The sequence below is a fragment of the Sardina pilchardus genome, chromosome 10 (genome assembly GCF_963854185.1).
Source record: "Sardina pilchardus chromosome 10, fSarPil1.1, whole genome shotgun sequence".
Lineage (NCBI taxonomy): Eukaryota > Metazoa > Chordata > Actinopteri > Clupeiformes > Clupeidae > Sardina > Sardina pilchardus.
The window spans coordinates 23,238,784-23,380,493 of record NC_085003.1 but is presented as its reverse complement, the minus strand read 5'-3'; the positions used below and the strand labels follow the sequence as shown (position 1 = coordinate 23,380,493).

Below are 141,710 nucleotides of genomic sequence, written 5' to 3'. Positions count from 1 at the left end.
ACTTTCGCTGGAAAAAGACAGAGATAGCGCAACAAATACTGTGAGTGCACACACTGAATTATTAGATTTCATGCTGCCTCTTGCCATTACATAGGGTGTACAGGACAACCAACACATTCGCACACATCACAGTCACATTCTTTATTTCGAGTGGAGAAAGAGGCGGCATCAATTAGTATGAGAAACAAAACCCTCCTTCATCCTCATCAAGTATATAATTAGAGTGAATGAGAGGACCGTGAGAGGGTGACAGCATGGCAGAGCTAAAGATGACTTCTTAAGTATAATTTGAAGTGTATAATTTCAGTGAATGAGAAGACAGTGAGAAAGGAAGAGAGAGGGACACAGAGAGAGAGAGAGACAGAGGGCAGGGCTATGCATGATATTTTTTTTTTTTCTGTGCGGGGGCGTCGTGTTGCTGGGGCTGGAGGTGGAGGCTTTCCTGAAGTTTTTTGGGGGGTTGCAGGGCGTCACACACTCCGGCCTCCCCTCCCTCTGCCCAACCCCTTCCATGAGAATGAGTTGCAGGGCTGTTCAGGTCCCAAACTGGAAGGCAGTGCTTTGAATGGACAGCGAGAGTCAGGCTGCACCGGTAACATGAGAGTCTTGCCCCTGCTAGCGTGCGCCTTTCTGGCCCTGCTCTGTCTGCCGGATCCCGGCCATGGAGGTAAGAACTCTAAATCAGACTTCCATCTATTAATAACCAAGCTGTCAGAGTGGCTAAGAGAGGCTTTTTTTTTTTGGAGAGTGGGGTCCTCTACGGTCATCTGCGATTCCTGGAGCACCCCATTCAAACCAAATCAACTTCAAGACTCTGCCCTACCCCCCAACCCCCCCCCCCCCCTCTTCCTTCTTACCAGCAGTATTTCCATGCATCTGGGTCAGATATGTCTCTCTTGTATATGGTTCTTGCATTTGTGAGATTGCGAGGGAGTTTAGAACTGGCCTCAGGCAGAGCCTTCAGTGGGAGTCCTGGAGAGAACACTGTGTTGTGTCAGTGTGCTGCTGCCGCTGCTGCTGCTGCTGCCGCTGCTGGCGCCACAGCCCGGTTTTTACAGGGACGCGTGTGGGAGGGCCGTCACTGAGCACTGTGTGGCAGTTAGGTGCGGGAAGGTGAACTGAGGTCTGCCCGCCGTGAAAGACTCATTCAGACAGGATGAGAGAACGGACGCATGAGGGAGAAGCGCAAGAGAGAGAGAGAGAGAGAGAGAGAGTGTGAGAGAGAGAGAGCGAGAGAGAGAGAGGGAGAGGGAGGGAGGGAGAGAGCGAGCAAGCCGGGTGAGCTGAGCGCTGCTCAGGCTCACACAAGGCAGCGAGTCTTCAAGGAAGGTGGGAGAGGGGGGGTCAGGGCGGGGGGTTGGGGGGAGGCTTGCCGGTCTCGGACAATGAGCCTACAGTGCTGCGCGAGATTTCAGATGCAGCGGCAGCACTTCACTTGTTAAGCGCGTTTCCTTCCAGGAGTTTCGCGCGGAGTTGAGGTGGTGGTGGTGGTGGTGGTGTTGGCCGGAGGGGTTGGGGGGGGAGGATGTCTCTGGCATCTGCTGTGTCTGGGAGGGAAGTTGGTGCTGGCCAAACAGCTTTGCCCTAAATAAGACGTGGGGGAATGAAGCGATGCCTTTCAGGGCTCATTGGATCCCTCACAAGACTGTACACATGGCACTTTGGCAGGGATGGGCTCCTCTTTGTGCAGATGTTTAGCCCTGTTTCCTGTTGCTCGCTCGCTTTCTTTCTTTTTTCTTCAGTTGACTTCTTTTCTTCGCGAGCCTCTGATCTTCAAAATAGGCGAGCTCTTAGGAGAATGCTCTCGCTTTGCACGTCGGGGAGCAGAAGCTCTTCTGGGCAGCGACTGGCCGCTCAGATCTTCTCCGTGGCACGGGATCAAAGCTCCGTGATTTGCTGTGTGCTAGGGAGATTGGACCAGGTTTCGGTCAGTGAGAAATGTTAGCATGCTCAGCCACTCCTTGAATTTGTCCATATTTGACGATTCCTCCTCTCTGAACTTCCCGAGGTCCTCATCATGTCAGTTATCATGAGAATTACCACTTTTAACTACATCAAAGAGAGAGAGAGAGAGAGAGAGAGAGAGAGAGAAAGAGCTGTTTTTCTTTCCTTATGTGTACAAAAGTTCTAGAATAGGAGGTTGAATCAATTGTCAGACAACGTTTAAACACCGCTGTAACCACCCATGAGCATTGCGGACTAACCTATTGACCTGTAACTTAGCTCCTGATGGGAACCACATGTCTTTCTCATTGTGTCTGTGAGGGGACACCCCCTATTCCCCACTCTGTACCCTGACCCCCACTCCCTCAGCCAGTCACAGTCCGTCAGTAGCAGCCAATGGTCGCCGAGCTGAGCCGTGAGCTACCTGGAATGTTTGTAAAAACCGACCTGACTTCCTGTGCCATGTTTACATCTCGGCCTTCTATCATCGGGAGCAGCAGGACTCCATCTGTGCTGCGGCTCCCGCCACCTACTGAGGGCAGCGACCGGCTGTAACGCTCTAACGGCTAAGCCATCCCTCGGCCTAACAGAGCCAGGGTGTGGTTCAGTGTCTTCAGCTCCTCTGCAGGGTGTGTCCAAACCCTCACAAGAGAAGAAGTGTCCTTTTGTGGTTGAGATCCAACAGTATGCTTAATTTCATCCTTTTATTGATCGGGAATGTTCCTAATCCAATTTACAATTCCACATTTGAAGCCCATTCACTGAAACACTGAGAAAGTCTTGCTATGCAGAGGGTTTAATGGTGTGTTCAGAAAAATAAAGCAAGCGAATGATCATTCAATATTCAAAAGCTCCTCGCAAGAGCTGCATTTTCAGAGAGAGAACGGCCTGTTTGTTAACGTGTTAGTGCCCTCATTTTCCTCTTATGGGATTCTGCATCTCCAGACAAAACACATCTTCTCAGGTCTATTATGTCGCCCTGGCAACACGCTAAATAAATAGTGATTTCAGCTGTGGTCCGTCTAAGAGTTTTCAACGCTATACAAGGAGCTGGTGTGAGCCTCTGAAGTGAGAAGAGCAAACATAGTTACGATGGCCTTCTGGAAGGGAGATTAATAGAGACAATATTAGCTTTAGGAAATTGATGAGATTAGACGAGAAATGTAGACTCGTCTTTTACAGCCTTCCCAGGCAGTCTCAACGGTGGACATACTGTAGATGGACAAGACTGTAAAAGCAAGGTTTGATGGTCCGCTACATGCTTGGAAGGTGTTTTGAGTATGTTCTGTAATGTAAACTAACCAGGGGGGTGGCATTCGTTGTAACGTTGGTAAAGGGTTAAAGCACACAAATACACGCTGTCAGTAGATGACTGTATTTATCCAAACATGCTTTATGCTCTCATTTCATGTACTCGGTTAACAACTCTTTAATTACGTCACCACATAGTTCCGTTTTTTTTGGTGTTTTTTTCCCCCTTGGTTCTTGGGTCTGACGTAATTGAGAAGTATCCCAGTATAAGGACCTTTTTTTATCATAGCCCTCTACTGGATAAATGTAGTACTGGAGATCTTTCTCACACTCAACCATGATCCTTTTTCTCAAAACCATATGAAGTTGTAAAGTTGTATGAAGAAAGAAAAAAGGGAAAAAATCAATGCAGAGTGTTTTAATGAAGGGCAGAAGCCTCCTGTTCTAATCCCGTCTTTGGACCTCTCAACTATGAACCCTCTTCAGCTGCTGTCCTGATTTATTAATGTCCTGTCAGAGAGTGGCCAGAGGCAAACACCATCATAAAGATCCATCATACAGCCGGTCGGACGGAGATGCCTACAGTAGATGCTAGCTCTAGTGATCTAAAATACGGTTAGCCGATTGCCTCTGTATTATTCAGCGCTAACCTCTGCTCAGGTCACAGGAACACCAACATCCTGGCCGCATTCACAGCCTCCATTCTGGGGTAGATGAACCTACAGTACACACGTGAGGAGTCACAATCTTACACAACGTGTCACTGTCCTGAGGAGAGGTCAAGGGTCAGTCTGCGGCATGTGGCTATGCTGTGTATCTTGTTGCGTTAGTCAAGTTAAGTCAGCATCTATCTAAAGCAAAACCCTAACTGTTAAACCAGACAGGCATTCTCTCTTTCTCAGTCGGAATCACATGAGCATCATTACGAAAGTTGACTTAAAGGCTATAATTGCCCTGTACTTGCTATACTATTAAAGAAATGATATGTACACTTGAAAGAGCAACCATTTGACATCATCCTAACACGCTGTCTGCCAGCTACACCGACTTGTCAGGTGGCATTGTCAAGTATATTTGGAAGGTGCCATTTGTGCATATTTAATGAAAGAGCTGTGACTTGGCAACCCTCAGCCATGTCTCACAGACTCACACCATGTTTGCTTTCTTGAAAAGTTACGTCCTGGTTTGTCCCAAAAATGGAAACGCAGTCAGTGAGCAGTCTGTGTTCTCCAGCACATTCATTCTTGATGTGAATTCTTTAGAAATGCTCTGATGGAAACTTCAGCTTCAGAGGAGTCCACACACATTCAGAGAAAAAGTATGTTCAAATGTGAAGGAACTATGTATGAGGCACCGTTGTTTCCACTGCTTCTTATATGGTGAGGCAATGTGTGACACAGAAAAAGATCTGGAGCGTTTCTGAGATGAGATTGTTGCTAAAGAGTTTTTTTTTTCTCAAGTAAGAGACTGTTGAAAATGAAGACTAACATCAGCCGAGATATTGTTTTAGGTAGATAACATGTCACTGAGCATGTAAAATGTTATCTTATTTCTAAATATTTTCAAACATATCTTGTCTTTCTTGCATCTGGTATAGCAATTGTAGTATGGCTACAATTTTTAATTGAGGTGCATTTTTTTAACTTAGTCTCCTTATATAGTCAAGTATTTTGGTTAGAGAGATTAACATTTAGATTGTATCTTCAAGGATTTTATGGTAACCATTCTAAGTATTTGAGACAGATTCTTTATCTATTGCAAGTGTTTTCATTGGAAACCGCTTATGTACAAGCCTTGATTCACAAATGAACCTAAAAATGTTTTAGCTCTCAAACACATTGTCCCCTTAGAATTATAAGCTAAGGTTCTATATTCTAAAACTTTTAAGCTCAATATCTCAGAATGTGGATAGAACCTCATACGTAATTCTAAGGGCACGATGTGTAGAAGCACCAATATGTTAGAAATCACAACGTTTGAATGACAAATGTGACATAGGCCCGTCTACGGTACATAATGATAAGGCAATTCGGTGTTTTTGTTGCTTGGTAACGGGGAGTGCTGTAAAAAGCTCTCTCCGAGGCAGGGGTGGTTTTTGTGGTGGTTCACATGGTTTAGTGACTAATGAAGGCCAATTCAGGGGTGCCTGAGAGCCGGCGCTACTGGACGCGGGTGGAAACCCAGGGGAGGAGTGATGAGTCACAGAGTCATGAGACGGGCCGGGAGGGAAGAAGACATCAGAGACGCTCAGTGACAGAGCGGCCGACTCCTTTGCCCGCGGGCTTTAGAGACACACCGCCTCCATTTTTCTTCTCAGCAAAATAAACATGGTCTGTGGCTCCAAGAAACTACGGACAATCATTTAGGGTCTCTCTCTCTCTCTCTCTCTCTCTCTCTCTCTCTCCAATAAAATGCCGGAAGGTTTTAGCTTATGAGAGGAATGCACAGTACAGATCTCTAGGGGGTTTTCTCTTTTCCTTTTCCATGTCTGCACTGAAAGTCTTTTAGTTGCTGAGCATGTCCTCCCAGGTTCCAACTGTTTTTATACACTTTAAAACAAATATTCTTTGTTCTCCCTACTGGTTGAAATATGGATATCCCTTCACAAAGACACGGCCTGGCACAATCCGGATCTAAGTGGGCAGAGGAATTTGAGAGAGTATTTTCAACAGGGAGCGAAGCCTTGACAAGAGTCTTGTCAGAGTTAACTGTTATCCTATCAGCCTCTGTCAGACCTAAAGTGTTATGAAGAATTTGTGACCAGGGTTTTTTTTTCTTCATGGTCCAGACCCCTGGGGAGAGAATCAAATGACCTGAGATGGGCTAGGCCCCGGGCAGCTCACAAACTTGAAACCAATGTGCTGGATAAATATAGCCACAACGAGCAGCAAGAGAGAGAGAGAGAGAGAGAGAGAGAGAGACAGACAGAGGGAGGGAGGGAGACAGAGAAAGAGAGAGAGAGAGAGGGAGCAATGCCAGCTTTGTGCGTAAGAGTGGGGCCCGGGAGCCAGTGAATGGTGGGGGCTCGGCTCCCATGGACACACATCCAGATGCCGTTATGTGCAGCCATGTCGTCATCCCTCAGTCACGAAAGGCCCCAAATATCCAACGGAAGAAGCCGTCTACAGATGAGCTGCTGTTGCAGCTGAAAGTGAAGGCCGTCTGGCTGGCTTGTGCCGAGGTCAGAATCACATGACGCTAATTTGGGGAGGCGACAGACCCTCTCGTTCTCAGTGGTCCCCATTCAAACCATAGTTGCGTCACTTTTCCAAATTTAGCACAAGTTCTAGTCTATGCCCGGTCATTTGTAGCAACTCAATTATTCATGTATGTTGAATCTGGAGATACAGGAGGTATTTAAAAGCATTTAGTGTCCTAACATAGCATCCAAAGTTGTGCTGTAGCTTTATATAACAGCTGCACAGCAATGATGAAAACTCCCAGTGCTCAGTCTCAGTCAGTGCTATCATTGTGCCATAATCCAAAAGCCATAGTATACATTTCAACTGGACCTTGACTAATAAACATTAACCATAGATTTAATCTTACAGTACATATAACCAGTTATATCCAATTAAATCATTCATTTGTATCAAATCGAATCACTGTCAACAAGCTGACAGTATTGGTGCCAACAACTCCATGGAATTATGGGCCAGAGTATGAATACATTTAATTGACATAAACAAAATAAAATAATCTGGTGTCATCAAACACCATTGGGTACTGCAACTATTGAAAGCAATGCAGCACTTCTGTCCATGGGGTTGATATAGGATATCCTCATGTCATGTGTCAAAAGTATAGAGATGTACAGTATGCTCTATGACCAACATTTGAAAGACATACTACAAAAACATAGACAGCTTGCCAACTACCTAAAATACAACCAAAACCTACCATCATCATCAATAGCCCAGATGGCACTGATCAAAGCCTGCTAACATGCAAACCACTGTAGCTACTTTTTCCGATATTGTTGTCGATGATTGTGAAGTCAGTGCTCTGACTCTGACTGTGCTTTCTCCTATTCCAGCCCAGACTAATGTATATTGTCCGCTGGTCATTATCGGAATATAAGTCCTGACAGGGCTAACAGCAGACTGGGTAAACCCCACCCGATCTGCAGGCCATTTGATTTGATTGGACCCTGCAGCTCAGGCTAGAATCCTCCACATTTGTCTATCCTGCTTCCCTTACAATTCTGACCAACCACAATCCACCATCCAATCACCAATCACAATCCACTTATCCACCTACAGAGTCATTTGAACTATGCCGATTGATCACGGCTCTTTTCTTTGATGGTAGTCTGTTAAAACAAAGGTCTGTTATACCGAATTATCAGACCTCCGAGTCCAAATGTTGGAAATGAATGGGGCATTCTAAAGCATTATGAAGAGCCGTGCAATAAATAGCCTTTACAGCTATCTGGAATCACAGTGGTTTGCCTTTCCGACATATGACATTCCATCAGAATTAAATACAAGATAATACCAAATACAGTTGCCCATATAAAAAAAATATATCTCAAAAAGTTTCTCAAATTGCTGCAGTGTTGCTTTAAATGTATATAGATCTTACACTATAGGTACTGAGCCCTAATTAGTTAACCAATAAGTCATCTCAATGAATGGAATGTCCAAATGTAACCCTATTACAGGATATAGTAGGTTGTTGTATTCATTTTGTAAACAACTATAACTGACATTAAGTTCTGGAGACAACCAGGTCAGCACAAAAAGTGCAATGCCTTCATTAGCCCATGTTGTGCTGAGGGGTGGTGGACCATGAAGTATTAAATAGGCTACAAGAGCCTCGGGCAACATGCCACCAGAATGTCATCCTTTTTCACAAAACTCTTTTTCATGACTTTGGAGTGAGTCTTCTTCCTACCACTAAGGAAACTTTGTCATCTCAGCTTGGTGTGATGCTGTTTTTTTTTGTTTGTTTTTTTTCAAACATTTGCTATTGTAAGTATATTGGATCTACACAGGTACAAAGAAAGGCTTATAAAACCATCCTGTGGAATAAGTTTGTCTTGTCAAAAGTTCTGTCGACCCCGGCATGTACTTCACCTTCACATGTTTTAGTCATCACACTTACAGAAAGTCCTAAAGGAAAATGAAAAGCTCTTCATATATGAGTGGAACATAATCTATATAGCAAATCTCACATTGTTGGAATGAAAAGCTCAGGCGTTACCTGACATCTGGCTCTGAATAAACTGGTGAAAATTCCAGGAAACCTCTGTGGTTGACTCTAAGCAGGGTGTGTGAATTGTCATAACTGAGGAGAGAAATAAAGAAGACAGAAAGAGAGAGAGATAGAGAGGGAAAGAACGAAAGAAAGTGTTCTGTTCAGAAGTGTGGACCCCAAATATAGCGGGAAATGATCAGTGTTGATGCAGTGACAGTAGCTGGCTCCGGCGCCATGCCTTGTCAACTCTGCCATGCCACATTGACTTGTCCACTCTGCCATGCCACATTGACTTGATGACTTTTGGCGACACAGAACCACACATCTTGTTCACTGCTGCGTGCTAAGTTTGAATTGTGGCATTCGTTTGTCGGGGAGGCAAGGGTCAACCTGGTAAATGGACCTTATAGTGTGCTATTTTTAGCTGAACCACAGGTTCCTGGATTAGAACGCCTTCTATATTGTGAGCATGTGTGTCATTCATTGAGTGCAATGAATGCAATGACAATGGAAATCTGTAAATCCATATTTCTAGCTGTTCATCTGTTGTGGCGAACATACTAAGTTTAAACATTGGTTTGTTACAATTCAAGAATTACAATACTGCTCAGAAAAATGGTACCAAACAGTGACTCTTGAAACTAGTAGTGGGCCCAGTCAAGAACATTATGTGATCTTCTCTGAAGCCATGCAGTATTAATAAAGAACTGTTATGTTGTTGTAGTGGCCATTATGAATGCATTCTTTAACTGGACCAGGTAGAATTCACGGTATCCATTAGTGTGTATTGAGACAGTACAAGATCATAGGGGTCTTCTGAGGTCAGGAGGGCACTATAGGATTTGGTATGAGAATGGAACAGGAATCTTTTCAAAAGATTTTTTTTTTCTAGATGAAACTGGAGAACTGAAAACACATACCTTTATGAATGCACATACTGTACACATACCTTCATACAATTCCATTTCTGAACTATCTCTAGAGAGCACTAAGGTAACATGGGGAAGTAAAAAACAAATGTTTTAGCAGAAGCATAGCTGAAAAGGCTCTCGTAAGGACCCTGATGAATATCTTTGTCCATCTTATTCTAAATTCTTGACACAAAGAGGACTGGTGTTGACAGATTTGTCAGATTCTGAAAACCGTTTGGGTTGAAAATTATATAACCAAATGTCCATGTGTCATTGCCATGCAGAGAAGGATATGATACACTGGAAATACAACCAACGCCCTTAACCTCAGTCCAGCACTGTCTGAACATAGGTCCAGCAGTCACAGTAGAAATTATTCTGACTGGTTACTATGCTACGATAAACATTTGTTCCAACACATCCTTAGTAATTTTTTTATTCTTGGGCCATCCGCTGATTCTGACACCTCTTTTCCCCATTTTTCTTTTTTTTTTAATAGAGTGAGTTGTTGGCCAGAAACCAGAAGCTCACAGGTTTAGTCAGCACAAAGGCCCTATTTTAACGGTAGTCCCGTGAAAAATAACTTTTGTGTGCGCCTTGTTTGCTTTTTCGGTGCAGCCTCGCGTCTCACACCCTGCCTGGTTCTGCCCCTCCTGTCTGAGGTGGATTCGCCCTTCGCCTCATAAAAAGTAAAAAAAGAAACTTTCTTCTCGGGGGCAGCAGCAGCAGCAGCAAAGAAACCGCCTCAAACGTTCTGGCATAAAGGAGCCCGGGCGAAAGCTGTGTGCTTAAAAAACCGGGCGCACATTCCGCACATGTGAGCAACAGGGCTGTTACAGAGGGAACAGTGCGTGCCTAGCTGCGTGGCCGCTCGCTCTTCAAAGAGCCCTGATGCCACACTCAAGCAAAGAGTGTTTGTGTTACCCACTCGCACCAAATGGCTTAATTGACTCCAGCATCCACTTAATCACTCCAAATGAGCATTCATTCGGTGATAGGGGTATTTAGGCCCACTGCTTTCTGCCCCGAGGCTCTCTGGGAGAAAGGACCACCCCTGAGGCAGGGACTTACGGCAAGGCCCAGACGAAAGCCTCACGGTGGGTTGGACTGGAGCAGAATGCCTGCTCTCTAGCTCCACTTCCATTAGGTATACTCGGAGGGAATGCATATCTAATGTCTGTACTTAGCTGCGTGTTGTAAGAGGACAACTTAAGGCTTTTTAGGATGCACCTTCACACATACATGGAGGCAGCGGTGTGTGTGTGTGTGTGTGCCCTGGGGGCAAAGACATAATGCAAACACAGATGCATAGGAAGATAAAAGCACCAGATGCAACAAGGCAGAAGTCACGAAAGACGAGGCGCAGGATGAGTTTTTACCAAAAGAATATGTCTGTTTTTTTTCATCGATTTGTTCACCCTACTTTGGTCGTAACCCTGAGATGTTTCTTGAGAATGAATAGAACAAAATGAGTGATTACTTTAAATCCGATTAGTTAACCCCACTTTGGTCATGACCCTAAAGATGTTTCTTGAGAATGAATAGAACAAAACGAGTGATTCTTTTCAATTCCATTTGTTAACCCCACTTTGGTCTTGACCCTGAGATGTTTCTTGAAAAAACGAATTGAACAAATAGAACTACAGTATGTACGGAATGTATGTTCCAATTCAATTTTGTCATTCCTGCCACACACACACAGAGAAACTACAGCTGCATGTTCACTGGGTGTGTGTGCACTCAACACCCATGTCATGTTTCGGCATCACTCTTCGTCTGCTGGCGGCTGTGCATATGTGTAGCTGTGAACCTGTGGTTAGAGCTGGAGTGTGGCTGTGGCTTGGTGGGCTGATACTGTCGTGTGTGTGTGTGTGTGTGTGTGTGTGTGTGTGTGTGTGTGTGTGTGTGTGTGTGTGTGTGTGTGTGTGTGTGTGTGTGTGTGTGTGTGTGTGCGCATTGTGAGGGGTGGTGCCGCGGCCCTGTGGTCACAGTTCATCCCACACCATCTCTGCTTGTCATTCTTGCTGATAGATGGCCCTAAAAATGCTCTCCGTCAAAGCATCCTTCCCGAGGAATTCTCTCCAACATTCACACATTGGTAAACACATGAGCGTCCATCATAACATGGCTTCAGTCTGGGAGAGCCTGGAGGCCATCTTGTACCCTAATGCACTGTGAAATAACTCACACTATATTAATTAGGTTATGATAACATAATGTCGGCTCAATTAAATTGTTTTATACCTTGTCACAACACTGGTGAACGAGGTGTAAAAGGCATCTGCATTTCTGAATCTTTTCGGGGGTGTTGCATCATAATACAGTATATTGCCATTACTTTTCATTGTTGATTTAATAACAACTTTACTTGAACCAGGTCTGCCCATGCTTAATTGCCATGGTATCTTATTCCTGCTTCTCTAACTACTTGAGCTCTTCTATTCTATGAAACAATGACATACGATACGACTTGCATGCAAACTGAGATCTTGAATGTGGCTGATTCTTATTTTGTGGAGAGTAAAGCAAAGTACAGAAATGGGACCGTATTCATTGCTCTGGCCCAAGACGACATTCCCTTGTGCTTACTTCAGAGGCAACATAAATCAGGCCATTAATGCATGACTATGGCTCGACACTCCGTGCTGAGCTTGCAAAGAGAAAGTTATGTTGCACTATTTTACACTTCTGCTGGGGTTGACACAAAAACACACACACACACACACTGCACCAGCCAGCATCAGCTTCACGGGACCTCTGCTTCTAATTACGCATAGATGCAATCAAGCCACCTCACACACACAGACGCAGTCATTTGGAACTCACTGGAAAACAGATGTTGTCAAATGCAATCATTTCACATACTCACATGCTCAAGCCTCACATTCTCAAGGCTCTCATATGGATGGCTTATAGATCGTCCTCTGTAAGTTACAGAATAAGTGCCCTTAATTTTTCCAGTCAGTTTTGAATGACTGTGTGTGTGTGTGTGTGTGTGTGTGTGTGTGCGTGTGTGTGTGTCTGTGTGTCTGTGTGTGTGTCTGTGTGTGTGTGTGTGTGTGTGTGTGTGTGTGTGTGTGTGTGTGTGTGTGTGTGTGTGTGTGTGTGTCTGGAACAGAATTTTTTCATGCGTTGCAGTAACATCTTCCAATGAACATCCAGTGAGACACAAAGCAGTGACTCGGTTCTTGCAAGCGCTCTAATTCTTCTTTGAGGAGGGGACGGGCTCATGCAATAAATAATCCAAACGCTCACTTGAAGGAATGCCTTTTCCCTGTCTGAGGAAAACAGACGCCTCCAACACAAAGCCCATGTGCCTTCAACAACGTGTAGAGTAGAATTTTGTCTTAGCACAGCAAAATGCATGTCTTTTTTTTTTTTCAAAACTGGGGCCAAAAGAAACTTCTATGAATCTGTCCAAGGCTTATTCTCCCACACATGTGATTGTGGTTATGTGTCACACACTGGAGGGACACACAGACAAAGTGCTCTGTAACACTGATCACTCTCTTTACAAACTCTAAAGAGCTTTTTTTTTTTCATATTCGTGGGTTGTTTTTAAGAGACCATCAGTGGCACAGCATTTTCTTCTGACTATTAGCTACTTCAGACATCCCAGAAATTGAAAGTAAGAGGCTCGGCCACAATGCCAAGTGGATAAAAACATCACCTGTTTAAAATTGCTGCTTAGCCCATCCACCCTATTAGTGCTAATGCATCCTCTGACATAGCGTGTCCATGTAGCCTGATTCATCAATGCCGCCTTATGTGGCTCCATGAAGGCACCAAAAGAACACTGTGAGATGGGACAAATTGGACAATGAAGGTATCACAGTCCTCTCCAACAGCCATGTGCCGCCATAACTACACTGAAATGCAGCGGAATGTGAAACGCAATTGTAATATTATTAAGAGAGCCTGTAAATTGGTTCCTTGTGTTGTTTGTTTTGAATTTACTCTGCAGAGAGATGTTTTCTCCTCTGCTGCATGCAGAGAAAGACGCAGTAAAGGAATGTGCTTGATAGCCAAGCTGACCATTCTGGCATTTTACGATCTCATATCACTGCAACAATGTTCAAGGGATAGTTTGGAATTTTGGACACAGGCCAGTGTGATATTTATCGGTGGAGACTGTTATGGCACATTTCATCCATTCCTACCAGTTGCAGAGTTCACTGTTGTTAGGCTAGGGCAAGTTAACTGCATGTGCCTCTAAATCAGGCTTACCCACTCCAGAGTACACCCAGGGCAAATACCTTTAATGTCAGACTATCAATCTAGTTTACAAAAACGCTTTTGCACACCTCTTTTGTAGGGACAGGTGCGTCGGAATAGGTTACCCAGTTAAACTTGTGAAAGAAAACCCCGCACACTGTCCATTAGGCATGCATGTTTATTTACAACGTTTCGGTCATAGACCTTCCTCAGGTGAAATTCAAGACAAGACAAGACTATCAATCTAGACATCTGTGTTGATAGAACAATGTCAGAAATAAAACTAGCCTTGCATCGGATTGCCATCATTATACTTTGTTCCCTGTAGTTGGTAGTTGGCATACTGTAGGCTACGGCAGCAGCGGACTGATCTAGGTGTCCCGACTGGAGTGTCCTTCTCTGTTTACTTTTCGGGCAGTACTAACCGGAGCAAAGTAAAATCCCGCCTCTGTCAAAATGTAATGCGATCATTGAGATGCAAGGCTAATTTTATTTCTAACATTATTCTATCAACACAGATGGTTACATTGATAGTCTGTCGTTATAGTTTATTTGCCTCAGGTGTAGGCCTACTGTGGAGTGGGTAGGCCATCGCCCACCGGACACATACGCGGCGCGCCGCGACAATAAAAAAATTAGAACTCCATTGTTTTCAATGGAGCAACGCCCACTGGAAACGTCTGCCGCGCAGCAGCCGCACAGAGATAGGAAACTATTCTAAAATCCTGCGCAAACCACACTTCATTAGTATATGTTCTACATGTTTGCACAAAACAGAAGAAAGTTGGAATAATCCCTATAATCCCTATCAGGCTGTTTTTTAGCTTGCCTCAGCAAATGAACGACAACTCTCAAGGACAAGTTTAGGACAAGTTTTTTCCTTCACCCAGCTGAGAAAACACCAAAGCCACCCCAGCTTTGGACCTCACTGTAAACAAACCACCATGAATTAAATGGAAGAAGGAGACCTTTTCTGGTAACTCCAAACTGTTGAATAAATTACACAAGATTAACATCAAAGGGTCAGACTTTACTTTCCCTATTACTGTTAATCATTGTTTTAAGCATTGACTGTCAAGCTGTCAAAGAAAATGAAATAGTGTCACTTTGATTGAAAGTCTCCCTTTGTGTCTATGATGTCTACTTCACTCCCTGGAGTAATATCAGTGGACATTATGTGCATACACAAAACATATGGCACATACATCCTCACAGTCATTGACATTTCACGGCTTTGTTTAGACAGTATGCTTACTTTTAGGGGAAGCACCACTGTGCACATCTGCAGATAGTTTTCCCCTGCCTGGTGGTGCAGAGGCCCCAGTTCATTCTCCCCCTCGGTTTATGGACACAGTGTATTGCTTTGATTTTAATGAGGAGAGAACAGCACCAAATAGTTAGTTCCTCCTTGCTGCCCCATGTTACCCTCTAATAACAGAATGTCACAGAGTATCCCTCGTTCAAGAGAAAGGAAAAAAACATCCCAATGGGAAAGGTCAAGCATTTTGTGGTGAAACTGAAATGATATGGTTTTCTCATGCACCGTGTTGGTATGCATGAAGAATGATGTACTCCTGTACATTCTGCGCGCTTTCCCCTTTCCTGACTATTGCTTTAGAGATTCTCATGATGCTGCACCTGCACGAGTCACGACCTTGATTTACGGATAGACTTAAGGGGGGGGTTCAGCTCTGTTCTTATGTGGGGAAGCAATGATTGAACGCTGACTCGACTTGCTTTCTATGTGTCCCCACAGATTTGTGCAGGGTAACGTCTGCTAAATCATTACATGTGACCTGCTCGAGGACTGGGGGGGGGGGGGGGGGGGGTGCGGTTCAGGAGAGGGGGGTGTGATAGATTGGCCTGTAATAAGATGGAAAGGTGAGGAAGGAGGATCAATAGCTAGCAAGGGGGATATGCATGTCACATGCATAACTCTGAGACTTATCAGTCTCCACAGCAAACGCTGGCTGAGCATGAAGATGCAGCAGAAGCTACAGTACATCGTGTTTTTTTGATTAACTAAACATATTAAATGTGATGCATGAAAATGGCATAAATGTAAATATGCACGCATGGACAGAGCTAATGCCAGGCATGTCACTGCAGGTCCATCACACTGTACTGTATGTTAAGTAAGAGGTGCTTGGACAACAGCATTTGAGGAGCAGCAACACAAATATTCAAAGCAAGGCTCCCTCAGCAGTGCTGATAAGTGGGTGTTCAGATATACATAAAGATGAATACAGAACAGAGAGAGAGAGAGAGAGATGTGGGAATAGGGAGAGAGAGATAGGGTGAAGAGAGATAGAGTGAAGAGAGAGAGAAAGAAAGAGAGGCAGAGAGGGGGGGTTACAACAGTGCCACAACAAGGCCAGATCTGTGCCAGACTCAGCTGAGAGAGAGAGAGAGAGAGAGAAATAGACAGAGGGAGAGAGAGAGAGTGCACGCTACACTATGCGATGTGTAATGTTGTAATGTTACCAATATATCGACAGTCACAGCAGGAACACTTAATTTAACCACGTCTCCCAAGATTTCAATAGCTCAATGAGTTTTTCTTCTTCATGTATATAAGCGTTCATCATATATTGATGTCAGGTTTGCTGCACACGGATGCCTGTTCATCTCTGAGTGACAGGAATGTCAATACCGCCTGTCTGGAATGGAGGGAAAAGAGCCGTGCCATGCCACTAGAAGCAGGAAGAATGTGCTCATAAATCTAAATCAAGCTGAAGACCTGTCTGCAGCGGCATTCGTAAAAATGCGACCGTAGATGTGCGCTTTATTCCAATATCTCCAGCAACCATCTGTAGGTAGGGCATCCTTGATCTCTGCAATCACTCACACGACTCAATTGCTTTCATGAACATAATTATACCATGACAACATCAAAGATGTCTTCAGCTTGTGACTGATATCTTTGCTTTCCCCAATAACACTGACGATTTTTCACCAGGCATCTGTGGCTGAGACACATGACATGAAGCCATATTTTCCCATTTAGAAATGAATGAAGGAATCTCACCATAATTATAACAATTTTTCAAGATATGTTGTTCAGAAACCGGAAACACACTAATGGCAGACCAGTTCAAAGTGATGCATGTAGGAGGTCTGTCTGGAGTTTGCTGACATGGTTTAATGCAAACTCAGTGTGTGTTTCCTCTTGAGAGCTGTTTGCACTCAGTCAGAAAGAGGGGGATAGTGGCTGGCGAGTGGATAGCAGTTAATTTAAACGCATGGAATGAAGAGATAACATTGAAAACAATTGCGGGCAATGAGGTGCAATTTCTCGTAATTACATCTGCTTAAACACTGCGAGAGCTGTTTAGATAGCGAAGAATTAAATCGCTTTGTGATGCTTATCACGGAAATGCAAATAAAGAGGAAATACATATCCAGATTTGTTTTTATGTAATGAGCGTCACCAAACCTATGTGTAGCTTTCCTCTGGAGGCCTAACTGCGGCACACACACACTGTGATCTAAATGAGGAGGCAGATGTGTCGTGAGGGAGATGAAAACGCCAGAGCTGTTCAAAGGACACGGTGCCGTGTGTGTGAGTGTGTGTGTGTGTGTGTGTGTGTGTGTGTGTGTGTGTGTGACAGGGTGCTGCGTGGAGTCGCCACTCATGACTGATGGCAGGGAGGCTGAACATCTTCTCCCCCAGGGGGAACTCTTGGTGGGAACCACATGTTTAAACCATTAGCTCGAATGGGCCATGAAAATGTTTACTAGGTGCTCCATAACAAACAACAGCAAGCTGTAGTCTACCCAGAAGTAAAAACTCTTGTTTAGCTTTGTGTGGAATTGTGTACAATTAGGTCAACAATCTCTCTGAAAACTATAACGTCATTTGTTATCTGCTTACATATCACGAAACAGTCGAGTGATAATGATGCCTATTGTTTAGGCTGCTGATCAGTGCTGCAGTGTGGTCAGATACCAAAAGCACACACTGACGACTGAAAACAAAGTCTACGTATCTAACATCCGTTTGTTTAATACTGTAGATGCTTTTGTTTTCTCTATTGCTAACTGTGACAGAAGATTTTCCATGGTAATTGAGACTAACCACAGCGTAGGCTTGATATGTCTCAAAAGAAAGACGCAAGAATTACAGAAGTAATGAATAAGTAAATTTAGGGGTGGAACATTTGAGTGGTGTTTAAGGCCGTTGTAGAATTTCAGGGTTTCCTTGAAAGGGCTGTTTATTTTGGGCTTTGAGAGCCATGGAACAGAGAGCAAAGGAGGCTTTGGCAGACCTGCTGTCTCCCAAATGGCAGACCACGCCAGCAGACCTGGGTGGGGCCGCAAACGGTAGCGTCGTGGAAACGTTGGTGCAAGCAGAAGGGAATAGTGGGTGGAGTGGCCCCTTACTGAGGTGAGGGCTGGGTGGTGAGGGGGGGGGGGGGGGGTAGTGTGTGTGTGTGTGCTTGTGGGGAGAGGGGGGGGGGGGGGTTGGGGTTCAGCAACTGAACACCATGATTGAAGGCTTGGGGGGGAAACTCACTATTGCTGGGACCAGAAATGTGCTGGTAAAGCATTCACCAGGGCCCTAAATGGAAAAACCCACATATTGAGGGGGATGGGCGAGTGAGCGAGTGAGCGAGTCAAGCTGAGCAGCGTCGGTCCTCCAGTGTTCCTTCAGCTGCAAAGCATTAGGGGCCTTAGCGGCAACATGACTTGATGAAATATATACTAACGTACAGAGAGAGCCCAGTTGGCTGTGGGGCCTCCTCCACTCTCACACTATTGCCACTGGTCTTTGCTCACACTCATGCGCTGTGGCAAGGGTGTTGCAGAGAATAGGGCCTTGTGTCCTACTGCCTTTTGGCCTGCCCACAGTCACACCAACTTAGTCCAGGGGAACATATCGGCGGCGCTGGGGCCAATTGTCCAGATGTTGCTATTCATGAACTGATTAATGGAAAGCGTTCTCTTTCTCACTGAGCACTTTCCACCCCATTGAAAGCATAACATCCAGCTGATATTTATCGGACCAATCACCAGCGACCCAAAAAGGGGAAAAAGCTTTGCATTGTCCTGTTTACGAAAAAAAGTCACGTCATTCATGTGGCATAGATGGTTAGTAAGCAGATGTTTTCAATTAAGTGTGGCGGCACACTCACTGTTGTTAGTGGCATTTATCTTCAACTTAAACTATATCTGAATGTTTAGTCATGGAGAATGTGTCCTGAGGTCTGGAGCCCTTGGGGGAAATCCAATCTCGTGACCCCTGGACTCTGTCAGCACCGGGCCTTTCTTTTTATTCTCCCTTCAGACAAGAATGAGATCAAAGGCAATGTGATATGTTGTCTTCACATGGATTTATAAGGCAAGATAACAATAATAATACTACAGATATCCACTTGTCTGCTCTCCCTACAATATAGTGAAGTGTAATAGTTTTAGAAATGAGGAAAACCTGGAGTTAGGGCGAGCAGGTTCTTCTGATGTCACTGGGGGGGAATTATTTTAACAGACCCACCCTCTGGGACCTTGGCAGTTGATGGCTTCCGTAGTTTGCCATGCCTGACAGAGATGTTCTTTGTACTGCCTGGTCATTAAGTACACGTAGCTTTTGGGTTTATACAATAGCCCTGTTGAGGTTTCTGTTTTCCCTACAATGTCAAGAGGTGAATGAAACCATACAACCAGCACATGCATATTGCTGGCTATTGGCCTTTCTTTGAGGTGTGATGAACCTGAATCGAACCGGCCACGTGTTGTCCCCTTTCTCAACATCATGGAAAGCGTAGTAGCAAATCAGAGCCAAGTTCAGAGTCAACACGTAGGATCACATAGGGCCTCTAAACGGCTCCCATGTTCTCCCATTCTGATATGAGCCATAGCAAATCCAACATGAAGCTCATGACGTTGCCAAAAACTGATATTTGAATTGGCAACAACTGTGGGCTACAGCATGCAGGACTGGAGAAATATCCGATGCAGTACAAAAGGGGACTTTGTGATTAGTCTTCCATATGGGAGCCCCAGTTTTCTTTTTCTTTTTTTTTCTATCTCTGCTTGCTGATCACCTCTCACCTCTCAGACCTGCACCGTTTCCTGTTCAGGGACGTTTAATCTTTTGATGAAAAAGAGCACAGAACAGAGAACAGCCAGAGAGAGAGAGAGAGAGAGAGAAAGAGGCAGCGGCTTCCGTCTGGAATGTGTTGCTAATGCCCAATGTCTCACACAAACACATTCCAGCACAACATAAAATCTGACTGGAAATATTATAACCCTTTTCTCACTTGGAATGGTACATTGGTGTCTTCTTCAGCATGAATCAATCACAGACAACAGAGGCTTCTTCTTTTTGGAATAGATGTCTCCAAATTTTCCTTTGTCTCCTCCTGAATGTTTTTTGCACAGCTGAACTCTCTTTGGTGTACTTTGCTTCTCCCACATATGGAAAGTCAGGATTGTTTCCAGCAAGACATTTCCTTACCAATGTCCTGGAGTCCGTTTTTATGAAAGAGCTGAAAAGATTTAATTATTAGCAGAGGGGTGGCCAGATGCAATGTAATTTATACTGGAGCCATATTTATGCTTTCTCTCTCTCTCTCTCTGCTCCTTTCACAAATCTCTAAGGGATGGGGTGTATGTAAATTTGAAAGGCAAGAAGAACGATGTTTTGTTTCTCCTCTCAGTGTTGTAGTTCTAACAGAGGTCTGGCTCCAAGATGGTAGTAAATGTGAGTCCCTGGTGGGTTCACAAAAGAGAGCGCAGGGCTCTATAAAACACCCGAGCTATGGCACGCTGGCATTTTACCATGTCCTTACTGCGGAGAGTGGCTCTAAATAGGGGGATTTGTTACTATTATCAGATTTAGAGGCCATGTGTACGGGAGTGTAGCTCCTCCTGACTGCCAACGCTTGGGTCATCATGTTCGTTCTGGGAACCTCCACTGTATGCTGTGGGTGACATTATGCCCCATAATAGCCATAATGGCTCATAATGGCCCCAAATGAAGAAACAGTGCAGTAAGAAGACAAAGCCAGTGCTGTATGCTCTTCCTACTCGTTGACCACAAGTGACCGCAAAACAACATACCATAATCTTTTAGATCAGGTGTAAGAATTAGTACAAGCTATTTTCAGCGTTGTGTGAAAATATATTAAATGATATAGGAGATGCAGATTTGGTTATAGTGCAAATGGTGGGACCTTGTTGGACAGGCACAATCATGTACCCATATTTGACGTCATACTGTATCTATAAAAAGACACACCAACTCCACATCATTGCATGCTTCGAAAAATTATATCCAGTCCTCCTTGTGGTGTACTGGTATTGGCCAGTGCCTCAAAAAAGGCCAGCATTACCACTATAAATACAAGACAAGTTTACTGGAGCCACGAGCAAAGCTGGTTTGTTTGTAAAAATCAATGGTCAGTCACAGTTTCCATGGAGACCGTTTTTGTTAGGGAATTGTTTTCTCTCAGTGATGGAACATACATTTTGATTTGAATAATTCTATAAACATTATCATTATCATATCTTTTTTTCCCCTTTCCAACTCATCTTTGTACTGTTGGCAAGGTGGCACTGCCACATCTAAATGATTGTAATAATTGCAGCCTTTTTTCTTTACTATTTTACTGTACTTGAACTCTTGAACTCTTGGCCAGGCATTAAGGACTTAAACATCCTTTCAATGTTTCCCTAATAATCTATTGGATTTTGGAAAGCAGGCATAGCTGAAATAAAGTGCCCCCTTAAAAGTAATTTAAAAGACTGCATATACTTGATACTCTTTTTCAAGACCAGCAAGTCCTAAGTAGGCAAAGCAAGAGGAGGTGAAGCACATGTCCAAATTTACAGCCCACATATTCAATCTGAAACCCATGAACACTATATGCAAGACTGCATACGCTGCCTACTGGACTTTTTTGCAGCTTCCTGTTGATGGGACTGCTCACTGCATCCTCGTGTGTTTTCCAGACGGGCTGAGAAACAAAAAGCAAAGGATAGGGAGCAGGGAAGGAGTAAGAAAGGGGGCTTCACTGACAATGGGGAGATTCAGTCATAGGTTTCTAGTGCTTTAAAACATCATAAGTGCAACACAGACCAGTCATAAAATGGTAGCCATCGCTTTCTAAAGTGCCCAGGACGTTACAACTCACAATAAGCTAGTGTTCACTAGGGTGTGGTTAGCAGCCTTTCAGTGGAGACAGAGAGTGCTGTTGCATTCATTTTACTCACATGGTTTCCCGAAGACATGGCCACCAGCACAGACATTGCACCGCACAACCTAGACCTTTACTGGGCCCTCTGAGGCCCTCTACAGCAGTAACTCATAAGTTATGGCATGTCACATAGTACTTTTCACTCGGGCCCGCAATGACTTCTTGCACTTGTGCCATCGAGCACAGATGGGGAGGCCAGTGTTATCAATCAGTTCAAACAAAGGTAAACCCTCCACTGTCACAGCATGAGTGTTTAGGTTCCAGAAACATATAGCCAAGCTTGGATTGGATGTTTGTCAGCCCTTAATACAAAACAGCTGTTTCAGCACAGTACATACACGCACTGCTGCGCGGATGACATCGCTGTTCAGTACAAGTCTCCTTCGTAGACGTCTGGGGCAGATAATGGGAACCACGTCTGGTCACCTATTCTCCTGTGAATGGCCACTGCAAAGCATCAGTTGTTATAGAGCCCCTCTCCCTCCCCACCAGCTGTGGCTAGCTTTCTTCACCAACCGCAAAGACTGGGGGGCTGAATGATTTGGCTCCAGTTTGGAGTCACATATTTTATCCCAATTTTCTCTGAGAGTTGTCCAAGAAAAACTAAGCCTGGAGGATCATAAAGCTGATTGTGATTTTTTTTTTGTTAATTCAATTGACTTCCCCCCCACCCCCACCCCCCCTCTTTCCGGCTCACAAACTCCTGTTTCATTGGCTCCTGTCCTGACTTCCACTTGCACACTGTGTTTGTTTATGGTCATACAGTACTGCCATTCTGTTTCAGCCCTGATTGCACAATATTATGCACCAATATAAAACTATATAAAAAAATAAACTCCACCACAAACTGTGCATTACACAGTCTGTGCTACTTTGTGACGTGCAATGAATTGTGATAAACAGAAGTTAGTGCTGTAGTCAACAGACCATTTAGAGTGCAATATCATATCAATGACTCTCTAAACAAGAGCTAACATTAGTGGCCTGACATAAGCCATTAAGAATTCACCTTATTCCGCCACGCCCATTTTAGAAATATATTTTCTTCTGCCTTGTGCTCAGTATTCCAGTATGCCACTTACTTAGAGACCAACATCCCATGCAGTAGTAATTCCTTTTTAGGATCTCCTCTACACAGTAGCATGAATGTCAATCCTCATTTCTGTAAGTCACTTTGGATAAATGTAAATGTAAACTTCATGGCATTTACTAAAAATACTTGAATTCTCTATCTGCATACATTTATTTGTATTTAATTTCTTGGTACTTGACATCTTCATCTGGCTGATAGTCATAACTCTGATGATACAGTGTCACGTTTACACATCCCTCACCTCTTTGCTAATTGAAGTGGTAAGCGATATTTCAGCCTAAATGCACTTTGATATAGTAACACAAGACATTAGGTGTAGCACACTATGTTAAGGAAATGACTACCGACCAATTAAACACAGCTATCCATGTATGCACTGTGATATAAAGCAGCCCAAACATAACATTTCACCAGTCCCACTTAGTTTGATAGCTGCACAAGAGTTGAAACATTCACCAGTGCAGATGTGTAGCACTTAAACAAATAGTCCCGCAGCGATATTATGGTTAGAGCTGGTTGTTTATGTTCACCATAGCACTGTTTCCACAACCTTAAGGAACCAGATTGGGAAAATGCTGCATTGCCGGCTGTTTGTCTACTAACTAGCATGCTTTTCAGAGTCCTTCCCGCAAGTTTTTCTACGTGTGACCTTTGATCCAAAGTGAGAGTGGGTGTTTGTGAAACAAGCTCTTAGGAGATATGTCTCTTGGCTCAGCCTCTGGAAACCACTGCCTTGGAGGTCCTCCAGTTAAATTTGAAAGAATATGGGAAATCATAGACTTCCGGTTTATTCTACATCGCTTAACAAAACAGGACAGGTGATAAAATTTGCAGAGCTTGGGAAACCCCAATTTGGACTTGGAGCAGTGAATGTCTCCAGGGACAATGACTAATGTCTTGGTGAGAGACATCCTACGGGTGTATTCAGAAGATCTCTTTGGCCTCTTTTCTTTTTCGCACAGACAACAGCTGGTCCAGCTGGAAGTATCCAAGTGCATGTTAGGTCGTACGTGTCACAGCTCATCAAGACAAAGTAGACACATTTCCATGGTGTACTAATACTGTTAGATATGTGGGTGAATGCAACAATGAAATGCACCAAATGACAACATTTTGCTCTGTTCTCTGTTCTCTACAGCATCCTATTTTGGAGACAGTTTCTGTAGGATACATGCCATCCAAGACCTCTCCAACTTCCATCTCTCACTAAATTTCAAGACAGGAAAACGGAGTGGTCTTCTCCTGATTGCTGCAGGTGTTGAGGACTACCTCGCTATAGAACTCTACAATAGCAAGTTACAGGTCAGAATGATATTCCTTCATAACAAGAATTAACAATTCTCTGATCAACCAAGAGGAAAGCTTGATGATTGTAATGTTATGAAATAAAACTATTTCTCCACGTCACTGAAACAAGACACCTGTGTTCAATTAAAAGAGATTAGGTATTATCCCAACCAATAAATTGCAATTCAAATCTGCACAAAAACATAAATGGAATATTGTGAGTCAACCATGAGTGCATCATAGCAAAACTATGAAGAAAAACAATGTCTTATGATACATATTAAAATGTGGTCAGACTTAATTCAACAGAAAGCTGTTCCAGAGACATTTTTGAATGTCATAGAGAAATCATGAGTTTCAGCTCCTCTTTAAAAGTCTCTATGTTTCACTGTTGTAACTGAATCAGTGTCAAAGGCTTTGCACAATGAAGATAGATGTGCCAGTGTAACTATTACATCACACATCACACAAACACACACACAGTGGAAAATATCTAATATCTATTTTTTGTTTGTTTGCAGGCAAGAATGAATATGGGGGCTGGAGAGATAGTCCTTTCATCATCACAGGGTCTTCAGCTAAACAACCTTCAGGACCACCATGTATCCATCACGCTGAGAGAATCCAAATTCACAATGGCAGTTGATGACCTGTTTACCACTGACACTGATGTACCGGAAGGTGAAGATGACCTTAACATCGACATTGGTGTTTTCCTTGGAGGCAAAGACGACTTGGATGTGTCATATCTCAACCCTGCTGTCCCTTCATTCCGAGGCTGCATTACTGATGTCAAGTTTGAGTCCCATCAGTTTGATATACTTGCCTCAGAAACCAAAGACTGTCAAGACACAAAAGAGATCTGCAGTGATGAGTTTGAAGCTGCCGATGGGGAGGCTATAAGCTTCATCAGCCCTGACTCTTTTGTCTCCTTACCCACGTGGGTCAGGACCAGCAGTGCCATTCACACTCTTGAACTGTTGATGAAGACCACCATTGAGGATGCTCTCTTGATCTTTCATCCCGGACGAGAGTCAGACTTCATAGCTCTGGGAATGGTCGGTGGGTATTTGAAAGGGGTGGTGGACTTAGGCAATGGCATTCTGGCACTTGACAATCTGAAGGTTCAGCTGGACGATGACCAGTGGCACAGAATCAAGGTTACGGTTGACTCTGACAAGTTTGAAATGAATGTGGACAGTCAGTCTGTCTCTCTTCCCATTGGTGGGACAGAGAAATTGGACTTGATTGGCAATCTATATTTAGGAGGAATTGCAGGCAAGATGAAAGATGTATTTAGAGAGGCAAACTACTTGTCACGGATGGAGGAAGAAGTCACGTCAGAATCGTTCATTGGATGTATGGGAGAAATTAAAGTGAATGAAAAAGACAAAAGCCTTCAAGATGCATTGATCACTAAAGATGTGCATGTCAAGTGTGAGGGAGAGGACTATGATTACTCTACTTATGATGACTTTGAGACACCCACAACCACTGCCCCAGTACGAATTCGATATGTTGATGTAATTCCTGAAGATAGACACTGTTACCCAACTAATGACATGCCAGAAATCTTCCAAAATGTCACAAAGCTTCTTGATGTCACAGCTTTGCTTGTCCCTGAAGGAGGTGAAGCCTACTTAGACATCAACAATCTACATCCAACCTTTGACATAGCTGCAGCTGGCATTCGCCAATCTCAGATTATTTTCACTCTTCAAAATGATCCGTGGTACGGACTAGTGGATATGAACATCAACAGCAGACGGACAAAAAAATTTACTCTCCTGGATGTGGCCAGCAAGAAGATTAAGTATCTTCATGACGGAAATGAAAAGTACGGTGACCAGATTCAGCTTGAAGTGGTAGCCCATAGCAGTGGCTACCTTCCAGACTGCCTAAAAACTGCTCGGCAGTATATTCTTCCAGTGGAAATCCTCCCCGTCAACGACATGCCCCAGTTGAGTGGCGGAGACATCGCTATCACTGAAAACGGACGCACTCGATTGAGTCCCAACCTTATTAAGATCGTTGATTCTGATACCCGCTGCGATGACTTGGTAGTTCGCGTGATGTCCGAGTCAAATACACCAGAGGGATATCTAGAGAATGTGCAGCACTCTGGAGAGAGCATCAGTCAGTTCACCTGTCGACAGTTAAAGGATGGACTCATTTATTATGTACATAAAGGTGGGAGTGGGGCGGGATTGAAATTGATGGTGTCAGATGGTGAGTCTTCTAGTGAACCCACCACATTTAAGCTATCTGTGACACAGCCACACATAAGCCTTGTGACCAACACAGGCCTTCTTATATCCCAAGGTGGTTATTCCACCATTGGTATACAACATTTGGCTGTTTTCGTCACTCCAAGAAATGGAGATGTTTTATACAATATCACTCAGCCACTGAGATATGGTGAGCTGCAGTTAACCACAGCTGGTGATGGGCCACGGAAGGTGACACATTTCCGACAGTCAGATTTGGAACAAAACCGTTTAAGGTACGTCAGCACAGACACAAGTGATCAGGAGGACACAGTGGCTGAGAATGTTCAGTTCAATGTCCATCTTGGACAACAGTCACTGACAGACAACACCTTTCTAATCAAGATCACACCAGCTAAAGTGAAGGTGGCAAACATGGCTCCGCTGGAGGTCGAGGCAGGGCAGCAGAGAGTTATTTCACAAGCAGAACTTCAGGCAACAGTGACAGGAACATCCTTGGATCCAGATTCAATACAATATATTCTTGTGAGGCCTCCAACCCTGGGGACTCTAGAGTCACAAGGCAGAGAACTTGGGGAGGGTGATACATTCACTCAGGAAGAACTGTCAAGTGCTCAAATCAGCTACAGTCCCAAAGTCCAAAAGGTGGTCGATGTGCAGGACCAATTTCAGTTTAAAGTGTTAGCAGACAATCAGTATTCTCCCATGTACACATTCCCAATAACAATTCTGGCCGACTCAAACACTCCAGTTTTAACTAACGAGCGGCTTACCATCCTTGAGGGAGGGGAAAACATTTTAAATAAAGAGTATCTCTGGATTGAGACACCAAACTCACCAGACTATGTGTACAAAATGTTGCAAAGCCCACAGCATGGTCACATCTTTCGAGAGTCTCCCCCAGGTCAGCCAAGGTTTGAAGGCGCAGTGACAGTGTTCAGCAATGAAGACCTGCTCCTGAACAGGCTGATTTACAAACATGATGGATCAGAAACAGGAGATGATTACTTCACCTTCCAGGCATACGAGCAGACAGAAGGCAGTGTGAGCACTGACAGAGTGGAGTCTTTGGGCGGTACATTCACAATATCAATCCAGTCGAAAAATGATCATGTGCCACAGCGCGTCATCGACAAGACCTTCAATGTGGTGCGGAACGGACAGAGGTTGTTGACCACAGACGACATCCTGTTTGGTGACGGCGATTCAGACTTCAACGATACTCAGCTGGTTTACGTACGCGTGGGAATTTTGTCAGGTAACATAGTCTCTGCTGCAGATCCCTCCCAGGCCCTGTACCGTTTCACTCAAGCTGACCTGAAGGATCACAAAGTCCTCTTTGTTCATCACGGAGCAGATCGCGAGAAGTTCCAACTTCAGATATCCGACGGTTTGCACAAGACGTCAGCCTTGCTTGAAATTCAAGCTGGAGATCCGTACCTTCAGGTGGTGAACAACAGCATCGCAGTCATGGATCACGGCAGTACAAAAACACTGAACACTACTTTGCTTAGCGCCGACACAAATGTGTACATCCAAGATGCAAGTGAAATCATATACGAGGTGACAGCACCACCAAGTGATGGGAGGATCATCGTCAGTGGAATTGAGGCCTCACAGTTCACACAAAAGGATCTGAAGAAGGGTGTGGTATCATATGAACACCATGACTACAGTCTAAAGTCAAAAGACTCTTTTAGCTTTACAGTTAGATGTAAAGAACTTTCCGAAGATGGAATATTCAGGATCAAAATATTCAAACAAGGCTACCTGTCTGAACCAAAAGTGATCAATAATAAGAAAATTGTCTCATATGAGGGAGAACATACAGTAATAGACCAAGACAATTTGAAGGTAACATTTCCTATTGCATTTTCATATACATATATTTTATATTAAAATAAGTTGTCAATGAAACAAATTCTAAAACATCGCTGAATGCTGAATGACTACAGTATACACTGTCTGGGTTGGGAGGGTTGGGAGGGTAGACCACTGGAGTTTTATGGGTGCCCCCCCCCCCCATCAAACCATAATTAACTCCACACATGAAAACAGCGATAATGTGTATTTCTGCGACGTGTGTCTTAAATTAATTTGTTACAGACTATCGTCTGCAAAATGTGAAAAACACTGTGTTTAGCCAAAGGACAGGATCTTTGAAACAAAGCCCTTCATCATCATATGTTCAAAGTTTGTTTGAGATGTCACTTCGTGCATCTCTCTGCCTACCATTGTATTTTATTCATCAAAGACTGTATAAACAAAGACACATTTTAACTGAGGGGATTAAGAACTGACACATATCTGAATGAAGCCCTGAGAGTCACTTTCATTGACAAGAAAAAATGACATCATCATTCAAATTCTTTTTTCAGATCAAAAAGACACTTCATAGCTTCACAATCCTTAGATGGATCACAGGGTAGTAAACACATTAGACCTGCTGTGCACCATAATTGTGCAATCCTGCTTTAAACATGATGCATATAGTTAATTTCAGGAATTTACTAGTGTGATACTCTACGATGACTTTCATCCAACTGACTTGTCACTCACATAATATATGCAGCTTTGTGGCTTTACTGCAGACATACCGAGAGCAATCAATGGTTGCCCACAATGTCAAAATAGATTATTTGGTCTAATGCTTTGAGAGAGCTGCTTACATGATCCCCTGCCCCCCATCCACACACACACACACACACACAAACATAAAATACTTGAAAATGTTGATGACTCGAGCTGGCAAAAAAAAAAACACGACAAAACAACAGCTATACTGGCCTTTGCTGGTTTTCTACCAGCTCTTGCTGGTCTTTGCTGGTGGAGTTGGTTGGGCCACCAGGTGGACATGCTGGCATAACTATCTGAGGAAGCTGGTAATGCTGGTGTGACTAGCCTGTCGTGTGGCATACATACAGTACAGCTGGTGCAAGATGGTCATGCTGGTCACCAGCCTGCCAAGCTGACATTGTTGGTGTAAGATGGTTATGCTGGTTTGCTAGAATGACCAACATATACTGACATGGCCAGATAAACCAGCAACACTAGCTAAAATTACCAGTTTGAGGAGGTACAACAAGCAAAACTAGCTAAATTACCATACTGTGAGCTGGGTAAACAAGCTGACAGTATGTTCTCTCACGACTTTTGCTGGTATAGCTGGTCAACCATCAAAGGGTGGTCAAACAAGCTGGATAACAAGCTGGTCAACCAGCAAACCACCTTAAGATGGTCAGGCTGTTTTTTCTAGCAGGGAGACATCTGCAGGGAGGTGCATGCACTGTACATTCAGAATGTTTATAGACATACTTTGGCAGGGACATCACTGAATACGTTGCTTTACTCCCTACAGGTAGAGCAACCTGACATCCTGCCGACTGAAATGGTGTTCACCATTAAAAAATACCCACAACTGGGACATGTAGTGAAGATGAACAATGACTCAGAGAGCACAGTAGCTCCAGTGCTGGATTACATCCAAGCCTTCACCCAGGAGGACATTAATAAGGGCCGCATCCTCTACGTGTCCACCCCAGTGCAGGGGCCTGATGTCTTCAGCGTTGACGTCAGCAATGGCTTCACCTCAGTGGAGGACTTGGAGGTGCACGTCAACATCGTCCCGCGGCTCATCCCAGTTCAAACCTTCAACTTCACTGTGAGGGAAGGCGGGGCTGTTGCACTGTCCCAGGAGCTGCTCAACATATCGCATGCCTTCTATAGGATGAACAATATTGACTTCATAGTGGAGGAATCTCCACAGCATGGAGACATTCGTTACCTGGAGGGGGATGATTTTGAGCTGTCATCTTTTACTTGGGATGAGGTAAGTCCAGTAGTTACTGATATCTCTTCCTCTGCTGTCTACGGTCACCCTCTTTTATCCATATTATAGCAGCTTTTAGAGTGGGCAGGACCACCTATGGTTGTCAATTCAGTTTGAAAGGACTTGACAGATAGTGTACGTTATAGACTAAAAATAAAACCTATTTCCATCTCCACCCTGGCTGTATAATTTAAGGACACAGAAGCAAAAAAATGTCATTCATATACATAATTACAAGTCCCTTGTAATACCAACCAGTCTTTTCCATCCCTTTTCCCTTTTCTGGGAAAAAACGTGGAAAAAGGTAACATCTGTAACAAACTCATCATAGAGTCATCTATACCCCCAGGTTCTGAGGGATATCTTCCGGGAAAATGTGCTCAGAACACAGAGCGCCTATATAGCACATGACCATCTTTACTACTGCTGTGGTTTCAGAAGTCAGTGAGGAGCCTGGAAAGAATGAAAAGGGTACAACGTGTGCACTGGTGGAAAAGCGTCATGGGGCCCTGTGTGCACTAGAGAGCCTAGCTAGTGGAGGTTGTTAGTCACTCCAGTGTGGACTTGATCGTTTAGTCCTGCCCTCCTCTCCTCTCCTCTCCTCTCCCCTCCTCTCCTCTCCTCTCCTCTCCTCTCCTCTTCTCTTCTCTCCTCCCTCGGCCTCACGGTGGAAAATCTGACAGTGTTCCTCGTCCGCCTGGAGCCAAAATAAACTGGCCCATATATTTCTATAATAACGCATGTGCACACAGCCTTCCCGCGCGATGCCAGACGCATTCTCTCAAAGGAATCACTGTGAGATTCATTTGAACTAATAGAACCCACATGCTGGAGACATGATTCAGCTAAATCTGATTAGTCAATGCAGAGGGGGGGGGGAAATCAGGGATAGTAACCAATTCAGATGTTACACGGAGACTCTGGACATATCATCATCTCTCAAGTTATGAATAAGACTTGCTCCGATGCACGGGAAGCGGGAAATTTCAGTGCTCTGTGTATTTCTACAGGTTATGCAACCAGACATAGGCTACAGTACAAGAGGACAAAGCACAGCAGTTCCCTAAATGACTTCCACATTGACGCATAAAGCTGCAGACTGTGGGCACGCACAGCACTGGAATGAGAGTGTAATTGTTCCCGAAATTAAAGACGGATGTAGCGCGCTCATTATCGGACATCTCTCTCTCTCTCTCTCTCACTCTGCTTTTTTTCCCACTCTCAACTCATGTGGGAGCGGGGTTCCCTTTCATGCAGCCAGACTGTTCTCGTGCAATGAGGGGCTGCAGTAAGCTGAAGTCAGGCTAATTATCCTCTACAGTAGAAGTGTGATGCAGGAAATGCACACTTTGTGCGTTCACACTACATTTAAGATGTTGCGGGACAAACATACTGTAGAACTGGGTGGTTTCTTGCTCACTTAGCATTTTCTGTTCATCAGGGAAAGATACCAGTAGTAGGACTGTATTTATTTATAGCCATCATACATTCATCCATAATCAACAGGGTGTTGGAGGTCAGGTATTCAATGAGGGTCAGATATTTCATGGAATCATATTTTGCCAACTTATAGATGCAGACCATAACAATTATGGCTATTAATGAAGTCTTAACAGCCTAAACTTGAAAGTGGTAACACTTTTTATTTGACTTACATATCTACATAGTTATAGTTGTTATGAATGATCTACAAACTGTTTAAATGTATTACTCATTTTGTAAAAAACAAAATGAAAAAAACAAGCTTTTCAAACTTGTTCTGCAGCTTAAAACCTTCTATTTCGTAGCCTAACATCTTCCATACTGTTAACAAGCTCACAAGCTGACAGCCACCTTACATTATGTTACCACCTTATGTTAGAATATTTATTTTTATTCCTGATCAGATTGTGAGCTGCTATTGTACAATCAGGGGTGTTATTATGCTTTTCTCTGAGTCGAGTTACACTCATCTGGAGCCAATTAATTCTGCACTGTGAGAGTGTTGGGGCCTGCTGACTGCTCTCCTCATCCATGCACATGACCTCGGGCAATATCACTCAAGCAAGAGGCACACTAAATTAAATGTGATAAATCACAGAGTAAGATAGAAGCGTCGTTTGTTCGTCCTCATGTCATTGCTGATGACCGCTGACATAACACCTTTCATCAATAAAACTTCACTTCATTCCCCCCCTGAAGATCATTGTGAATGTTCCTCTTTTTTTTAATTGCCCTCGGTATGATGTTGAATTCCCTTCGCTGGTGATTAGGGCATCATAAACAAAAGTGTGGCTCACTTAACCACTGATGAGGTCATAGAGCTTAAAGCACACAACGCGCATTGTGTCTCTGCGAGTGGAATGTATCAGCTACAGATCCTGTATCATATGTGACTGATAGCTGGACATGTGATGTCTTTGCAATAACGGTTCCACCTAACTTTGTTCAATTTGTTTTTGTCTTGTCAACTTAAGGTGAAGAGGCGGGTTGTTTACTACCTGCACGACAGCACAGAGACCACAGAAGACAGCTTTACCCTCACTGCCTCTGACTTTGAGAACACCAGAAGAAGCTTCCCCATCACTTTTGGTGTCACCGTTATCCCTGTCAATGATGAACCACCACGACTAGGGCGCAATACTGGAATAGAGGTAACGTCATTTCTTGGACCTTTTTCGTCTCTGAATTCCAAAAACAACCAAAGTGGACTCTAGAGTACAAATCTTGTTAGGAAAACATCAAATATGTACACCTAACTAGGAACTAAATGTATCATTCAGCTTTTTGGACTTTGTGGGTTTGGGTCTCCTTGGTAACACATATTTTTGGAAAACCATGACTGTGGCTGGAATTCTACTTCTAGGGCAGCCGCGAGAGCCAACCAATCCAAAGCTCAGCCTCATTCCCACAAAATGGAATTTAATGATACATCTTCCTCTTTCCTCATGCAACTCTGTCCTCTCTGTCTCTTTATCGTCCTTTCTCTCTTTGTCTGTCTTTCTCTCTCTATCTCTCTATCTGTCTGTCTTCTTTCTGTCTCTTTCTTTCTCTGTTTCTTCCTCTCTCTCTCTCCATCTCTGTCTGTCCTTCTTTTTATGACCCTCTCTTTCTTTCTCTCTCTGACTGTTTTTTCTGTCTTTCTCTTGTTCTCTCTGTCTTTTTGTCCCTATCTTTCTTTCTCTTTCTCTCTGATTCCCTCTCTCTCTCTCTCTCTCTCTTGGACCCTACACTGCTCTATGTCTGATTTAAGGCAGGAAGTGTGAGCATGCGGACCTACAGCAGATGATCACAGTTGATGAATAACACAGCCGTGACAGAAACTGATCACCACAGATCCTGCCTAGCTAGCCACGTCCACAGCTGCTGTCTATTAAAACTCGGAGCCTGTAGCAAAGACTCATTAGGGCTTAGCATATGCCCCTGCTCCCTGCGCCCTCTAGTTCTGCTAAAATCGTAAAGTGTACCCTGTGGAGACTATTTTTAACATCATGCATGATGTTTCGACACATTTGCCGAGATGCCCTCGAGTGAGATATTACTGACTGTTCAGGACCAAATAGAATTTGCCACACAGCTTGTGATCAATTTTGTTTGTATAGCACATTGATTACAACATGAATTATCAATTTCCTGCACAATTTACAGAGTGATTGTGTTGCGAGTCTTTGCCTCAGCATGGGCTTGAGTGAAACTGTAGCAATGGACCGATGTTGCCACCTAGTGGACATTCTCTGACTCACTCACCCACTCGCTCTCGCCATATGACGTATTTGGTGTGGCTGTCTGAATCAGTGAAGCCACAGGAGAGTGGTAGAGATATGGCAGCATTTACCACCGTCACAAGAGAACAACGAGCCGGACATTTACACGCACTGCTTCAGTGAGAGGAGAAACTGTGCTCCCAACATATAAAAACAATAAGGACTTGCTGCTCAGGCTCCTGGGTGGCTTTGCAGGTTGCATATTCTAGCACTCGACATGCCGGGAGGAGACAGAATAATAGGCCTGGCTTATCTGGGACGCCACTCTGCTCTCTGAATTTCCCCGGCAGTCCTTTTTTTTCCCCCCGTCTGGAGAGTCTTGATGGAGACAGCACAGAGAACAGCGCTGAACAAATCAATAAATGCCTTTCACAGCGAGTCTGACTTTTCCCAACTGATTCTGCCCATCTTAGAGTGTCTTTCAAGACATCTGGCCCATTTCTTTCAATTAATGTTCCTTTCAGCCACATGGCCATTAGAAGTCTATTAAACCTCTGCCCTGAGAGGTTAATCCCCATATGCACCAAGCTTGGTCTTCAGATAACAAGTCAAGCCACTTTGCCAGACAAAAGAAAAAACAAAACAGTTTCTCTCCAACAACAAAATGCTTTTGTGTTTTCATAACTGTTGTTGTTGTGTGCTGTTTTGTGCCGCTGTTCTTTCTCAGGTTTTTGTTGGCGAAGAGGCTGTTATCACCAACGCAGAGCTTAATACCCAGGACATGGACACGCCAAAAGATGAATTGATTTATTCCGTTGAAGCACTCACTAATGGGATGGTGGCTCTGAAAATAACTCCTGATGAAAGCATTGACAACTTCACTCAGGCACAAATCGACAACGGCGAGATCATTTTCATTCATGAAGGTATAACATAAGCTATACACCTCAGCAGACTAAGTCTGAAATCCTTTGAGAGATACTCCTTAGAGCTCTATGCCAGAGTGTAGGTATATGTTATCATCATTTACTGCAATAAGCCCACAGCACCAAGCTTGCCATTGCATGATAGGTTACTCCACAGCATCCTGTGCTATTTGTTTCAAGCCTCCTGTAAGCCTGTATGCTGACGTTATGAGCTGCCACGCCTGGCTTTCAGTGATAAAGGACCATGCCGTGTGGATCTTGGTGCATTTCTCTAATTGACAGCACTCTCGCTCTCTTTTTTTTCTCTCTTTTTCTTCTCTCGCTTTCTCCCTCTCTATCTCTCTCACTTCTCAGGCTCTGAGTCCGGAAGTTTCAAGTTTACCGTGACGGATGGAGAACACACATCGCCACTTTATCACTTTGAGGTCACTGCCAGGCAACCCACCATTACCGTGGAAACAGGAGAGGAACTCCTGGTGTTCCCAGGTGTGTTGCTCGTGGGGAGCATTTACACCATCATGTGACAGACTGTGGCGTTCATGCAACCCAAAATTACCTGATGGCAAATAATGGCCACTGCTGAGAGTCAGAACGAGACACCTTTAACTGTAACTATTCTGATTCACATTTCGCCCAATACTGGTTATTAAAGGGGGAAAAAACACATTCTCTTTTTTACTCTCACAGGGACAAAACAGGCAATCAGCAGTGGCATGTTGAAGGCTGTCACTGATGAGAATGGAGATGAGATCAGGTACTCACTGCAGAAATCACCTCGGCGAGGACGACTCATCAGGCAAATCCAGGGAAACCAGTTCGAAGAGATAACAACCTTCTCGCAAGCAGAGGTGAGGGCTCTGAGGCACAATGTAGAGAGAGAGAAAAATAATGGTGTTAACATTTCAGTTAACTTTGAGCATGTTAAACCGGAAGCAATGCCATTCAGCTGTGAATCACAATTACTAATATAAGGGTGTATATTAGATAACTAGGGTATCTATAACTATATCCAATAACTTGGATGTCCTTTCAGATGAGATTGCACATTAAATAAGTAATGCACCAGCTGTTATTAGATGGTTACATGAGCAGCGATGATATCTTTGAACATCAGAATCAAAATCAGCTTTATTGGCCAGGTTTGCGTTAACAAACAAGGAATTTGACTTTAAGCTATGTATACGAATAAAGTAATAAATACAGTATGTACATTTACAAATAAATAGATGCTATGGGTGGCCTTATTGTCCCTGTCAAGGTTGTGGACATCCCAACAGGCACAGGCAAGACGCAGGATGCAATAAACAATTGAAGAGAGGGAGGGAATAGTGCAGTATCAGTATAGACTGAGGTTTAAAATTATATAAATATAGTGCAATGTTAGTGCATTTTGTATTTTAAGCCACCAAAGACAGTGAGGAGGTGTGTTAACCTGATATTGGTTTTCTGCTGTCCATTAGGCACCCTAGAGGCCTCTGAACAACCCTATCCAATGGCACAGTACCCACAGCACGTGCATATTTAATACACTGTGCCCAGTAAATTCAGGACAAAGGAATCATTTGTCCTAATAGAGAGGTTTCCAGAAAGCTCATCAGAGAAATACAGATATCTCTCATAAGTGTTTAGTGATTAAGTCTTGTTAGCAGTCTTGTCCAACACTGAGCATCTTCCATTTCAGCAAACAGCTTCGCACATTAGCACCCCTGAGTTACACAGTTTACAGCAGTGTGGTCTGGAAATGAAGTAGCTGGATGTCAGTGGCCGTATAAATGACTCCTTCCCCATCTCAGCCCAGCACTGTGTACTGAGTTCAGCTCGAGTAATTGCAAGTCAGAGCGCCCCTGCTGTAAACAAGCAGCCCTCAGCTCAACTTGTTTACCATCCGAATCCTGACATAATTACCTGGCGATTGTCGTCATCCTCCGATATGCCTGGAAATATTTCAGCCCAAAGAAGAATGTACCATCAATTCTGTTTATCAGACTGATGGATCAAAATGTGCTCTTTTCAGCTAATAGCTGACACAGAATGATCCCTTGTTTGGAACGTGTTGACACCTGCCATATGGGTGTCCTTTGCAAATTGTTTTGATATAAATAGGAGTGCATCCCAAATGATGTGGACACAGCTGCAGGGCTAATGAAAGTGTTTGTTTCCCCCCCGCTGCTCAGCTGGAAGCTGGAAACATCTACTATGAACACCAGATGCCCGAGGAACCCTTCTGGGTCGTACGTGACTCGCTGCAGCTGCAGTCGTCATCGCCCTCGCTCCCGGCCGTCCTCCTACCAATCACTGTGTCTTTCTCTGCCGCTGATCACAATGTTTCATCTCAGCTCTGGAAGAATAAAGGTATGACATGATATGCAATTCTGTGCATCTCTGACACAAACTCATTGACAAATGATTAATACATTAAACTCTTGAGGCCTAAATCTCAGTTATGAAGCACAACACCACCAGTAAAGAGGACTGTTGTTAGCCATTTCATATGTAGCTATTTGATGATGCATGAAGTGTTGTCACTGATGTGCAGGAAGATATTTGAGGTGATGTTTGTGTCTATTGTGTTTCCAGGTTTAGATGTAGTCCAAGGCCAGAGTAAGGTCATAGACAGATCACGACTGGACGCCTCCAATCTGCTGGCCAGCCTTGCCGAGGCCGAGCGCAGCACCCAGGATGTGTTGTTCAAAGTGAAGGAGTTCCCCACTCATGGCCGGCTCACACTGGCCGGTGTGGACATCACACAAGACGCCCCGTACTTTCACCAGGAGGACGTGGACACTGATGCTCTAGAGTATCAGCACGATGACTCTGGCGCCCCCTCTGACAGTTTCTCCTTCCGTGCCTGGCTCAACCCCCATGGAAGAGGTCCCTCCAGCCCACCGCAGTCCGCCCTGGTGATGGAGGAGATCTTCCGCCTGAACGTCCGACCGCGCGACTCCAGCGCCCCAGAGCTCGTCAGCCTGGACTTGCTGTTGGAGGTTCTACAGGGTTCCACTGAGGTCCTCTCCAAACAGTACCTCAACACCATCGATGAGGACAGCACCCCTGATGAGGTGCGATTCAAGGTCCTCAAAAGCCCCACTAACGGCCAACTCGTCAACACGGACACCAACCAGCAAATCAAGGAGTTCACCCAGGAGGACATTAATGCTGAACGAGTGGCATTTGTAAGTGACGGGAGCCTCTCACAAGGTTTCATGGAGTTCACTGTCTCAGATGGAAAGCATCACACCACACCATACACGCTCCATGTTGGCATTCTGGCCCACACGCTGATGCTGACAAAGCCCCAGGAGATCTTTGTGTTGCAGGGAGATGATCAGACCCCCATCACTGAATCCATGCTGAGGGCCAGTACAGGAGGGCCCATTGAGGAAGAAGTCCTCTACAAAATCGCCAGCACACCTAAGTACGCTGCACTGATGGTGGATAGGCAAACAACCCACGCCTTCACCCAAAAGCAAATCAACGAGGGTCGGGTGAGCGTACGGTTTGTGACGTCTACGTCACCACGGGACAGCATTCCCTTCCTGGCGCGGAGCAGAGCTGCCAACGTCTCTTCTGTCCTGAACATCACAGTGAAGCCACTGGCGAAGATAGCAAAGGATCCTCTGCTTCCCAGAGGCGCTACTGTGCTGGTTGACGGGCAGCTGCTGGATGCCACACCACTCGCCAACAAGGCAAAGACCCTCCCAACATTCACGGTCATCCAGAAGCCAAAGTCAGCACGGTTTGTTAGAATGAAAGGACAGGGGGAGGGCGAGCCTGTGAACACATTCACACAAAAGGATTTGGACGACGGACTCGTTGCCCTGGAGATCTTGAACAACACCGGTAAACAGGCAGATGCTGATGCGAAGGATGAGGCCCGCTTGCTGCTCAAAGCTCATGGGGTCCCGCCTGCTGAGTGTGTCCTACCGTTCACCACTGCCCCCTACAGTCCCACAGGTGTATATGGAGCAAGAGTTATAAAAACCCCAACATTACCAGACAAGAAGGGTGCACCCCCAAGACGGCCTTATGGGCCAGGCCAAACTACAGCCTCTCCAAATTCAGGGTCACGCAAGACCCCAGTGGTGTCCCGGCGGGGCAACCTGTGGTCAATCCTCGTACCCATATTGATCATCCTCCTGCTTTTGATTCTAGCCGCTGTTCTGGCGTTCTATCTGGTGCGCCGGAACAAAACGGGGAAGCACAACGTCCAGACGGTTGCCACCAAGCCCAAAAACGGCGATGTCAGTCAGGAGACGTTTAGGAAAACAGATCCAGCCAATAACATTCCCATGTCCAGCATAGATGGAAAGGAGGCCGATCCTGAATTGCTGCAGCACTGCCGGACAACAAACCCTGCCCTGAAAAAAAATCAGTACTGGGTATGAGAGTTCACCATGAATAAACAAACTGTGTTGCTCAGAACACTCACTGTTGAGCCTGGCATAGGGCTTGTTGAATCTCCTCCACCAGCCATTTTAAATGACATTTGCTAAAGCAGTATGCCAGATGATAGATCATATTTGCTCTTTATCTGAAAACAAAAAGGAAAAATCTGCAGCTGTCTATTCTCAGGTTGTTGGCAAGCTGCAGAATTCCACCGACTTAAAAGAAAGGCCGCCAAGTAAAGCTACATGCGAGTTTTGTTTGATTTTACTCTATTTATTGTAGGACATGTCGGACATAAACACATGTTGTGTTTGAAACTCTCTTTAGGTTTGTTCCTACAATGAACTATCCAAATGTGCTCTTATAGTATTATCTTGTTTCAAAGCTCTACAAGCATACTGTAGTATTAGTTCTAAATTGCTGAAGTATATATGTGTACAGAAATCAAATTCACATTTCATATTTGAATTAACTCCTATATATGAAATGGGCACGGTGCCATTTTAGTGCTTTTTTGTTTTATTTTTCTACAAATGTACAATATTTTCTTTGTCTACCGATATGACTTTTGTATCCTTAGGCTATGGGTGGTAGTATTGCCAACACAACTGAAATTCTCGCTTACATTCACTGGACTGACTGATGGCACTGAAGAAATATCTGCAGCGTATGCGATTGCAAACCACAGACAGGAAGTCCCTCTCCAGTGGAGGCTGGTAATCCATCCCAAAGGGCTGGCAGGAAGTTGTGAGGTCAATTTGAACTGGGCCCGATTTTCCAGAGTTGTAAAGTAGTCGCAATGAAGTATTACTCGTTACTGTTTGCTTTGGGGAGAACATTTTCCATGATAGACCAGCTGCTGTATAATACCCATATCTCTCCCAATTTTAAATATAATGTTTCCTCTTTCTGATACTTTCTTTTAGAAGTCTAGATTAATGAATAACTGAATATTTATGTTAGTGCTTAGCTTTAACAAATAGCCCAGTCTTTAGTGTTAACATCTAAAAGTGCCCTTTAATCTGTCATCTTTGCTATAACCTGTGGAGATATTTAAAAAACAAGCTTTGTTTCACCTAACTGAAGACTTTATGTGTGCACTCCTCATATGTCCTGAAACTCTGATACTGATAGCCATGTGGGGGTAACAGATTGTGTGTGCCAAAAATATAATCTCATGAATATATACTGTATATGTAAGCTACTGTATATACATATACCATACAGTTTCCTGAGTTGTTGTAACAGGTTTATCAGTCAGAATGCCATTTCACACTCCATGTGGATGCCATTAGTCAATATAGTTCAATCATTTAAAATGAAATAGCAGCAGTAGCCTTGCACAGTAATAAAATGTCAGGGTGGGTCACCGGCCTAAAATAAAATACCAGAGTCAGAGAGAAGATAGATGCTTTGCACATGTTGCATAAGCAGCATCTGTTTCGTGTCACTTTCAAAAAAAAAGTTTTGTTTCTACCTTTTGAAATGTGCGGAATAACTTTGAATGGGAGACATCTGACCGAAAACAGCAAAATGACTTTCTTACTTTGTCCTCTCTTTATAATGAAACTGTTTAATTCATAAGTAAAAAAAAGAAAAGACATTTTAATGTATTTGATATCTTCACATTCCTTTGTTATGCTTTATTCTGAAATGTAATATGTTCTAGGCTATGAGTATACAGTGTACAAAACATGATGAAATGTAAAAGTTAAATGAATAACATGTCCTGTGTTTCAAGGAAATCTTCCCTGTCATATTAAGTTTGCATAGTTGGCTTGTGCTACTCACTGTATTGTTCTTATCACAATAATGTTGGTATTAATATGTCCTTTCGTTGTAAATCAGATGGATCTAAAGATGTCAGAATCCTCATCTTATTATACTGTAAGACACATAAACATTCCATTATCGTCAGATGCATTTGCCATTGAGATTTTTTCCATATAACTGAGTATTTATATATTTTTGATTATTTTGGATCAAACCAGACTGAGATATCTCAGGAAATGTGTGTGTGTTTTATCTGCAGTGCATGATAATTCAAATACATTATTCAAAGGCTAAGAGATAGCTCAGGAAATCAACAGTTTGTGTCTTTTATGTGTACCAATGAGAGTTGGATTCTTTATGATTTAAAAGAAATAGTTATTGATTTCTTGCAGTTGTCAATATTTTTTTTCTTAACTGCATCCTTATGTGTGCTACAAAAGCCCCTTTAAATGATCTGTATCTTAAAGCATACTCCTAATATTTAATTTCTACTTTTCAACTTCTTGATCACGTAGGGGACATTGCCAATGACTTTCATCAACAGTTATTTATTTTTCTATACCTTCTATGGCAGTGAGGAAAATGTGATCTATGTTGAAATTGTAACCCACAAAAGCTGCCTTGAAAATGTTTGTTACCCAAGCCTGGAAAATAGACAATAAAGTCCAAATACTAAATTAAGAAATACAACGTTTTAATTCTGTTCATGTTTTTTGTGTATTCTCATGTACGGCACATTATGAAGTTATTAAGTCATTAGTATGTACATTACACTAAGATATTAATATGTTTTTAGCACTTTAGGGTTCCTTTAATTGTAACCTGCTTGTGATGGGAAGCAAGCCCTTAGGTATCCCTGAGGCGGTCATAGTGAAGTGGTTAAGGAGCTGGAATAACGTGCAGTAGCCTGAAAGTTGTGGGTTCATTTCCCAACTTCCACCGTTGTGCCCTTGAGCACTTAATCCCAAATTGTACAGGAACAATGTAATCCCTTGTAATACAGTTGATGTAAGACACTTAGAACAACAGTGCCTGCTAAATGAATAACTGTAACGTAATGAATCATTTGAAATATCACTGTTCCAGGGGACCATTGACTAATTAATAGTTGTTTAAAACTTGTAACATTACCTATCCCTATAAAGACTTACATTTAGACAGTAGGGAAATAGTGCAGACAGTCTCTAGTGCTTGGCGAGGAGTCTTGCATTGTATGATTTCTACCAGCAGGTGGCGCATTGCGACAAATAATTGGCTTTATAGACAAGAACCAACTATTGGTCTGCATTTAACAAGCCCCTCAACTGCAGTCATACTTTCCAACCAGCAGCCTTTTCTTTCATTGCACCTTTCAGTCTTTTTTAAACCTTGTCGTCATTCTTACCTCAGTTCTCAACATATGTTCATGGCTTACGCCCTGGTCTTGGTGTTTTACAACTCGAGGCACCTCGTCCTCCCCGACTTACGACCATTGTAAATGCATTTGAAATCTATTTTTACTTAAAACAATTCTTGACTTTTTTTTTCAGTCACTGTAGAAAGAGCTTTAATTAATATGCGCACCAGTTTCTCCACTGAGTAAAAAAGGAACATTTCATGTGGAATATAAAAAAGCAAATCAGTCATGATGACATACAAAAAGAAAATAACTTGCAACTTGGGAGGAAGAAACAAGTTGAATCAAATCCAGCAACACATTCTCCACTCTAGTGAATCAATTTTACAACTGTGGCTTTCTCAGGGAGCCTGCCATGCTGATCATTGGTAATACGGCGTCTTAGTAGGCTGGTTACGTTTTTGGGATGTTGATGGCAACTTTTTACCTTACTCAACTGGATGTTTTTTGTCTGAAACCATATTCATGGTCAATCCGGAAATATAAAACCTATTGAGATGTGTTGAGAAATTTGTCAAACATTTATGACCGCAACAATCAATTCGTTTTTTTTATCTATTAGTTGATAACTGCTAAATTAATTAGCCCTACAAACATGTATGAAATTATGTACTTGTCTCTTAACTCAATAGTGTGTCTCTGAATATTTCCCAGACATTACTGATGCAGAAAATATCAATGGTTCATTCACTATTTTATAGAGGAACGGAAAGTAAAAATTCTCATGACAGACTTTTCACTGTCAAACTGTCAAATATCAGTAAAAAGGGATGAGTAATGGCATTGCACTAACGATAATGGGAAGTCTTTGACCTGAATTCTACATTAAAGCCCCTTGTCGAGACTTCCTGTCATCCATTTCCTGTCTTACCTTACCACAGCAGTAAACTCTGTCCTGCAAGCAGTATAGGCTGATATAAGTGTTTGGTTTCGCTGGAAAGACAAACATTCCAACACACACACACACACACACACACACACACACACACACACACACACACAAGCACATACACACACTGCTTCTTATCAAAGATCTTTAGAATAAGTTGATGCAGGCCTACTCGTCTGAAAGTATTTGATTCCATTTGTTGTCAGTCATGTAGAACACACCAACAATGTCTGGCAGAAGGCATGGGCTCTCATCTCTTAGCCTACCTCCCTGAATTGCTTCCACGAGTAATATTGGCATTAGCTTCTCATAACAGAGTAAATCCACCATTGTTTTTCCTGGCTTTGTGACTCAGCCCATTTATTTATCAAGGATGTGTACCGTGTTTACCTTTCTCTGAAGTTTGCTATCGTCACAAAATTGTTTTTAAAGAGAATTGCTACCAGCCACTTGGGTTTGCTTGTTCCAGGCCTCGAGGTCCAAAATGATGTTGGCCTCGGTCACCTGAGGTGAAGTGGCTCAGTGAGCGCTGAATGCCTTAGCCTGAGCTTTCAGTTAGGTTGGAAACTGGCAGGTAGCCTACCAGTAGTGGCTGATGGGGCCCAGTTCGCCCCTTGACCTAACATTAGATTTATTGAAATAATGTAGTCTACAGCTGTGTAAAACTAACCATGCTCTGTGTGGTAGTGGTGCTGTCACTCAATGAAGATGAAAGCTGTGCCATGTGTTTGTAGGCTATTTGTCAAAAACTGTCTGGTGCATCCAGACAAGTGAGGGGAGAAAAAAAGTCCCTGTATTCCAGCGTTACATATCTTGGGATTCATGTTTTATCTTATTTACTGCAGTGACTGATTAAGAAATGGCAACATTAATCACACTAACTCTGCATTGAGCCAATTGAACCTATTTCTGTGCAATGAAGAAATATGGGTTATTACGAAAACATTCCCTTTGTTCGTGGCCAGGACAACAGCATAAGCCTTTGCAAAAAACACCCCGACTGTCCCTAGATTCAAACCCATACAGCATTGACAAAGAATATTCAAAGCCAAATACGCTATGAGACTTATTACAAAGTTATACAACAAGATTAGCTGCTACTTCAACCTAAGGCATAGGGCTGGAATAGAAGCCTACAGAGATAGGCCTATAATGTTTTCCACACACGCAACAACTGTATTGCATTATCTTGATGGCTGTAAGAAGGATGGATTTATCTCTTCTAAAGATGAAGGATTGCGGGGAAATAGAGGGGGGAAACCCTCTAGAGAAAGTGGTGCTGTTTTTTGCAAAATAATAGGTAAAACGCCTGCCCGTGATGACGTGCTAATTGTTTATCCCCATGCAGTTAACATGCACCCCATCAGCATGCTGTATGTATGGTGTTGACCTCAGACAACTTGTCTAACAAAATAATTCATTTTTAGTCAAATTATCTATTTTTCATATGTGCTAATCCTGTTCTGCCCTGTCCCCTTTGTGGTAAGTGGAACATGTAAAGTGATCTTCCTTACCTTCAAAGGCCTGAAAGATGATGTGTGCCTTATTTTGCCCTTGTGGGCTAGAGTGGAGAGACTTCCGTAGGCTGTTCCTACCAATTAAGTAAAAGTGTTTCACGAAATCACGGCAAACTACGTTGAGGCTAGCAATAGTTTTCTACAAATAGGTTATTTTGAATAATAGTTCTCTAGCTGAGCCAGGGTTGTCAACTTTTTTCAATCAGTTCATTTTCTGACTGTTGATGACTAGACAAGACCATAACATTGTTTCTCAATTATATACTTTAGAGGGGAGATATTAAAAGTACACTATGCAAGATGTTTACCTTTAGGAAGCCAATCTGATGGTAAACGAACTTGTAATAGGCGAATTGTTCACCTAGCATAGTAGTGAGTGGCCATTTAGGTAGCTAGCGGTCCAACAAATCTGGCGAGAATTGGGAATCATTACCTTGTCAGTAGATACAGTAGGTTTCCTAGGACATAGTTTTTGCCTGTCCTTCACTACATACGCATTTTCACTGTATGAAGGGAGGATAAGTCAGGAGACGTTTGCTATTTACACCAGCACAGTAAAATATAGGCTAAATATTCTCGACTCTACGACTCTAACCTAGCCTAGCCTAACGTTCTCTTCTCGGTGCAGTTTACTGTAATCCAGCCCGGATACAACTAGAATTGCAGTTCCAAGGAATTACCAGTGCATGAAAATGCCAAAAAAAATTAAATTGAAAATATTACTTGCAGTTAACACAATGCAAAAAAAAAAAAAAGACGTAATTTACATTATGTTGTAGCCTAAGTCGTTTTCGCCCAGGTTGTTGGAGCGATGAGTGTTGGAGGTGGCACACACACATGCAAACACTTACAGGGCGTTCACACTGTCTACGTCCGTCAACGGATCTCATTTACTTTGCATGGGGTGGACTCGAAAGGAATTGTGGGTCCGTCCGTCCCTTCAGCTACGCTGCCTCCGTCAAAGAAGTTGAGAAATGTTCAACTTTTCAGGCAGCGACGGATCCGTTAGCCAATCAGATAGCGTGTATGCATACGGCAGACAGGCATTCCGTGATCCGTCGACGGACGTAGACAGTGTGAACGCCCTGTTACCCTGCATTCACACTGTCTCCATCCGTCGACGGATCTCATTCACTTTGCATGGGGCGGACTCGAAATGCATTGTGGGTCCGTCCGTTCCTTCAGCTCTGTTGCCTCCGTCAAGAAAGTTGAGAAATGTTCAACTTTTTAGGCAGCGACGGATCCGTCAGCCAATCAGATCGCGTGTATGCAAATACACATACAGCAGATACAACCTCCGAGATCCGTCGACGGACGGAGACAGTGTGAATGCGGGGTTAGGCCTATAGCCTACACATGCACACCCACAAACCCTTACACATCACACACACACACACACACCAAGGTGTAGATCTTATCTCATGTTCTGCTGATGTTAGTAAGATGTCCATGTAGGCTACATCTTTCTCTCACTACCTCTCTCTCTCCCTCACTCATACCAACACACATTGTTGCATGTGCCTGTGTGTTTGGAGTGTCTGTGTGAGTGTGTGTTGCAGTGTGTGTGTGTGTGTGTGTGTGTGTGTGTGTGTGTGTGACTGACTGTCTGTGTAGGGTGACTCTGGTGGCACCTGGTGTGTAAGTAATTTCAGCAGTTTGCCGTTGTTGGAGGTGTCTGTGCCCGGCGTGGCTACCCTGGGGTGTACGCGTGTGTATAACTACTGTAGAAGGTGGTCCTTTAATAAAATGGTGTAGTTGTTACAAACAAGGTGTTACAGCTCCTGTAAGGGTAAGGAACTGAAAAAAGTACCGTCGAATATCAACAATAAACCTCAGCAACCGGCACCAGTACCAATGTCGGTTCAAATGCGATAGGTGTACCAAACCCTAGTGAGTGAGTGTGAGGCCACATGGGATCAGATAGGTATTTGCCATTGGAACAGCACTTCACGAGATCACATGTAGGCCTACCTTGCCGATGTTTAATAACAAAAACTTTGCTGATATTTGCACCATACACATGTTCTGTTGTTTACCTTTGTAATTTCCGATAGAGAGCCGAAGTCACGCCCTTCTACTTCCGGTCTATGGGACCTATTTCACGATTTTTTATGCACGGGAGTCAATGGAGAGATAACAATTATTTTTTGGTCCCGTTTGAGTTGGACTGTGTATTTCACATATGGTGTGTGGGAATTTAAAAGATAATTTTTCACATTAATAAAGTTCTGTTTTTCGTTAGACTTTAAAAGTTATGTAAGTTTTGTGCGAATCCGTTCAGTGGACTACATCTCTCCGTGGTAAACGTCACAACACTTTGAACTGTGGGTAATTCCCATAGGTGAAGTCTGCACCGATGCAGACTCACGGAAATGGCACGTTGTGTGTACTCAAACCCTCACGACCGTTGAAATTCCGGACAGCCCTAAGCCCTTAAGAAATTTCGCCAGAATGCACACCAGAGTCTGTGTGTCTGGACTTTGGGATTGGGAAATATTAACATAACCTGGCTCTACGACTTTATCTGTAACATAATGATGCTCTCTATCCATGCTGAGTGCCCTCTTGTGCACATACTGTAGGGCCTACGTCAGGTGACAAAATTCAGTTGGACCAGCGCAGCACATCATGCAGGCTAAATAAACAACCCACTGAACACACTATCAAATCATTGGCTAAGAATCCAAAGTATAAATGAGTGAAGCATTAATTACAATTCAAACATTGATGATGATATTTCTTACATTTCTCACCATGATTCACACAAACAAATTAGCCCTAAATCTATTTAGTGTTGATTTAACCCACGTAACCCACATTCATGACATGTCTTCAATCTGAATGATCTAAAGCAACAATACCACTTGGTCATTGCATTTATTTCTTTTAAATCCCATGCCCCAGAGGCAATTTGTTCTAGTTGTGACCCAGCTGCTGTGGCACAGTGTTGGGTACATCGTATGTCAGAGCGGCATGTGGTGGGGTCATGAGAGTGGCCAGTTGGACAGTGGCACAGTGTTCCCAGCGAGAAGAATGGTCCCTTCACTGCGGTGCACCAGACAGTCTACAAGAATGCTAGAGGTTCGGAGATGACACTATGACACGTGGGTCGAATTGTGTCAGCTGCCGCCTTGCAGTCCTCCATACACTAACCATTGTGTGTGTGTGCGTGTGTGTGTGTGTGTGTGTGTGTGTGTGGCAATAGTGGTGGTGCCATGTGTTTAGCTGAGACAGGCTGAGTTTGTCACATTATAGACATGGGCCTCTCTCAGTACAGCTGTTAGAGCTCTCTAGTTAGAGTTTACATTCATAACCAATTGCAATAAATAGCATCTAATAAAATAGCATTAGGCCTACTCCTGGAAAACCTCATAATTTAAATCATCTTTTTTTTTTTCCTGCTTCGTCTTATCAAAGGCTGTTTGGCTTATCAACACCTCAGAAAAATAGAGTGAGCAAAATGAATATAGGTTATATGCATGGAAGGCTGTCCAGGAACCTCATTTGTTTTGGGTGGAGCATCAGCTGTGTTGTAACATCTTCTGTTATATTTTGCTCCTTACGTGCTCCAACACTATACGGTTTGCCCAATAATAACAATTTTAACACACACATAAATCATTTTACATTGTGATGTGCTGATTCACTATGTGCAACAACCAAGCAAGTTTGTCTAGACACTAATTACATTAACAATAATGGCAGATTCAAACACAGCTGGCTCCACCAGAAATGAGGTAGCTGAACAGCCTTCCGTGCATAGCCTATTAGTCCACTTTGTGGAAGAACAAAGATGTATACAATGCTTGACTGTCGACATAACCCACACCCTTCAGGTCAGTTTAAATGCTTTGTTTTTACATAATCCCATAAGTGCCTCACTAGTCCTGACATCATGACTTCTTTAGAGCGCCCCTCATTGGTTGGAAAACAACTGTCATGGAGACCAAGTGTTTGTGATGGTCTGTCCTGTTAAGAACGTTTGTCTAGGGAAAAAATCAGGGCAGCCCCCAAAAAAAGGAAAAGTAGGCAAAGTTCTGCCCTTCCTTTGCTCTGAGGAGGTGAACAACTGAAGCAGCAAGAAATGATGGAGGTGGGCACCCCAGCAAGAAACAGTCGTCGCCGGCGGTAGCTGATGGGATGGCGGCCTGCCACCAAGACTGAATGCATGGCGAGGGGAGAGGTCTAGCATTCTGTGGAGTGAAGGGGCTGGTATGCAGACTGGCTGCGCTGATATTTTCGGAGAGCGTGCACTTCTGGAAATGCACTTAGGCTGTCCGCAGCCACTTTTTTTGCAACAGCTCAGCCATTCTTAGGGCAGACCCAGACGAGTTACACAATAGGCTCCAAGATTGCACACAAACGAGGAAGTGAAATGAGGTCACTTTGCCAAATATATCACTTGTGAAGATCACAACGCTTTGACGGCAACGGCAACTGAATTTTGTCACAACGCTTCACAACTCTGAATTGCTGAGTCACCGAAAGGAAATTTCCTTTGTAACCGTAATAAATTATATTCTCTCTCTCTCTCTCTCTCTCTCTCTCTCTCTCTCTCTCTCTGTGTGTGTGTGTGTGTGTGTGTGTGTGTGTGTGTGTGTGTGTGTGCGCATTGTCTATGAAATAACCTGATTTGATTTGGTTTCTTTCTCCATCCTGAAACATTTAGAACCACAGATGGAGAGAGAATTTGCAAAATAACGTGCTGGAAATGAGACGCCCTGGCACAAGAGCTGGTTGAAGTCACAGCAGAACTAAGGCTCATTTTCAGCTGTTTTTCCACTCACCCTGCATGTGGCCTCTGATATTCACTGAAAACTCAACCAAATGTGTTCATCAAACAGATCTCTGAAGCTTGTGAAATTGAATATTTAATGAATTGCTTCATTACAAGAGCCACAAATAACAACCTCACACTGTGTGCCAACACCCATAGTACTCAGGTTCACATCTGGCTTGTGCACATTCAAATAGTGACTCAGCTATTTTGGATGGAGCTGAAGTGTGATAAAGGTATAGGCATAGGAACACAACCGATAGCCAAAAGTTCAGCAATAGACTAGTAAACGGGTTACTGGTTTAAACCATTATAACGTTTAAAACATTTGGGTTGTATTTAATAGTAACACTAACTGGATTGTGGAATTCTTACTGGGAATTTTCACTGAGATGGATGAAAAAGTCCAAATTCCACAACACTGAGACACCACTACCATTATAATGAAAGCTTAGGGTTAACATTTCAGTGCTACAAAATGGCTGGTCATTCCACACCAAGGTGTAAGTTATTCTGATGACAGTAATTTCTCATGCATGCTATGACAATGGACAGTTCCACGAGATTGCCTGCCTGGCTAGGCTGCCAAGAGGGAAACTGTATGCAGACATAAATGCTTTTTATTGGTGTACAGCTGAACAAGGCCTGGATCTGATTTGCTGAGTCTAAATTAAAGCTCTCACAAAGATCATATGGAGACATTCTATGTGTCTGATGATGGTAGAACTGAAAAAAAGTGACAACATGACAAGACTGAGTGACTTTAACTGTGAGCCTTCCCTCAAAGTGTCTCTCCCGGAGATGGAATGTTGTTTACAGGGGTCGGGCAGAATCCCAGGAATGCAAACGCAGTGTTCTAAGGAAATGGCTGTTGTCTCCAAGGGGAAGACTCGCACTTGGCTCTTAGTTCAGAGGGAGGGACAAGATGGGAGAGCTGGAGGAGGAGTCACAGTATGAGCTGTTGCCTCCAAAATAGTCCCTCACCTCTCACCTATTCATTTATGCATAAATCAGTAACGAGCTCAGGCAAATGAGCCTAGCATGGTTTACTGTCGTGGCTAGGTTTATATAAATGCAGTTTGCTGATTCAATTCACAGTATATTGCAGCACTGTATGTGGAGCCCTAATCATCATGAAAGATATGTAACACAATAAAATACAACACTGACGATCATTCTTCTTCATTTTTGAGATCAGTCATTGACTTGCATCCATTGTTGACACTCTGTGACAAGATTTGTACTGCACGGCATAAGTTGAGCAACATATTGCATCTAGAATAATATTCTGTGCATTTAGCAGTGCTGCAAGGGTATCCTCACTGCACTCCATTGCAGTGGAAGTATGTTTGTTATGCAACTAGCACAGCTTTGCATGATTACAAAGCAAATATCCAAGCAAAAGGCCTCATTTCATGCTCCAAGAAAAGTATTTGGCCACCCCTGAGGCTCAGGGGCACTTCAACATCCCGTGTCTCATCTTAACATTTTACAGCAATCCCTGTCTCTTCCTGAAACTCACAGTACTTGGCGTCGTGCCAGCATCCACATCTTAAGGATTTTGCAACACTGTTTTTTTTTCTTTTTTTCTGTGAGGCAGCAGGCCTTCACAATATGTGTCTGTGACTCTCAAGCCAATTAATTTTCAGCAGATGTGTAGTTATGAGAGACCATGTGGGCTTTGTAAAAACCTGAACAGTGTGTGCCCACATTGTTTGTAAGTGTATTTAATATGAACAATGCTCAGAACAAGCAAACAAAACAATGTCAACATTCTGCTATGTGTGCTGAGAAACATAGCTTCTACTGCTGAGATCTATACCTGTATAGGGAGGTTCTTGCTCTACTGGTAACTGGACATCATATGTAATAGCAATTATCCTATGTGTTGCCAGCTCATGTTTCTGAGCATACCTCTGAGATCTTTCATGTGTACTGGTCATATTTTCCATGGGATCTGCAGATCATATGCAGTATGCAGTTGTTTTTTGTTTAATTGAAAAAACAAAAAGGTTTTACGTATATAAGGGGTAATGTAATGACTATGTACTATCTATTGACATAAACCAGGTCAGATACTATAGCATCACCATCACCCACAACCACCAGCCAATACGATGACATGACATGACTTGAAGACACAAAAACATTTTGTAACGTAGGTCTGAAACTGTGCCGGACAGCACAGCAATGATGTCATTAGAATGTGACCAGAAGAGTCACATTGGGAAAAGATTAACTTGTCAGGGCTCCTGCTTGATGCACACCATAAACGGACAAATTCTGACTCCTCCGCTCCGACTTTTCCACACGAATGCTGAAGCAATGCACACAAACCACTGGAATTTCACTGTGTTTTCCCAGCAAACGGGGTAGAGGGGAGGTTGGGTGGGGGTGGGAGGGGAGGGGAGGGGAGGGGAGAGCTAAGTTTGGCAGCGTTGTCTCCTGGTGCTGGTCTCCAGTGCCACACCCACCGGGCAATGACCATTCACCCTGAGAATGCTGCGCTGCAAGGCTTGCTTAATTGAGTACATCTGGAGTCAGTGACTGTGACTGTCCTTCACAAAATAGACGTGGGTCAGTTACTGCCTCTGTCTGGCCTGCGTCCTGTATTCCTTTCCACAATTCCAGAACCCCCAGCCTGATGAGACACTGGCCTTTAGCTTTAGCGTCTTTAGCCATTTTTTAAAGATATACAGTATAGATTTTGTAATTCTGTTTATCTGGATGCATCCAAGTGTACTAAACCAGAGCTTACATTGAAAGATTAGTTCAAGTGGTTTCTATTTTCCTACCACATACTACATCTTGACTTGCTCTTGATTTACTCTCCAGTGTCATAATATGGGTTGTCACATTTAAACCCGCATGGTTAAACCCAGCCATCGTTGTCATGAAAGCTCATTGTCCCCTCGTGGCCCCCTGGGTATTTGAGTAAATTCCCATAAAATAAATCAATTTAAGTTGTACCATAAACATTTTATATCAATAAATCTGTTCCCTTCTCTGATCCCACTTCTTTGAACCAACACATTGACAAGAGAGAACATTTTTTGCATCTTATTTGACTTCAGTGAATTTGATTTTTGAATTATGCATCTTGCAATTGCAGAAGTGCAACACCAGCACCCATATTTCACATAAGACGTGTTTGAGTGTGTACAATGTTGTCACTGTGTGTACAGCAGGCAGGAAAGAGGTGCCTTTATCCTTCTGATGTGACAGCAGCGCTGCGCACAGCCACGGATTCCGGGCCAGGGATTAAGGAACATGCTGCGAGAAGAGAAGGCCATCTGTTCCGTTTGTTTTCTTTTGCCGCAAAAAGAAGCCCCTACTCACCTCATCCCACCCCACCCCTGTTGTCACCGCTCCACAGTCCAGGATCCCAGTGCTCTGGAGACTGACCTGATAACATGACCTGGATGCAACATCGGTCACCAGTTTGCTTTTATCATTTTGGGGAAAGGAAAGGGCAGAAAGGAACACACCCTTGTGATCAATATAAAGGCCTGGGCCAGGAATAAAATAATACAGGAATGTTTACATTTCGCCCACACTATCCCATGAATGAGGGTGCATACGCAGTGAGCAAGTTAACGTAAAGAATAACATATTTTTGTTATTCTTATTATATTTATTTACTTATTATAGTGATTTGGGTGGAGACATTATACCGTTCAATTCAGATTTAAACAAGGATTTGCCTGCATGCCTCCCCATTCCCCTTGAATTTCCCTATAGGGGATCAATAAAGTATCTATCTATCTTTCTATCTATCTATCTATCTATCATTCATTTGAATTGGACCCTGATCTTGTAATTGTCCAGGGTCGTTACCAAGATGGCCGCCGAGTGGCTAGACTTGCCTGAAAGGACTTTTTTTGCCTAAAGTCCTTACCGTCTGACCACCAGAAACACTGTGTCCTATATATTTAATACATCCTACAGAAGCCTCTGTTTGATTTGAAAATACCTGATTTCGGCACACTTCCCAGCAGGCTGTGCCTTTTATGGACATCTGTTGGCAGTTTAAGCCCTAACAGGTTTACCAAGCATACGTCCAGACACACATACACTCACAGAAGAAAAGTGGGGTGCTTCCACTGCATCTGTCTACAAGATGGCTGACAGGTAAAGGCAACTGTAACTTTGGTCACATCTGCAAGCCTGTTCTTTGAATGAGTAGCGTGACTAGCCTATAGGTTTTTTGGGGGCGAGGGGAGGTCAAATGACGCATATTTAAGGTGTCTGTGCTGGACCATCTATATTATTGTTACAGTTCACTTCTGCTCACTGAAGGCCAGTTCCATATTATTGATCTAGCCACAAGGCTAATTGGATTTAAACCAATAGAGATTTTGAGTCAACAGGACGTAGCAGTGATATGTATCGGATGGATGTTCCTACTTCCTCCTACTGTATATTTCCATCAATACAATTAAATAATGTTTCAGTGAGAGGATGAGCTGCCAGCTCATGTATCGTTAGCAATACTGTTTACAATGCTAAGCAATAGACAGGGTTCACACCCACGTGTGGCTCTATTGATCAACAAAACCGCAATACATTTATAACAATTTAATCTTTATTAAGACATCATGAGTTCTCCTTTAGTGACATTATGAAACTACTGGAAATTTAAGACATTGTGTTATTTCACTCTTTCGTTCCATCAGGAACCAGTTCACAAGTTCACAAAGCCCAACACGTCCTCGGAGGTACCTCAGAGTCATGCGTGTGAGATCTGCAGTCCCTTCACTGGTGATATGTCTCAGATCGTAAGTCATGATGACCACAGCAACTCAGGCTCTTGTGTGCCAGAGGACACTGAGAGAACTGCGGTCATATGACTCGAACAGGCAGTCCTCGGCATTCCACAGTTCCCTGCAGCCTCTCCAAGCTCTGCCTCCCGTGAGTCCATTTCCAGGCAACTGTCTACTAAACTACTGCAAATACTGTCTACAAAGTTTGTGTTTGTTTGGACTAGCCAAAGATGGTAGCCTGGAGGGGGAAAAAGTAGAAAATCGAGCACTGACTCCTCGCTTTGTTTTAACGTAACACAAGTACCCTTTTTTTGGCATCAAGTCCAAACTGACAATGCTTTGGTCTGTGAACAATAGAATAGAATAAAGGTGTCCCAGGACACGACTACATTCCAGCAATGACATATACTTCCCGCAAAAAAAGGTCAAACAAATAGTTCTGGAGAAACGGCCACAGAGGCAGCATGCAGCCCTGACTCAGTCCTACAGTCATACATCTACTGGAAACAAACCACTTCGTCTACACAGAGCCTGAGGTAAAAGCAATCTCCAGAGCTGATGCCTTTTGAGTGATTGTGTAGTTTCAAATTACGGAGTTGAGAATCGTCACAGGTACAGGGTTGTCATGTGCTCGCTGTGTCTAGCATGTGTGCTCATTTTCCCCACCTCAAAGTAGAACTTAAAACTAACACAATTAGTTGGCTTTAGAGGTCATCCAAATTTGCAACCTAAAATCAAATGTGTGTTCAACACTGCTGCTTAGAATACCCCAGACCCCCAGTGTCCTGCAGAGTGTGCACACACCACAAAGCAACCAGGCATTTCATCCATCATCACAGATTTTGCCGAGAACAAAATTGTTTGGACTTTGGCTATCATCAGACACACAGTGTTCTACAACATAAACCCAAGTCTATCTTTGATCACATGAAGCCTAGCGACACAGTTCTTGCTCATATCAAGTATTGTCAATCAGTGTAGTGTTTGACTATGCTTCTCAACAGGAGGAAAATTGCAAAACATAAGCAAAATAATTGCCTCACAGACACAAACATCCACATTACCAGAAGCCTGAGGCCTTTACTCTAGAGCTGGAAGGATATAACAGTTCTACACAAGAAGACCAGAGAGACCAAAGAGGATCAGCTCTGTTTAAACCAACCAAAGTAAAACTGTGCTATCTCTTGCCACAGGCACTTGTTGTGACCACTAAATGATGCAAGTAAGAGGGTAATTCCCTTTATGCATTACCATCTATAAAGCTGTAAAGATGCTAGGGTGCAGTGCTGGCTTGGAGGAGCGGTTACCTACCCCAAGCACCTAGTGCCATGACCTGAGTGGGTTTGGTCAACACCAACCTAGCAAAACAACTGAAACTCATACTGACAAAATGTATGTTATTTAATGTTTTAAAAGACATTTAAATAAGATACATTGTAGCCATATAAAACTCCTTTCATGGTAACAAGATACATTTGAAATACTCTCAATCGAAGGCAGAAGTACATATACGTTCCTGGTCATGTAAAAAAACGTTGGCTGCAGACTCAGCCAAGAAAGTGACTTTGTAAGTGCACAGGCTGGCATGACCAGCTTTAAGACTCGCTGTTAAATCCTGAAACAGCTGTCCGTTGTAACAGGCCTTTTCATTTCAAGGGAAGGTTAAAAACAATTTAACTGAATTCCCTGGTATTCATGCCCATGTTCAAAGCAGTCCGGCAATCAGGCTGAGAAGGATAACAGATGGCTTTTCAGAGGCAGGAATGGGGGGGGGGGGGGTGGAACAGGGCCGGCCCTGGTCAAGGAGGATCGAGGTTGGTCGGGGGGCGGGGAGGGGGTCGAGGGGTTCAGGGGGTAGGTGTGAGGAACACCCCGTGGCTCTAGAGGCTGTCGTACATGTGCAGGGTGCGTTCCAGCTGCTGGACCACGCGCTGGTAGAAGACAATCTGTTGCTGGAGGTAGGCCTGCATCATGTCCTTGAAGTCCACCTCGCGGCGCTGGTGGAAGTGGTTCATCTCGGCCTGCAGGGCGAAGCCCACAGTCCGGCAGCGCTTGCGCACGCCGTCCGCCTCGTCCTGGTCCATCTTGCCCTCGTCGCACATGCGCTGGCTCTCCTTCACCTTCGCAAAGGCACCTGGGAAGACAGAAGCATTCAAACACTTGGTCTCAATGTTGCACTGCCAACTTGACACACACACCTCATACTGGATCACAGTACCAATCTTCAGTACACTCATGCACATCTTTATAGTATTTAGCATTTTACTGCTCTTTTAGTCATGTTGATTTGTTGATTTGCTTTTTATCATCCTGTTTACATTGTAATGTTGTGTGTGGTGTCTTAGGGGGTATTCACACCTGCCTTGTTTAGTTTGATTAAAACGAACTCAAGTTCGTTTCTTGCTTGGTTCGGACCTTTTTGACTGGTGTGAATACAATCACTCGAACTCTAGTGCGGACCAAACAAGCGGACCGAGACCCAGCTGAGGAGGTGGTCTCGGAGCGGTTCCTATCGAACCCTGGTGCGGTTCGTTTATGGTGTGAAAGCAGACCGACCTCGATCCGACCCAGTTACAGAAATCTACCTTTTTTGGATTTGACGAGCTCCCGTAGTTTTTGCGCATTATGGGAAATGTAGGATAGCTCCGTGACGCACAACAGCTGTAAGCAGCAGTGGGCTAACGCTTTTTTGCCAACAATAATTTGATTTTGCATCTCCTACCCGTTCCGTCTTCCGTAGGCCTGCTGTTAGCATGTTGGACACACATGAGAGCTCTTCTCAGCTGTTTTGTTGCACGTCTTCGTCGTTGCAAAATTACGAGCATGATATTGTTAAACTTGCATCAAACGGTCTTGACGCTCAAGCACTTCTGCAAAGCTGTAACTGTATAAACTATATTGCTAGGATAATAACGAGTACAGTACGCAAACATAGTATTTACGTGGGCCAACTTTGACTTTGACTTCCTATTCTTCACCCCACCTACACGTTTACCAGCCAATGGTTGAACGACCTTAGCACATGTGCTTTTGTTTATAAATTCTGGTCCGGTTGCAATTAATCACGGTGTGAAAGCGAACCGCACTAAAAAAGACAAAAAGAAAAAAAAATTGGTCCGGACCAAATAAGTCAACTAACGGACCTTCCTGGTGTGAATACGCCCTTAAGCTGCTGGGACCTTGAATTTCCCCATGGGGATCAATAAAGTACTGTATCTATCTATCTATCTATCTATCTATCTATGTTTCAATCACTGAACCCCATGACACACACTCGCAACGGCGGGAATCGAATCCGGGTAGACCGATCGTCAGTCGGTGACGTTCGATTCATGAGAAGCCTGTGGTAAACTTTCACAAAAGCCATACATCATGACTGCCATCTCCCTCTTTTTTTTCTCTGGGAAAACAGACACTAAAATGAGGAACAGCTGACAGTTTTATCTTGAGAACAGAGAGACGGAGAACAGAAGCACTGCGCAAATTTGGCAAACAAAACCACAAAACCGCAAAACGCAAAAACACACAAACACACACACACACACACACACACACACACAACAATTATATAAATATAAGTATAACATAGAAGAACAAATGTATATGCATGTTAGTGTGCACATAAAGAGGGCTTTTGTATATGTTTGCATGAGTATATACTGTATATATATATGGATGTCTAAGTATATACGTTTAATATATTTTCTCTTTATGCAACTGTTTGGGCAGCTCTTAGGAAACAACTTCCCTTGAGAGGGAGCAATAAAGTATGATCTTATCTTTTATGGAGGACCAGGAAATAATGTCTGAACTTGTCAGATGCTGTTTCTGTAACCAAAACCTAATCCAGTAATCTGCTTTTTCACACAGTAAATTTTAATAGGTATCTACCAGCCAGGATGCATGCTTGAATCACTACAGATAGAGAGATACCTCAGGCTAAAAATGCATTCCATCGCACAACTGTGCTGTAACCCAGATACTGAGCAACCCAGTAAACCACATGTTTAACACATCGCCTTAATCAAATATGTCTGTACACGGACCATATGTAGGCTACATATGGAATAAAGGGCAACCAGTCCAAACCTACATGTACAGTTCGGACATAATATTGTCATGTGGTCATACACAATTTACTTCACCAGTATTAAAAAGCAAAAAAAAAAAAAGAGAATTAAATGTACCATTACGTCACAAAACCATAAAAATGTGGTCTGCATTCCTGTTCCATTTTTAAAGTAATGCCTAACCACAGATTGAGTTGGCATATCGGCCACTGATGGGCTGTTCCATGAAGAGTAGTATTCACAAGTCTGTAAAGCTGACCTAGATTCAGCCATTGTTTTCCACAGAGAAAGAAAGTGGGAGAGAGAGAGCGAAAGAGAAAGAGAAAGAGAGAGAGAAAGAGAAGCTTATCATATACCAAGTAGAGACAGACAATTGGCACAACTGTGTTACAAGTAAAATGTCTATGCCTGAAGTAACAAGAAATGTTCAGAGCCATTATTTGTATAAAATACAAATCTTAAACAACCCTGCCTACACCTGAATTCCAGCACAGTGTCTGAGAACTTTAAGCTTTGGGTATTACCGCTAGTTCGATTACCATTCCAGACTACCAGACGTTCCAGACTACCAGACATTCCAGATGTATCGATTTGCAGCTAATCGTTTAGCTTATTCACATCTGAATGGGAGCTCTTTTTTGTCTGAATCTGAATCTAACTGAATCTCTTCTAATCATGTCATGAAGTTCAGAAAGGCAAAAGAGTCTCAGCTGGGGTTATAGACTAAAAGTAAAGCATAAGTGACTGTTTTTTTTTAGCAGACAACTTTATCCAGAACGGCAGACTTGCAAAGGTGGGTTTGACAATTGAACCTGGGCCAACTGATTGTCTGGTGGCAATGCCACTGATAATGCCCTGATCACCATGCCCACAGGGTTACAGAACAGTGTGAAATGTCCACTGGCCCAGAAATGGACCATCTGGTTTATTTCCCTATTAACCCCAAAACATGGATCTCCCCTAACTCCTACTGTACATATAATGAACTGCAGAATGAACAGAATGGGAGGTGAGAAGGGGAGAGAGATTACAAGAGAATTTCAGAGTTTGACAGGGTCAGATAAAGGTATCTGAAGAGTATGAACATTTGTACACATTCTTGAACTCAGGGATTCTCAATCTTTTTTGGCAGATGAGCCTATTTCGATGCCACACGACGTTGGCGACCCCAATCATTTCCGTTGTAACATCCAGTCGAGCGTTAGGGCTTTTGATGTTTCCCAAATGTCCTAGCAAGCTAATTCATTTGGCTCTCTTTGCGCGTGTGGTTGTTTTGCTACTTTGTTTGGAACATTGATCAAGCATAATTACATCAATCAAGCATCTCATGCGAGCTGTCTAAGTTATTTTCATGGAGCCAGATTGTAATGATGGATCTGATTACATGGAGTTTTAAATATTGTTTTATTTAATGTATGTATATTTTAATGCAATGTACTGGTCAATTGTAAGATATCTATGTAAGATACCCAGTATCTTAAGCGACCCTATTTGAATTTCTGGCGACCTCACATGGGGTCCCGATCCCAAGGATGGGAAACGATGCTAACTCTTTCTGGGAACATGAATGATTCTGAAAGTGAAACAGTGAAAGTTTAACATTTCAATGAAAAACATGAGCTAAACTGAGCTTTACCATCTGTTAGCATTTTACAATACTGTAGTGTGTAGTGACATAAATATTTATCTAACAAGTCACCATTGAACCACCGGGGGTAGATAAACACGACCCTACCAGAGAATAAGCCTTTGTAGACCCCAGTTGCCATGTGGTGGTGTGAGGAACTGAAGAATAGCAGTTTAGGAGCACATTTTTGCACTGACGTCTGTGCCAAGCACAGCATTGACCTGTACAGACAGTTCACCCCCATTCCTTTGCCGGCATCAAATCATCCCTCTCACGCTTTGAGACTTCTCATTGCTATTGGTACAGTGGAGTAGATCCAATAGTGCTAATAGCACTAAGTGCAATTTGATCCCTAATTTGATAACGTCAGAGAAATATCTGACATTACTTGCATTTAGAGGCATGCTGGTTTGATTAAATAGGACTGGGTGGTGGTTAGAATTCCAGAGAGAGAGAGAGAGAGCACTCAAATACCATACCATAATATGATCCCTGATGTTCTCATCTGATTTTCAAGGCCTAAATATCTAGATGTATATCTTCATAAGGACAGAAGAATGCATACAAGTAAAATTGCCAAATCATCCATACATTTCTTCTTCCATGAAATAATCTGATAGACATTACAAGAGCAAATAACTATTCTGTTCTGACTTCAATAATATGTACAAATGTACAATGCCAGAGGAAAAAAATACAGTTTAGTCAAAAGTTAGGACTTTTTCACACTTTATACACACTCACAGATTTGTTGGACTGAGTATTACTGGTATTTAACTAAATAATAACTGTGTTTATTTGTCTGTGGCAGTGCCTTTCAGATTTTGTTATGGAGGGCTCACGATTAGAGACCCACTGTTCCCTTTGGCAGGCAACCAATATCCACCCCTCTCTTTTCTAAGTAAAAACATACTGCTGATGTTTATTTCAGTTTTGATTGAAGTCCAGAGCGAGATAGCTCAAATCTAAGAAGGCATCCATTGGGAGGCCCTGCTAGATCAAAGGGGCTATAGCATTACCATTAATAAACCAAGTACTTCTGAATTAATCATGCTGTTTTGGTTATTATTACTTCACCTGGAGATTCTGAATAGAGTTTGGAAGTGAGAAACTGCCTCTATCTATAAGAGTGGTTCAAGAGGAGACTAAACAGACAGGCAGTAATGATTGATAAGCAAAGATTCCACATCCAAGAGCCATCATCATTATCAGCACAGGAGCCAGAAAGGGCAGATGCCAGAGACCTTTAAAGGCTGGGCGGTTATGGCCTTTTTTGTGCTCTGCAATCAAGCAGTGGAACAGCCTTCCAAGAACACTGTGTGAGCAGACTGTATGAGCGGACTTCCTCTTACTCAGATGTGAGATAACTAAACAAAATCAGCAGTCTAGTCAGTTGAATCAGAATGGTTCCCTGGTTTACCCTCAGCCAAGAAATAGATTTTCACATGTCAAGTCTGGAGAGTCAGTTCCATTATTTAGAATAGCAGACCTTTACCCAGCAGTCCACTAGACTGAAGACTAGTTAGACAGGCTGTAAATCGTAACACAGCAGAGTGCTACCCCAACACGGTTTGGAATGTGAAGGCATTTAGCTCCATGGCGTGGAGAAAGAACATGTGTGCCCTCCATCTACAGTTGTCTACGGGCAAATAAGAAAAGCAAACACTTACAGGCACAGGACAAGGCAAGAGGACACCCCCTACCCTCGGTTCTCCAAAATGTTAAGCAGTAGCTAAGGCTGTATGTCACAACTATATAACACAATGCTGCATAACACCATATGCCATTTGTTTACCACCAACTCATGTCAGCACTTGGCAAGCAATCTCTTCCCTTTTTCCTGTTAGTAGCAGCCATCGTAGGCCACGCCTCAAACTTGGACAGGATACATCGTCTAATGAGAAATGGTCGGTGTTGCCCTGTCTTGAACCAACCCATGTCAAGTCTGTCCCCAGGGGAGAAAGCCTCGGGCAGCAGAGCTGTTTTTGGACTGTCATGTCTGATTATTTAAACCAGGTCAGTAGAGTAAAAACATTACTGCTAAGCTTAAGAGTGACTCTTCTTCTGCTGCTACCCCCATCCACCTGAAGACAGATGGATAGGTCATTTGGCACTGGCCTACTCTCACCTAGCACATGCCAAATGAAGTTGGAATGAAGTTGGAAATGGTCCCTTTGTATCTCTGTGTACAACTACTGTGACTCGCACCAAGGTCTTAGTCCATCATGGCCCTTGCCAGGAAGATGACATAAATCCTGTGAGAAACCTATCTGAAGAGCACAGGAGCTCACATCAAGTCTACATCTGAGACTGTCATAAATTATGAAAAAATAGCTTTACAAAAACCAGCCCTGGCAACATAAGAGGACTTGCATAACAGGCATTTCACTTGCTAAAAAGAACTCCTCTTTGATGATCAATGCCATTATCTTCCATGCAAACAGGAATTACAGACAAGAGAGCTGTAGGCAATATATCACTATACATTGAAAAGCTGTACTTTTCTAAAAAACTTCCAATGTATTTTTATTCAGTTGCCAGGTTAGTTCCTCTGACATAACAAACGACTTCTCTTCTCTGTGCCACTCACGCTAATTATCTAGTTTGTTTAATGGCCAGGACAGCGGAGAGAGCTCCTTGGTTTCCCTCACAGGACATCTGAGCATGACCCCAGGTGACACTGATACCATACGGAAAGTAGCATTACAGTAATGAGCCAAGGAGTCCGTCTATTCCTTTCAAGCTGAAGGAAAAGAGCCATTCCCTGAAATCACTGTTCACTGTATTAGTTCCCTCTTGGCACACTTGCCAGTAGAAGTGATCCCGATGCCATCAGCAGAGGAAATGCTTTTCCTTTCGTTCTCTCTGTGAAGCGAGGCAGATGGCCTTTCACTTGACTGGGGTAACTGCGGACTATGGAGTCCTCTCCGTAGACAAAAGATCAGGGAGAGCAGTGGACAGAGCTGGCTGGTAGACAGACTTACAGAAATATTTTTTTTATTTATTTCCAGAGCTTCTCCATTCTTACCCTGCCTCTCTTTATTAATTCCATATGCTGCTCACACCACACCCAAAGGCTTTAAAGTTTCACTCCCTCAGCTCACTTGCACCTACATGCAATAGACTTGTCGAGGAAATGGAGATAAAATCAGAACGGGTTCACGGTTGGCAGGGAATCAGGGGCTTTCTGCACAGTGCACCTAAATCTGATGTGATGGCAAATAGATTGTTGGTAAACAGATTTTAATTCATCATTCCCTTTTGTGACTGTGTTGTGACATAAGCTGCAAACCCAGTATAAATAAAGCATTTCTTCTCTGATGTTAAATGTGTCTAAAAGAGAGTACAAACTGTTTTATTGTTTAAGTCTCAGTCAAATCAGAGCCAACCTTATGTAACCCTTATGATCCCTGGGTGCTGGTACAGTATGCGCGAGTGTCTAGGCATGTAAATTGAAGGCTTGTCAAGAATGGCATTCATTCCTCAGTCTTTCCTTGAAGTGGGCCAACAGCTTGAACCTCACATGGGAGAGACTTGTTCTCCAAACGGCCATATCGGCCACAAGGACAAGAGGACGCTGACTAACCTGACATTTAAGATGAAGAGGAGGATGAAGAGGACTACAACTACAACAACAACAACATGGAAGTGCACGCACACGTCTGGTCTGCATCAATATTAGCCAAAATAGTCCGTCTCAAAGATCAGATGTGGCACATGGTTGGGATGAAATACACAGGGGTGTGAATGCCAGTTGCCTTGCTTTGTGGATATCAAGGACAAGGCGTGGTAGATGACTAATTGAGATTGCAACATTTCACACACCCATATTTACCAGTGGAAACTAGAAAGTAAACGTCCCTCACCCTTGCTGGAACTTGTTCAGCGCCTTACGTCACAAAGCAATTCCTCCACTCAACTGTAGGCTACTGATCTGAGAAGATAAAGCTTAACTGCTGGTCTAAATGAATCAGAGCTGAATTATGGGCACAAAAGGCAGCCCCCTGGCCTCTGTAACATGTGCCTCAGCCAAAATAATGGATATCTCAAGCATCTGCACTATAGAGGTACATGTTTGAATCAAATCCGTATCACCAAGGGAGCAGTCAGATACACAGAAGATACCTGACGAAGCTAGTTAGTATGATTCACAACAGATGCTTTATAATGACTGCCATTTATGATGCGTCAGTATGACAACGAGAGCCATTCATGTCCTCCATGACCTTTTCTTGTTAGAGCTTTTCTCTCATGATAAGCATGATGTGATAAAAATATTTGGTGACTGCAGTATAAACAAACTGCAAATGGTTTATTTCTAACCTCAAAAGAACCACTAAAAGTAGGCCTACATTATTTTAGATGATGTTTTATAAATTTAGCCAACTAGTCGGGCTGCACAAATACATCTGCTATAAACGGTTGCTATTTGGCTTGGATTTGTTTTAAAAAGTCTCGTTTCATAAAGTTATGCTTGATTTGAAGTAGGTGCCAAGACATGCTCCAGTTGCCTTCAATGGCTTCAGGCACAGAGTTTCCCCCCAAAACAGCCTGTCAGCATTACTGACGAACTTCAGACGGTCTCCAACATGCTGATTCCACTAAAAGGGAGGATGTGCATGATTCATGCAGTACAAGTGTGTGTGCCTGTGTGTCCAGTCATTTTCCATTTATCACTTTAGTTACCCACAGAGCCACTATGTAGTTTTTGAGTAAATGTTACGGTAAAAGATAAGATAAAGAGTACATCAGACAATGTGTGTCACAGTACAAAGGGCATCTGTGAATGTATATTTACAGCATCAACATTTACCAATGAACAGAACAGCAAACCTTTCATATCAGAAAACGAGGCAAACAATCCAAAGGTGTTACCTTTCTGTAGGTGAATGATGTCAGGGAAGTTGGACAGCAGGCCTTGGTAGAGAGAGAGTTTGTCCAGCATGAGAAAAAGATCAAACTTAGGCTGCTCTGCAAACATTTCCCCAATGTTTTCATACGTGCGGCCTGTGTGGGAGATTGCATTGTTCAAAGCGTCTGAGCTGTAAGGGGGATCCAACATGAAAGCCTGGCTGATGGACTGAACGGCATTGCCCAGTCTCTGAAATTCCTTTCGGAAACCTCCAAGGTGCTTACGCACCAGCTCCGAGGCCACGTGGGTCAGTTGCATGACACTGTCGTCCATCTTTTTGGCAAAGGCCTTGAAGGTGTCCACCCTCTCCTCCACGTCCTGCAGGTCTTGATGCTCGTTGGGGATCTTCAGGGTGAGCATGAAGTGGGCGCCCACCATTTCGTCCTTCTCCGCGCGCCGCTTCCCCAGCTTCCACTGCTTGTCGTCCGCACACATGAGAAAGTGCTCGAAGCCCTCGTACTGCGAGAGGACTGGGTGACTGGTCATGTGGTCCATCCAGAGGATTAGCCGTCTCTTGCGCTTTTCAATGAAGTCCTCCTCGAAGCGGCCTGTCGCCTGCTTCTCGGGCAGATGGGGCACAGAGATGACGGTGAATTTGTGCAGTAGCCTGTTGTACAGCCAGTCAAAGTGCTTGTAGCGTCGGTACACAGGCCGGGGAGTGTGACTAGGGGTCACTCTGTAGGATATGTAGGTCTTAATGCCCTTGAACTTGGTCTGCTTGGTGGGGTCTTCAATGGAGCAGGAAAAGGGCTGAGGGCTCAGACCCCACTGCGCCCCTTTGGGCCCCATCTCAATATTATAAGACTCTGCTATTTTCGCCATCATAGGCACATCACCCAGAACGAAGGCTTCTACCCCAGATCGAACGAAGCTGGAAAACCGGTTGAGGTTTCTGCCCACCATACTGCCTTTTCTTGAGCTGGAGATGCTGTCCTGTCTCTCCATGTGAGGCTTGGCACGGTAATGAACATTGGGGTTATTGTAGGAGCTTCGGTGGGCATGCCCGTTGGCGCCTCGCCCATGGGGGTCTTCATCCTCAACCACAGTGGAGCTGTCGTCCCAATCATCCCAGTCGTCATCGTCGTCGTCATAGTAACTCGGCTGCATGTTAAAGGAACCAGAGGTGTTGGAGCCCGAGGGAAAATAGGAAGAGTCATTGCCAGGGGAGCCAGCTGGGCTTATGGAGCAGTCCGTCAGGTTAGAGTTGGAGCGTGGCCTGATAATCTCCACATAAGAGGCTGGGAAAATGCCTTTCTCTCCTCGGCTGTTCTCCCCTTGCAACCAACCATCAATAGAGTTCTCATCAAAAATAACCAGCTCCTCATTCTCCTGAATATTGATTTCATCCTTATTCTCACTTTGGAAAGTATACAGCGCCTTAGCTTTGAGGGACATTGTGACTCTCTATGCTGACAGGTTTAAGAACAAAGGAATATAAAGTAAAAAGGTAGAACCTTGGTTGCTTTCTGGTTCTTTTCAACTCATTGCAACTACTGGGTGAATCTAAAGACCCTTGGGAATGTTTATGCTACAAGCCACACTACAAAAACAATAAGAAAGCTGTTAAAAGCTTTTATGCTTTCAATTATGCGGCTGACGTCATCTTCGGTTTCAAGAAATTTAAATGCGAATGAAAGCCAGCGGAGACGTCCCAACTTCGGCTGTTTACAAACAAGTAATGCCCCAGGCGTATTTAATTGTCACTAGTCTCTGAAGCGTTTGTCAAGGACAATTCATCATCAAGAACGTTATAAACGTTGTATCGACTTGTTTTCCTGTGCTACACATGCGTAATTAGCTATTGCGTTACAGCAGATGGCTAAAAAGAAAACATTCCACTGCAGTTAACTTTAGGCCTTTCTATAACTTTGCCAAACGATACTTCAAGCATTCCATGGATTTACCAAAAGCCCATTTCAATATGTGCAAGATCAGTGCCACTTAAACAATAGCAACAAAAAATCAACTCGCCATCTCCAACCACAGACGCACCGGCTCAATCACAAAAAAAAGTTATTTCCATGAAACAACTGCTAAGATGGAGACGACCACTGTAATCCCTTGGAGAGACTTTATCGTTCGCCTTGGTGCAAGAGAAGCAATCCACACAAAATCCGCTTTGTTATACATCCCCATGTGAAATAATATCAAAACATTGTCGCAACCTTTAGTCCCAACACAGAAACAAAGTGCTCGAGGCAGAGGAATAGCATTTTGACGAAACGGAGAGCGATGAGTAATGACTACATCCTAGTGCATTCTGGGCTTGATCCACATTCCTTTAGGAACTTGCTCCATTTTCAGAACAAAACAGGTTCGCGAGCATCCAGCCCCAACATAATGCAATATACAAACGATGTGTATTGTCTCAGCTGACGTCCGGGAAACACCCAAATACACGTTCCTATAATCGTTTAAGATGATCTTCCTATCCCATCAGCAGCAAAGTAACTCTTTCCATGACGTTAAGCATGGACAATGAATTTAGGAAAGTTTTTTCCCCCTCTATTTTATGCAATAAGGTGACTGGAAGGCGACTCCACACTGCCTCTCAGTGGGAAGGAGGGTGTACATATCCAAGCAAGCAGCCTACCACAAATTCAAAGAATACCTTTCTAAATTTGCAGCATCCCCAGTAGTAAGTTGGCTATATATCTGACAATATAACAGAAAGGATAACAACAATTATCTAGTCCAATAATTGCAAAAATCATCCAAATCAAAGCTTCAATGCTACATGTAAATTAATCATTAAGAATAAACGCGTATTTCCCACTGCGTGGAAAATGCCAAAACATATCGTGCTGTTGCTAGCTAATCTCTCTAGGACAAAGCATGTAATAAAATATAAATATCACAAGCAATTTGATGAGCCAATAACCAGATGACAAGACAGGCATGCAACCGCGAGATGGCAGACGTGTTCCATGATGCTGTTGCTTAACATGCCAACGCAGAATTGCATTGTGGTTATTGTGGTTTCTGAATGTACAAGCAGATTTCTTTAAATAGCATATGGACTCTCTGACTATGAGACTTGACTTGTTACCTGTTACCATTTCGTGCAAGTGGAACATGTCTCTGCACAGTTGTAAGGAAATAGGTCAAATTCATACCTATGACGTTTACAATAGGGCCGGCGTGTTTAACTACATTTCCCACAATACATTGCAAAGCGCATGTTGAGTAAGCGGGTTGTACACAAGTTATGTATGGCAACTAGCAATGTCACTTACGAACAGGAGAAGTGCCCCAGTGTTGGAATGTCAAGTGGATTGTTCTATCTTTTGTTGACTAGGACAGAAATGTTTTGACCGTACAGTAGCATGTCTGCATAAATAACAAGATTTTGGAAGACAAATACATAATAGCCAGCCACAATTTACTTTAGCTAGTCATGTGTTCGGTAGCATTGAGCACGCGGACATGCTACAGAGCATTGCGCTTTGTAAACAAGGACTCTTTTCATTTCGGCTGTGCATTACCTTCAACGGTTGTCCGTTCATTGTCAACCGCACCGCTTCTTAAAGACATTAACCAACCGTTGAAACAGTGGTCATTGGAAGTTAGCCCTTTCAGCAAAGTTAACGCGAAGCTTCGTTGTGACTTGTCTGTCCGCCCTTTGGATCCGCATGCTTTTCCCGAAGCGGACCGGGCATTCATTTCGGTCCATGGCACGAATGCTGACCATGAGTTTAAACTGGATGACTTGCATGTTCATTACAGTGATCAAAATCAGGAATTACTCATTCACGGTGATAAGGTGACCAGCAATGTTTCTGTGGAATTAATAGCGCCAATAAAAAGTGGTGAGTGTAAATTCTTCATTTTGAAAGCAGATCAGTTAATGTTCTGTGAATACGTTTTGGATGATAGACTTATTATTATGCCTTTCTTTGTTTCTTTATTCCTTTATTCAGACCTTTTCATCACAACTACTGGAGGAGGAAATGTCAACATCCAGAAGATGGAAAGTGATGTTTGCAAAGTGCAGACAGACACCGGCAACTGCACCTTGACTTCAATTAGGGTGTGTTTTAGGATGTCCTCATCCTACAGCCTTGATTCTCTTTCTATTTTGTAACTATGTGGTCGCGTTTAGGATTTAGTGTGTAAATATCATAATCCAAGAAGTACATTTCCAGTGTGTTTAAGTTAGTGCAGTATGACTATGAAAGGATGAGTTGAGTTGCTCAGCATTTTTGGGTGAGTGGTCATCTAGCCACACCCTTCATAAGACTACCTCTGTAATGTTTTTTTTTTTTTCTTCTTCTTCTTCTTCTTCCCAGAGTCATAAGTTGGATGTGCTGTCAGCAGGGGGGAACATTATAGGATTTGGTACCATCCATGCCAATGTGGATGTCTGTGCAAAAGAAGGCAGTGTATGGTCATATTATTTCTGTGCTTATTGACAGATAATGGAAAATATAGTAATTATAATCACATGAATACAACATTAACACATCAAAATAGATGTCATAGCTAATGATATTATTCATGTTCACATTGTAGGTCAACATTAAAAAGATCCAAGGGTCTTTCATGAATGTCTCAACAGATCAAGGGCAGCTGAAGGTCAAAGCTATCTATGCAGAGTCCTCCAAAGTGTCATCGTCATCAGGGGAAATTCAGTTGGGACATATCCATGGTTTGTGTTTGTGGCCTAAGAATGATAAGACTCATAGGATACTGTTAATGTTGGGGATACACCAATATATATTGGCAATAGGCGATATTTACTTTGTTGACTGGTTTTAGGCATATAGGCAAATATAGTGTACCGATGACTGTAACCAACGTTAATTTGTTATGTTGCATAAATTCTGCATTAGTTTAAAGTAGTGTTATACACATACTGGAACATTCATAGTGGTATGAATTTTTTAAATTGTTTAAATTGAAATTTTCTGGCATCAAAAGGTATAACAAAAATATGAGGGTCATTTATTGGTCAAATTATGTTATTGGCAGTAACAATGTTGTTAACAAATTTGTTTACATTTTTTTCCCCATCCTAAACTGATCAACTACTTTTTTAACAGGTGATGCCAGCGTGCAGAACGAAACCGGAGATGTAAATGTCGGTATGTAATACATGTTAACAGCAGAATATTTACATTCAATGAATGACCACTTTAAATGATCAACTGGTATGACTGTAAAGTAAAATCACTGTTTTCCAGATTCCTCAAGTGGTGCTTTGACTATCTTGACAAGCAGTGGGAATATTGATGCATATGTTGGAGAGAGGGGAACAGCAAACCTGATAACTCAGCAGGGTATGGGGCCACTTTTATAGTATTACTTACTACGTAATATTTATGGTTATGGTTATGATTATGGTTATACGATTTAGCTTTTGTCCAAAGCAACTTAACGATAAAAGCAATTACAATAGCATACAATACAACAGTTAAAAAAATAAAAGTGAACAGTTTTAAAATGTTCGGAAGACTACATTAACGGAAATAGCAATAAGAAACAATAATGTCAAATTGTTAATGCAATATCAATGATCAATATTCCAATGAAAATAAACAGATACTTTATACAAACAGTAACTCATAATAATACTTGTATTATTATAATGTATGTATACGGTAATGCATTTTTTTACATTAATCATTTATCAGATGCTCCTATACAAAGGGAGTTTTCTATTTTTTTGTAGTTATAAGGGCCATTGTAATGTCCGAACTTAAAGGGATATTCCACCATTTGGGGAATTAAAATTGATTGACAATTGATTTTTACCTTTCTCCTGTTCATGCAGCCATTCTGTGAGTCTGGCGATACAACTTTTAGCTCCAGCCTAGCATAGATCATTGAATCAGATTATTCCATTAGCATCTTGCCCACTAGCATCACACTTGAAAGTGACCAAGATTTCCGGAATTTTTCCTATTTAAAACTTGTCTCTTCTCAAATTAGAAAGTGCAGTTAGACTGAGGGAAAATGAAGTGTGGCGATTTTCTAGGCTGATTTGACATGGAGCTAACTCGTTCTGGCATAATAATCAACTGCCGACGGCAGTTTTAAGGTTTTGCTTTTTCTTATTTCAGTATTAGATTAAGTAATTCACCAAAAGGTGAATGCATTATATCCAGTGCTCATCTTTACCATGGGGTGCCAACTGTTATGGAGGTCACTGTATATAACGTTCAGTATTGTGTCTAACACACACTGCACTTCCCATCCCCACAGGGTCTGTGTCAGTACGGGTTCCTGCCTCTATGAAAGTGGGAGTTCAGTTGTCTGGGGCGTCTGTAAAAATCAGTCCTGACATCAAGCTGCACGAGGGTCAACATGAGTCCACAGACAGCAATACAACGGTCACCGGTGAGTTAAATAGAAAAGCTAGTGACATGACCTCAGACAGGGCCAATGCACATAGGTTCGATACATGTTTAGAGCAGAGATGGGGGACTCGAGTCTAGTGACTTGACTCGAGTCAGACTTAAGTCGCCAGATTGAGGACTTGTGACTTGCTTGATCAACAGTGAGAAAAGACTTGACTTGACTTGGACTTGCTACTCATGACTTGAGACTTGACTTAGACTTGCATGCAATGACTCGACAAGTCATTGCTGTCTTGGTTAATTGGTGAATAATAATAATAAAAACGATTTTCGATTGGATATTTCCTGTTGCATGTGGGCGAACCTGGCAACCTCTCTACTAGGTGCTAGGTGACGCGCCCGCCATCTACAGTAGAGCGGTCGGGGTTTAGAAGGTGGAAGCTGTTACCAGTTCTGCTGCTATTGCAGCAGCCAGTGTTCCCAAAATCATAACATTTGGATTTAAAGACTATTCAACTCAACAAAAGAAACGATTCGCCGAGTGCAAGGTGTGCAGCGCAAAAATATCCGACACATCCAGGACCACGTCAAATGTTATCCGCCATTTCCGACTACACAAAGAAAAGTAAAAAATGTCAATAGCTAATTTCACATTATTTTTAATCTAACGTTAGCTGGCAGAGCTAACATCCCATCTCCATCAGTAAAACGTGACAAGAGCTTACTGTTTGCACCACATGTTGACTTAGTTTCACATTGATCCCGCCTATCAAATAACAGACAATTTGACTGAAATTGTAGGTAGCCTATCTGAAATTGCCAGATTGATTCACTTGGCAGATAGGGCTAGTTGCTAGTCGAAAGTCTACTAGAAAATCACTCAGAGTGCGCAAACCTCCTCCAAGCGAACACATCACCTCCTCTTGCATCCATCCATAACTTTTTTAGTTATCTTGCGAACAAACAAACATATACAGACAAACCAACAAACTCCGATAAAAACATAACCTCCTTGGTGGAGAGAAAAACTTCGAAACGGTCTTTGTCCCGACGCACATAATTGTTGACATTCTCGATAATGTCGAGGGGAAGCTGAGACAAATTATGCATGACTGCAAGTAGGCTACTTCTTTGTGTTGGATGAGAGTAGGCTAGGCTACAGATGTGATGGATGTTACATCACATCTGTACTCTCACCATGGACGTTAGGAAATGTGATACATTCTTAAAAATGGAGTGGGAGCATAAATGCATTGAATATGAGGCTATGTTGCACTAACTGGTTTTCAGTCTTGTGCTATGAATGGTGATTTATGTGAGCCCTTTGCACTGAAATTAATATCACTCATGGCTGTAAAATCCTTGTATTTGTCGTTAGGGAATGCATAGGCCTATTAAAAATGCATTTGAGCATGAAAAAAATGAAATATATACATTTTATTCTTATTCAGAATTATTTTGTAGCTTCTCTCATGTCAGATGTGCGAAAGTGCGCAGCCACATTTGGCCCTCTGATGGTGATGATAAAAAAATTGTGGCCCTCTTAGTCATGAAAGTTGCCCATCCGCGGTCTACCACAGCAATGTAGCTGTTAGTTTGTTAGCGCTAGCTGCTTTTATTTTTATTAAATCATTATATAAAGTATAACAGCCAAACAACATGCACAAACCCTATTACTGTAAATGTATGTAAAAGTATATGAGAGATGTATGACATAAATGAGAAATGGGCCACTTTCAAGAGTAAATCGTAGTATAGCCTAACATAGAAGTGTCTCCATTTCATTTCCGTATGGTATTTATTAATGGAATATTATGCAATGAAAACATGAGCTAAACACACATTCTCTCTCTCTCTCTCTCTCTCTCTCTCTCTCTCCCACACACACACACACACACACACACACAAACACACACACAACATACAGTATGAGAGAATGAGGCCTTTTTGAAGGAGTAGTGGACATAGAAGTTGTATTTGTTCAAGTTCATTCCTTCTTGCACTTCTTTGTCTGTTGTCTTTTGCAACATATCGAAAAAATGGTTGTAAATAAAAGGAAGTGGTTTGCTGCTGTTCCCATGATAAACTACCGTGTTGAGTACTCTGTCTGGTAATTATTGTTTGGTACACCAGGCCCTGTAGTCGTTCCTAGTAATTCTGATCCTGCTGGTCCTAGTGAGCATTTATAATTATTCTTTAGCCTTATATCCCCTTCTTCTATTTGTTAGCCCTTTTGTGCAAAGGAGGGCTACATAAAACGTAGGCTGCCGTCTCTTCAAGTTTTAAGACGGTTGTCTTCCAGCATATTATATGACTTGACTTGTGACTTGCTTGACCTAAGCTATGACTTGACTTGACTTGACTCGACCTAAGCTATGACTTGACTTGACTTGACTCGACCCTCACAAAAACGACTTGGGACTTGCTTGAGACTTGAAGGTTAAGACTTGAGACTTGCTTGAGACTTGCATATGTGTGACTTACTCCCATCTCTGGTTTAGAGGCTATGATGTAAATGGCTTAACTATTATGGTTATGCATTATAGGCTGTGTCCTGTATACATAAAGTAGATTAAGCCTTCTCCTGGACTTAAATAGAACGTTAATGCATATCTCCATTGAACATGTGTTAGGGGTGGGAAACTGCCCCAATAACAGCCAATGTGATTAATGTCCCAAAGGTTCTGGAAAATGACACAGGAAGTCTAAAATGCTTAAAGTGTGGAAAGTATATCTCAGTGGTAAAACGTTTACTTTCCCTGACAGGCACTCTGAATGGACCATCAGCCGGAGAGCAATGGATTAAAGTTGAGGCAAAAAAAGGGTCGATTAACTTGAGGCCACAAAGCTGGTTTGAGTCTCTGAGACTTGAGAAGTAAATGTGTCTGTTTCTACACTCGGCCTCGGAAGGTTCGCTAAAGTTTTGCTTTTACCTCAGTCTACAAATTCTATCAGGTTACACTAGCAAGACTGGCTGTACCTGAGATTATGTGAATGCCAAACGAATGAAGCAATCATAATGTACTGAAAGTTGAAACATGTATGTATGTGCGTATGTATAAAATTAAATGCATAAATGGTAACCCTATATAAATGAAACCCTATTGAACACAACGTAAATTAAAATATTTAGTTAAGGAGGGATTTAAAGATGCTTTTTTAGTGAAAATGTGAGTGCCAAAAGCATACAGAAAAGGATAGCATCCGTAAGGGGAGTTCTAAGCGTTGTGTTTCAGAATGGCGTGAAATGCAGATCAAGCTGATATTAATAACAATTATCAGTATTACTCCGGTGTCACTACTGAGTTATTGGGACCATTTCAGTCTCTTGTGTAGAGGATGTGCTTGCACTTGCACTAAGACGTTTGTTCAGCTTGAAGAAACCAAAATGTGTACTGTGTACTGTAGGCAAAACTGACCACCAGATGCAATTTCTGTGTTGTGATTACGTGATGAAAGCAAGGCATATTGCATTGTGGTTTTGTTAACACTTTCATGGAATCTTAATAGAACTTAAGCAGAAAGCGTAGGTTTTGTTTAATGTATAAAATATTCTATTTATTTGCACTGTATTTGTGTTGCTGCTAAACGTGCTATGTGTATCATAATGTCTAAGGACAAGAAGGAATAGCTCTTCAATGAACATAAATCACGCACAATAAGGAAATGCTACCGTCTATAAGTACTGCAATATGTTGTGTATGTAAAATATGTACTATTACTCCAGCTATGATATACCGCGACCATAAACTGTAATGTTAAAAATATATAAGGATGGATGTATGGCATGAAATAAAATAAAGATGCATTTTTAATATTTTGTTTACCTTTTTAAAAGGTGTTATAACAACTCTGAATCTAGAGTCTTACAGAATTCACTATGCGCTGTTCAGATGTTCCTGGACCATTCTGGCACACACATGTGATCTCAGATAATCTAGCTCGCCCACATCATGGTGTGTCCTACTGTCACTTGGCTAATACTCTTCTCCTAGAGCACATCTGTGTTGGCAGTCATGGGTGCGGAGTGCTGCTATGCCGACGGCTATCACTACATTCCGATGGAATGTCCTGCTTCTCAGGCTTCTTGCTTAGCTGCATCAGGTGGTCCAGGTCATCATAGCCATACCAGTAAGGGGCATCTTCTCTGCTGTGCTCCCAGTGTTTGAGGCGAGGCTGAAGGCGCAACGCTGCCTGCCTGTAGGATCACCACAATGTTAACAAGTACTGCATAGAGATACTTAGAAAGAGTTTAAAAATACTCGGGAGAACATGACAATACAGAGCAAGTGTAGTTGGACCAATCACGTCCAAAACAACATAGAATATGAACTGATGTAAGGTTTTAATGGAGGTCTGGATGTGATGGATACTCATGGTGACTTACTTGGAGATTCCCCTACAGTAGAGCATGGTAAGGGAGTGGATGGTTTGGCAGCCCTTGAGCAGGATGCGACAGGCACGGTCAGTGAGGAGAACACATCCGCTGGCGTCCAGCTCTTTCAGGTGGGGTCCAGAGCCCGTTAGGTATTGCATGGCCATGTCCGTCATCTGGTTTCACAGACACATTTTACTCCATAAGGAAGTGATCATAGACATTACAATTGGCACTAACACTGCATTCAAATCAGGCGTACTTTGGGGCAGCCTGCCATGACGAGTCGTGACAGGGCTCTGCAGTAGAAGGCCAGCGCTTTGATGGACAGGTCCGACAGTGACACACAGTGGGATATGTCGAAGTCCTCCAGACTGTTGGCCCGCCTACAGAACATCTGACAGGGTGTCAGCCAGGGAAGAGACAGACCACAAGCTCAGCCCTCTCTGATTTGTTATAACACTATATCCAAAATAGATTGAATGAACAATGGGCATACGATTTTAAATGAATTACAATTACCTCGATGCCAATATCAGTTATCCAAAGACATTCAGATATACTGAGCTTCTTCAAACATTTAATTTCTCCTATTGCAGTCAGTCCCTGAAAGACAACAGATTTACATACATACTGATATATTGATAGTACAATATGCCATGTGTGTCATTTCATTGTTGATTTTGATATTATTATTATTACTATTATGCTTTCCCCCCCATTTCTATTTTTTTCCCTTTTCCATATTATTTTTAACTAATGCAGTGTTCAAATACTGTAAGTCACTTTGGGAAAAGAAGCGTCTGCAAAATACCATAACCATAACCATGAATAAATGTATTGGGTGAAAATACATTGACAATGACAAAGTTGCTATTGTTTGTACAATGAAGTCACAAAAGGCAGCTTACTTTGTCCTGCATATGACAGCCAGTCATGTCCAAACAGACAAGACAGCGTGAGTTACTCAGGAACTCAATGCCCGCGTCTGTTAGAGATTCACAGTATGCCAGATTCAGGGTAGTGAGCATGCTGCATCTGTGAAGACAAGATAAAACACAGCCTTTACATTATTTATATGGGACGTGTATAGAATGGATAAGAGTGGCGATGATCACACACACTGTGCACCTCTGTACGATTCTGACGACCACTACATCACTGACGCGGCAGTTGCTGAGATTTAACTCTTGCATCTTGACAGCAGATGGACTGTCAGTGAAGCAACGCAGGCCAACATCACTGATCCTAAATGATGAAGGAGAAAAAGAACAACAGGTCAACATTCCCCATGTCCTGCAACAGTCTGCCTACCCTGTACACAAAAGGGCTTCTATGAGGGCAAATGCTTCCTACCTTACACAATCTGAGATGTCAAGGTAACTGATATTCTTCAGGGATGCTATGTATTTCAGACTGGCATCAGTCATCTTTGGACAGTCAGCAGCATGTAGATGGCTTAGGTTGGGAGAACTCTTGCAAACAGCCTTCCAGCCGATGTCAGTAATATGCTCGTTGCCTGCATTGAATGAACACATTCATTTCTAGTTTAACAATCTTTGCATATTAAAAAAAAAACATGTCTATATTTCTATATGCATATTGTGTTTGTATAATAATGTTTTATAATAATTTATATCACAAGTGAAACTGAGCTAATCTGATCTCAGTATCTATAATTAAAATTTTGACATGTTTTTTTACATGGTATACTACAGAGATTTGCACAATGACCTTCTATTTGTAGTTTCTTAAGAGAAGCTGCTTCAGCAATGGTTTTGAATGCAGTGTCGGTGAGATGAGAGGACCCCAGGAGGGATATTGTAACTAGAGAGTGGCATTTAGCAGTCAGCACCTGTAAAGGTATCATTATAGATGAGTTATGGTAAAAAGATTGTGCACATCCCAATCAAGGTTCAGAACAAAAATTATTTGTGAAAAATAGAAAAAAAGTTCGCACACTTTAAATCCTTCTTTGTGGTTTATTTTGGCACAGAAATAATGACGTTTCGACCATGTGGTCTTCTTCAGATTCATTATAGATGATTCACAATCATTATAGATGATTCAATGTGTGAAATACAGTCTATAAACAAACAATTTAACTCACATTGTTCAAAATCTGCAAATCATTGTAGTTTGAAAACAGGTTTAATACTCACGTCCCTAAAATACCTACCTCTAAGCACCTATCTGTAAATGTAGGCATGTTGTCAAATATAATGTGTTGCAGCACACTGCACCCATCTGCAATGGATCTGAACCCATCCACTGTTATCTACACCAGCGGAATGAGAGGTTAAGGTTATGATTTGCTAGCGATATCTGTTGTGTAAACAGGAATTATATGTTGTCTCTCTACTGACCTGGGTGCAGCCAGATAGATCTATGTGGACAAGCCCATGGCAGCCTTTCTCTGTAGCTAAGAACTGCAGCCCTTTATCTGTGAACCTTCTACAGTGGGCCAGACTCAAGTACTGCAGATTCATACAGCACCTGCAGAATGTTGTGAGGAAGACAGGAAGGTATAGAGAAGAGAACAGAAGGACTGCATAGGTTTGAAACTGAAATATTGGAATAACACTGCTCAAAACCAACTAATCTGTTGTAGACGTTACCTTGAAAGCACTTTCAGAGTTCCATTTGTCACATAGGTGTATGAAAGATTCAGGTAGAAGAGGGACTGACAACTCTCAGATATTATTCGAACTGTCTCATCCTGATAAAAAAAAAAAAAAAAGGGTATTTGGTTTCCAAAGTTTTGTTTTTAACTCACTGTGACATACGAATTTAATTCAAAAGGGTACTACTGACATCTATGTTGGTGCATTGACTCAGATTGAGCTCCTGAAGATTTCGGCATTCACCTAATGGATTAAAATGAAATAGAATTCAAATGCAGCACTTCCTCTGATAGTGTATTTTGATTTTATTTTAATGAAAGGTTGAGAGAAATACTCACTTATACATCTAAATGCGGGCCACATCAGAGATATACAACCACGTAGATTTAAGTGGACCACAAACGGACGATACTTCTTCAGTATCTTTTCTACATCACAGCTTTGAATCCAGTGTTTTTCTGCTGAAAAATTGATCTTACGAGAAAAGACTATATAAATATACATACACACTGTATATGTATATAAAGCTAAAGTACAATAAAATATCTATGCCAGTGTTGTAAAATATATTCAAATGTCTACAGCCCCTCTCACCTTGTTCCAGAGACTGCAGGTTTGAGTTATGGCCATCCATGTGTCACACACCTCAGCACACCTTATCAGGTCTCCGGATTCTAAATACTGAAAGATCTAAGATCCAACCGGATCCAACACATACAGTACAAGCCTTGTTCAAAATGAGAATAATTAAAAACACCCAAAACACACATTATTTTAAAACACGCAACAATTCCAGTGTATCAAGAAAAACAGTACATCTTCAAGATTATTACTCAAGTACAGACAGTTAAGTTTACCAAATTATCTCAATAATAGTATGATTCAGTTAAACTCCTGCAACAATAGTGACTGAAAGCTGTGCTATACCTTCAAAGACAATTTGCTCGGCAGCACAGAAATAATGTCCTGTTCTTCAATAGTGTTGTCCACCTCTTGGCTAGTCTTCTCCAGTAGGTTATTTTCCCACTTCTGCCCTTACAAAAGAAGTAAGGTTAGGATTGATAACTATCGACAAGAAGTAACAAATAAACTCTTCTTTCAACTCTTAAAATATCTAAGAGCAAAACGTACTGTACCTCAATGTACTGTTGTGTTCTCTTTGAGTCCTGCACCACATATCGCCAGGCAAAAAAAATGTTTCTACACTGCAGTAGTTCATGCACTTTTTGGAGCTTTTTAATAGCATCTGAAAAAGAAAAGAAAAAAAAGAGAGAGAGAGAGAGAGAGAGAGAGAGTAGAACCATGTAATCCATCAGATGCAGAAATTGAAGAGCAAAATTGCTACAATGTCAAAGAGATAAATATAATTTCCAGAAAACAAAATTACACTTTGTTAATGTCTGTGGATCAAAATACTGTACTCCTTTTCGATTGACTCCTTACTCCTAACTGATATCCTTATATTACATGTAAGAATCATACCAAATTTAGTCAACTCCCTCTTCAGAGACTTGGACATTTGAAAAATGTCTGTGAGGGATTATTGAGGGATTAAACAAATGCAAACCACATACCCCTCTTTCTCTTCTTCTTTATCTGCACCCACTTGATCCATATTCTGAAGGTGTAATGCAGGACGTTCTTTGCATAGTGCCTCTTAGCAGTATCCATGTTCTGACGCAGAATGACAGCTTCTATTCTTCTCTTCAGAATATACCTTTTCCAGGCCCTACCCACAAGTGGTGCTTTATTAATTCATGAGAAACTACGGGCAAACCGCTACAGGCCCGAGGTAAAACAAAAGACTGCCCTCAGGCTGTGAGACTGAACTCAGGCATTCATTTAATGAAACTGATCCCACTGGATCAAATTCGAAAGTAACTAACTAGAATACAAAGGCCAGTGCCATAGGGAAATCAGCGGCAAACCTAAATCATGTATTACATGTGTAAGTTAATTAATGACTGTTTAGTAAATAATCTATTTACAAAGGCGGACATACATTTACAGGCAGTAATCAGAAGCCTTTGGGGTACAAAACTATTCCCAACTGGTCCCAACAATCTAAAATTCACAATTACAGGGCCACCTAAATTGTGTGAAGAGTTAACCTATTTCATATTCACATTAAAGCTCTTACATGAAGCACATCTTCATGAGACTCCTCCGGTGACAGTGTAATGCCTCTTCAAAAAATGATGACGTCTACAGAACCAGATAAATATTAGTATACATATAATGTAAATGATATCTACTTCTTTGGGGAAAATTGTCCATTGCAAAAATGAACACTAATATTGGCACTATAGTGCAGGTTACCGAAATGTCGTCATCTGAGTTCTCAAAAAGATGTATCATGCCATGCACCATCTTTTTATTAGATGGGTAAAGGTCATCCTCCACATCATCAGCAGCAAATGTATCCCTGTATCAAAAGAAGCTGATTATGATTTTAAGCTGATACATGGGGCAACTTTTTACAACGTTACAGAGCAATATTCCCTAAATATTGTTGTCCTGGTACATTCACATTAACAACATTCTATTCTGGAGAGTAGAACTAGGCCTACTTTAAAATGTTCACAATCTTCCAATGAATCAGCACACATGGTTGGTTGACCAGCAACATGGCTCAAAAAGTTGCCCCATGTGTGTTAGGGTCACACAATGTCACTATTTTCAACAACTAAAATACACATTTATGCAGGACACTGTGTCTGGGCCGCATGAAAATATAATTTAGGTATTCACCCACCACTCAATATCAATATCTCTGCTCCCCTGGATTGCTAAAAGCTTCTCCTCAATATAATGCAGGGGATTGTCAGGACACGAGGTGCATAGGCCAGCTAAAAGAGACTTTTAACAAAAAAAATACCACAGTATGATTGCATTAATTTAATCATCATTAACTAAAACGTCATCCATTCTTAACCACATTTTCCCTGTGGTTGGGAGCATAGTAGTAGCATACGGTAATGGGTTGGGGCGTTGTAGCCATAGACAGTAAAAGATAGGTTGTAGCTACTAGGCCTATCGTTACCTGAAAAATCGCAGGAAGAGAATTCTTTGAAATGTATTCTTTCAGCGATGGGTCTGCATTTTCCAGAGATGCCATAATGCCGCTAAAATTACAACATTTATTTAATGTATATTGTAATTTCGTCAAATTAACGGGATATTTAGCCTACTTGTCCAAACCATCATGTGAGGCTTTACATGTTACCAAGTAACAAAAACCGGTTTGGGCTTGGAAATTAGGCCTAACATTAGTTGTCCTTGGAAAAAAACGTTTAATTGAAAGCGTCCTCAAATAAACTATTTGAAGAGTGCAGCAGTTCTTTATTATGCTTGTAATTATAGTATTAGTCAACATAGGACAGAAGTGTATGTCTCTCAGCACCATGTCCGAAGTTTTTACGACTGCGAGGCAGTGTCAGCTGTGTCCCATGGAAAGATTTTGGTTGGCCTGACGCAGAGGATGGCAGACAGCATGGGGGAATTATTTTAATTCTGAAAAGGTTTCGTGAGCATTGTTGTATCTTCTTCATGTTAAGCAGACGATTGTCAGAATGGGAGATGGAAATGTTATACCCAAATTGGGTAATATGAAAGCAGTACTGGGAATACTTGCTGGCGCAGGTGCCTCTTATGGTTTATACAAATTTGTCCGCGGCATTGGAGGAAATGCAGAGAAGAAAAACAGAACGAAATCAGTGGAAAGAAGTGGTCAAGATAACAGGGCTTCGGGTGATGTAATTCTCGAACCGGGGAGTTTAATGGCCAAAGTGTCGGGATTCGATGTGGTCGGAGTACGCAAAAGTCCTTCTCAGGTCACCGCTGAGGCATCAAGTAAGAATAAATTGTTGACAGGCTAACAACCTTTAGCTGGCTAGCAACCTATTTTTGCTAGCTTTGCTAAATAGAACGGTATTAAACCAGGCTAGATCAACTGTCTGTGTACATACGTGCAATTTCAGTAGTGGTCAACTGTAACGTTGTCCAGTGAGTTTATTTTGAATGTATTACTAGTTATTAACATATTGCTAAGAAGACATTTAGTAGCTGTTTCGGTTTGATTGATCTTAGCCAGTCACCTAACTTTGCGTCTTCGAGGTTCTTCTAACCTAATGTTACAGTTATGGTATAAGCATAGACTGGTCTATGTCTGTAGGTATAAGTGTATTGCTGTTATTCATTTTATATCTTATACACTTTATACTTTTATATAGGCCAATGAAAATGTGCAGTACTGCGTTCACCCAACTTGGATAGCATCGACTTAAGATGCATGTTTACGATTCGTTGTAGTCTTTGCCCCTTTAATAGCAGACATTCTAAAGAGGTCCCCAAATTGTTTGGAGCCGCGGCACATAGGGATGCTCCTCTCCCTTCTGCAGAGAAGTCCTACCCCTTCAGAGAGGTCTCAAGTACTTGTTACACTGGGGAACAGCGCTGCTTTCACAGTGAATCAGGTAGGGACACTGGTGATATGTCAATGTGTACTCCTGACACTAAACTGTTACTCAATGTTCATTTAAGAATCTTTTTTCACTTCTCTTCACAAGGATTTCATCCGTGAATTTGGAGGCCTTCACATTATTGCAGGGTCCCTTAAGGACACTTCAGCAGATGTTCGACTACAAACTTTGAACGCATTGAATAACCTGAGTATGAACATAAGAAATCAAGAACAGCTGAAGGTACAGCACAACACATTTGTGATTCTCAAGTCTTCTGGGTTTTTAGTTTTTATTTTTTAAGTTTTAATCCGGGCTTATTCAATATTTTTGTGTAGGTGTACATTCCTCAGGTTTTGGAGATGATTGAGATGTCACCAGTCAATTCAGAGTTGCAGCTTGCGGCCTTGAGGTTGCTGACCAACATGTCAGTCACAGACAGACACCAACATCTGATGAGGAACTCGGTCACCCTGTTCCTGTCTCTGCTTGTAGTGAGCAATGAAATCCTTCAGGTATTTGTCTATAGGAAGCACCAGCCTTTAAAGGCGAAGTCCACATTTCGGTTTCAGCAAAAAGTGTTTATGTTTGAGCTCAACAGCCAATGGAACTACACCCCTCTCCCCCATGCTGATGATCACCTAGGATCAGTTATGTGTAGATCAGAGATGTATCTCCCCTTTTCTGAATCAAGACTGTGAACAAATGTTACATTTAGCAAAATGTGAATGGGATTAGAATTGTACACTGCACCTTTGATATATTATTAGTTGTTGCCTTGCCTGTGTCTCTTTTTTTATTATTTGGATTTCTTCTGCTCTCACAACCCACAGGTTCAGGTTTTAAAGGTCCTGGTGAATTTGTCCTCAAATCCAGATATGATTGAAGATATTGTCCAAGCACAGGTAAAGAAAGCCATGTGTGACGAATGGTTATATGTATGGTTCAGCTGTATTTGACAAATTCATATGAGCCAAGAACTGTGACAAAGGTTAATGACTTGGCTTGATGTAGCCTGGATGTTCCCATGCTGCTTTGCGCACGATTTCATTCACACTGCAAAGGCAGCCTGGAAACTACCGCCCGCAAGACGATGGTGAGCTATGCACAGACACATTTGATAGACATCCGTGGGCCGTGGCAGCCAATGAACGGATCTGGGCATTTTTTCAAATACGAGAAAATGAACGTTTGGTTGCCACACCACGTCTGATTGAGATGTGGTCGCGTCAGCCAGGCTAGGCTTGATGGCAAATCCCTTAGCAAACCATCCCACTGAGACTTTGCGGTTTGAGATTTTGAGGAAGTGAAAGTGTGCTGTTCCTATTTCAACTGTCTGAGCATGCTATTCGGCTTTTCTTTCAGTTCTTCTTTTCATGGTGAAAACAGCTGTTTTAGGTTATTTCTTCAGAGGCAAAAAAAATAATCAAAAATTAAAATAAATGTCTTGCCTCTCATCATCACTTCTGAATATTCACTGATACTATATCAGTACAAGGCTGGTGGCAACTGTCCTGGAGTTCTAGTCTATAAATATATAAAGCTATTAGTAGATTTCAAAGCACATGGCAGGGTGTGTGTTGTTTAGATGTTGTGAGAGAGATACGATATGTGCTGAGATAGCGATAGCTTTAGCAGTCGAATAACGATTCTGTGCTGAGTAATAAGGGATGTTGAGGCCCCGGCAGTGGCGCAACTGGCTGGGGCACCTGCACCGTACGCTGGCGACCCGGGTTCGATTCCCGCCCCGTGGTCCTTTCCAGATCCCACCCCGACTCTCTCCCACTCACTTCCTGTCATTCTCTCTACTGTCCTGTCCAAATAAAGGCATGAAAAGCCCAAAAAATAATCTTTAAAAAAAATAAGGGATGTTGTAAGGCTGGGTGAATGCTGCCTGACCTGCAGTGGCGTCGTTAGACCTGGGCATTCAGGGCTATAGCCCCGGATGTCTTGGGGATAGTCCCGGATCTCCGTGCCTTACAAAATGATGAAAATCGCCCCAGTTTTTTTTTTTATAAGGTTCTAATTGAATGCCATGGTCAGCAGCCACTAGACTGACGTGATTTGCTGCCGCTAGGGGTGTCTAGATATCTAGGCTAAGCAGTCTCAACTGCAATATTGTCTACTAGTACAGTAGTCAACAGGCTTTTTTAAAACACTGCTAGCAGGGTATAAAACGAGTGGAAGAGCCAGGCTAGCCACAGGTAGCCCTGATTTTCATGCAAACTGAAAATTGGACGAGGAGTTGTGTTGGATTAATCCATTTACAGTTAGCGATTAGAGTGGCACCTGGAAATGATGCATTCATTCATCATGTCATGGGCAGAAAAACATGTTTGAGTGTGAGGTCTCTGTTAAGACGATTTTGTTCCGTCTTAATCCCCCATAAATACCAGTAGGTCTAGTGAGAGATATTAGCTTTATTTGTTCTTAAAAGATGATGAGGAGGAGCCCAACGAATTTCCTTCTTTTCCTTCTCAAACCACGTGGAAACGGCATCTTTAACAGCCCAACGGACCCCCGTAGGCGAAAAATTTGTTGGGCTAGAGCCCCGGATCTTTTGCACACCTAGTGACGCCTCTGCTGACCTGCTGGGGAATTTGGATTTCCCCCGGCAGGTCAGGCTGGAAACCTGCAGATCTATCTCCCCTGCTTCCTGTCCACAAACTTTGGGTCCAATCACTTTTCAGTCGGTGCAAGAATATTATTTGCCATGAAACTAGAATAGAATAATGATGATCTCCTCTTGTGTTGGCAGGCTCCAGCTTCCTTGGTTCTTCTGTTTGACTGCTGCACCAAGGTCTCTGTGCTCCTCCGTCTCTTGACGTTAATGGGCAACCTCAGGGCCTGGAGACCCTCAGCCCAGGTTGCAGAGGCCCTGCGCTGGAACCAGGACTCGCTCTTCTGTGTGCTGCTGGACGATTCCTCCCAGGTGCATCAGAGACTCCTGCAGCTACTCTCTCACCCTGACGACGAAGTCAAGGCTCAGGTGGCCAAGGTCCTCACGTAGCCTCCAAGCTGGGCCCAGTGATGTTGATTCTGACGTCCCCGTCCCTATGACAACACCACCCCTCTAAATGTCCGCTCACATTCACTGTCCACTTGGCATTTTGGGCCATGTTTGTAGGCAATGTAAGCTCAGCAATGCCCACACCGTGTCTTCTTCTAGTTCTCCGAGCTCCCTATAGGGGCTTAGGAAAATTCCCCACTGCCAAATATTTTTTTATAGAAAAGTGAATGTGAATGTCCGTTGAGACGTCAGGCATTTCCTCCCATACACCCAGAAATGACCCTCTGGCAGTATGGTAGAAGGAACAGAGTTATGGAGTATATGGAGGTTTTTGTGAGACGTGCATTTCATATTGCCTTTGTGACACCACGGTGTCCTGCCACAGAGCGTTTACAAAAGGGAATGTTTTCAGGTTTAGATGCATGCCTTAGCATGGAGAGTGAGTTTCGGACTGCAGAAAACAACTGGATTCTTCTCATTTTTGTGTCTGTGTGCCAGTGTTGATGGTGTGTACATGCTGCACAGCAATTAAAGCTCTTTTTTATAGCAATTGTCAGAAAGTAGGATATCTCTAGAGTTCCTGTCTTCTGAAGTTGATAGTAAATACCAGTTCAGACTTTGACCTTTTTTTTGAACTGGTTGTTTTTACCAAAAATAACAAAACCTCTGTCAAATGGGGGGGGGGGGGGGGGGGGGGGATTGGTTTGCTGCTCAACCCTGTTGCCTAATTGATCCCAAGAGTGGCTTCAGAAGTTAACCAAGCTAGCTTGAAAATTGGAGGAAGACATTCCAGGTAGTACTGTATGTTGTTCAGAACTACTTTTACATTAATATGTCCAAAAAACAAATGCACAATTGTTTTCCTAAAAGAGGACATGCCTCCTAATTGTTTAACATCAAAACACAATTATATCCATATTTACTGTTAAATTATAGAAAGACGTATAGGGATATATACCCACCCATAAATGGTTTTCTTTCATTTGTTTCAACTTGCCATTGAGACGGACTCTAAAGCTGACAAACCCCAGAGGAGCTGCCATACCATTTCAGTAGACCATTTCAGTAAAGACATCTTGATTTATAAAGACCTTTCTGTGTAGTAAAGATAATACAATGAATTATGAAGATATTTAAAATGAATTATTTATTCTAAGTTATGTGTTACTGATCTGCACATTTGAATGCTTAATTTGTTATAAGCAAATAAACTGGTTTTACAATATATGGAGTGTGTGACATTTATATTTCCCTAAAATGAACAGTGTTATTATGAAATTAAAATCAAATCAAATCAATTATTATGGCCACAAGTAGTCTATGTACGTTTGTATGCTGGTTTCTTGAAAGAGGTTGAGTGAGAATATTAGGAAATAAACTGTCTATAGTATATGGCTGATTTTGATTCAGCAGGTCTCGTTTGCTGGATCATTAACGGTTTCTAGGTTGGATCCTTCAGTCCACACAGGACTAATGTACTCATTTAAGGACTAAGATTACAAGTGCCTCGGCAAACAGGAAAAAACTCATGAGAACAGAGATTTGGAGGGTTTAACTAATGAAGGTGTAGAGTCAGATGCTGAGACGATGTTGAAAGGAAGCGAAATGAAGAAATAATGTGTAGTCATGGCTCAATGGTGTTATCAGCCATCAGTTAAAGTTATGGCCTTGCTCATATGGAATGCTGGAGCGTGATAATGACGAAACAGGAATGGTGAATGTCTGGGCCAAGTTTCCCGATATGATGATGAATCTTTATGCTTATGGTAACTTGAGTAAGATGTGAAGAAATTAGGAAATATTGAATTGCATCAATAAGGATTGTGGAAGAGTAAAGACATGAGAGCCCAGCCCTGTTGGATTGTATAAATAAGGACATGATACGGGGACTGAACACATTAAAGGCTCGCTGCCGGTTCTTGAAGCAGGCCAGACAGTGCGGAATGAGAGAACTCTTTAGTAGTGTGCACTGTCTCAGAGTGAAGTATTGGAAACATGCACGCAGCGTACTGGATAAGCCTGGTGATGTGCCTGGCCCCAGGTTTCTGTTCTGCACAAAAACCGAAGCCTTGTCGTAAGTACAGGATAGTAAGCGAGTGAGAGTCTGACTGTGAGAAGAAAGGTGTGTGTGTGTGTGTGTTTATTTCTGTGGTTCTGCATTTATAATTTTCAAACTGCCAGAAGTTTTCACAATGATGACAAATGTTTTTTAGGCTCACAACTCCCAACTCTTAAATAACTTAAATGTATTCTTGTATTGAAGGTGTTCCAGATATGTATACTGGAGCTATGATTCTGGTAAGTTTCACAATCCTCCAACATTATGTATTAACTAAAATTAAATGTGTGTGTGTGTAGAGTTATGCCAATGTAATAACGATGGAAAAGTAATTTTCCCTTCTCCCCCTCCATTTAGTCATCCAAGGGCGAATTCCATGGTGTTGATGCGTATTCATATGATGCCATTAACAAACGCATACGCTTACAAGGAATACGTTTTTTGAACAACGAAACCGTCTCTTATGATGGCCTGTTACTATACAAAAAGGTAAATATAATAAGCCCGTATCTAGTAGCAAACTGCAACCACCATTTGCACACTCATATGCATGTACTGTATAATGACATGGGGGAACTGTTGATGATGTTGTGTCAAATGTCGAACACACAACTCAGCCTCTCTGCTCTGTGTGATCAAGCTCAAACCTTTCCTTCTTACATGTCACATTCTGAAGAGAATTATGTACAAAATCAACCCAGATGACCAAACCTGCGTGAAGACAAAGCTTAAGTCCAAATTTCACCCCATGGAGGTCCCCAAGGGGGCCGTCTTCCTGGCCCCGGTGGTTCTGGGAACCTCCTCCAGCCCTGGTCAGGGTCTGGTTGTCAACACCTTTTTAGGATTAATGCCTAACGGTGAGACACATACAGACAATATAGAATAAAAGTTACAAAAACAGATTTGGTTGATTTTATTTTACTTTATTTCCCTAATTCCTTGTTTCTGTTTTTTTCTTCAGGCTCCTATTTGATGACGGTCACTAATGATCTTTGCCTACCTGTCTCTATGGTTGTGCATGATGACAAACGTCAGATGAGTCTGAGGTTAGTACATAGTCCGGCAAGTCCCTCCACTCGGTGGCCATCTTGGAAACACACTTAAAATGAATGGGCAGTAAGTTTTCTTATTCAAGTGATTAGGTGAATCTGTGTTTGTATGAATTGAACAATATAAAATAATCTCCCCCAAATCACTCAAACAAGGCAAAATGGATAAACAATGTGTTTGGTTAGATTAGAGGGGTGGGATATACGTAGACAACTGCCATACTGGTGACCTGGCTACGTGGAAAAGACATCACTGCAGTTCCTGCTTCCTTTCTCCAGTTATCTCCAGTGCATGTGCCTGTTTGTCCCCCTTTGTACTCTTTCAGTGGCAAAGCAAGTAAATTGATGTCTATTAAACATTTTGTATCATGCATAGCAAATCTGACATTTGTCATCATCTGCTTTTGAACAGCTTCTTCGACAACATGCTTGGGGCAGATCCTATAGATTTCATCCCTCCACCATTTTGCAAGGACGCCAAGCTGGATGCTATGGATGGGATAGCTGATTTCTTCTCCATCTTTAACTGAGATTGGTGGTGGTGGTGGTATATCACAGTGAAGAAAGAAATATGTTTTGTAATGACAAATGATCAGATCACCAAGAAACAGAACCTGAACCTTGAATATATCACAATGAAGAAAGAAATATGTTTTGTAATGACAAATGCAACCACAAGGTGCTGCACATGAAGCAAAGAAATATTGCATCTGATTTTCAATCAAATAAACTGTTTGACTCAAATTAAGTGTGGCCATTTCATGTCTGAGTGTGGTCATATAAGGGGATCCTGAGATTATCAAAATGATGCCCTTTTAAAAAGAGAGAGAGAGAGAGAGAGAGAGAGAGAGAGAAGAAGAAGAAGAAGAAGATGAGTAAATGGAGCCACGGTGTCCAGACCTGCCTTTCTTGTTATCCATAGTCTTATCTGGCACCGGATCACTTTATAATGTCTGATCACTCCTGATCACTTGTGGGGTCATTCAAGCCGGTGCCTTTTCCACTATCAAATGGCCAACATCTTCATCCAAAGTAAACTTTTCAATGTATCTAGCATTAAAGACATGATCACCCTCCAAAACAATCATTTGCACACTTTTATTTAATTCAGCAGTTACGAAAATATTAATATTCACTGGATTCACTGCAATTGAGGTTAAGTTGCAATTTTTTAAATAGGCCTACTGTTGTATTGCTATCCTTGACCCTTTCATACCTTGAGTCAAATGTGCCTTATGAATGCCATTCCTTCTTGAAACACATGATGCTACTTTCATTTAGAGTGGCAGCAATGTAGACACTAATGTTGATAAGTGAATTATTGAGTACCAGCCGCAAAAAAAATAACTGCAATCTACAGTGTAAAAAAAAACAGTAATCTTTTCAGGTCAGCAATATTTGCTCTAATGCCGTTGGTAACAGTTTACATACAATTTTGTTAAAGTTGAACAATCAATTAAAAACAGTTAATGTTCAAGTTTTGTCTCAAAGACTTAGAATATTGTGAAAAGGTTCATGTTTTCCCCCTGATTTATTTCAAAAGGTGAATCTTTCATTCTGCATTATATAAAGTGAAACTGTAATCGTTCGTTCTGCATTCTATAAAGTGAAAGTGAAAAGGCCTAAATATTAGAATAAAGAGGTTTTAAATGTTAAACAGAAATTCTGTTCTGATGTCTTTTCCTCTTGACAACAGGCTAAACTAGCCTATTTCTCTATATTGGGTTCAGGTCAGATGATTAGTCTGTAATCAAGCACAGTAATGTAAGCAAATCAGTTTGTTTTGGGCAGGTGTTGTCTTGCTGGAAAAGGAAATCAGCGTCATAAAGCAATCACCCTTCAGCAATCAGACTCTGAACTCCTGAAGATTTGCAACTATTTACCTATTTATTTATTTTATTTTATTCCCCTCTACTAACCCCGATATTACATTTTTTGATAGCCTACCCATCTCTTTATCTATATTTATGGCCAATAGGCTAGCCTTTTTTTTTAAATAAGGCTTCAGTTGGAGGCTACGCCAACTAAGCTGTAAGAAAGACAGATACAGAAAGACTTTTTTATCTACTGCAGCACTTTATAATGACTCCCATCTGGGCAGAGAGAAAGGAATAACATTTTAAATAATTTTCTGTATGTATGCATGTTTGTAGTTTTTGTTGAATGTTGTGTTTGTATGCTGCTGAAACACTGTAATTTCCCCTTAGGGATGACTAAGTATATCTATCCATCTATCTATCTATCAACGTTGGTGGGACTCATCCTCACTACATTTCCCAAGATTCCTTGCGCTCATACTAGACCACACGTTAACTGCGCTCATAGGGATAACGCGAATTAACCATCATCACATAGGAGCCATTACTGTGCATAACAGAGATGTCCTCTGAAAGTGTTCATTTGTCAGCTGACAGCGAGACACGAAGACGAAGGTTTGCTGCTGACAATCCAGATGAAACAGCAGGTAGCATTGCACTCGTTAGACCTGTTTACTCCGTAGTCCGTACAGAGCGGTGTCACATCTTGAACTTGAGGTTGAGAAACTCAGTCTATTCGAAATGGTTCTGACCGATGTTATTTATAAAATGTACTGTAAACGCTTTCAAACGTTTGGAAATGTTTAAATGTTATGAGATACTCGATTATTCTTCAGGGCATTTATTAATGTCATTAAAAGTGATCTGTAAGCTGCAGAACTTTGTGGGTCGTCTCTGATAGCCTATGTCCAACTCGCGATATTATCTTGAAAGCCAACCTTCAAGTTGTGTTTACGTTTTACAGCCTAGATTATAGAGAGATATGAAATACCGATAGCTCAAAGAATTAGGGCTGAGGAAGTAGCCTGAGAAGCAGCCGCAGACATTTTACTGAAACTACTTTAACAATTTATTTGTTACCTCTGTGGGAACATAGTTGAAGAGAGAAGTGTGAACATGTGAGTCGTTGGCACTCAGCAACAGCACCTGTCTCAAAATGTCATTAACAGGAGCGCACACATGCTGCATGTAGGCTACATGTATACTCACCCTGAGTGATGGAGGAACTGAGAGTACAGCTGTTGGCTGTAAGCTATTTGTGGCATAGTTAGGCTACTGTACATGGTTGTGTTTGATTAATGTTGTTGATTGTTAAATGCTAAATGTAAAGGAAATTACTGCACAGTGTATTTGTTGCATCAGATGCTAGGCCTACTCTTTTTTCCTTTTTTTTTTTTTTATTTTTTTTTAATCATTTTTGTTTTTTGAAATGAACATGCTATATGTAATAAATAACAGACCATAACTTATAAATAACATGTTTGGGGAAGGCAACAAAGCATACAATCCTCAAAAAAGTGTAAAGCTGCAATAGTTATTTTAAAAGGACATTTTTGTCCAAGGAGAGCCACCGTGGGACCAGCAGATACCCAGAGGTCGAGGGCTGTGCTGTGACGTGACCCACCTGCCTCATGAGGGCCTTGATGGCCACTCTCTTCCCTGCATGTCACCAACATTGGGTCCCTGCACATCTGGTTCCTTATGTAGACAAAGAAGTAAGGTCTTATTTCTGCTGTGCTTTAGACGTTATTTGTTAGTGCTTACATTAAGTGGTGGTGTCTGCTGCATTGTTGTATTATGCATTATTATAAGAACGTGGCATCAGTTTTTGTGAATGTCTGTGCAAGTAGTATATGCTGGATTATTATTTCCCATTTTTGAAAGCTACCCTCCTTTCTTTACCAGGTCATAGTTTGCACGCGTTTGATGATGCATGGGATGACGGCCGCTGCAAGACAACTATAAGTGCAGAAAATGAAGTGGAGGCGCAGAAACAGGCTAACAATTACAAGGTGATAACACTTCCCCACCAGCCTGGGAATACCCAGACCTTCACAATTGTACAGGTGGTAGTGGGTCTGGAAATGGTTCATTGACTTACAACTTCCTGAAGCAGCGTAGCTAGCAATGAAATAAAACTTAAATTGCTATATTAAACTCTTACCAAATCATTTCAGAAGTGTAGAAATCTTATAAAGGAAGGTTTTAAATGCTGTTGTTTACTCAATTCCAAAGAAATACATGCCGGATTAGCGATTGTATTTGCGTGCCTATGCTTTAGGGACATTGGAAGCGGGCTTCATGGCCTCTTAACCAGACAGACCAGAGCAAATTCCAAATTTGCCAAAAGCTCACATGGATATTCCAAGACTATAGTTCCCCATCAGTGTTTGCGTATGGGCTTTCATATGGTCACTGTTTATCATATACAATAGCAAAGAGATAGCACAATGCATGTCTCTTTCCGTTCAGTTTGGATTCAGGAAGTGGAAAAGTCATGTCACCGAGCGACCCTTTGAGGACAGATCAGAGGTAGTGAAGGAGCTCTACTCTGAGCTGAATGTCATCAAAGTTCACACCGGTAAGTCAGTGACTTGCACAAGGAGTTAGGTTATATCCGTAGTCACCATCATCACTAACACTAATAGGTTTATTTTGGAACTTTGTCTTACACAGGAAATAAACATTATTGTTAAAGACATCCTTACATTTTGTTAAATTAAGTAACAATGTCTATGTGCTATAATTACAGGTTCCTTGATCTCCTGTGGCAATGTCTTGTATGTGTTTTTATTTGGATGGTGGCTTGCCCTGGTGTACTCTTTGGTCAGTCTTCTGATGTTCTGTACCCTTATTGGATTCCCATACGGTCAGTTTGGATCTCTTTCAAGTAGAGTGAGACAAATATCTGCTCTGAACTTCTTCCACTTATTTATTAATGCAACTGCGGTGGTTACTTTGTGTTATTACAGGGAAGCTTTGCTGGAACTTGTCAGGTTATTTTCTGTGGCCTTTTGGGAAGTCCATAACAGAGGTACATTTTTATGTTTTGGTTTGTTTGTTTGTTTGTTTTTCTGTCCAATTGTGTTATTTGAAGTTAAAGCAACATTGTGTTAATGTCATCTTTTGTGGTCTGGACCAGAAATCTGTTTCATGTTACACTGCCACTAAATACACTACTGTGTAAAAGCTTTAGGCTCCCATTAGATTTGTTGTTTTAGCAATGTCATGATATTGAGAAATACGAAGTATACTGCACAAGAAGCGTGATCAAGGGGCATAGTTCAAATTAGTCTGTACACTTGGATAGTCCTTCAACCAATCAGACCAACGCCTGGTTTCCAGCCTGAGCTGCTGGGCGAAATCCAAATTGCCAGCAGATCAGGCAGGGTTTACCCAGCCTACTTCAATTTACCACTTTTGATTGAACCTCAGTAAAAGCTGTTTTTGTGTTTAGAGCTAACTGACTTTGGGTTTTGCAGTAGTGGTGCACTTACATTGGTGCTCCATACTGGAGCGTTGAAATACACTAATTATTTCATAATTATTGGACATCGGATTGTAACTCTCAGTCCTACAATTTCAGTGAACAAACTAAAATGTATGTTTAATATAAAAGCATGTGTGCTGATTGCTGCTTTATTTGCTTATTTGGTACTTGCTTCCTTCTCTTTGGGTTTAACAGGGTATTGTGTCAGAAAGAAGACCTAAAAGAGCAGGCCCAGACTCCTTTACTGAGGAAGTAGAAGAAAATAACAGAGCCACATCCATTTTGCTGCCAACACCTGTTGAAGATGTTTTCGAAGAATCTCAGGCACCACACAAAACCTCTCACTGGGTGAGATGAGAAAGCAGGTTCCTTATATATGATTTGCATTTTGTTTTTATACGTTCAGAAATCAAATGCAAGCATTTTATATAATGAACAATAAGCCCATTTCACATTGTCCAGGTGTTCGGCCGTGTTGATGTTAATGATACCATACTGTAATTGGCAGGGAAAAATGTCTTCCTATTTCTGTCTTTTCTGTTGTCTGTTTTGTTCCAGTGGAAGTTGGTTTACACACAGTAAATTGTTGTGAAATGGGCTGTTAAATGATCTGAACGTTTCAGCATCTTTTGAAGAAACATTTCACATGGATATCTAGAGTAGTTACTACAACCGTACTAAATATCCATATAACGATGTTTCCTGTTTGTAGCACATTACAGATATGAGTTCTCTGTGGGTTTGTAGAGGTTTCCTGTTTATAGCATATTACTGATATAGGTTCTCTGAGATTAGATTAGATTAGATTAGAATCAACTTTGTACAAAGACAACAAAATGTAGTTTGCATCTAACCAGAAGTGCAAAAAAGTAGAAGTGCAATGTGGCATTCAAAGTTTAAGGTGGTACATAGACAGGACAGGATACAGTGCAGTGTAGACAGTAGTATACAGTTGGTTTACAGAAGGTGGTTTACAGTAATATAAATTAAGTATAAATATGTGCAGTGTATTAGCAGTAACCTTGGGTGGATATAGGGTGGTGCAGGGCTTTTCAATTGGCAGCCCACGGACCACATGCGGGCCAGAAGCAACCTCTGAGTGACCAGCCCATAGTTTTGATAGAAATGTATAGAGAGAAACATTTCGCGAGCCTTCAGAAATTCTAATAGAAATCCCTAGTTGCCTAATCACATACAGACGCAGGAGTCATGGGTGGCCTGAATACTCTCCAGTCACTGTTTTCAAAAACGCTACTGAAGTGCTTGCTGAGGTGAAGTCTGGTCCTGTGTCTGTCCTTCCTGTGGACTGTATTGTTCCAATGGATGTTGGCTTACACACAGTAGTTATTACACCTGTACTAAACATCCATAGGTAAATATTTCCTGTTCATAGCGCATCACTGACATGGGTTTGCTGTGGGCCTGGCCCTCTGCAATTGCTGTTTCAGAGACGTGTTAACACTTATGTGTGGCTTCTGCTGGGCTATCCTGTCCTGACTGTCTTCCACTCGCTGGCCTGCCTGCTGTCCTGGCTGTTGGTCGTCACCATACCCGTGGCTAAGATGAATGCTCGTGCGCTGGGCTCAATTCTACTGCTGCCACCTGAAGAAGTTCATATCAGTCGCGTCACAGAGGAGGTATTTATGAGTAAACATTCAAATTAATATCAGTAGCGCATCTGATTGACCAGTGATGATGACATTAACACCAATACATGTTCTATCCTCAGACTGGAGACACCAAAGCTCTGCTGTGCTGCAATCATGCTTTCAATGTCTACTACTACAAGTACACAGTGGACGGGATCAATGTGTTTTCTGTCAGTATCCTTTTTGGAAAGTGTGGTACTATTCAACTTATGTGTCAAGCATGTTGTGTTTTTTTTTTTATCACAAGCTTTTTAAAACAATTATTGGTTCAGTAGGTGGATGAAGAAAAGTGTTGACATTTGCTTGTATGATTAGGCGCATACGTAGAGTATGAACACTGGTTTGCTGAAATGTTCTAGTGTTTCCAATAGCTGAACAGATAATGCTGTTCTCTATTATGCTTACTCTCTCTTCTATTGCATTCCTTGACCAACTTTAGATCTCCTACCATTGGTCATTTTTGCTCTGGTGATTGGTTACGTAGACAAAGACAATGCATTTGCTAGTTCAGAGGTCAAATTTGCCATGGCTATCGGATCAATCATTCCTTTGTCCTACTACATTGGAATGGGTATCGCTAGGTAAGGTCAACTTTCATACACTTACCACTGATATTGTGGTATTGTGAAGGTTAGAGGCTTTTGCATTTGAACTCTTCATATCTAGTCTCATGAGTATGCTCTTTCTACTGTAAATCAGAAAAAGCATCAATTTATTGAACAGCTTTACGAGTATATGGCTCAATTCTGTAAACTGACTTTCCCTATCCCTATCCCTGTCAGTATTTCAGCACAGAGTAACTTTGCTGTCGGTGCGGTTGTGAACGCCACATTTGGCTCCATCACAGAGATGACCTTTTACATCACCGCCCTTCTCCGAGGACACCGCGAAGGAAACCAGTGTCTGCAGGAGGTCGTCAAGGCGGCCCTCACCGGAACTCTACTGGGCTGCATTCTCTTCATCCCCGTAAGTGTTGAGGAGCTCTCGCATGCAGCACAGGCTGGGTGCTCTATTGTATATTTGTGAAGTAGAGGAGACGCGCTCACACTATCGCCTGCTAATAAATCCAAGTCTTTAACTGGGTGCTGAATCCCACGTAAAACATAAATGAAAGAAAGAAGCGAAGGACAGCGCTCTTCCGATTTTCCTTTGTTTATTCGCCTACGAACGTGCTGCCCTTCGCTTCTTTCTTTGCTCTATTATATAGAAACGTAGAAACACCATGCAACATTTTTGCATTCATTACATAGAAACATAGAAACACCATGCAACATTTTTGCATTCATTATATAGAAACATAGAAACACCATGCAACATTTTTGCATTCATTACATAGAAACACCATGCAACATTTTTGCCTTCATTACATAGAAACACCATGCAACATTTTGCATTCATTACATAGAAACAATTTTATTTCCAGTGTTACAAGAGAAATGTGCTTATAACTGTATTAGACACATGTACACATTCACTGTAATTTCCCAAATATTAGCTGTGGTTTATACATGGATTTTACAAAAAAGTGGTATTTTCACTGGTTTATCTACTGATTGGTTCATTTTCCCATTTCATGTTGGTGGCTTGCTTATTTTGTAGGGCATCTGTATGATCATTGGTGGACTGAGACACAGCGAGCAAAGGTTCAACAGTCGCTCCGCTGGAGTCAGCTCATCATTGCTCTTCATATCCATTGGAGGTGTGCAAAGTAGTGATAGGTGCATGCATGCATGTTTCGAGTGTATTTCACCTGCTCCAAACTGTTTGGGATTGATAATATACCCTGAAGGCTGTCAAGTTGTACAGCATTTTTTTACAACCCTGTTGGCTGGCCTGTCTTTGCAGGGGTGTTTGCACCAACACTGTTCTCTAAAGCCTACGGCAATCTTATCTGTGAAGGCTGTAGTTCCACGGGGACCAATGCCACCACCAATACCACTGGTCCCTATGTCTGCCACAACTGTCACTATGACTTGGTGAGCCTCTTCTGTCCGTTGCAATGCACCATTTGGACTAGTCACAGATATTACAGATATGCTATTATAGACTATGATGGTTTTAATTTGCCATTTGTCTTATCTTTTTTATTTTATTTTTTTAAAAGGACTGGAATCGGTGTTGCAGAAACCTTTTAGTGTGTTCAATCGAACTGTGACGCAAAGTTGACGCTGACATCTCTTCCTTTGTTTTCCTCAGAGTGAAAATAACTACACCATGTTCCATAGCCATGTTGAGTAAGTTCTACCCTCCAGTCCGGCTCTGTGTGGGTTTGTATTGAAAACGTGATGATGTTTCATGTGAACCCTCTCTGCCCTCTAGGCCACTGGTTCACTCTATTGCTGTCCTTCTGCCTTTGGCCTACATCATCGGCCTCATCTTTACTCTGAAGACACACTCACACATCTACGACATCCATGTTGGTGACAGTAACGGTAAGGGAAAGTGCCTGAAGGCAAAGTGATAGACACATCATTCATTGGCATAAAGCATGGACATGGTTCCATTGTCACTCTCTTTATCTCTCTCTCTCTCTCTCTCTCTCTTCCTCCTTATCTCTCTTCTCGCTCTCACTTTCTGTCGTCCCCCTTTCTCTGTGAGCAGCTTCCGGACACCTTGGTGCGGTGGTCCACTGGTCTCGGTGGAGAGCTCTGTTCATTCTCATTGTGGCCACAGTGCTAATGTCTGCATGTGCAGATCTGACCACGGAACATATCCAGCCAATCCTCAGTCAGCCCGGCATCTCCCAAGTGAGTCCACACTTGACAGTATGAAAACAAAAAACAATAGCAGAAGTGCATGTCTGACCCATTTTGCATGTGTCACTCTTTTCTTTCCACGACAGTATTTCATCGGTGTCACTGTGCTGGCTATGGTCCCTGAAATCCCAGAGATTGTAAATGGCGTCCAGTTTGCACTCCAGAATAATATCAGTTTGAGGTCAGTTCAGTCTCAGCTGAAGATAAATGTCTATCTTTGGACTGTAATGTATTTCACCCAACATGAATTAGCTGTTTGATTCTCTCTTATTATTCCGCTACAGTTTGGAGGTGGGCAGCTGCATTGCTGTACAAGTGTGTATGATTCAAATCCCTTTGTTGATTCTCTTCAACACAATCTACGTAAGTGTCAAAAAGCATCAGCACCTGTAGTTGTTTTGTGAAGTGGACATTTGCAAGCACTTAAGTTGGGACACTTGGGATGCTTTCACACCAACAGCAGTTGGTGCGCACCAAACGATCCATTCGAACCAAAAGCTCTTAGATCGGTTCGTTTTCGTTGGTGTGAAAGCATCAGTCGCACTCAGGTCCGCACTAAATTAAGCAGACCGAGACCGCCAAAAAGAGGTGCATGTCCAGTGTCTCTTGGCTATTCTCCCTCTCTCTCTCTCTTGTTCTTGTGCGTAACACCGGTGAAGTTAGCCTAAAATTACACATTCGGTTGAAATTCAAAACATAGGCTTGCTAGATCTCTACTCTGTTAAAAGTACTGTTAAAACGTAAACACATGAGGTTGTCCTGCTACACCAGCCCGATTGATTTCTCACTGGAGTTCCACTCTGGAGTTCCATCGGAAATAAACCGAGACCACCTACTCCAGGCGTTTTTTTTTTTTCTCCGAAACAGAGTACAATGGCTGCTTTCACATACTGTATACCCAATCGAAACGATCTTCGTTCCTATACGTTCCGCTCGTTCCGATTCAACGAGCCAGGTGTGAAAGCGCCCTTCATCACATAATATGACATTCAGGTTGCATGAATTTAGTGTATGTTGAATCAACTACTGAATCAACACAGCATTTCTATCACCATTTGTGTTTATTGCAGTAACCAAAGGATGTCTTTGTTTGTAGGATGTCGGCTTTGTACTTGTATTCAGTGATCTCCATCTATGGGCAAGCATTTTCAGTGTGATTCTTGTCAATTACATTTTCATGGATGGCAAGTCTGACTATTTTCAAGGTGAGAATTTCCGTTGTGTCTGCCTTCATGTTCCTGTGTTAACACTGACCATGTCCTCTACAGTGAAATCTGACATTGTGTGTATATGTGTGAACATACTGTACACGATTGCTCATATCAACGGCCTGCAATCAAATACATTACCTTTATAATATCCCTTACTGTGGTTATTTTTCTGAACATTTGTATTTCAATTAGATTATTTTTGTTATATTTTATTTTGTTTGTAAACCATATTGAGACCATGATGCATACTGACTGCACTATAAACATTAAATTGATTGGTTGATTGATTGATTGATCTCTGCAGGGACTTCTCTGGTGGTGGTGTATCTCATACTGTTGGCCACGTACTACTTTGCACCTTCCCCTGCAGGCTGCTAAGTGATCGATGAGGTCACTTTGAACAAAAGTGCTGTTATAGTAATTTACTTGAAAAGCACAAATGGATGGTCCAAACTGCGGAATCATCCTTACTCCTTAAAGAATGTTGTTTGCACTTCATTAAGATATTTCTAAGATATTTCATATACAGAGATTCTGTATATGTACCATTTTGGTTTATTTTTCTGTACTGTATTTTATGTTGTTTGTTGTTTATGTTGTAAAGGTACGAGAGGGACGAGGAAATCAAATAATCATCATGAGCAAACCCTTTATCTGACACATTCCAAGTGCATCATCAGTTGCATAATTGTAAGGTAGAGAGCATCAATTGCATAACTGTAATTTGAGTTAGATGTGTTTTATTTTATTATTGATTAAATGTGTCAGAGAATATGAGATGATATGTTTATACTGTATGAGGGCCAGTCTGTTGTTTTGTTTTGTTGAACATAAACTAAGCTTTACTAAAACATTATCATTTGTATGAATCTGTGCATTGCATCCAAAACGTCTTGATCTGCTTGTGTGTCACACTACTGGTCTCACCAAAAGAGGGTCAATTTAGGCTGGGTAAACCCCTCCTGATCTGCCGGCCATTTGGATTTCGCTCTGCAGCTCAGGCTGGAAACCTGCACATCTACCTCTCCTGCTTTCTGTCCACGTTTGCCGGATTAAACTGGCTTATCCACCAGGCGCAACTGATCGATCGTTGGTCTGATTGGTTGAAGGGCACTGCGTCATTGGAATTATGCCCATTGATCATGCGTCTTGTGCAGTAGAAATAAAGACTCCCCAGACTAATGTTCAATCTTAAAAGACTGAGCTCACATTCACATCAGCTGTTGAAATGTGTAGCTCTTCATGACAGTGAATTGTTTGAAAAAAATATTGACATGAGTAAGCCACTCATTACATTTCACATGACTGAAGCCAGTGGATGCTGCTTATATAACCACCAGTCATTAACTGGTTTTAGACATGTCCTTCTGCACTACGCAAATTTTTGTCAAAAGGATGTCTGACCTTTCGGGTGATTTAGACATGATGATTAGGCCTACATGTGGACATTATGTGTGAACGACACCCAGAATCTCTGTGTGGGGCAAATTTGCCAAGATAAATAGTTATGCTTAGCTTAAGAAAAACAAGTAAGTGGAGACTCACTCATTTGATTCTGCAAAGGCAAAGTACAGTAAGTAGAGGCCAGCACTTAGAAAAAACAAAAAGTCCTCCGCGCTCCTGAAAACACTATCTGGTGCGTCACGGGAGTGGACAAACTGTAGTAAAGAAAAAGGGGTTCACCGGAGCAACTCAGATGTGAAGTTTTTTAAAAATTTTATTTAAGGTGCCAACATTGTGGGACTAACGTTTCGACGTTACACCGTCTTCATCAGAGTCACAGGCCAGCGCTGTTTGGCCATGCTCCAAACTGTAGGCAGTGAGTGCAGGACAGGCTGATAATAACCAACCTGAACTTGTAAATGATGAGAACAGCCACCACCACCTCCGTTGCTTTTATGATTTCCTTACTACTTTCTTATACCAAATACGAAATGCAAACAATGATATGACCAGCTCAGGAACTCACTCTTATGCGCACTCTAAGTAGTCTATTCATGGGTCTCATCAGGTCCCTTTCCACAGGTGTATAAAATCAAGCACTTTGATTATCAATTATTATCAGACACAGACGACCTCACATAACCCCAGCATGACATAATGATACCTCCTTGTCGAGGCTAAGCCTAAACTTGAAGCCCCGAGGGGTTACTAGACAGCACACTTAATTGACGCGCTTTATAGCCACTTGCATTACTTGAGTCGATGAAATGCATCCCAAACATAACATGCCATTTAAAGGTACTTATTGCTCACCACAGGTTTGTACATGTATAATAAAAATCAAATATCCACAAACTACACAACATATCATCAGCCATATGGCCTGCCACAGCGAAGCAGTAAAAAAACAATGTGTGCTCCCCTCCGTCAAGCAATATCTGTCACCTGTACGATGATTCCCCTTCATATGGTGTGCACACATAGGATAACATAGTGACACCTAGTGGACCAATTAACATTCACATAATGAGACCAAAAAATGGCTCCTACAATGCCATTTTACAGGGTGGGGCCCCAATCACCTCACAGGGAAACAAGCAATTAAGCATCATCCACCTGCATTGTCTGAAAGCAAAACAAACACAAATAGAAAACTGAAGCAAGAATAGACACAAAACACACACACACACACACACACACACACACACTGACATAACTTTATTTCTAATGACATACACCACTGTCAATTACTTTGTCGTGACTAAATTTCCAGTCCAATTTTACATACACAGCTAAAGGAGAACATTACCTTTTTGTTATGAACGAACATTAATGGAAAATTATATTTTTTCTTTGACAACTGAAAAATCCTACTTAACTTTCAGCCTTACAATGGATTTGTTTCTTAAATATATATTAAATACAATTCCTTATGATGGATTTTCTTTAATCTGGTAAAGGGCTTACAGTATTATGCTTTATCCACTGGTCTGTAGGTCGACTGGTCTGTACGTCCGTCAAGTGCTGAGTTCAATCCCTAACTCAACCTTCATGTTTGTTGTCGCAATCTTAACCTCAAGTTGCTCCAGGGGGACTGTCCTTTCTGTCAGAACATTGTTCCTCTGGATAAGAATATCAGCCAAATGACAAGTGATGTAGAAAAATATACATTGCAATCCACCACTATTTCCAAAGCAACCTTTGTAATCCAGTGCCGAGGAAATGGGTTTGCAAGAGTGCAATCCAGAAGAATTGTGAGGCTTGATTGGGCTTGGAACTCTCAGGAGGATTCCAGAACAGAGAGACCTCCCGGCTTTAATCAACACTTGTGAGGTGTGGAAGTCCACCAGGGCAAAATCGGGATAGCCAGGCATGTATGTCCCACTTAATTTATTATATGCAAAAAAATGTCATGTATAAAGTACAAGGAGATGCATAATAAAGCTGTATAAAAAATGTGTTTATGTTTTGTTATTTTGTTGCACACATTGATTTAAATTTAGATTTAAGACTGTAAAATTCTGTACGAAACTGTGGATTTACAACAGCATAAGTTATTGGATTGGTGACAGATGTCATGCAGACCAGAGAGATAGTCAATATTTCCAACTCCAGAGCTATCGCCATCTGAAATATACAGTTGTGAAGTTGTGAAAATCAACCTTGTAAAGTAGAAATGCATACAAAACATACAAATCAGTCTTAAAAGTCAATGTATTGTCTTAGTTTTTTACACAATTTATATTATATATATATATATATATATATATATATATATATATATATTGTACCCATTCCCACCTACTTGTTCTTTCTATTACCACAAATGTTGCCTCTTTTTTAATAAGTGCATCTCAAAAAATTGTATATTGTGAAAAAGTTTTTTTGCCATAATTCTTTTTTTTTTTTTTTTTTTTTTAAGTGAAAGTGTGATGTATTTCATATCATTATAAAGTGAAATATGTCAAGCCTTTTCTGGTTTTGGTTTGTTTAGTTTCCTTTAGTTAAGCCTTTAATCTCCCAGTCTGATTCAGTACTCAAACCCATAATCATGGGAGAGACTTGACAGCCAGAAGACACTCACTGACACCCTCCATAAAAGAGAGGAACCACAGGAGGTTATTGCTGAAAGGGCTGGCTGTTCTTAGAATGATGTATCAAACCATATTCATGGAGAGTTGACTGGAAGGGAAATGTGTGATAGGAAAACATTATGCAACAGGGATCACTGCCGCCTTGAGAGGATTATCAAGGACCTGCATTCAAAAACTTGTGGGAATGTCACAATACGTGGAATGAGGCTAGATTCAATGCATCAAGAACCACTACACGCAGACATGTCCAGGAAATGGATGTTGCATTCCAGTGCAAAGCCATTCGTGAACCAGAGACAGAGTTAGAAGGGTCAGTTCAGAAGGAAAAGTCATTAAACTCTTTATAAAACTCTTTATTTTAATATTGTGAGATACTGCTTTTTTTTTCAATAATAAGCTGTAAGCTCTAATCAAGATTAAAAGGCCTGACATATTTCACTTCATTTGTAATGAATCTAGAATATATCAAAGGTTCACGTTTTGACATAAATTATGAAAAAATTACCTTTTTGGTGATATTCTATTCTTTCTTGACATAATTCAAATCCGACCAAGAACTATATTATGTCATTATACAATGACTATATTTAGCCAAACAATTCATGTGCGTTATGGTTGGCTATGTAGACCTACCTGGGCCACAAAGAGATCGACCTTCTAAACAGAGAGATACTTACGCTTGTGGAACTGGACCGGCGGATAAAGTAATTTCCAAGGATCGTCAATATGAAAGGTGTCCAAAGTATGAGGAAAGTAAGAATGATATAACCCGAACGTTTTGCCAATTTGTTTTCCTTATTTGCCTTCGCCCTGTCTGCGTTAAAGCGCGGTGGCATCATGCAGACGGCACCTACGTCTTCTTCGGGTTCAGGTAGAACCTCAGGTGGTGCTGTTTGTGTGCCTGGTTGCCTTTCCTCAGCTGACTGTATAGCTGTCTCAGACGCGGTCAAAGGTTGCGGTTGGAGTATGTTGTCGCTGTCGCGTTTTTCAAGGTCTATCAGTAGTGTTCTGCTCTGCGAAGGAGACGCATGTTTTGTCGAATTACTGGTGTCGGCGAGAACTCTGGTGGTGTTGTTTGTTTCTGTAAGATGTTTGTCTGAAGTTAAATTCTGGTCCTCTGTTTTCAGGGGCGCGGACACCGTCTTTCCACCGCTTGCGAGAATGTTGGATGTTGGCTGTTCCTCTTGCGCACGAGGAGAAACATCCGTCTTAACTGTGACTTCTGGTACAATTTTAACAATTTCCTTTATTGTGCTGTCGTCCACAGCCGCATCAGTGCCCTTTGATTTCCTGTTTATCTCACCAAGAGTCGTGCCTTTGTCAAATATTTTTCTGCTGTGGGCTTTCACGAGTATGAAGATGCCAGAATAGAATCCAATGATAACCGCCAGACAAGCAGCCCACAGTGGGAGCAAAATATACAATCCAAATGTGTCGTACGACGGGAGTTCTTTTACATCCAGTCCTTTGCACCTCACATACACCGGAGAGTCCTTTACAAACATTACGCAAATAATAGATACGATAATTGCCACTGTCCAAATTGAAGGAATCCACACCCTGACCCGATTACGCCGCTCAGTTGTTTTAAATGGGTGCGCTATAGCTTGGTATCTCTCAGCACTGATGCTGGCCAAAGTAAGTAGCTGGACGCAACAGCTGATGGCAAAGGAAGCCAACTGTGCGTCGCACAATGAAAATCCAATTTGATCGATGCGTTCTCCATTTAGAAAAATAGCCAAAATTAACGGACAGTCGATAACGCAACGTAAAAGGTCGATCACTGCGAGATTCACCAACAATGCATTGTTGGCTGTTTGTAAGGACTTTTGGTTATATACTGCCCATGCCACGAACAAATTCGCTACAATTCCAACGAATACAGTGAAGAACAATAACGCGCAACTGGATACCGTCAGAACTAAATCAACGTAGTTTGCACGCACAGATATGTTCAAAAATCCCAGTACATGTGAAACGTTTCCTTGCATTGCAGGTTAAAAGAATTAAGAGATCACACTCCGATGATACCCATCACATGGATAATACTTTTGTAAGTCACATGTAGTGAGAGCACAGGGACACCGCATGTTTCTGACATGGATGACAGCTTAGTCTTCAATTAACACCCCGTTGCGCACTGGAGAGACCACCTGGTAACTTGAGAATTGCCTACATTTGGTCCCGGTCTTGTATGTACTTGCTTAGATAATGGCAATTATCTCGGAATGGGGTGAATTTAATTGGATGTTCCCCTTTCCTTCGGGAATGAGCTGCGTCTTACATAAATGACGTTTTGGTTACGTCTTCCAGAAAGACAGTCAAACACATCTCTGTTTATTTGGAATGCTTCTATTCAGAAACTAGAAATGCAATTCCAAGGAATTACCAGTGCATGAAAAGGCAAAAATAGATAGATAATGTAGATATGGTTACTAAGGTGTAGCTAGGGTAAAAATGGTGGTTGCATAGTTTACAGAGAGTTGATAGTGTGAAGGTAGACAGTTTAAAGATGAAACGTTCCAGTTCTAACTTAACTAATGATTTCTATTCATGTTAAAATGTTGATTAGCTAACTTAGCTAATGATTTCTAGCAGTTATGCTAAAAATGCTTATTATGCTAGCAATGCTAACTTTACTAACAATGCTAACCAGGTTGATTAGCTAACTTAACCGATGATTTCTAGCAGTAATGCTAAAAATGCTAACTATGCTAACAATGCTAAATTTGCTAACAATGCTAACCAGGTTGATTAGCTAACTTAGTTGATGATTTTTTGCAGTTATGCTAAAAATGCTAACTATGCTAACAATGCTAACTATGCTAACCATGCTAACTAGTTAACTTGCTAGTGAGGACTTTTATTTTGAAACATTTGTTGCTAGGGTATCCATGGTGGCCACTATCAGGAAACAAGAAGTTACTGCAGTATAATCATGTTGGTTGCTATGGAAACGGTCATAAACACTTAATTTTAATAGTTGCTATGTTGGTTGCTAGGTACATGGAGGTTTCATGTAGTTGACTGGAGGCATAGTGGATGATAACTGACAGTTAGAATGGTTGAATAGTTCAATAGTTGAGTAGTTTCAGTGGTTAAATGATTTAATAGTGTATTATTGCAGTGAGGACCTTTATTTTGAAACAGTTGTGGACAGAGGAAGTAGTGAAACAGGATCTGTAGTCTTAATGAGATTGTATGCTTAAAGCCTGAGACAGAAGGTGCCTCTCATATATATAGCGTTTACGCGTCCTCTCTCGCTCCTCACTGATCTACATAAAGAATGATGGAGTGGCAACAATGGGATAGTCTAGCCCTTCTTCTATCTTTCTTTATGTAGATCATTGAGGATCGGGGAGCGAGGGAGGACATATAAACGCTGCTTGAGAGGGACCCACAGTAAATACTTTAAAAGTTGTAGATAGTCTAATTAATGTTGATAGACAGAATGTTTAATGGATGTTGATAGGCAGATTGTTTAATAGATATTGATTGACAGTTTAATGGGTGGATGAGTGAATGGTCTGAAGAAGATGAATGGATAGAAGGTTGGATGGAATGTGCCTTATATTCTTGTTAAGAGAGACACTGATACAGCTCTCTGAGAGTAGTTGACACAGGTGTAATCAATTTAACTGGCTAGTCTTAAGAGAGCCAGTGTACTCTTAAAGCCTGAGACAGAGTAAATAATTTAAAAGTTGAATGTAGATAGTCTAATTAATGTTGATAGACAGAGAGTTTAATGGATGTTGATAGGCAGATTGTTTAATGGATGTTGATAGACAGTTTAATGGGTGGATGAGTGAATGGTCTGAAGAAGATGAATGGATAGAATGTTGGATGGAATGTGCCTTATATTCTTGTAGAATGGAGAGACACAGCTCTCTACTGAGAGTAGTGGATACAGATACAGGTGTAATCAATTTAACTGGCTAGTCTTAAGAGAGCCAGCCTGAGACAGAGTAGATTGTTTAAAAGTTGAATGTAGAGCGTCTAATTGATGTTGACAGGCAGACTGTTTAGAATGGGTGGATGAGTGAATGGTTTGAAGAAGATGAATGGATATAAAGTTGGATGGAATTAGGAGGACTTATTTTGATACTGTTGTGCGCAGAGGATACAGGGGAACAGAATATGTAGTCTTCAGAGAGATTGTATGCACTTGTATGAGATTGTATGCTCTAGCCTGAGAGAAACTGACAGTTGGTGCCCAGGTGGCCGGCCACCTGGCGTAAGATTCTAATTGCTGCCGTGATGTCATAATGAGCAATGTTAAGTCTATGGGGGAAATTGTAATAGTTTTTAACTAATAGTTTAAAAAGTATAAAAGTTACAAAGTTGAAAAATACAAAGCCCACATCGCGTAAGTAAGACCTACGCGACAAAATTTGAATGGAGTTTCTACGTTAAGCGGTTGAAGCTGAATTGCGTGCGTTAGAAGAAGAATAATAAGAAGAAGCAGAAGACCGAGGAAGAACAGTACAGTGCATTTTCATGCACTGTAATTATGTCAGTGGCCCGTGATCAGAAATCGCACATTGTGTAAGATACAACCACTTTTCATTATTTTTGCAAGCACCACACTTCTTTAAGAGGGGTCATGTCTTTATGTTTCAGTAGGAATGGACAGTTCCCTCTGCATTAAAAAAAGAAAAGAAATATAAAGTCAAACAAACAAAACAAAACGCAATCAAACTGTTCATACAATCAATTCCGTTTTCATTGCCTTGCTTTCCCCCACTAAATTATTTTGTTTGAGCTGGTCTGTAAGATTGCTCACCCACAACTCCACATTTATGTCCATATACAAACCAAATATCCATATACACCTAAAATATTTGTTGTAATAAAATAAATGAATACTGCACTTTCCATACATTAGCTTCCAGGTGGATGTGTTTGTGTAACAGGTACACAATGTATTTAATTGAAATACAAGAATATGCAAGGAACAAGAATCCATGAATTAACACAATGCTGTGAAATCTGTAAAAAAACAAATTACCATTCTCTATAAAGCACACTTATACCTGTACACTAATACCTTGGTAAACCAAATATCATCCCAATATTCATCAGAAATGTATGGGCTACAGGTTCCAGACCACCAGCCAAAGGATTGTTTCTTTGATCCGCCATGTCATCCGCCGTGATGGGATGAGCAGGAGCAGCGAGGCTTTACACAGGCCCATCCCAGCTGTTAACCTCTAACCTTTTTTTCCCCCTGAGTTACCAAACATCTACCAATCGTGCTTTAGTACACAAACTGATTTTTATTTACAAAAGAAAACAACAACAAATCATTGTGATTTTTTTCCTTGGATCAGCCCTATCCTCCACAGACAAGTCACTCTATCTGTGCACTGGAGATGGGAACATGCTACAGGATATGCGGTGAAGTTCCGAGTTCTGATATGGAGCGGTGGTCAGACGGGCTGGATTCTACTCGGAACGCTGGTGATCCGGCTGCGATGGAGGGACGTCATCATGAGGTTGCCGGTCTGGGTGCCATGGGGGATATAGCGGCCGCATGAGAGAACCTCCAGGGCACAGTCACGGAACTGCAGGTGAGACACACACACACACACACACACAGCAGGAGGTCGGGTTCAGTTGGTTAAGCATGTTAATAGTGATTCTAATCCCAGTGTGTGTGTGTGTGTGTGTGTGTGTGTGTGTGTAAGAGAGAGTGAGTGAGTGAATGACTAGCGAAAGAGAGAAAGAGCAAGAGACACAGAGAGAGAGAGAGAGAGAGAGAGAGAGAGAGAGAGAGAGAGAGAGAGAGAGAGAGAGAGAGAGAGAGAGAGAGAGAGGAAAATTGAGGAAGAGATTTGGTCGCACCTGTTTGTTGGATAGAAAGTAGATGAGGGGGTTGTAGACGGGGCTGGTTTTGGCGAAGTACATGGGCATGGTGGCGAGCAGCGGCGGGATCTCCAGCTCCGGGTCCACCACCACCACCACCGACAGCGCCGTGTAGGGCAGCCAGCAGATGAAGAAGGCCACGATCATGGCCAAGACCATGTGGCCGGCACGCTCATTGTCCACCAGGCTCGACCGGCCCCCCTGCAGCTCCACACTCCTGTTCAGCTGGACAGCGAAGACATTCACGTCATGACATCACATCTACAGTCACAATTAAGACCGTGTCATTATTAGGTTTCCTTGGATATAACAAGCATCGCGCCAACGCAGTTCACGAGAAACTCAAAAGCCAACAAGCCTACATGCAGTACATGTGAAAAATCTTTCTCATTGTAGTGTAAACCAATCTAGTGAGTGCAACTGAATCCGAGCCATTTTATGTGCAGTTTGTCACAGAAGAGGAGGCACCTGTCTCAGGTAGACGAGGACCTTGGCGTAGCAGTAGATGATGGTGGTGGTTGGCAACAGGAAGCAGAGCACGGTGTAGAGGATGAGGTAGCTGTAGTTGCTCCAGGAGCGCTCCTCCCAGCCCAGCGAGCAGGACGTCTGCACGCCCTCGGGCCCGTACGAGCTCCAGCCCATGAGCGGAGCCACGGCCCAGAACAGGCAGTAGACCCACACGCACGCCAGGCCCTGGCAGCTCCGCCGCACGTTCAGCTTGAAGCCGGCCATGGGCTTGCACACCACCCGGTAGCGCTCGTACGCCAGCAACGTCAACGTGCACAGGGAGACCAGACCTGCAACACACACACACACACACACACACACACACACACACACACACACACACACACACACACACACACACACACACACACACACACACACACACACACACACACACACACACACACACACACACACACACACACACACACACACACACACACACACACACACACACACACACACGTGTGTGTAGCATAGTGGTTAAGGAGCTGGGCTAGCATGCAGTAGCCTGAGAAGTTGTGGGTGCAATTCCCAGCTTCCACTGTTGTGCCCTTTAGCAAGGCACTTAACCCAAAGTTGCTCCGGGACAATGACTCCATGTAATGTAACAGACATAAGTCGCTTTGAATACAGTTTTTTACAATCACTTTGCTACTATTTTCAGAACCTTGATGTCATTTTTCAAAACTCTAGACACAAAACTCAAAATGGTTATCACTTGTAACACAGGCCCTCTAATGTTCAAAACATTGGATTGTACATTCACATCTTCAAAGAAATCTTGCAATTGCACAATCATTGGTTCAAAAAACAAATTTACTGTGAAATACCACTGAAACATAACTATAGATCACCCGCACACAAGCAACCACTAGTTTCATTGTGTCATTGTTCGTACAATCATTAGATATTGTAGAACAAAATAGGTGATACAGGTTTCATTATGGTACTACAGGAACAGTACAGTAAAGTAGTAGAGAGAATACTACAGACACAGTGGAATCATTGATCAAAGTTTGTAATATATTGATGCAAAACACTACAGTACAATCACAACATAGGTTTATTTGAATTAAAGTAAAAATAATTAGCTATGAAATAGAAAAGAAAAGACAGCCTGATGAAAATATAAAATATAAAAAATATATTTTTTTTATATAAAGATATAAAATATTAGGCTACATCCATGGATATTGTAGTCTAATTGGTTCATGCTCCACGCTAATTGGTGACAGTGAATCTCGTTACAGTATCTTGAAACTTTCATGATTTGCAGTAAACATGGAAGATTTTGTGTCTGTTTCGTGTTTCCATACAACTGCATAAGAGTAATGCAACAGTTACTTATCATTTTGAGCAGTTGTATCAATTGATAGTTAGATCATTGTAAGGAAATGAATAGACGCTCATTTGAAATGTAATGTGTGAATTGCCTTTTGAAATAGTAGTACTTTGATGTTAAGTTGTATCATATTGAACAGGTGAGTTTTGTTGAATGAACAAATGATCTAAGTTGTATGTGTATTGTATCCAAGCAATTGAGAAAAGGGTTAGAGTTTTGAAAAATGTGCATTTTGATCATTGGTTGTTAGTTTTGTGTCTAGAGTTGCGAAAAATGACATCAAGGTTCTGAAAATAGTAGCAAAGTGATTGTAAAAAACTGTAAAAGCAAAATGAATACATCGAGGGCTGAGAACCAAAGGGGCGTAAGTGACATTTCACCAACTTTACAGGAGAGCCAAAACAAATCTAACTGCTTCTATATGTTCACAGTTAAAGACCTTTGGTTTTTGTTCAATAACTTTATATTTATAAATATTTTACTTCAATAATTTTGCCAGCTAGAAAAGAGCTCATCAAGAGCTTTCAGGTGATATATATAACTCAATTTTGACCAAAATGTCACTTACGCCCCTTTGGTTCTCAGCCCTCGAGTCATGTCAATGTGTGTAGTGATGTGTTAACGGACATGAACTTGTCAGTCAGGAGCATCTTTTAAGTCAAGACATTAAATCATGTTAAGGACTTTGGTGATGTGATATTGTGACACCAATTCAAAGGTGTCTTCAGAGGATATCATAGGTGTAATGAGACTTCAATATCTTTTATAGACAAGATGAAACAGTCAGTGTGAAACTTAAAGTCATCAGTACACTGATAATAACAAATACAAGTTCTCTAACCTTCCACACAAACTAACAGTTCTATTACTACAGGAACATTACAGAGTCCTAAAAAAAATACAAACACTTTGGTAACTTACCAAAATAGTTCACTGCAAATCCTTGAAATATGCAAAATTCCTCTCCCAAGAAGAAGTAGCCTTTGTAGTTGGTTAGTGTCACGATGGCAGAGCCACAGCAAGCGATCATAAGGTCAGACACAGCCAGGCTCAGGATGATGACATTCATGGCGTTGAGGATCTGAGGGTTCTTCAGCATCACCGATATCACCAGCGTGTTGTTGAAGACCGATAGCAGCGTGTTGATGAACATGAGGAACGAGATGATGCTGTAGCCTACTCGGGGGAAAACGGTGGGCTCTTCCTCCGGAGCCTCGGTCCACAGGGCCATGTCTGCCAGGGTGATGTTGCTCTCCATCTTGGATTCATTCACCAGTGAATCAGCTAGGCTCTGAACTGACCGAGACTAGGCTTCCTCATTAGTGTTCCCCTCTGCTGAAGGCTAGTGATCGGATTATTATCCATATCTAATTCCCAAGAAGGGGGAAGGCTCAGATTTGTCTTTGACAGGATTGTCATGGTTCCACTTAAGTACAATCTGATTTATTAATTTCCAATTTGACAAAGTAGCTTCGGGGTTTACTATGAATTAATCTCAGCAGCATTTTCTGTTTCTCTGAAGCAAGTGTTTATTGTCACACATATAAATGTCCATAGCTAATAATACAGCTCACAAGTAATATTGCAGTTGTTCATGTGAAAAGTGGTTTATTTCGATCTTAAGTGATAAACAACAACGCAACTGTTTCACATTTCTGACTGAGAACTAAACTAGCTGTAATGAACAATGAAGGACCACATACATCCTGAAGTAAACTACAGACCAGAAGTTATCATTCAGTTTCAATATTAAATTCCACAAAAACTGTTGGCAAATACAGCAGTTTTTCTGGACCGCAAACCTGAGAGCATCTTTCCCAGTCCCAATAAAACATGACTCCTACATCATGACTTATGATGTCTAGTCTAATCTTACTGTTTACTGAGATACTGGTTAACACATGTGCAAGACATTTGAACAAACAAAATTCAGTGCAAATCATGTCACTAGATAAATAGAACAGATTTTACAGTAACACTCTTTGTTTCAAAACAGCAAAAGCCTCTGTACATGAGATGTTCATGTATTTACAACATTGCTATGTCATCCTACAGCAAATCGAGCCTTTATAAACACCTACTGTCAACTCTGCACACAGCTCCACATGAACTACTCACGTCTCTACAGTAAATAGTTATTTATTTCATAACGCCAGGGCGAGGAACTGTAATCTATTTAACTGGAAAACTTTGCCACAAACACACACACACACACACACACACACACACACACACACACACACACATTCACACCACTTCAGCACTCTAGAAATAAAGCTATTCTATAAAAATAGGTAGTAGGCCTTAGTCATGTATAAGATGAGACTGTAGCGTTAAAAAGTAATTATATTTATATGTGATCCAGTGACACGAAATGTTGAAGCAAAACCCTATGCACAAGAGCTTAAGATTTGTTTGCAGAAGAGGCTTTGAATAAAAGCGCCGGCTAAATCACTAAATGTAAATGTATAGGTTATTTTTTACATTGCTAAAGATGCAATGGGTGCAGTTTTGTTTGTGATGGCATAAGGCATTTACAGAGGAAAAGGTTAAATGGCTTGTACACGATCACATGAGCAGTGATCCAGTCATCTTCCCTTACGGGGTGCTTGGTCTTAAGCAGCATTACTGAGAGATGAGTCCTGATACCAGAATGACTTTACAGGTTTTCAAGTTGTCCCTTATTTCCAAACACAGACAACACAGACACAAAGGCGAGTGAGTAGTACATTCTGACACTCCGCAAACTTCGTCCTGTGTTCCCATTCTGAATTAGTTCCATTTTTCTATGTCTGACTTGAACAAGGAAGGAAATCTGTGTAGTAGATATGAAGTTAAATGTTCCAGTTCATATAATATTAGAGACTATTTTTCCCCTCAACCTAAAAATGACATGCAGCTACAATATAAATTGTACCTGTTATTTCCACAGCGCCTGGCTAGAACTCAACATGCGCCAAGGACTTGTCCTAAATGGTGAATACAGACTGACACACAGACTTTGGCCTTAAAAATGTCAGCATAAATATAACAGGAGTGAATATGCAAAGCCAATATTCTTGATGTTTTTTTTGCTTAAAAGCTATTAAAAAATAAAGACATTCCCTTTAGTGCTAACATCACACAGTTCTCCCTCTCGAACTGTAACATACCTGACAGAAAAGTCATGGTGCAATATCATCTGCCAATCAGGGATTAGCATCTAAGAGCTGTGCTCAGTCCGTTCAATCTTTATGATTCAGGGGGAGTGCAAGGAACGCCTGCACTACCCAGCTCTGGCCACAGGGGGGACTCGTGCTGCAGCGGAGTGCGTCTGGGGAAGAAGGTGTGCTGGAGGTCGTAGTTGAGCAGACAGCTGAGGGACGGCATGTAGATGTCCGCAAAGCGCGAGAGGCGCCGGGAGAAGTAAGTGGGGTTGTGGTAGGTGCGGAAGAGACTCCCAAACTGAGCGTTGAAGATGTCCTTGGTTTGGGATCTGCCGGGATCAATATGAATCAAATATGAATCCCTGGTCACTGTGTTCAATATTGTACAAAGTTGATCAATCGTGAAGGGTTATTGTGTGTTAGAAGTTGAGGGGTGAAGGGGGTACCTTATGTGTTCCCTTTCTTTGATCCATTCTTGGACCACTGCTTGAGATGCTGGATCACGGTGCACCTGTCATCAACAAGGTCAAGGTCAAGGTCAAGGTTAGATTTATTGGCATATAGTGTAAGATACACAATAGGAATTCTTTACAGCCATTCACGTATGGATATGGTTGACAAACAGACATTAAAATGGACATAAGACATGACAACAACAACAACAAAAACATTTTTTAAAGCCATCTAAGAAGCAGGATACGTCAAACAAGCGGACTTGATAATGATGATGAATTGACACCTGCAAAACATTTAATTCCCTGTATCCTCAAATATGTAAGAGAATTGTGTTTTTGTCATGGTTAATGAAAAAGCTTCTAAACCCACAATAATGGCAGAAAAAGAAAAGACATGTTTTACAAGATCTGAAACAAGCTCCATAGTACTAGCAGGAGTGTTTGGAACCCCACTGGAACTGGAAAGGCATATGCACCATGGTTACTGATGGTGTGCCATGACACCTTTTGGGCTAGCATGCAATATCCAGGAAAGTTGTGGGCTCAACACTATTGAACTACTATTGTGTCCTTGAGCCCTTGAGCAAGGCACGCAACCCCAAGTTGCTCTGGCGTGACTGACCGTTGTAATTAATGACATACTGTAATGTTGTATAAGTTGCTTTGGACAACAACTAATATGTATAAGAATAAGTATAAGAAGTGACCGCCTGACCTGCGTGCGCTCCACCAATCCGGTGAGGGCCTGGAGCCACGTCATGTTGTGGACATACTTCTCCGTGTTCATCTTCTTGATCTCCTTGCGCAGCTCAGGGATAATGGCCCCCGTCCTCCAGCCATGCTTCAGAGTCAGGTCCTGAGGAGAGCAGAGCAGAGCAGAGCAGAGCAGAGCAGGGACAGCGTGCTTAGCTGGAGTCACGGACCTTCCTCTTCACACAGGTGTTGTAGGTGAACACCGGAAACAACGTATTTGCATTAACAGGTATTCATTTATTATTCACATATGACTTCAATTTCTTACCGCCAGGTCACTGTATATGTGGTCACCAAAATACAGCACCTTAGAGCCCCTCCACCCTGTGAGTCTAAGGAACTCGTACAGATTTCCCTGCAAAAGGAAAACAATATATTAATCCCACACACCCAAACCTGCCGTAATGTGTACGTATGGTAAGTACAGATCAATAAATACACATCATTTAAGCATATGACTAAATACAATGCAATAACTATGACAATGTAGTACTGTGTATCAAAAAACACATGAAGTTAACTTTCCATTGAGTTTATAACTTTTTTGGTACCTGTTTATAAATCTGTCCTTTCTCCAGACGATGAATCCTATCCCACAGCAGCACTCCTTTATCAGTAACACGTCTAAATGGCCTTCAAACAAACAGACACAAAACAAGCTAACATGCTTAGCCCTGTTTATTTATGCAATGCATGTTTTGGTGGGCAAAGTAATTATTTAAGTTAAGTATATTTACTAAATAGACTAAAGCCTTTCTGTAAGTCTTTATGACTCATTTTTATCCAGAATAAATTGCTAACATTATTATGCTTATGTAGGCTTTTGAAACTATTATTTTGAATGAATATAATGTGTATACACTATGTGTTGCTTTGGATAAAATGCCATAAACCTAAACACACTTTCTCCTGTCGTTGAAGAAGCCAGGCTTGTCTGCCTGCACTATGACAACATCAAAGAGATCTCTCCAGTCCTTGCCCACGATGTAGTTCATCCCTCGATCACTGCCAATTAATTATGCACAACAAGGGAAAATATTGATATAATTAATCATCTAAGGCAAGAATATCTTACAACTTGGCAAAAACCAGACACTATTACTTACACAAAGTCAAATGGACTGTTGGTGACCAGGAACATTTTCTTCCCATTTTCAGACAGTTTTCGCAACACAGCATGGGTCTGCTCACCATAACAGATATACTTATCTATCAAACATAGATCAAAGGAAGATTTTTAGAAAAACACAGAAGAAAGAAGTCATTTGCTTGGGAGAAATAAATATTAAAATAGGTCGCTTTTGGGGAAACAATGCCAAGAGGAGAGACGTGACCTAGCTGTGTTTCCTCATGAGTGCACTGAGCTGTTAAAAATGAATATGCTGTGACTCAACTACTTATTAAAAGTTTTAATGCAGTCTTACCGATATCAGCCTCAACTGCTCGATACATGAGGCCCTTCACATGGACGTCTCCTATGGCCTCCTAGAGAACAAGAGACAAATCATAATAATAATAATAATAATAATAATAATAATAAAAAGAACAGTCTGTTTTAGAGGGAAAGGTACAAGACAATGACAAACAATAGCCCAGTTTAATAATCCTAAAACAACAACAAAGGAACGCTTTCTCATTTGTGAATCAATTTAGTAATTTAGGCCACTAAAACAAATGTTCATCCAAATGACTGTCCCCTGTACCTCATCTGACTTATAGGCAGCTGATAATCATCAAGGGCCCGGCAGATGGTGCCGACCAGCACTCCCTGCATTAAATTACATTACTTCAAAGCTTCCGGACCTGCTTTTATCCCGCACTACCTTGCATGACCCCAAACAGCCAGTGAAATGGCTTGTCACTTGACAGATTGTGAGAATCATCTGAAGTTGATTCATCTGAATATTTCATACAGGCAACAGCTAACAGTTAACATCAACATTAAACATATTGCAATGGTATAATAGTCACTACTTTACCTTTACATCTTTGTATAGATGAACTGGTTCATAATCAATGTTATGCTTCATGAAGTAATCATTAACACAACACAGAAGATTCATCTCGGGCAGGGAGAAAATGTCCATGAACTGTTTCATGGTTTGGCCATGAGAGCTCTAGTAAGGGTAGAAGAGAGGGAAGCAGCTGCAATTTAATGCAATTTAGAATTTTGACAGGAGGCAAACAGTTCACACAACGAGAGAGAATATACATTAACATGTGTTTACCCCCCAGGACTTCTGTCTAGACTACAGTACTGTTGGTTTGCAATCAGTTTATGATAAAAAAAATAAGGTATAGAAAATTACAGATGACAACTCTTTGTAAACAACTTTGATCAAGTTTGACAACATCATATAACCACTATACATTACATTGTTACACTTCATGCCTAAAAGGGCACTGTTTTAACCAATACGAACAAAACCAACAGGAACCTCTGATCCAACTTGACCAACATCTCACCTTGCCATAGAAATCACTCATAATTTCCAGAGGCACGTGGGAACCTTCATACATTGCGATAACTTCCTTATCTGGCACTGGATGAAGGCCCCTGAAAAACAAACATACACATGGCACTGCAGCTGCTGCTCAAGAAGACTGAGAACCTATGGGTAGTTAGTCACTCCAAGCTACACCAACACAATCACCATAATCATCATCATCATCATCATCATCATCATCATCATCAATACGGATTAAATATATTCTTTACACACCACATAACACATTAGTAGATTTCAGTTTGATATCATATCCAATATACCTGTACACCGTTCCCAACTGGATGTAATGAAATGCATCTATCTTCATTAGTAAAGCCTAGATCATACAAATAATTAGTTTAGAACATTGTAATTGCAGCTTTAACAGTGTTAACAAAAACAATACCTGATGCTGAACTGTTGCATACGATTATTAGTCTTCTATTGCCAACTTTACATTTTACAAATTTAAAATGTAGCAGTTACACTTGTGCACACTGCATACAGTACACTAGGCTGGGTGAACCCTGCCTGACCTGCCGGCGAATTTGGATTTCGGATTTTTATTGGAGCTTAGGAAACCTGCACATCTATCTCCCCTGCTTCCTGTCCACAACCTTTGGGTCCAATCACAAACTAGCTTATCCAAAAGATAAACCGGATCGTTGGTCTAATTAGTTGAAGGACTATCCAAGCGTACAGTCATTTGAACGACGCTCATTGATCACGCCTCTTGTGCAGTAGAAATAAAGCACAGACTCCCCATACTAATGTTCAATTTTAAAAGATTGAGCTGATAGCCAGACTAATAGTACACTTCTAGGGTAGGTATACTGTAAGAATTGTGTGGTAGTAGCAGGCTTCATTCAGTCTCTTATTGTGTATAGTGAGCACACTAAAGATGGCACTACGCTGAAACATGTCTGTGCAATAAACATTTTTGTATGCAAAGACCCTTATTTCTATCTGAGGTAGGATAAGTGACAAATTATTTCAAGTCTACACTACTATAAAACATTACAGTTTGAAACCATGGTTTCTGTAATAACAAAAAAACAAATCATAAAAAATATCAATTTAAAGTCATTCCAAACTTCACAGCATCACAGCATGACTGGTTTTCACTAACCAGGTCTTACATTGTTTGGGCTGATGCTTTTGGGTGTTGTTGTAGGGTAAAACTGGCCCCTCTGGTCACGTGGCATGGCATGGTGTTATGATAGAAATTAGCATGAGCCAATTGTGTAGACTTACACATTAGCCTACATGCCCCATTAGCACCAAAGAATCACTAACCATCACATGGGCTGCCTTCATCATCTACTTATTAGTTCTGCTTACCAACCAAGCATAAGTTGCTTCTAATTTATGTGATATAAACACCTCCACTTGCATTACTACCAGCAACACACCTGTTTTTCTAACTACAGACTGATGTGTTTTAATCAACTGTGCAGTTTTGTTCACCTGTGCATTTTTTACACCCCTATACACCTTCAGATTCTTGGACATTTCTTGCATGGTTTAATCTTAATTTAAAAGTAGCCCAAAGAAGCCTGTTTCATTGCTCTAAATCATAGGGCACTTGCCCTCTTCCAAAAGATTAATTCCAAACTTTTTCCAGACTTTTATTTTCCCTTCAAGGACACTATTTTTGTTGTGAAGCACTGTAGATTGATATTCCATTCAAAATCAACCATTACAAACTGTGTCATTTACTACCTTAGGATTATTAATCATAGTTTGATGTACCCTGGAAATCACGAGAGCACAATCTGAAAGATTCCAGGTCTGATTTATACTACCAGGCTAAGTTTGACGTTGATTGTCTTTCAAAACAAAATATTACTGTTTTCTCCATCCAAAGCGACTTAAATATGCCAGTTACAAGGGCCTTTGTCCCAGGAGCAACCTGGTGTTAAGTGCCTTGCAAGGGCACAATGGTGCAAGCCAGAAATTAAACTCATAACATGTCAGGTTACTGCATGCTAGCCCACTACGCTATCACTTTCCGCCCCTCTTTTTTGTCAAAGGTCTATTATAACCTGAGGTATACAGGAAACAAAAAAATAGTTGCTGTCGTAGGTGAAACATCACCTGAGGAAGAAACTTCCACTTACCTTCTGCACATCATAGTGAAGTCCTCTCACCACAAAGTTGGGGATGTACTCATATTCCCGTAACCCTTCAGGATACTGGAATAATAAAAGTCAAAAGCACATGAACATCACTACAAAGACAGAATTGCTAAATGATAACGAGACAAATCTGGAAAATCATACATAAGATACTATTTATCCATGTCTTGAATAAGTTTGGAAACATGTTGCACCATTTTAACAAATAAATAGGAGGAGGGTATACTTACTCTGTGTTGTTCAATGAGGATGTCCCGGGCAATATTGAAAATTAGTGTATGAAGGTGACTGGAGTAAAATGCCAACGTGTAGTCATAGTCAAAACCATAGATCTCTATGTCTTGTAGGCTCATTTCATTGTTGGCAAATATTGTGTCAGGATTCACTGAATTTTTTAACATACCAGGGACCAATGCTGAAAAGAATGAACAAACACATAATGTAACATTTCACCTTCCACTCACTCATACATCAGTAGCTACTTTAACAGCACATTAACAATAGCAAATTCATATCCATTACAAAAAAACAGCTACATCGCCTAGCCTTGAGTTCTCTACTCAGTCTGCACTCGTCCAAGTATCTCTAATTGTAAACAAATGTTTCTGGCTAACCCTGTCAGTGAAGTCGAGACAATCGCAAACATAGGATGTCATCATGTGTGGACTTTTTCCATTACGTTGACATGATGGGACACGACAGAATACAACACATGACATGGTAACCTTCCACCAACAATGAATATGTACGGTTGCACCACAGGCCATACATGTTAATGAAATAAGATCATCAAATCCACTACTCAAACTCACCTTCTACCTGCGTTTTATTTTGGTTGTATATTGACCACAACCAGTTCGTCCTTTCCTCGCTGCTGATGGAACTGTAGCACATGTTTGGTACTGACAAATGTCCGCAGACTTGCCGAGCAGTCCGCGCTGAAGGCACCGAATCAAATGTCGCCACCATAAAATGTACCTTATTTGAGGATCTGTTGCTACCAAGTGACCATATTCCACCATTTGTGTGTAAGGCACTGCACCATGTTGACAGCCTTTGCAAACTCTCTTTAGTTTGATATCTAAAAAGCTTCGAGAGGGGCAGCGACAAGGGCGGCATGATTCTCCAGAAAGACAACCCTGCTTGTTACTATTATTGTCCAGAATCCCACATCACGGTCTTCAAAAGTTCTTAACGGGACGCACCAACGCCAAAAATGTTCACCTCACGCACGACACAGACCCCACAGTCCAGCTACTATTTCTGTAAACGTCATTTCCTGGATTTACCAAGCCAATCACGTTGATGGCTCAGTCGACTTATGCCAGATCTGGCTGCGCATGATGTCCAGCATGCATCTCGTTTTGCATATCTGCGCAGTGCTACACGAAGTCGAACAAGTCCAGTGTTATGTTACCAGTGTAGCCCTACTCTTTTATGGTTTACTGTAATAATAATAATATAAAAAACTTTAGTTTGCTGCGTAGACTACTATTTACAACTGATCAGATGTTGCATGTGCAGTAGGACTACTGTGTAACAGTTTTAAGGAAATTACCCCTTCAATGTAGTTGGAAGTAAATAAATAAATAAAAATAGTGTGCTGTTGTTTCAACGTTTGCACAGTTTTATATTCAGATCATTGCTATTGGTCTTCTGAATGTCTCAATGATTCAGACGCAATTTAGTTGAATATGAAAGTCTACATTTGTATATGGAGATATGAAGTGTACCATCATCATATGTTCAGACAAAAGATGCAAATTCATTTCAGCAACAGAGCAAGATTCACATTCCAAGCATTTGCCTGATGTGAGAGAACCTGATCAATACTGAATCGGACAGCAGTGAGAGATCTTGATGCTGACCGGTACTTTCTGCATTCTATCAACCTGCCAGTACACTATAATATTAAAAATACAAGAGTGGGCTGATTGCTGCCTTATTGCATACACCAGAGATGTCTGATTTTGGCCCAGGGAGCAACTGCCATCTGATAGAACAGTAGGCTGCAGACCACGAGGGGGGAAAGCTGAGACCATATTGCTTCTCCTCCAATATCTGTCAATAATTGTTTGTGCACCTTGAGTTGTTACTTTTCAGTGTTGCACTTGTCACTCCCCCATCCACATTCTTCCTACCAGTCATCACTGGCCACCTTTCAGACACAAATCTGACTACCTGACCAGTATGCCATAGAAATGATGGGGCAAGAATGGTTGGAAATCATGACCTGAACTAGTTAGGCAACAGTAGCCTATTTGGATCTGTAACACATCTGGGCAAAGACAACAAAAATAACCTTTAACATGTGCAAAGGTGAACAAAAGAGCTTGATGTGCATAATCAAATATTTGTCATACATTTAATAGAGGTAGCCTATGAAGATATACAGCATAATTGTATACACGTATGTAAATATATACAAGTAAAAATGATCAAGAAATAAACAATGTCATTGTTCCTGAGCGTTATCTTCTACTGGTTTTAATCCCATCAGCTCAGTCCTCAGCTCGCCTGGCTTGGGTGGGATGTCAGGAATGGTCTTGGAAAAACATAAAAACAGACTAAGTTTAGTTGCACACAACATGTTAGTATAGGCCTATAGTACAATAGTACAACGTTGGATAATGCATACCAGGTCTGGTCTGTAGTATTGGTGAACGACTTGCGCTCCTGCAAACATGGACAGTATACTCGCACCTAACATTCGCAGATACCTCGGCCATGACACCCCAGCTGGCATGTTGAATGACTGCGCCCGTGATGTATCTGAAAAAATACACAAACAAGGACAAGCCTTTTTAAGAATAGCAGCCTTTTACATCACAAGGAAATACTTTGTATGCTAACGTTGCATCATGGACATGGACAAACTAGTAGCCTAAACATCCCAAGGTAAACTACGCTGAGAGCAGCTTACCTTCGATATGAGAATATGGCAAAAAGTAGTCTTCTTTAAAACAATTAGTCTACATCGCTCTTACATATTCACTAACAAGGTCGTGATATCCAAACAACAGCAAGTCTGACAGATGACAGATCACAAGCCAGCTTTGTGGCTGTAGACCTATTACGTTAGTTTATGAGACGCTGCTGTTAGTTACCACAGATAATCAACGACTAAACTAACCTTATCGCACGGGTTGTGTCAATAAACTGTCAATAGTTTATATCCAGGCACACCTGTTTTGTAAAAGAAGCACACCACCTTGAGCATGGGCATTACAGTAGAAAGCTGCGTGAAACTAGCGACAATACAAACTATTCCAATATGACCGCCACTAATACTTCAAAATAAAAGCTTTTACTGTCTATGAATAAAAGTCAAAACTTTTTTTCAAATCATTGACAGGTCAATAATTAGCCTAATGTAAAACATTATTACGTTAACAAAGGTAAATAAAAGTTTGGAAAAGATTTAAACACGTAATTTCAATCGAAAATACACCACAAAAATGCAACATTATTTCTACTGTAGGCTATTGCACAGTGTTGAATTAAAATCCTGAGGTTGAAAACAAAGTTGCGCATATTTAAAACGGTTGAAATGGAAACCTTTTGACATGTACTTTAAGAATTGTAGTACATCTTATTTGGATTCCATTTCACCCCCCATTTAAATATGCAAAACTAATTGTTTTCACAGCCACACAATTTGAAGAAGTTCAACATAGGCTTAGGCTATGTGTCAATGACAAGTGTCACTTGTAGTAGCCTACAGACTTAATATGGCGAATTTGATATTAATATATATTCTGAATGATATGGATATGGATAATGATATGGATTCCATTTCACTGTCCTTTTAAATATGAAAAACATACAGTATGATTTTTCAGTCACAGAAATCAAAGTTATACCTCAATTGCAAAGCCATGTCGGTTCATCCTTTACAGCATTAGGAAGGCTTCTTGTAGAGGCCATATCCAGCAAAATCACGTTGAAAAGTCGTTGAAAAGACGTCTTGTCAAGTCGTCGAAACAACGGCCCAGTTTGGTTTAAAAGTGAAAGGTTAGATGACGTCTTTTCATGGTTGTTGAAAAGACGTCTATGGAAAGACGCCTTTTCAACGTTTAAATTTGGTTGAAACCACGTCTTGTTTAGGTGCTGCCATGGACCTACTTTCAACCAGAATTTTGCTGTTATATATTAATTTATAAGCCTATATTATCCTATTATAGGCTTTTAAATAATGTGCATTAAGCACTTACTAACTTTACCATTACCCATACTATTGCTGTTAAAATAAGCCTATATTATCCTATTATAGGCTTTTAAAATGTGCATTAAGCATTTTCATTTACCAACTTAACCATCTAGATGATAAATACATAATCTAATAGGCCTACATTACAATAGCAAGCTAGGCGTAAACAAACAGTCAAACAAACGTTATCCATTTCATTGTAATTTTATTTAATTCTTGAAGTCTCCGCCACCGGACCGTCCAGGTGCATCATGTTTAAGATGATCTGCCTCAGCTCTCCCGATGTCACGGTCAGCCTTGTTGCTCCAGTTTTCACCGCAGCTGAAATGACAGGAAACATTTTCATTAACAGTGTTTCCCATACATTGAGTAATCTGTGGCGGGCCGCCACGAAATAATGTTCTATGTTGTACGATTGAAATTATTTTTAAATCATGTTATCAATTGAATCACTTTCATTGAGCTGCGCGCACGCAGCTTTTTCTTTGCCCGAATGAAACCACTGCATCTGCATGTGCATTTAACAAAACATTAACGATTGTTGAAGGATTGTTGTTGCCACATACGGCGAGCTAAACTGCTATTAATTCTGCTTAACATGCGGCGCAAATGTGTTCAAAACGGCGGCATTCAAGTGAACTTTTGCTAACGTCTCACAACGTAGCCCACATTAGGGAGACTAAACTAAGTTATGCATTCGAGCCGTATCACTAAGCGTTAGAATAGTGTAACGAAGAGACTCTTGTGTGGTCTCAACCGCTGGCCGGTGAAGTACCCGATCCAACGCTGCCTCCACAGCAGCTTACGAGGAAAACCCCCTGACTGGGAAGCGACAATCAGTCCTCACTCCTACATCCCCGGCCTTAGCTAGCGTCTCCTAACCCTCTCTGGCTTCACCGCGGGCAGCCCTGAACACGCAGGTGTTATCAATTACAATGTACAATTCCAATTCACATTGATTTCCCCCACAGATCCGCCCCCACACAAGAGTCTCTTCGTTGACACTATTCTAACGCTTGGAGATACAGCTCGAATGCATAACTTAGTTTAGTCTCCCTAATGTAGGCTACGTTGTGAGACGTTAGCAGAGTTAACTTGAATGCAGCAGTACGGTGTACATTTTAGGACCGTACAGCAGCCGTTTTGAACACATTTGCGCAGCATGTTAAGCAGAATTAATAGCAGTTTAGCTCGCGCGAGTCTCCTTGTTACGTTTGGATGTCGAATTTAGCATGCTAACAGGTACTTTTCTCTTCCGCTGTCGTGAATGAACAGCTGACAGCGCGGCCGCATTTAGAAGGCGTCACGACGTGATTATTTCTGAGATTCTGATATGTTTTCAAAACTGGAATTTATTGTGCATACGTCATGGTTGAAAACTTATCAGAATCTCAGAAATAATCACGTCTGCAGTCGTCTTAAAACGGCTACATCAAGTCAAACCAGACCGACATAAAAAAACACACCTCCAAAGTGTAGTTTTAGGTTGTTTTGGATAGAAGCGTCTGCTGATTGACTAAATTACCAAATGCGGGGGGGAAAGGAAAATGTATAGCACACTAAAGCATAGGGAAATATAAATGTATTTCACTCACAGCATTAAGGGTCCTGTTGGTTGTGGTTAGCGGAGGGAGGTCCCAGGAAGAGGCCACGTTCTGTACCCTTCCCATTTCTTCAGCTGATAGGTTTGATTCCACCTCCAGCTTGAAGATGGAGAGCATGAAAGAGATACATAATGGTTAGACAGTGTGTTAAAAGTTTATAGAATCATAATAGTGGGTCCACCAGTTGACTCCTCAGTTTTTCTAAAATCATTATAAAATCAAAGACCCACAGTCTTTTGGGGGCAACACACAAACAACAACAAAACAAAATAAAAACACAACATAACATCAAACATTAGTATTTTCTATGTAAACATACAAGCCTGATTGTTTCTCTAATGTCCAGGTCTGCACAGTCCTCCAGGTTTACTGTAGCCGTGTCTGGGCTCCCACGAAGCAGTATGGACAACCACATCACAGAGTCCAGACAAGCAGGGTCCTCCATGAAGGAAAGAGTGCCCCACAATTATCCCAGCCACAATGAACATATCACTGAGAAAGGGAGAAGCTGAGGGGACCAAATGACCAGGCTCTCCTTCAAAGTGGTGTAACAATGGTGTTTGCTGTTTCAAAAAAAAAAGACAAAAAAGCAAAGTTAGAATAAAACAACTTTGCTTGCTACAACACTTAGAAATAATAAAATTCAGTACATAGTGAACCGTACACTGTTCAGATTCTTCAAAGTCATCCAGCAGTTACTTTAGCTTAGAATAATGGCTTCAAACACATTTTGAGACAGAACTTGAAATAATAGATGAAAATGGTTTTACGTAAAGTTTTTTTTTTTACCCTGAGTAGCATTCACCATCTGACAGTACTAGCAGTTGCAGTTCTGGAAGTTGATGGTAGATCTTCCAGGGACACACTTAAGAGTTGATGTGCTGAGAAGACAAATGAGCAAAGGCTTTAGAAAAAGCAACAGTTACACAGAAAAATGACAGGAATCCCAGACCTCAAAAGCAGCGTCTAGTAAAAACACGCTGGAAGTGTCACTTCTTACATAACCAATTTCCAAAAATAATCATTAAACACAAACCCATCAGAACTTATTGACACAGTCTATAACACAGGAGGAAGAGGGAGACACACACACAGACCAGGAAACCAGGGGACACAAGGGACCACAGGGGATAGTCCAACAAGGGGGTACATAGCTTCGGCGCTACAATACAATCACATAAACACACAACTAGTTTCCCCTACCTTTCACTTTAAAATACCAACATATTGCACAACCTGGGCATCTGAGCCTCGACAATGATGACCACTCTGTTACTACTCTGTGCCAAATGACAGTCAATAAATAGATAGATATTACTATCATTATTATTCATAATAATAATAATAACAACAACAACAATAACACTATTAACATGCTGCACAACTGGTCAACAGGTTCTCCACGTCTGGTAATGATGACTGCTTGCTATGAACCATAAACAATAAATGGAGAGCGGGCCTAATAGCGATTCTGGTATTTAAAATAGTCCTGTTGGCAACAAGTACAAGTTGTTGCTACCAAAATGCTACAACAAAAATGAAGTGGATAACAGCGCGCTGCTTGTCTACTCTAGTTTAGTGTATCTAGCAGGACGGTGGAGAGATATCCATGGTTACAAAGGACTCTTCGGGACGGGTAGATCTAGCCGCGAAAAAAATTCAAATTTTCGCGCTACCTTTGTGAACGTTCTAAGCAGGTCCACGAAATCATGCGTGTTGCAATCAGGTTCCTAACTTCCTACGTTACCACAAACGGCCCTAAATTGTGTCGAATAGATCAGACAGAAAATACTTTCCTTTCATAGAGATAACGGGACCTAACAGCAATTACAAACGGGTTTCAAGTCCGACTACATTATCAGCGGTAGAGTGAATTAACACAGAAGAATTTCTCCACTCAAGTAAAACTAGCCCAGGACAGGTTAAGTTAGCATGGTAACATACAGATCCTCGATTACTCCGCTGTCCGCATAATCATCTCTGATAGCACTGTTGATGGTGTTCAGAGCATTCGTCTCGTTTAGGCAAAACTGACTCTCGATCAAAATGTTACATTTCTACTTCCTAAATCATAGGCATAAACTCACTTACCTCAGTAGCAGGTTCCATCTTCACGCTGTTCTTCAACGGCTTCAACTGACTGTGTGTTTCAAACAAAGTTCGAAATGGGCTCGGCTACGGCTTCCCGCCTCCGTTCCTCTTGTACATGCGCAGAGTTCACTCCTGTCTCCTTTACGTGAACATTTATGTGATTTTTTTTTTTTATCAGAATTTTAATTACTCATTATTTCAATGACTGATTTTTTTCCATCTGAATTTTTCCTCTGATTTTTTTTTCAGAGGGGAGAAGGCTAAAAACAGAGTTGTCCGTCCATATCAACTGTTGCCATGAGTAAACAAACAAAAGTCACACACGCAGTTAACGGCAGCCAAGATGGCGGCGCCGGGCGCCCGTAGAGTTCGCGGCGGATTTGGGCAATCCCCGGGGGGGAAAGATGGTCGACAGGAACGATAATGTAGTCCTAGGTAGACTATAACTGATAATTTACATCAGGATTTAATTAGTTGATATGTGGTCTGAAAAAGGACGTGCTAAAGACGTCTTTCCTTAGACCAAAATGGGCCGGCCAAAACAAGACCATTATTCTACGTCTAATTTTGGTTGAAATCAGGGCCATGACGGACCGACGGGATTTAGCCCAAATATCAACGTTGAAATGACGTCGTGTGCTGGGGGGGCGCGGTTCTCTCCAAGCTGGACTATTGTAATTCACTATTAGCTGGCATACCTGCTTAAGGTCACTACAACTGAATGCTGCAGCACATCTAGTCTTCAATCAGCCAAAGGACACATGTAACTTCTCCCTTAGTTACTCTCCACTGGCTTCCTATAGTGGCCAAAATTAAATTTAAATCTCTCAGTTTGGCCTGGACCCTGACTGGATGTGCTCCATGCTACTTGAATTCAATGATCAAGATGTACGTTCCCAGCCGCCCACTACGGTTTTCTGATGAGCGTCTGCTGTGTCGACCGACGACAAACGCTAGGTCAAATTCAAGATTTTCTTCATCAGTGGTTCCACGTTGGTGGAATGAGTTGCCCAGTACTCTCTGTTCCAACAATAGTTTTGGATCATTCAAAAGGTTGCGCATATATTTGTTCAATATGCACTTAATGTACTGTACTTAATGTTAAAAGTGCTTCTCATGATTATGGTTTGTATGTTTTTTTTCCATTAGGCCATTGTTTAAATTACAAGATTTAAAAAAACATTACAAGAATGATCACCAACTTGAACAGAATTTTAATAGAACAAGGGGAACTTGTTGATAAGACAAAGGCACTTAAGTGTTCATAAAAACAGCAGAAAGACACTTGCTTGTAAACATAATGCTAGCTCGACACACAGGATTCAGGAAGCTTTTATATTCGTCACAAATGTGATTGAGATTTGTGGCACCACTGTAAAAATGCAAACAAAAGCACAACTCTAATGTCTGAGAGCTTCCCAGCTCACCTATGCACACGCTGATGTATTTTCATAGTGGTTGCAGTTGAAAATCTCTTTTCACACAACTTACACGCATAGGGTTTCTCCCCAGTATGCGTGCGCATGTGTATCTTTACCAGGTTACTGGTGCTAAATCGTTTGTCACACACAGTACAGGCATACGGTCGGTCCTTCGTGTGGAATCTCCTGTGTACAGTCAGATGGCACGCCATCCTATAGGCTTTGCCACAAATCTCACACTTATGTGGCCGTTCTCCGGTATGAAGCCGCATATGAATCAATAAAGCCCCTGAGGTAATATAGGCTTTTCCACACACAGAACACAAGTGGGGTTTTTCCCCCGTGTGCACTCGCCTATGCGCGGACATAATTGACTGCTGGGTAAAGCTCTTCCCACACACCGAACAGCTGTAGGGACGCTCCCCCGTGTGCACGCGTATGTGGCACTGCAACGTGAACCGAGACTTGAACGTCCTGCCACAGTAGGAGCACAGGTGCCCGGGCGTGGCCGTGGCCCGCTCTGCAAGCACCTCTGGGTGAACGGCCTGATGCCGTTTCAGACCTTGCAGGGTTGCAAACCCTAATCCGCACAATTTGCACAAGTGATCCCTTCCAGTGACTGAGACGTGGGAACTCTCTGTGGGTTGGGACGGTGGACCGCTGGCAGCCGTGTCAGTCCTCTGAGAGACGGTCTCCAGCGAGCTGCTGTTTGGTGAGGATCCTCCAGTATCACTTCCTGTGGATGTTGGGGCCGCCTTCTCGCTCCTACTGTTGTCAGTGCTCTCCTGATTACTTGTATAACCTGCGGGTTCAAGTGAATCATAAGCCTGGAGTACATGCCGTCTGATGTCTACGAAAAAAATGAAAAATAAAAATATTCAGGGCTACCTAGTTCGACTTGCTACAGCTAGAGCAGCCAAGCAGCTACATTGCTACAGCAATAATCTCACCATTAGTTCCAGTCATCTCCACCTTCTGTTGGTTCAAATGTCTTTCATTCAAGTCTCTCTGTGGATGTTCATTCAAGCATCCCAGAATGTCGTCTTCTTCATCCAGATCCCCACCTAGATCCTCATCATTCGTCGGCCACCTGTCCACGTTTTCATCCACAGTTCTTTGTCCATCTCTTTCCTTGACTGAAGGCTGGGTGTCCCTGGACAACGAAATGCTTTTCTCAGTGTCAGCTTGTTCACGGGGCCAGGCAATGGACACCGATAGTGTGGAGAGAATAGTATTTGGCTTCATGGCTGAAGATGAAGATCCTGGAACCCCCAAAACAATATTAGTACTTAACTGATCTTTATACACTCGTCTCGTAGTTCATTTTAAATCATGATTGATGCAATAAAACACACAGTGGTTTGCGTTTTCTGTTTGTTTTGTACTAACCTGGATCCAACAGCCCATTTTTGACGTATTGCAACAAATTCCGAAGTTTTTTTGGTTCAATATTTAGGGAATCTTCCAAGTGTAAGGGGTCATCAAGCAAAGAAGCTACCTGTAATGGCAAAATAAGGTAAGATCTTTGTGAATCCAGGGAATTCAATCATCTCAAACATCACTGCTCACTGATTTAGATAAAGGCCTAAATCCAGCCAAAGTACATCTGTATGCTGATGATACCATCTTATACACTATTGGTTCCTCTAGACACTCTGGATTCTTTACAAACTGCCTTCATATCCAATCAGAATGCTTTGTTGCAGTTAAAGCTAGCATTAAACACAAAGAAAACCAAGTATATGATATTCACACGCTCAAGATCATGTCCTGATGGTCATTTAACAACACTTGATGGCGCCTCCTTGGAGAGGGTTATGTCGTATAAATATCTTGGCATTTGGCTGGACCAAAAACTCACATTTGAAGTACATATAAACAATCTTTTAAAATAGCTAAGACCTAAGGTCGGTTTTTATTTTCGTTTAAAAAAAAAGCTTTTCATTTCTAACAAGAAAAAGACTGGTCCAGAGTACTTTTCTCTCAGTGTTGGATTATGGTAACACAATTTATATGCATGCACCTTTATATCTCCTCCAAAAGCTGGATGCAGTCTATCACTCTGCATTGCGGTTTGTAACAGGGGCCCCCGCAAGAACTCACCACTGTGATCTGTACTCTAAAGTTCAATGGCCATCTTTGTATTTAAGGCAGAAATTGCACATGTTACTTTTCATTGCTAAAGCATTGTTGTGCAAACTCCCCCGCTGTATCTGTGATCTTCTAACTTTTTGCACATCATCATATAGCACACGTTCCTCACACAAGTTATTACTGCAGTCTGTCACCCCTCGTACTTTCTGTTTTTGCTCCACATCTGTGGAATGACTTGCAGAATACATGGAGTATGGACTCTTTGCATTCATTGGATACTTTTAAGAGAGAAATTAATACTGTGTGCACTGAGGAATGTCATTGCTTTTAGAGGTATTTCACAAAACTCTTAGCTGCTATACTGTGTTTTATGTAAATGTGTAAATGTGTCTGAAACTATTTGTTTGGCTGCCATTTTGACCAGGACTCCCTGGCAGAAGAGACTAGGGATGTCACGAGAACCGATACTTGCGATACCTCTCGATTCTAAAATGAAAAAACACCGGCGATGCCTATTTTTTTGAAGCACCGTAAGCACCGACGCCAGCATAAGCATCGGTGCTGCGACTCTTCCGGAACTGATGGGGGCAATAGCAGAGGTGTGGACTCGAGTCATGTGACTTGGACTCGAGTCAGACTCGAGTCATGAATTTGATGACTTTAGACTCGACTTGACAAAATATAAAAAGACTTGCAACTCGACTTGGACTTTAACATCAATGACTCGGACTTTCACTTGGACTTGCGCCTATTGACTTGTAAAGACTTGCTACTTCCCATAAAAAAAACGAAAGACAAAAAGATAAAATGTAGACACGGACTTTATTTATGTGTGTGCGGCTGTGCGTGAGACAATGCGCGTATTCGGCACAAAATCCAATCAAATCACTTACTGTAGCCTAGATTGTTTTGATTCGACAGCGGCCAACCACGCGGAACAAGCTAGACAACACGCAGGGCCAGACAACGGACGTGAATGCTCCAGCAAAATGATACCTAAGATTATTTCGTTAATTCGTCTGCCTACAAAAATTACGTGGAGACCAACAAGAAACGAATGACTGTGTAGAACTTGTTAAATTCCTCCCAGCTTCATCGACATATGCCTGGTAGGCTACTATGAAAACAAACTGGTAGCCTACCCTACTGATTCTGTTGTCTAATTGATGGATTTAACCACGATTAGGATTAGGCTTTTAAAAGGTGGAACATTTTCACCTCAAACGTGAGCTGTACTATCATATAGCCACTGCGTCTTTTTATGTACATTCACATTAAATCCATTCCACTAACATTATCAGGAGGAGAATAGGCTACCATAACGTTTTATTTTGAGCACTGGTTGTTACTCATTGGATACATATCAAACTCCATGTCATGGTAGAGTAAGTTAAGCACCCACCCAATTAAACATGACCAAGGAAAAAGTGAACGGGACAACAATGCCATGCCACGGTAACCTACCTAAATCATAGAAGTTAACATTGCTAGATATTTTACTATGACATCAGAAATATTTTCTTTACCTTGTCAGTTTTTTGAACATTCATTTTATTTAATGAAAACGTATATCCTTGAACTATGTGTGACTATTTTTCTAACCGAATGAAACCTAATTACGTTAACGTACTTCTTAAAGTGACAGGCACTCAATTAGACCTACACACCACCCTGTAATATCATTAAAGACAAGTGTAATCAATATGAAGTATTCAAATCACTGAATATTTTTAGCTATAAGTAATTATGCAGATCCTAAAATACTATAAATTGTTAACAAAATATGTCAAGTTTGTGAATTCAAAATATGAAATAGACACAAGACACACCATTTTCTGTGTGTGTGGACTGGAGGTTTGAGCAGAGACTAGATTGCCACTGCTGTGAGTTATCTGTATCCCCCTTATGGCAATACGGTTTTGCCTACATTTTCGTAATGTAATAAACATGGTCACATGTTATAAAACTATTTCAGCTTGTGTAGGCCTATCAGTGGTTTCTTAACAAATTGAACACATATTTTAACACATAGGGCCTATATTTCATTGAGAATGTGCTAGAGATACCATTTGACATTTCTGCTGGACAGATTTGCATCTCAACCTCTCCAGCACACACAAATTCAATTGACAAAATACCTGTTTCACTCGATTTTTAAAAAGACTCGAAAGGACTCGAAAGTCAGACAGTAGGACTTGGGACTTGACTTGAGACTTGTTGGCCTTTGACTTGGACTTGACTCGGGACTTGCCTGTCTTGACTCGGGACTTGACTCGGGACTTGAGGGCAATGAATTGAGACTAACTTGTGACTTGCCAAACAATGACTTTGTCCCACCTCTGGGCAATAGGCTACAGTGCTTCCCACACATAGACTAATTTGTGGCGATGTGCCACAGATTCAGCACCGGCCGCCACATATTGTTTCGTTACTTTTTTTTATTTATTTATCTATTTTTTAACGGTATTGAAAAACACGCAACATTCGTTAAGCTGAATTTCCTTTCCCTGCTCTCCCTCTCTGTCACGCGTCTGTCTCTCATGAACACACATATGCACACACACACACACAGCCTGTCTCCATGAAAACCAAGATCATTCCTGGAAGCGTGGTCGTACTGATGCACCTGACGCTGCCCGGGTGGAAGCATAGTTCTTCCGCAGCTTTTGTAGATTATACGTGCAACTTTACCAAACAGTAAAAGTAAAGTAAAAGTTAACTTGTTCTCCTTGGCCCGCTCTCGTACAGTACGTGCTCAATGGACACCCGCCCACGACATGCACATTTAATCCAAATAAAACATTCACAATCGTGAACGCAATGACGCACAGAAGACGATTAGCTAAATTACTGTTTAAAATCCGGTTAGCATCATTAGCTAGTCTATGCTGCAGACATTAAAACTCTTGCATTCAAGTTGACTGACCATCTCAATACCAATGTTTTTCAACTCCAAGTCTTAAAAGGTTCTGTCCCAAGGAGAAAAAGTAGCTTACCTTGAAACTTAAACACATGTGGAGAAACTGAACAGTCCATCCAGTATGATAAGCTTAGCCTGCTACTTTGTTTACAAAATGTTGAGGCTTCAACCAGACAGCTGAATTTAAGAGGTGGAGTTGTAATATGAATAGTAGGCTATAATCTGCATAAAGTTTGCTGCTAATGAAGATCAGAAATTTCATATAGAATGTATAAATAGTTACAGAATGTGTGTGTGTTTCAAATAAAGACTTTACATCTTGTAGGCTAAAAAAAAATCATTCACATTATATGAAAGCAGAGCGATAAAAAGCCGATGCAAGTTGTTGGTTTTTATACAATTCCATTAGAAAAGTGATTTAATTAATTATGTGTAAGCCTATGTGATATGCTCGCAATTGGATACTGTATTCTGTTATGCTCTGTATGTTATAGAAATTATATTTCAGTATTCTGCAAATATTTCAATAAAGAAATTCATTAAGTACATGGGATTTTAGAAAATCCTTTTTTTAACGATAGTATCGAATTTGGCATCGAGAATCGTGTAATTTTACTGGTATTGGCACCGACTACTGATTTTTTGGTATCGTGACACCCCTAGAAGAGACGCTTAGTCTCAATGGGACAATCCTGGCTAAATAAAGGTTAAATAAATAACTGCTCATGCTCATGTTTGTTAGTCAAATGGAATGAATAAATGGGCCCAGAATAGTAATGCTTCATGCCAGGCATTGGTCATGTAGCCTCCTCTAAATTGTTGAGCGCTGCTGTAGCAGGCAGCTCACTGCTCCAGGTTAGTGTGTGCTTCACTAATTCACAGATTGGGATAAATGCAGAGAACAAGTTTCCCTCAAAGGATAAGGAGAGATACACTTATACTGATTTCTTCTGACTGCTCTGAGTATATTTGTTTAATGAATATGCAAGAATAGTGTTATTTTACCAAACTGTATACCATCCTAGAGAGGAAGTTTCCCATAAAATTGGTAGTTATAGACAAGACTTTAAATAATACCGCCCTTGAACAGGCAACATTTGTAGCATAACAGTACACACCTGATGGAAGCTAGGTACTGGTAATAGCTTTTCCAGGCTGTGAAGAAATTCCCACACCATTGACTGCAGGGCTGCATCATATTTGGGACCATAATGCAGTGGGTAGATTTCCTGAAACAATGCAGGAAGAGATGATGCTACATTTAAAAAAAAAACAACCAAAAAAAAAACCAATATGTACCTATAAAAATGATTCCACCCTTGGATATGTTCCCGTTGTATTGCTTTTATAAATGGCATTGGTCCATTTAATCTAGCATTTTTTTTTACAATAATTTACTAAAAATATAACACTTTAATGTCAAAGTGAAAGCAGATTTCTCCAACGCAATGTTCATTAATTAAATATAAATGTTGAATAAGTGGTGGCTTGGTTTGAAAAGTGTTGTTCACCTGGCAGAACTTGAGCAGTTCTGCAAAGAAAATAGAGTGGAATCGCAATATCCAGATGTGCAAACCTAATAGAAACCTTTCCACACAGGCTCCATGCTGTAATTGCTGCCAAACATGCATCTATTTACTAAATACTGACTTGAAGGGGGTAAATATTTATGCAGTCTTGCATTAAATATTTGTAATTAACCAACATTACTTTGTAATAGTTTGTTTTCATCCAAGTGATATTGACCACGATTCAATTGATAAAATAAATAAAAAGTGGGAATATCCAAGGGAGTGAATATTTTTTTAGGTACTGTATGTTCATGCTATACATACAGACTACAGTTGATGACATTATCAATATTGTGGACACACCTTTCTTGCAGCAGTTGCCAGAAATTAAACCAACAAAGAAAAATAACCCAGATATAAAAGTAGCAGTAGTATACATCATAGGCGCACACAACATTAGTCATACTACTACGAGACAAATCTGATTAAATTCACACAGGGAACAACATATGATGTTATGGTCTCTTCTCGGGGGAAATCTGAGTATACAAAATGCATTTCAAAGGGCATTTCATGTTCTGAGACTCACCAGGAAGAAATGCTTCTTCTCCTGAGGACTCCTTAAGATGGTTTGGATGAGATTGACAAAGTCGCTCACTGCAGCATTCACCATTGGATCCTTATTCTTAAAATACAACAATAAGAGTAACTATTGAGAAGGTGCATTAATTATTATGCATGTCAGAAAAAACATGCATCCTTTTGAAGCCTACCAGCCTACAGCCTTCATGACAAATATACCAATTTGTGAAGTGCAAGGCTACAATCTCATTCTCTGCCCTGAGGTCTACACCCGGCCTAAAGCCTCAAAGACTGAATTGATATCTGTTGAGTGATTGAGTTTGAGAGGCTGTCAGGGTTCAAAATGCTAAGAACAGGAATGGGACAGCACCTGTGACATATTGATAATCGACAAGACCAGCTTTATTGACCGGGTTTGCGCAAACAAACTAGGAATTTGACTCTGGTTAATCTTTGCTCTCAAAGTACTCTCAACACTCAACAATATCATAAAAAGAATAAAAATACAGAACACGTTTCCATTTTATGGCAGTGATTTGCTGATGCTTTTTTTCAAGCCAGCCTCCCTTTGCGTATCCCCGTCTTTCATATCACAATGCTATACATTTTTGGTAATGCCTTTGAGTGGTCTGCAAGTCAGCATTAACTTTAGGAAAGGGCACAGAAAAGGGTACGACTGAGCCCTCATGCACTTCATAATTTCACAGTGGGACAACCCTAAGTCCTGATGAACTTAACAGCGGGAACACACATCACAGTCTGAGTCTTCGTGGTGGAGAATGGGACTGAGCCAGTCTTACCATATCTGAAGCAGATTTAGCGATGCTGTAGAGCCTGTCCAGGTGTGGCTGCATTGTCTGTAGATTCACTGATGGTGTATCACGGCATAATTCTAGAATGAACTTGAAAGTATAAACATGTTGAGGTGTAACGAAAGTCAGACAATCTCAGCAATTTAAACAATACAACACCAACACGTTCACTTCTCTCTCACCTTTGCTCTGAGGCCAAGAAGTAGTTCAGCCCTTTTCTTAGCACTAAGTAGGTCTGGCAGCACCTCCAAAATAACACAGACAAACTCCTCCAGCCTGGTATAGTACTTGACTTGGCGCTGCTCTGCCACCCGCCACAAAATCGCTGAGAGCAGCCGCAATGGTGGCACACAGAGACGCAGGGAGGACAGGGGAACTACAAGTAGAGACGTAGCATTCATCAGCATCATTAATACATCAATATTGCCAAAAACATCCAAAATCCCCTTGCACAGCCATTTAAGTTGGGTCGTTGGGCGCTGGTGACTTGCAGGCTTACGATTAATACAATTAATATTAAGATTAATACATCAATATTGCCATTAACCGAGTCATGGCACATACAGAGACTGATTAACAAGTAAATGTTATCTAGGATAGTTATATAAACGCAACTGCATAACTGAATTTACATGACATGTTACTAAGTATTGCAACAGGTCTCTAAAGGTATGACCTGTAGCAAGACTTGGGGAAAATGCTTGAGCTGCTTTTGTTTTAGCTTTGTGCTCATAATAAACTCATAACGACCACACTGTTGAATACTTGCCATTAAGCAACCTTTGCTGTGGTGTGGAGCGACTTGGGTAACACCCTGGAGGAGAACTTGATGTGGGTGATTGTGATGTGGCGGCACAGGTCCCTCTGAATGGCTTGTGTGAGTGTGGTGAGGTTTTCTGGCTGCTGTGTTTCTCTGCCGCAGCTAAAACAAAATAGGCTACCAGTTAAGTTCGGAGCTGAGATCACAGAAACATTAGCATGGGTGATCCTGACCATAGGTAAGCGCAATGCATTTGAATGTGCTCTGCAGATGTCTGGCAATTTCCGAGGAGGAAAGAATTATCACATGAATTGTCACTTTGCAGCAAACTGTATTCAGCAATAGGCTACCAATGATAAAACATAGCAGGGTGATTGTCGCTTTGGAAACATTTTTTTCTTTACATTTTTAGATTTAGTGTCTTTCTTTGGGGGGCAAGACAATACAGACTAACAAGTGGAAAAGGACTATGGGGACAGATGATGCATTATGATACCACAAAAATCTAGATTCACCAGATTTACCCCAAAATGGCCTTTATCCATGGTAAAGCAATAGAAACACCTAAACACGTAATAAAATTAATTTGTAATTAATAGTAAAGAGCTAGCTTATTTTGACGTGTTTAGATGTATAATGAAAGCACCGATTTTATATCCATGTATTCTCATGTCTGGCTTTACTATCAATTTGGTATAGGCTATAACTTATATCTTGCCTTGATTCGCCGGGCGGCGACCGTAAACGGCGTCCATTAGGTCGAACCACCTCCACATCTTTCGGTTTGACCCACTCCGGTTGTTGTGATCCTTTACCTGCCGGTAATCAGACTTCAGCTTCTTCAGCTTTTCACGGCACTGCTGAGAAGTCCGGATGTAGCCATGGCTGGCCATCAGCTGGGCTATCTCCCGGAACACCTTCTCATTTCGCGTTGCTCCAACCAGTTCCTTCTGTATGCGGCCCTCAGCCACCATACTCAGAAAGGTCTGCACCTCGCTCACCGACCAAGAGTTGAATTTCCTTGTCTGGTCTTCCATCTTCACAAGTCTCTCTTGTGCCATTTCTTTATTCTTACAGGAACGTGGAGTGCCTCTAGCAGGTGTTGCCTCAGCTGCAGATGTCGGTCCTGAAGCCTGCAGGGTTGAAGGGTCTTCGCTGAGCACAGCAACCGAACACTCATCGGTTGCACAAACCGAGTCTTGAGGGGGAAAATAAAGTGTGAACATACGAAACGCATGCACGTAAACCACAACACAGTAACCGCGATAGGTGAGACACCGTAGCCTTCCAAAAGATAGCGTTGTTTGCTAGCTCACTAACAACTTACATGAGACACCTGTGCAACTTTTTACACACGTTAAAGTCTGAACATGTATTTGTTACGATATAAAACATGTATTTGTTAAGATATAAGCGTTGCACCAAGGGGATAAGAACAACACTTACCATTTGCTATCGCCTGCAACAAAGACGTCGCGTTATCCCCGCCATTCTCCTTGCCCTGGTTCAATCGGCGGTAAAGGGCGTCCATTTCGCCGAACCACTTCCACGTCTTTCGATTTGGCCCACTCCGGTTGTTGTGGTCCTTTGCCTGCCTGTAATCAAACTTCATCTTCTTCAGCTTGTCACGGCACTGCTGGAAAGTCCGGTGGTAGCCATGGCCGGCCATCAGCTGGGCTATCTCCCGGAACACCTTCTCATTTCGCGTTGCTCCGGCCAGTTCCTTCTGTATGCGGCCCTCAGCCATCACATTCAGAAAGGTCTGTACCTCGCTCATCGACCAAGGGATTACTTTACTTCTCTGGTCTTCCATCATCGCCATCTTATCTGCTGCTTTCGCAGGCGGCTGATCATTTAAAGATTCCCGAGCTTCGTCGCGCGTATGAGGTCATTTCATCTGACCAATCAGTGGACCCCCCCCCCCCCCCCCCCCCCCCCCCCACGGCTAAAACAAAGAGGCACAGAGCACATTACTCAATTTAGTAGAATAAGAAAAGGCAAATTAGGCTACCAAAAAAAAAGAGGCAAATAATAGCCTAATGATAGCCTAATAATAAATCTTTCAGGTCAAATGGCAAATTAGGCAATTGAAAAAATGGCAAATAAAAAAAAAAACGTATGTCAGGTCCAGATTAGGCCTAGGCCTACTGTATAGTGATGTGAAAGAAAATATACTGATCGTAAAAAGAAAAGAAAACTAAATAAATCAGTAAAAATGGTTTAGGTTGTAAAAACATATGGTTAGAATATAAAATAAACAAATAAATGCATAGCCTATAAAAGCACCAATAAATAAACACCTGTGCAAAGTATAGCTATGACTTATTCCTATGTGTAATGGCTGCAGGGCCAAAACTTTTTGTGTCTTTTTGTTCACCATGGGATTGTATATGACCCGGGGAGAAGCTGAAACTCTGTGCAATCAGAATCAGCTTTATTGGCCAGATTTGCGTAACAAACAAGGAATTTGACTCCGGTTATCTTTGCACTCAAGTACAACACTCAACAATAACTTAGCGAAACAGTAATAAAGAATACGGGCAGTAAGTGATGTATACAAATAAAGGAAAACAGTATGTACATTTACAAATAAATATATACTATGGGTGGCCTTGTTGTCTCTGTCAAGGTATACCATGGTCGTGGACACCCTAACAGGCACAGGCAAGACGCAGGATGCAATATACAATGAAGAGAGTGGGATAGTGCAGTATCAGTATGAGGTTTAAGATTAAAGCTGCCCTTTTCCTGACCCTGGACCGGTACAGGTCCTGGATGGTGATGGGGGACTTTTCCGAAAATCCACTGTCATCTTCGGTCTTCTTAGTTAGTGCAGGTGGGGGGAGGGGTTGGGCGTTGAGGGGAAACCTATTGTTCGTGATGGTTGTGATAATGGGTGCTTTTCAAACCTACAATGGATGGGAACTGTTATGTGCTGTAACTGTTTGCTTTAAAAGTAAATTAAGTAAAGTGATTGCCGCATCTTACACCCCCCTAAAGGGTCTATATAAGCAAACTGCAGAGGTTCAAGTGAATGCTCCATTTTCCTTAATATTTCAGGACTTAATTTTTAAAAAATGTTTTCATTACAATTCATCAGGGCCACTGGTATCAAATCATTGAGGGTTTTGGGAGGTGTTGGATTTGGGAACAATAGCATTCTTCCGGACCTCAGGTAGGCCTAGGCTAGTTGTGCCTCTAAAGATTTGTTAAAAACAATGGAAAGGAGGACTTAATTACTTTGCACAGGTTTTAAGTATGCGCCCACATGTTGTCTGGACGATGGCTTTTTACTCT

At 41.7% G+C, this 141,710-nt stretch overlaps 11 protein-coding genes and 1 long non-coding RNA gene across 17 annotated transcripts; 5 read left to right on the top strand and 7 right to left on the bottom strand.

Annotated features, from left to right (window-relative positions):
* Positions 1-35,333: 35,333 nt before the first annotated feature.
* cspg4 (chondroitin sulfate proteoglycan 4) lies at positions 35,334-41,598 on the top strand. The gene is made up of 4 exons (XM_062546490.1): positions 35,334-35,349; positions 35,452-35,612; positions 36,939-37,116; positions 37,342-41,598. Exons 1-4 carry the CDS (start codon positions 35,334-35,336, stop codon positions 39,147-39,149), a joined length of 2,163 nt encoding a protein of 720 aa, XP_062402474.1. The 3' UTR covers positions 39,150-41,598.
* Positions 41,599-54,065: 12,467 nt separating this feature from the next.
* Positions 54,066-67,339, bottom strand: snx33 (sorting nexin 33). Its single transcript, XM_062547126.1, has 2 exons — positions 64,838-67,339; positions 54,066-56,399 (listed from the first exon to the last, which is right to left on the bottom strand). The coding sequence occupies exons 1-2, from the start codon at positions 66,267-66,269 to the stop codon at positions 56,146-56,148; spliced, it is 1,686 nt and encodes a 561-aa protein (XP_062403110.1). The 5' UTR covers positions 66,270-67,339; the 3' UTR covers positions 54,066-56,145.
* Positions 67,340-68,080: 741 nt separating this feature from the next.
* Positions 68,081-74,973, top strand: fam185a (family with sequence similarity 185 member A). Its single transcript, XM_062547127.1, has 8 exons — positions 68,081-68,683; positions 68,795-68,904; positions 69,164-69,256; positions 69,387-69,522; positions 69,917-69,958; positions 70,058-70,153; positions 71,079-71,213; positions 73,940-74,973. The coding sequence occupies exons 1-8, from the start codon at positions 68,272-68,274 to the stop codon at positions 74,050-74,052; spliced, it is 1,137 nt and encodes a 378-aa protein (XP_062403111.1). The 5' UTR covers positions 68,081-68,271; the 3' UTR covers positions 74,053-74,973.
* Positions 74,974-75,063: 90 nt separating this feature from the next.
* fbxl13 (F-box and leucine-rich repeat protein 13) lies at positions 75,064-81,341 on the bottom strand. Its single transcript, XM_062546489.1, has 21 exons — positions 81,216-81,341; positions 80,928-81,031; positions 80,492-80,597; positions 80,313-80,377; positions 79,747-79,901; positions 79,309-79,418; positions 79,100-79,201; positions 78,767-78,862; positions 78,511-78,646; positions 78,363-78,415; positions 78,167-78,267; positions 77,915-78,044; positions 77,728-77,826; positions 77,283-77,403; positions 76,905-77,067; positions 76,680-76,796; positions 76,460-76,586; positions 76,071-76,154; positions 75,811-75,945; positions 75,561-75,724; positions 75,064-75,371 (listed from the first exon to the last, which is right to left on the bottom strand). Exons 1-21 carry the CDS (start codon positions 81,288-81,290, stop codon positions 75,188-75,190), a joined length of 2,427 nt encoding a protein of 808 aa, XP_062402473.1. The 5' UTR covers positions 81,291-81,341; the 3' UTR covers positions 75,064-75,187.
* A 308-nt stretch (positions 81,342-81,649) lies between these two features.
* Positions 81,650-86,327, top strand: armc10 (armadillo repeat containing 10). 2 transcript variants are annotated; one of them, XM_062547670.1, is made up of 6 exons: positions 81,650-82,024; positions 82,502-82,647; positions 82,741-82,875; positions 82,971-83,147; positions 83,466-83,537; positions 85,391-86,327. In XM_062547670.1, the coding sequence occupies exons 1-6, from the start codon at positions 81,745-81,747 to the stop codon at positions 85,640-85,642; spliced, it is 1,062 nt and encodes a 353-aa protein (XP_062403654.1). In that variant the 5' UTR covers positions 81,650-81,744; the 3' UTR covers positions 85,643-86,327. The 2 variants fall into 2 exon arrangements, with proteins under 2 accessions (XP_062403654.1, XP_062403653.1); XM_062547669.1 differs by having other exon boundaries at positions 82,484-82,647.
* A 1,232-nt stretch (positions 86,328-87,559) lies between these two features.
* LOC134094694 (ependymin-1-like) lies at positions 87,560-89,440 on the top strand. The gene is made up of 6 exons (XM_062548317.1): positions 87,560-87,716; positions 87,906-87,940; positions 88,059-88,190; positions 88,378-88,558; positions 88,663-88,747; positions 89,163-89,440. Exons 1-6 carry the CDS (start codon positions 87,638-87,640, stop codon positions 89,278-89,280), a joined length of 630 nt encoding a protein of 209 aa, XP_062404301.1. The 5' UTR covers positions 87,560-87,637; the 3' UTR covers positions 89,281-89,440.
* A 1,649-nt stretch (positions 89,441-91,089) lies between these two features.
* Positions 91,090-100,468, top strand: cax2 (cation/H+ exchanger protein 2). 2 transcript variants are annotated; one of them, XM_062547093.1, is made up of 20 exons: positions 91,090-91,214; positions 92,130-92,282; positions 92,473-92,579; positions 93,040-93,148; positions 93,320-93,436; positions 93,540-93,601; positions 94,253-94,405; positions 95,506-95,694; positions 95,787-95,880; positions 96,146-96,287; positions 96,489-96,672; positions 97,306-97,405; positions 97,552-97,682; positions 97,903-97,940; positions 98,026-98,138; positions 98,308-98,453; positions 98,549-98,643; positions 98,747-98,825; positions 99,559-99,667; positions 99,978-100,468. In XM_062547093.1, the coding sequence occupies exons 1-20, from the start codon at positions 91,130-91,132 to the stop codon at positions 100,049-100,051; spliced, it is 2,280 nt and encodes a 759-aa protein (XP_062403077.1). In that variant the 5' UTR covers positions 91,090-91,129; the 3' UTR covers positions 100,052-100,468. The 2 variants fall into 2 exon arrangements, with proteins under 2 accessions (XP_062403077.1, XP_062403079.1); XM_062547095.1 differs by having other exon boundaries at positions 91,101-91,214; positions 92,133-92,282.
* Positions 100,469-109,139: 8,671 nt separating this feature from the next.
* Positions 109,140-114,595, bottom strand: parietopsin. Its single transcript, XM_062546488.1, has 6 exons — positions 114,551-114,595; positions 114,225-114,242; positions 112,349-112,625; positions 110,044-110,372; positions 109,555-109,800; positions 109,140-109,274 (listed from the first exon to the last, which is right to left on the bottom strand). The coding sequence occupies exons 1-6, from the start codon at positions 114,593-114,595 to the stop codon at positions 109,140-109,142; spliced, it is 1,050 nt and encodes a 349-aa protein (XP_062402472.1).
* On the bottom strand, positions 113,010-121,661 carry nt5dc3 (5'-nucleotidase domain containing 3). Its single transcript, XM_062547519.1, has 14 exons — positions 121,221-121,661; positions 120,639-120,823; positions 120,391-120,465; positions 118,552-118,607; positions 118,248-118,338; positions 117,761-117,898; positions 117,206-117,266; positions 116,888-116,990; positions 116,685-116,786; positions 116,333-116,414; positions 116,050-116,136; positions 115,744-115,884; positions 115,020-115,084; positions 113,010-114,902 (listed from the first exon to the last, which is right to left on the bottom strand). Exons 1-14 carry the CDS (start codon positions 121,525-121,527, stop codon positions 114,659-114,661), a joined length of 1,737 nt encoding a protein of 578 aa, XP_062403503.1. The 5' UTR covers positions 121,528-121,661; the 3' UTR covers positions 113,010-114,658.
* A 1,098-nt stretch (positions 121,662-122,759) lies between these two features.
* Positions 122,760-123,659, bottom strand: LOC134094113 (ubiquinol-cytochrome-c reductase complex assembly factor 6). 3 transcript variants are annotated; one of them, XM_062547499.1, is made up of 3 exons: positions 123,595-123,659; positions 123,047-123,180; positions 122,760-122,953 (listed from the first exon to the last, which is right to left on the bottom strand). In XM_062547499.1, the coding sequence occupies exons 1-3, from the start codon at positions 123,632-123,634 to the stop codon at positions 122,864-122,866; spliced, it is 264 nt and encodes an 87-aa protein (XP_062403483.1). In that variant the 5' UTR covers positions 123,635-123,659; the 3' UTR covers positions 122,760-122,863. The 3 variants fall into 3 exon arrangements, with proteins under 3 accessions (XP_062403483.1, XP_062403484.1, XP_062403485.1); XM_062547500.1 differs by having other exon boundaries at positions 123,542-123,658; XM_062547501.1 differs by lacking the exon at positions 123,595-123,659 and adding an exon at positions 123,332-123,535.
* A 1,265-nt stretch (positions 123,660-124,924) lies between these two features.
* Positions 124,925-128,962, bottom strand: LOC134094695 (uncharacterized). The gene is made up of 5 exons (XR_009940471.1): positions 128,314-128,962; positions 127,012-127,103; positions 126,542-126,785; positions 126,214-126,321; positions 124,925-124,939 (listed from the first exon to the last, which is right to left on the bottom strand). It is a non-coding gene; the product is annotated as an uncharacterized LOC134094695 (long non-coding RNA).
* A 545-nt stretch (positions 128,963-129,507) lies between these two features.
* Positions 129,508-140,270, bottom strand: LOC134094642 (uncharacterized). Of its 2 annotated transcripts, none has more exons than XM_062548248.1 (10): positions 139,860-140,270; positions 139,132-139,611; positions 138,423-138,575; positions 137,836-138,029; positions 137,642-137,743; positions 136,849-136,944; positions 135,867-135,977; positions 131,124-131,232; positions 130,685-130,996; positions 129,508-130,584 (listed from the first exon to the last, which is right to left on the bottom strand). In XM_062548248.1, exons 1-10 carry the CDS (start codon positions 140,233-140,235, stop codon positions 129,737-129,739), a joined length of 2,781 nt encoding a protein of 926 aa, XP_062404232.1. In that variant the 5' UTR covers positions 140,236-140,270; the 3' UTR covers positions 129,508-129,736. The 2 variants fall into 2 exon arrangements, with proteins under 2 accessions (XP_062404232.1, XP_062404233.1); XM_062548249.1 differs by having other exon boundaries at positions 129,508-130,536; positions 139,860-140,269.
* Between the last annotated feature and the right edge of the window lie 1,440 nt (positions 140,271-141,710).

Bases quoted from the DNA above. Each gene is read 5' to 3' on its own strand.
- LOC134094694 (XM_062548317.1), top strand. From the start codon at position 87,638: ATGCACGCAGCGTACTGGATAAGCCTGGTGATGTGCCTGGCCCCAGGT. The intron at 88,191-88,377 runs GTAAATATAATA...CACATTCTGAAG, and splicing joins GCCTGTTACTATACAAAAAG to AGAATTATGTACAAAATCAA. The intron at 88,559-88,662 runs GTGAGACACATA...TTTTTTCTTCAG, and splicing joins TTTAGGATTAATGCCTAACG to GCTCCTATTTGATGACGGTC.
- cax2 (XM_062547093.1), top strand. From the start codon at position 91,130: ATGTCCTCTGAAAGTGTTCATTTGTCAGCTGACAGCGAGACACGAAGA. The intron at 95,695-95,786 runs GTATTTATGAGT...TTCTATCCTCAG, and splicing joins TCAGTCGCGTCACAGAGGAG to ACTGGAGACACCAAAGCTCT. The intron at 99,668-99,977 runs GTGAGAATTTCC...TGATCTCTGCAG, and splicing joins CAAGTCTGACTATTTTCAAG to GGACTTCTCTGGTGGTGGTG.
- parietopsin (XM_062546488.1), bottom strand. From the start codon at position 114,595: ATGACTTTTCTGTCAGGTATGTTACAGTTCGAGAGGGAGAACTGT. The intron at 110,373-112,348 runs GTAAGTTACCAA...TGTGTGTTGCAG, and splicing joins ATTTGCAGTGAACTATTTTG to GTCTGGTCTCCCTGTGCACG. The intron at 109,801-110,043 runs GTGCCTCCTCTT...TTCGCTGTCCAG, and splicing joins TCCTCGTCTACCTGAGACAG to CTGAACAGGAGTGTGGAGCT.
- LOC134094113 (XM_062547499.1), bottom strand. From the start codon at position 123,634: ATGCCCATGCTCAAGGTGGTGTGCTTCTTTTACAAAACAG. The intron at 123,181-123,594 runs GTGTGCCTGGAT...GTATTTTTTCAG, and splicing joins GTGCTTCTTTTACAAAACAG to ATACATCACGGGCGCAGTCA. The intron at 122,954-123,046 runs GTATGCATTATC...TGTTTTTCCAAG, and splicing joins AATACTACAGACCAGACCTG to ACCATTCCTGACATCCCACC.
- LOC134094642 (XM_062548248.1), bottom strand. From the start codon at position 140,235: ATGGCGATGATGGAAGACCAGAGAAGTAAAGTAATCCCTTGGTCGATG. The intron at 136,945-137,641 runs GTAAGACTGGCT...TTGTATTTTAAG, and splicing joins CTAAATCTGCTTCAGATATG to AATAAGGATCCAATGGTGAA. The intron at 130,585-130,684 runs GTGAGATTATTG...TTTTTTTCGTAG, and splicing joins GGAGATGACTGGAACTAATG to ACATCAGACGGCATGTACTC.
- cspg4 (XM_062546490.1), top strand. The intron at 35,613-36,938 runs GTGAGGGCTCTG...CCCGCTGCTCAG, and splicing joins CAACCTTCTCGCAAGCAGAG to CTGGAAGCTGGAAACATCTA. The intron at 37,117-37,341 runs GTATGACATGAT...TTGTGTTTCCAG, and splicing joins TCAGCTCTGGAAGAATAAAG to GTTTAGATGTAGTCCAAGGC.
- armc10 (XM_062547669.1), top strand. From the start codon at position 81,745: ATGGGAGATGGAAATGTTATACCCAAATTGGGTAATATGAAAGCAGTA. The intron at 83,148-83,465 runs GTATTTGTCTAT...CACAACCCACAG, and splicing joins TGAGCAATGAAATCCTTCAG to GTTCAGGTTTTAAAGGTCCT. The intron at 83,538-85,390 runs GTAAAGAAAGCC...TTGTGTTGGCAG, and splicing joins AAGATATTGTCCAAGCACAG to GCTCCAGCTTCCTTGGTTCT.
- nt5dc3 (XM_062547519.1), bottom strand. From the start codon at position 121,527: ATGCCGCCCTTGTCGCTGCCCCTCTCGAAGCTTTTTAGATATCAAACT. The intron at 120,466-120,638 runs GTAAGTATACCC...TTATTATTCCAG, and splicing joins TCCTCATTGAACAACACAGA to TATCCTGAAGGGTTACGGGA. The intron at 117,267-117,760 runs GTAAAGTAGTGA...CTTGTTCTCTAG, and splicing joins ATCTATACAAAGATGTAAAG to GAGGCCATAGGAGACGTCCA.
- fbxl13 (XM_062546489.1), bottom strand. From the start codon at position 81,290: ATGGCATCTCTGGAAAATGCAGACCCATCGCTGAAAGAATACATTTCA. The intron at 80,378-80,491 runs GTAACCTGCACT...CTGGTTCTGTAG, and splicing joins ACTCAGATGACGACATTTCG to ACGTCATCATTTTTTGAAGA. The intron at 78,416-78,510 runs GTGAGTATTTCT...TTAATCCATTAG, and splicing joins GCCCGCATTTAGATGTATAA to GTGAATGCCGAAATCTTCAG.
- fam185a (XM_062547127.1), top strand. From the start codon at position 68,272: ATGTGTTCGGTAGCATTGAGCACGCGGACATGCTACAGAGCATTGCGC. The intron at 70,154-71,078 runs GTATGGGGCCAC...CCATCCCCACAG, and splicing joins AAACCTGATAACTCAGCAGG to GGTCTGTGTCAGTACGGGTT. The intron at 71,214-73,939 runs GTGAGTTAAATA...TTTCCCTGACAG, and splicing joins CAGCAATACAACGGTCACCG to GCACTCTGAATGGACCATCA.
- snx33 (XM_062547126.1), bottom strand. From the start codon at position 66,269: ATGTCCCTCAAAGCTAAGGCGCTGTATACTTTCCAAAGTGAGAATAAG. The intron at 56,400-64,837 runs GTAACACCTTTG...CTGTCTTCCCAG, and splicing joins CATCATTCACCTACAGAAAG to GTGCCTTTGCGAAGGTGAAG.